The sequence below is a fragment of the Glycine soja genome, chromosome 1 (genome assembly GCF_004193775.1).
Source record: "Glycine soja cultivar W05 chromosome 1, ASM419377v2, whole genome shotgun sequence".
Classification (NCBI taxonomy): domain Eukaryota; kingdom Viridiplantae; phylum Streptophyta; class Magnoliopsida; order Fabales; family Fabaceae; genus Glycine; species Glycine soja.
Genome location: NC_041002.1, coordinates 48,063,843 through 48,184,927, shown reverse-complemented (window position 1 = coordinate 48,184,927; position 121,085 = coordinate 48,063,843). Strand labels below are relative to the sequence as shown.

At 31.6% G+C, this 121,085-nt stretch overlaps 5 protein-coding genes, 1 non-coding gene and 3 pseudogenes across 14 annotated transcripts; 6 read left to right on the top strand and 3 right to left on the bottom strand.

The window, feature by feature from the left end:
- Nucleotides 1-11,883: 11,883 nt before the first annotated feature.
- On the top strand, nucleotides 11,884-14,628 carry LOC114417709 (annotated as a pseudogene).
- A 15,195-nt stretch (nucleotides 14,629-29,823) lies between these two features.
- LOC114417682 (AT-hook motif nuclear-localized protein 7-like) lies at nucleotides 29,824-37,127 on the top strand. 3 transcript variants are annotated; one of them, XM_028382779.1, is made up of 7 exons: nucleotides 29,824-29,954; nucleotides 30,082-30,178; nucleotides 31,042-31,455; nucleotides 32,187-32,254; nucleotides 33,761-33,892; nucleotides 35,842-36,003; nucleotides 36,488-36,808. In XM_028382779.1, the coding sequence occupies exons 3-7, from the start codon at nucleotides 31,089-31,091 to the stop codon at nucleotides 36,797-36,799; spliced, it is 1,041 nt and encodes a 346-aa protein (XP_028238580.1). In that variant the 5' UTR covers nucleotides 29,824-29,954; nucleotides 30,082-30,178; nucleotides 31,042-31,088; the 3' UTR covers nucleotides 36,800-36,808. The 3 variants fall into 3 exon arrangements, with proteins under 3 accessions (XP_028238580.1, XP_028238590.1, XP_028238587.1); XM_028382789.1 differs by lacking the exon at nucleotides 30,082-30,178 and having other exon boundaries at nucleotides 29,900-29,954; nucleotides 36,488-37,127; XM_028382786.1 differs by lacking the exons at nucleotides 29,824-29,954; nucleotides 30,082-30,178 and adding an exon at nucleotides 30,185-30,932.
- A 1,335-nt stretch (nucleotides 37,128-38,462) lies between these two features.
- LOC114390301 lies at nucleotides 38,463-41,662 on the top strand (annotated as a pseudogene).
- Nucleotides 41,663-43,196: 1,534 nt separating this feature from the next.
- LOC114417665 lies at nucleotides 43,197-47,520 on the bottom strand. Of its 2 annotated transcripts, none has more exons than XM_028382769.1 (7): nucleotides 47,246-47,520; nucleotides 47,073-47,129; nucleotides 46,735-46,860; nucleotides 45,365-45,434; nucleotides 43,965-44,057; nucleotides 43,722-43,835; nucleotides 43,197-43,382 (listed from the first exon to the last, which is right to left on the bottom strand). In XM_028382769.1, the coding sequence occupies exons 1-7, from the start codon at nucleotides 47,395-47,397 to the stop codon at nucleotides 43,329-43,331; spliced, it is 666 nt and encodes a 221-aa protein (XP_028238570.1). In that variant the 5' UTR covers nucleotides 47,398-47,520; the 3' UTR covers nucleotides 43,197-43,328. The 2 variants fall into 2 exon arrangements, with proteins under 2 accessions (XP_028238570.1, XP_028238575.1); XM_028382774.1 differs by having other exon boundaries at nucleotides 45,368-45,434.
- Nucleotides 47,521-48,464: 944 nt separating this feature from the next.
- LOC114390210 lies at nucleotides 48,465-53,374 on the top strand (annotated as a pseudogene).
- Nucleotides 53,375-54,834: 1,460 nt separating this feature from the next.
- Nucleotides 54,835-59,650, top strand: LOC114417647 (glutathione S-transferase zeta class-like). 2 transcript variants are annotated; one of them, XM_028382758.1, is made up of 11 exons: nucleotides 54,835-54,986; nucleotides 55,086-55,197; nucleotides 55,881-55,937; nucleotides 56,048-56,133; nucleotides 56,439-56,510; nucleotides 57,402-57,455; nucleotides 57,542-57,614; nucleotides 57,718-57,779; nucleotides 58,343-58,402; nucleotides 58,675-58,729; nucleotides 59,226-59,335. In XM_028382758.1, exons 1-10 carry the CDS (start codon nucleotides 54,969-54,971, stop codon nucleotides 58,708-58,710), a joined length of 630 nt encoding a protein of 209 aa, XP_028238559.1. In that variant the 5' UTR covers nucleotides 54,835-54,968; the 3' UTR covers nucleotides 58,711-58,729; nucleotides 59,226-59,335. The 2 variants fall into 2 exon arrangements, with proteins under 2 accessions (XP_028238559.1, XP_028238553.1); XM_028382752.1 differs by lacking the exon at nucleotides 58,675-58,729 and having other exon boundaries at nucleotides 54,844-54,986; nucleotides 59,226-59,650.
- Nucleotides 59,651-60,498: 848 nt separating this feature from the next.
- Nucleotides 60,499-60,571, top strand: TRNAK-CUU. Its single transcript has one exon. It is a non-coding gene; the product is annotated as a tRNA-Lys (tRNA).
- Nucleotides 60,572-61,110: 539 nt separating this feature from the next.
- Nucleotides 61,111-70,239, bottom strand: LOC114417591 (ATP-dependent RNA helicase DEAH13-like). Of its 5 annotated transcripts, XM_028382749.1 has the most exons (14): nucleotides 68,608-68,742; nucleotides 68,376-68,441; nucleotides 68,103-68,180; nucleotides 67,964-68,036; nucleotides 67,811-67,885; nucleotides 67,665-67,714; nucleotides 67,489-67,549; nucleotides 67,047-67,400; nucleotides 66,439-66,678; nucleotides 66,127-66,342; nucleotides 65,326-65,442; nucleotides 64,006-65,220; nucleotides 62,059-63,575; nucleotides 61,111-61,777 (listed from the first exon to the last, which is right to left on the bottom strand). In XM_028382749.1, the coding sequence occupies exons 3-13, from the start codon at nucleotides 68,150-68,152 to the stop codon at nucleotides 62,061-62,063; spliced, it is 3,966 nt and encodes a 1,321-aa protein (XP_028238550.1). In that variant the 5' UTR covers nucleotides 68,153-68,180; nucleotides 68,376-68,441; nucleotides 68,608-68,742; the 3' UTR covers nucleotides 61,111-61,777; nucleotides 62,059-62,060. The 5 variants fall into 5 exon arrangements, with proteins under 5 accessions (XP_028238550.1, XP_028238551.1, XP_028238549.1 ...); XM_028382750.1 differs by lacking the exons at nucleotides 68,376-68,441; nucleotides 68,608-68,742 and adding an exon at nucleotides 70,182-70,239; XM_028382748.1 differs by having other exon boundaries at nucleotides 68,350-68,745.
- Nucleotides 70,240-75,951: 5,712 nt separating this feature from the next.
- LOC114417575 (protein transport Sec1a-like) lies at nucleotides 75,952-94,061 on the bottom strand. The gene is made up of 21 exons (XM_028382746.1): nucleotides 93,889-94,061; nucleotides 93,193-93,248; nucleotides 92,997-93,078; nucleotides 92,129-92,207; nucleotides 90,663-90,713; nucleotides 90,427-90,523; nucleotides 90,298-90,330; nucleotides 89,655-89,780; nucleotides 81,370-81,561; nucleotides 81,202-81,285; nucleotides 80,820-80,918; nucleotides 80,445-80,521; nucleotides 79,824-79,920; nucleotides 79,435-79,560; nucleotides 79,254-79,349; nucleotides 78,565-78,684; nucleotides 78,268-78,345; nucleotides 77,733-77,935; nucleotides 77,517-77,607; nucleotides 77,019-77,108; nucleotides 75,952-76,262 (listed from the first exon to the last, which is right to left on the bottom strand). Exons 1-21 carry the CDS (start codon nucleotides 93,965-93,967, stop codon nucleotides 76,206-76,208), a joined length of 2,013 nt encoding a protein of 670 aa, XP_028238547.1. The 5' UTR covers nucleotides 93,968-94,061; the 3' UTR covers nucleotides 75,952-76,205.
- Between the last annotated feature and the right edge of the window lie 27,024 nt (nucleotides 94,062-121,085).

Below are 121,085 nucleotides of genomic sequence, written 5' to 3'. Positions count from 1 at the left end.
GGAGAAGAAAATTAAATAGGGTAGTTGGAATTGGCTGACTAATTGCTCTTGTTCTATGCCCTATTATACTATTATGGATCCATATATATGATGTCTCTTCTATATTGTTGAACTTTCTTTGGCATGTTAGTTTTAGTTTGGAGATTCCTTTCTTGTATGATTTTGACTTTTGAGGCATACCTCCTCTAGATCTAGTTCCCAAGAAGAAAAATGGACAGGGAGATGGTCCATTCAAAGGTTTAAATTCAATATCATCAGTTAATTAATTGTAAGAACATATTTTGCTAAGGCTTTTTTATTCTGAATGTTTTGCTAAGGCTTATGACATATTACAACCTTCAAAATAAGTGAAACCTATTTGTAAACTAATGAATTTAAGTTCTATTAAATAAACTGAAAAGCATATAAGAACATTTTCAATATGGGATTTCTTGAAGTGTTTTTTAAGTGAATAAATTGTTTTTTATAAAAAAAAAATCAGTAGAACATATCTATTTGATAAGGAGAATTTCTTAAAAATAAGATTTGTATCTTCTCCAAAAAGCTGTTTCTTAAAATTTCTTCTCCATTTTAATTAATTATTTTATTTCAACCATAATTAAGTGAAAATAAAAAAATATAAAAGTATGAATTTTTTGAAGTTTCGTAGAATTTCTTATTATTGGAACAAATTGTGTATGAATTGTTTTACAATGACATGATATTGTGAAAACCACAAAAAATACTATGCGAACTACAAAAAGTAACTTAAGAAATCTCATTAGAAATGCTTTAATATCAAAAAATTTAGTAAAAATATTAATATAATAATAATCTATTTAAATAGATTGATGTGATGTTTTTAACTAAATATTTTTTGGAAATTTGACTTGACTTCTTTAATAAAATCAAACAATTAGAATTTTTTTAAAAAATATATGAATACATGATTTTGATGACACCAAAGAAGAATTAAATAAGGTTGCTTCAAAGGATAAACATTGCTTCAAGATTAATACAAGGTTGTTTCAACAAACAAAGTCTTGCTTCAAGAATAACTCAAGATCAAGTCTTGCCTCAAAACAAAGTATTTCCAAGACATCCAAGACTCTGGTAATCGATTACCAGAAGATAATTTTGAAAAATAATTGTTAAAAAAGGTTTTGAAATTGAATTTTAAACCTGTAATCGATTACCAGATGTTTGTAATTGATTACCAGCAACGGAACTCTTGAAATTCAAATTCAAAAGTCATGACCATTCAAAATATAACTGTGTAATCGATTACCAGAAACCTGTAATCGATTACCAGTGAAAAATTTCAGAAAAAGTTTTTTAAAAAGACGCATCTCTTCAAACCATTTTGAAAAGGCATGAAGGGCCTATATATGTGTGTCTGACTTCAAAAAGTAATAGAGATATTCCAATAGAACTTCATTATCAAATGCTCTCTCAACAACTTTGGACAAACACTTGCAAATCTATTGAGAGTTCATCTAGGAACTTCAAATTGTACTATCCACTCTAAAGGAGAGAAATCTTTCTGTTCTTCTTAGAAAGTCAATTGTAATCAAGAGACTGCTTGTCTCTTGAATTGTGAGTTTCCTAAACACAAGGGAAAGAGATTCCTTGGATGTTCAGAAGTTGTAGAAATGATTTTTACAAAGATAGTGAAAAATCTCAAGTGGGTTGCTTGAGGACTGGACGTAGGCACGAGAAGTGGTTGAACCAGTATAAATCGAGTTTGCATTTCTCTCTTTTCTTATCTCATTTATGTTATTGCAATCAATTTTGTCTTGCTTGTTTAAAGAACATTATTAAATTGATTGTTGTTTCTTCTTCTGCATTCTGAGCCTATCATTTATAAGGAGGTTAAAAGTTTGTTAGTGGGAGAATTTTGAAACTCAATTCACCCCCCCCCCCCCCCTCTTAAGTTATTAAGCTCACTTGTTTAACATTTTTTATAAGTCTCCAAAAATGAAGGATATCAAACGCATTTCACATAAAACAAAAGAGGTGTTAGTATAGTTTATTGTTTTAAATATATTGTTAATGTTTGAGGGAGTGTAACTCAGTTGATTGAGGAGCCTCTGTGAGTTATTATAAATCTCTAAAAGATCATATTTATAATTTTTGGGACTTAGGCAAAAAAAATTAAAAATACTTAATCAAATATTTACCATCATTTTTATATTAATTATTTTGCTTTGTCATGTTGATTAATAATTAATTAATACATTAAAAATAGTTCACAATTTAGTTTTAATGGCATTATGGTAAAACTATTTATTTATGTGAATTTTACTTTATGAATTGAAAAGAATAGTTAGTATTTATAATTAATACTATCATTATCATTGAAAGATGAGTACAAAAAATATATCCTCTAACACAATTTCTCTTAACATATATTTTATTGTTGATTGAAATTCATTGAAAATAAAAGAGAATCATTTAATAAGATGTGAGATACCTAATTTTTTGTAATTTCTAATAAATTTTAATCTATAAGAAAAAGTTGTTTAAAAGAGAGTGTTTAGAAATATGTTTTTAGTATTTCTCACCATTGAAAATATAATAGGTAAAATTAGATTAAATTAAATGAAATATTCATGAGTGACAAGTCATAAGTTAAAGAAACAAAGGGAAACAAATGAGAAAGAGTAGACAATTATAAAAAAAAACAAAAAAAAAACTAGTGTACCTCATTACCTGCAGGTTCCTCGTTATACCAAGGTACGAGGGAGAAATATTGTATGCAACATTATCCTTACATATGCAAAAAGAGTGTTTTTAGATTCGAACCCAAAGACACAACTTTTACCACTGTGCCGAGTTCACACTCAAAGAGTGGACAGTTATAAGAAGAAGAAAAAGAATTAACAAAAAACTTCAAAGATTCTTTAGCTAGAATTTTAAATTATCCAATCTCATATTTCCTCACTATTCTCAACCACAGTTTGTTTAATTACCTATATATCATTGAAATTTTAAAATATTGTTATACTAACAATTAAAAAAATTAAGTCTATGACAAGTGAACAATGGCTAAGGTACATATCTAATGGGACCTTGTTATTAAGTAATCAACACCTTATTTTTAAGAGGGCTTTACACACTCTCCTAAGTGGTGGTACTACAAACACAATCATAAATTCTTCCCTATTTATTTTTTTTATTTTTATGGATAAAAAAATATCATTAAAGAATAAATGAAGAATATATAAGAAAATGAATTAAAATAGAATGAAAAATGTTTTGACTTTTTGCTTTTTGAAGGGATATGATATTAGAATAAGGGAGATTGAGGCTTTCACAAATCACAATAGCTGACAAAGTTTATTGCATGGAAAATATTTATGGAATGTGAGAATTGTAAAAATTCTTAAGGGGTTTCCTAGACTATCAATTATAGAAAACCAACAGGATCTTAAAACCTATGATTCTCACAAATAATCAATAAACAATGATGTGTACCTTTCTCCATAGGAAGACTTTTATCTTTCTCCATAGGAACTTCTGTCTGGTGTACTTTGATTTCCTTGGAAAATGAGAGAAATAAGATTTCACTTCCTTTGGTTTCTTTTCTGCCTCTCTCCGTTCGTGATGGCTATGGGTGAGAGAGAACACTTTTCTGGTGAGGAAGGGGACCTTATATCACGTTAGTGGGTATTAAACCCCTTTTATAACCACTACTCCCATCAAGTAGCAGTTAATTTTAGAAACTTCTCCTATTAAACCCAATTACAATTTAGCCATTAATCGTTAATTATTTACTTATTAGTCCCTTCATAAGTCACATGCCTCTCACATGAGACATTAATTCTTACATTCTCCCACTTGGCTCATGTGACATTAATAAACATTATGGACTAAATAAATAAATAGATTAACTAACATAATGCGCATTAAAAATGACTAAATTGTTCTGTACATTGGGTACATCATAATTTCATGATTAAGAATATGAACCAATTCGAGTCATGGCGGTTGTACATCATCTAATCGATATAGTCCCTTCCATATACTACAAATTAGTCTTCTCCTTAATATGACCATTAGTTAGGAGTACATAATTGGTCCAACATAATGTCTTCATTCAAGACAAAACCTGTTAACATTACTCTAACACAAACATGCATGCAAACATAGAGAACAGGTAATAAAAAACATATCATAATTGAGCTCAGAGTGTCACTAAAAATACATAAGATAAATTACACTTAATGATCATCAATAACAATAATGCCCATACTTTCAACATGTTCTATAATGTCTTGGGCGATAATCCCTTATTCAAAGGGTCAACTATCATAAGGTTTGTGCTAATATGTTCTATTGACACTAAGTGGTTAGGTCTATGCAAAAGGAGCACCTCAACAACTTCACTCAATTCAATGATGGGGTATTTAGAGGTGGTGATGCCAAAACCAAAGCCTAGGGCATGACTGCTAACAATGGATCTGATTCTAGAAACTAATTTTAAGATAAATGTTGAAGCTTCCCCATATGCATTACATAACTGTTGAAGTTGTGTAATCATAATTAAGACAGAAAAAGTAGGTTTTATTGTCTATCTCTAAATAATTTGTAGCAATAGGTTGATACTTCAAAGTTGCCCTGAATTTGGAAGATCAATTAAACATGTACCTATTTTTGTATTGATACTCTCATTATACCTAAATATAAGAAGAAAAGCATAAACTCAAATATAAGTAAACTTAACTATTTTCATCCTATTTATTGATACTATTGATCACAAAAATACTCTTCAATTAAAATTGATTATAATTTCATTGACTCACTTTTTTTTCTTAATATCAAGTTCTAATTATTGAAGAGCACTTTAGAAAAAAATATTATATTTTGAATGTTATTGGAAGAATTCATTGATATTAATCAACTTTTTTAATCTGATGTAAGTTAGTTAATTTACTTAGATTCAGAATAGTAGGTTGCTTTACATATAGGATGACACAATTGAAGGTTAAAATCATATTTATTTTGCCAATCTACGAAAGAGATCTACCTAACATTTTTTATAAATTCAAAATCTTTTTTCTCCTTTGGTGGGAGAGTTTAATTAAATCTAATGGCATTGCTTTAATCTCTTTAATTATAAAATCATATGTCAAGGGGATGAATAATTCATGCTTCATTAGTTCAAAGTAGCATGAAAAATAATATCTAGACGTGCGGATTAATGACAACAATTATTTTTATCTTTATTTGTTGTTTCATTAAAACATTATCAATTTATCAAATTGATCAGTATGAAGAGATTTTATTATATAATTAGAGTATATCTAGATAAAAAAATTTCATAAACACTTATAGCAAAAAATAAATATGAAAAAAAATAAATATGTATTTTCATAAGCTAAAATTAACCTATGTATGAGTTAAAAATTATCTTTTGGAAAAGCTAATATATATGAGAGTTTTCATATAGTATTTTATGCATATATTTGTAACGTCTCTAATTATCGATTTTTTGGTGGTTCTCACACTACAACACTTCATAGTAAATGCATCTTGTTAGTATAGGTAGTACCAATTAATTCTTTTAAGTCATCCTCAACTGCACAGTCTCATACTTGTATAACCTTTAGATCTCTCGCATTCTGGTGTGATTCGATTCGGGTGTTACAATTTTAATTTTAACTTATATGCGCAAGCTTATTTAATTTTTCTTTCTAGTTTTCTCCTTTTATAACTACCTATGAAGATGTTTATTCAAAAAAACTCTATTATGTATTGTGCACGGATTATTCATGAATGAAAAAGAATTCAAATGTTATTTATTTTACTTTAAATTAATTAAAAAAATAGAATAAAAGAATAAAAATATCAAGACACTAAAAAAATATCTTAAATAAGTTTGGGAGAAGAAAGGTTATCATAAATTTAAGAGAAGATATATGTGACACCAACTTAATGTGATCACTTATAATAGACCTCAAAGATTAAGAGAATAATTCTATAGAAACATCTCATCGTATTGAATTAATAAAAAAAATATTTTTAGCATAATATATGGATCAGTATGTTCTTAGCATAATTCATGCAACATTTGGTGATGAAGTGTTTGAGAAAGTGTGAATGCAACAAAGGCAAAGGAATCTTGAGTGATTATTCAAAAGTCCCATGAAGGAGAATGGATCCATTCATGCATAGTTGATCACAAGAGTCTTTGAAACTACCAATTAAATGAGGAGAGATGGTGAGAATTTGGAGATGTTCATGTTGTGGAAAAAATTATCAATTTGTACATTCAATTCAAGATTTGACCTTAATGTTGTAGCCATTGAACAATTTAAAGATTTGGAGGTCATGACCATCGATGAACTACAAGGATATTTGCAAGTTTATGAGAAAAGATTGAAGAAGAAGAAGAAGGAATCGCCAATTTGAACTTCTCAAGCAAAGGTCCCCTTGAAAGACAAAAGGCAAGAATTCACCAGCTCACAAGGAAGAAGAAAAGGTTAAAGGCAAGACTATAGAAGAGGTGAAAATTATGGTGGCAGTGGTCATTGAAAAGACACATGTCACTTCATTAATGAAAGTGAAACCAACAATCACAAAACTTGAAATAAAGGAAGTTGTGATTACAAGAAAGGAGGAGGGAGAAGGTATGGCAAATCTAATAATCAATGTTTGACAAATATAGTCATTAAGTCTAAGAAAGTTGGAGTGCTAATTGCAATGACAAATTTAATAAGTAGAATGATTTCAATCATATAAGTATGTTAACTCATTGGCAAGTGCACCAAATTTTCTCAAGTAGTAAAGTACTCAAAAGTTCAAGTGTCAAATCCACATGGACTTTGTTTGTACTTAGATTGATGCAAACCCAGTTTACAAGGAAGAGATAAGAAATTTAAATGTAAAATTTTAAAAAAGTAAGAGATAAGAAGGATAAGAAAATTAAAATAGAAGATTAGGAGATAAGATAGAAATTTAAAGAGATAAAAGAAAAAAAAGAATATAAAATATATAAGAAATTTTAAAATAAAAGATAAGATACGTAGAAGATAAAGATGATGATAAAAAGATAAATTCAGAATTTAAATATGTTGGGATCTAGCATGTCAAAACTACTCATGGTATCCTAGTTTCCACCTACATATAATATGACACTCTATCTTTGATTTTCCGCACTAAGAGCCTAATCTATCTATTCTTCTCTCTCAAATTTCTTTGCAAAGATAAAAATGATAAATTACATTAAGATTAGAGATGCATGAAATAGGCTAAACGAATATCAATCTATTTCTAGCAATGATTTCATTTAGATACAATTTCCCAATTCTTTATAAAATAATTATTTTTTAATGCATTATCCCCTGAACACTATATGGATGGTCAAACCATAATAAACAATTAGGCACAGAAAAGAGTAATAGAAACAGGATTGCGTTAAATAGATAATAAGAAAGAGTTGGTCTGTCGGACTCTCAACAATGGGGTTTTAACCTTTTATTGTCATGAGAGGTTTTACACTTTAGGGGTTGATGTGGATAGAAGAAGAGGGATGGATAGAGGAAGAGAAGGGGATAATGGACATAGATATAGGGTTTCTCTTATTTGAAATACTCAGGCTTTTGATGTATTCATTAGAGAACTCTAAGTCTCAATGTCTCGGTCTGTAAATGTGTAGGGATTGGTGACTTTCTCATTTGCTTCTTACTCATTTTATAGGCCTAAGGTAGCTTAATTTCCACAAGACCTCGCGCTTAGCGCGGGCTTTCGCGCTAAGCGCGCCTTTGGGATTCTTCATGAGTCTTCTTCGCAGTAAGCCTAAGTTGGCCACTAAGCGAGGAGACTGTGACACCCTCTACCCCTCACATATATATTAATAAAGGAATAAAAATTCAAATATTAATTAAAAGTATTTTTAAAACATTTTTAAATACAAGCTTTTCAAATGGGTAAAAGGCTCACATTCACTTTCTTCTACATCATATTCAAACTTGTCCAAATAAATAATAAAGTCATCTCGACTCAAAGAAAGTCATATAAGTCTCATACAATTAATATAGAACCTATATCCTAATGTCACATCCTATCAGAGCGTGGTGTTCCCGTGTCCTCTAGCATGATGTTCTTCATAGTCATCCACCTATTCATCTGCTCCCCCGAACACAAGTTCAAGATCATCACAGGATCCAAACACAACAACACACAGGGAGTGAGTTATCACATTCCTAGCTAATAGAGAAACAAGACAATTAAATATACATATTATATAAATGAGATACCACTTGCTTAAACATAGTTCACATAACTTCACCACTTCGTCATTCAAAATTCACTTTTCAATTATCAATCACATTACACAAAAATCCCACACTTCGATCAAGATATAATAACACATCAATTAGCAAGCATATGCAATAGTTATGCTAAGACTCAATTCTATATGCAATGTGGTACCATGTCAGTGAAAAACCACCCTGGGGCGCTTAGGAGTACATAACAAGACACACCACACAATGGGTTTGTCAGGTCACTCTCACTAAGTAAGATCATAGAGAGACCAGTCAGGGTCACGATGTTTTGCGAGAATGCTCCAACCATATGAGATCAGCATAGGCTTAAAGGAGCACTCAAACCCGGTGACCCCCAAGGCCTACACTCCGAAGAGTCCGTCAGGGCCTCTCCCTCCTGATTCAGGTCCAACCCCTAAAATAATAATTTTTTTTACATGCAGACACTGCTCATGAATTATACAATACCCACGACCTTACACTCGTGTTTTAAACACGTTCAACACAATTGCGCTACGATTTAACACTGGTTCCTAAATAGGAAACCTACATTTTCTCTTTAACACTGCGCATCAACGCTTTTCTCAAGATAACGCTGGTCGGGTATTGTACAATTCATAGCTTACAACACAATTAATTTCACATCAAGTGTTAACTACACACTTATCCACAACTAGAACTCATTCACAATTTCACTTCTCATAGTGTGACAATCCACCATCACATGTTTACACGTATCTCACAAATTAACACATGTTCAACTTTACACTTATACTCAATCTCAATAACAATATTATAATCTCAAAGCAACATATTCTTCTACAATTCATCACATACTCACAATTTGAATCATCATTTCATATCCTCAATATAACAATTTATATAAAACACTATCACAACATTAGGACTAAAATCCCTTAATTAATATTACACAATTATATCAAAATCATAGGTCGAAATATACAAATATCAAGAGCACAATTTATCAAGCAATTTTCATTAGAACATCAATATTTTATTTATAATCATAAAGGAAAAATTGCAATTTAATAAACATCTCAAAATAAAACCTCAATTTAATCCTCTAAGGATCCCTACACATGTTTTCACTAATCCCCAACTGTGAATAACTCATCCCTTACCTCTAAGCGGGCTCACGTGTCTTCAGCCAGCGATAGCAACATCTCTAGCGGTTCCCGGAAATTCTTTCAATTATTCATCCGACTGCTCCAATAGAATTCCCAAACGTCAGAGAGACGGAGAAGAGATTGAAACCTCCACTTGTACTGTCTTCATACGATTCCTTTTTCTCCCTCCACGAATATTTTCTCGCAAATCCCAACGGTGGAAGCATGCGGAATTGAATTTCGAACAACATATCCAAATTTCACAATAATCCAACGGTTAACGAAACCGGGATCGTAGTTTTACCAAGACAGCTCTGGGTTTCTGCGGGAAAGAAAAAGACTACAATGCGAAGGGTTTTTCTCTCAGTTCAGACATGATATTGAAATTCCCAACGGTGAGAATGCTCGGAATTGTGTTGCGAACATGATACTCAAATTTCACGACGATCCAACGGTGAACGGGTTCGAGATCGTCGTTTTTCTGAGACTGGTTTGGTGGGCTGCGGGAAAAAGAAAGGGTTTTGAGAGGAAAAGGGGAAAAACGAAAATGAGGCCAAAAAGGAGACAGCTGACTTAACATAACTATTTATACCTAGGGTACTCAGCCTATTATTTGCTCTATATTTATTTATTTATTTATTTATTACTAAAAAACTTTTTAAATTTATTTACGAAAAATTGGATGTTACAGAGACACACTGGGTCTGTTTTGCAGGCTAAGCGGGTTGTCCCAATCTTCAAGTTTTTGTATCAATTTTTCTCCAAAGCATTTGAAATTTTATTCTTTTAACTTCTGATAATAAAAAACTACAAAGATATTAATTTCTTTATTATTTCATTAAAAATAACGATAAAGTAAAGAAATTGTAGTCATTTTTAGTCAAAATTGACTATCAAATTAACTAAAATTTTGCAGTTATCAAAGTGTCATTAAAGAGTTATTTTAACCATATCAATGACAATACAAAGTTATTCATGAATCTTGATGAAAAAAAGGGAAATTTTTGTTATTAGTTAACAAAGAAGAATAAACTAATTTGAAGCAAAAAGAAGAAATTATATTTTGAGCAAATTATAGCAACACTTCCTGAACTTTTATCAAATTTCATATAATTCAACATTTTTTGCCCTTTAAGTTTGAAAATATAACACTAACACCACATTATATATATGCTTGAAAAGATTACACTAACACTCCCCACCCCCACCCCCCCTACCCCACACCCTATCAAATCTTAAACTAACACCTTTTATAAAGGAGATGAAAGTGATGATTAAAGTAGTAGAGAAATCTTATATAATTATAAGAAATATCAGGAAGTATTATTATAATTTGCTCTTATATTTTTGTTAATAATAAAGAAGAAGAAAATAAATTCTTATAGTATCTTGACAATAAAAAGTTATTTGTGGATCTTCATGAGAAGCAAAACGAAAATTGTTTTTTTGGCAATGATTGAAAAGTTCTTATTGAAGACAAAGGTCATGTTCTTGTCCTTACAAAAAATGGTGGTCATAGACTTATTTCACAAGTCTATTATGTTTTGACATGATTAATCTTTGTTTGAAATAAGAAAGTAATGAATAATGCAATCTTATTAAAGGCATCATTCTTATTTTCTTGTTACTTGATTTTTCCCAAATACTACATTCACCAAGCTTTTCATACTCTTTTCCTCTATACAAAATACAATCATTATATAGATATTGATCTATCTTGACATAATCAAGTCTAAGATTTTTAATAATATTTCAAATCTCATAAATTGAGTCAATAAGCACATGCATTACCTTTGGGTAAAGTTTCAATCAATAGTTTTAATAGTGAATTAAACAAAGTATAAAGACATTTCATTTGAAAGACACACGTATAAAATATATTTTTTAGAATTTTTGACATCTAGTAAAAAAAAATTGTTCAACATCTTTGAACAATCTATAAAACCTTTTAATTTCCGTATTTGACTATTCATTAATATAAATTGGATGATAAAGTACATTATCTCATCTAATGATTGATGCATATAATAAAGCATGGAATAGGTTTGACCATCATCGCTCCTTTACAAGATTAACATTAAAGTCATTATTATCACTATCAGATGAAGAATAATCTTCATCAAACTGTGAAACTTCCATTGCCTATAACTTGGTTCAAATCCCCACCTTAGTAAATTATGCATCACATTATCTCTTGTCTTATAAAAAAATATTGCATTTATGACATGGATACTTAATTGTTTGGTTAGGCTTGCGTCCATAAGGCTTAAGTCTAGAAAAAACAAATTCTAAGAAGTCTTCAAGTCCTTTTAAATACCCTAGGAAAGCCCTATCTTTAAGTTTCATCCATCTCTTGTTTTGTTTAGTCATTATCACAATTCCTACAAATTCAAAATAAAAGTCCACATTATTTTTAAATATGTGAAATAAAAGAAATCATTAAAAACATGAAATTATGACAGCTTGCATGTAAGGCTTGAGCCATTAGTACGTTCGGAAAACAAACGTACAGAAAGGTCCAAGTTCACTCACATTTTGGAAACCCTACAACAAAAAATTATGACTCAGTCTCACCTCTCAAAAGAACTGCAACTTCAAACCTGCAACAAAAGAGCTTCAATCCTCAAAGCGATTTTTATTCTTTGAAGTCTTAATCTCCTTTTTGTTCAGCTTTATTTTACTGGGTTTGCGTCAAGCCGAACCTCGTCCGTATCAAAATCTGCAGCTTCAAGTTGTCACGAGTTTGAGTTGCTGCTCAGAATGGGGAAAACGACATACTAGAGGCTGAAGGGAAGCCGGAGCTTCAGGCAACGCCTTCTTCTCTCTACTCTCTCCTCCACTCCCATTCTCATCGAGGACATTCGCGCCGACGAGACATGGCCTGGTCTCCGAAACCACGAAATTTCACTCCTTCGACTCTTCGAAACCGTCTGCGACGATTGCCACGTCGAAATCAACGAAACCGGTAACCATTTTCTTAATTATTAATCATGTTTAGCTGTTTTTTTTTTTATCGACAAATGTTTGTTGTTAGTTAGTTTTATATTAGAATGTTAGCGAGAGGATTCGAACCCACGACCTGGGGTGTTCAGACTTCAGAAAAACTAAACTTGATGAACTGAACTAGACTAAACTATATATATATAAAAAAAAAACTGAACTATTTTTAGTAAAAACTGAATTGAATTATTTTTCTAGTTCAGTTTTAATAAAACTATATAATTTTAAGAGTTCATGCACCAATTCAGTTAAGTGCACTGCTAAAAGCAATTTAGTGCAGTTCATCTGAACTGTTTTTTGACTTTAGTGGAGTTAGTTTGGTTGGAGCAAACTATGATTCCCTTAACGGATGGATTATTCATTCTATTTGGGTTGGGCAGGTACCAAATTAAAGTACAAACCTGGAACTATTATGGGTGGCAGACAACACAGTGCACACGATTGCGGTGTCTCACGGTCCATTGGTTATTTTCTGGAGCCACTCATTGTGTTATGTTTGTTTGCCAAACAGCCCCTTACTATTAGGCTCAAAGGTATAGTAATTGTATTCTACTTCCTATTTATACATTTCTTCTTATATAGAAAAACGAAGATATTGTGGTGGTTGAAACTTTAAATTAAAACTGTTTGGAATATTGTTTATCAGGAATTACAAATGATTCTAAAGATCCATCTATTGATACCTTCAAGTCAACTACTTTACCTATATTGAAGCGCTTTGGAGTTCCATTTGAAGACTTGGAGCTTAAAGTAGAGAGTCGTGGATTACCTCCCAATGGTGGTGGTGAAGTTGTTTTGTCTGTTCCAGTTGTTCAGAATCTAACGGTAAGTTTCTAAATTTTTGATAATTTGATTTGATGGTTAATTTAAAATTTTCAATGCCTTATATGTATGTTCTTTCAAACAGGCGGTTAGTTGGATTGATGAGGGTTTTGTGAGGAAAATTAGAGGAACTACTTTTTCAACAAGAGTGTCTGTTCAGTTTGAATATAGCATGATTAAATCTGCCCGTGGAATCATCAATCCGCTGGTTTCTGATGTGCACATTTTCTCTGATCACAGATCAGGTCCAGAGGCGGGAAAGTATGATTCCTTTCATTCAGTGGAAATTGTTGAATATTTAATTTGAGTTTTGGAAATATATTTGGTAGAAAAGTGAAAGCTATATTGTATTAAAATGTAATTCATTCATTTTCTGTTGCAGCTCTCCTGGATATGGGATTTCGCTGGTTGCAGAAACTACGTCTGGTTGCTTCATCTCTGCAGATACTGCTGTTTCTCAAGCAAGGGATGAAGATACTTCTGGCCTTGCAGATGATGCAAAAAGAGACTTGATGCCTCCAGACGATATCGGTGTGGGGATTGCTAATGCTTTAGTAGGGGAGATAGCTCAAAATGGAGTGGTAGATTCAACACATCAGGTTAGTTTGTTAGCAGTTTCATCCCCTTTTAATGGTTCTTTACCAAATGATTGATACTGGTGTTAAGCACATAATTATGGACAAAAACTTCTTACAAATGAGAGAACTATGGTCCTGGTTGACTGAGGCTGGTAACAGAGGGAGAATATAGGCTTAAAATTTTTTAGATAGTAGAGAGGAAGAGCTATGGAACAGGTAGAAAAAGAAAAGAAAAGAGAACATGCAGCAGAGATGTAACCTCCCAGGAAGTTTTATGACTCATAAATGCTATTCTTTGGTGCTGAAATAAGTAACTACTTCAATTTTATTGTCTTGCATCTGGGTTTGTAGGACTTGTATATATAAGATGAAAATTGCTTCCATTTGTGGAACTTTGGCTTACCTAATATATTTTTTAATGTTCTGGTTTATAGGGTTTGTTATTTCTTCTTTGTGCTCTATGCCCTCAAGATGTTTCCAAGGTTCGTGTAGGAAAACTTTCCCAGCATGGAGTTGAAACTCTCAGAAATCTAAGGGATTTTCTTGATTTGAAGTTTATTATCAAACCAGATCCGAACTCACAGTCGGTTTTTCTAAAGTGTATTGGTTATGGCATGAAGAACCTTTCTCAAAAGGTATCATAATGTGGGGTCAACAGTGTGATATAATTCAAAATACTAGTCTGTCAGAATTGTAATTTTGAAGCAACTGCTGCTTCATCACCCAGAAAAGAAGTCAAAACTATCTATCCTCTGTCATTCTTTTCTTTATTATTTGTAGTTAAAATGATTTGAGTTAAGTCTGGCCTTATGATTTGGGTGGGTATTTGAAGAAATATTTGATTTTCGTGGATCTGCAGGAATGGTTTACTCACCTTACTTTTCTTAATTTTATCTTCATTTTTACTTCTTGTTATTTTGCTGTACTTATATAATTTTGTGTCTAGGCAACTGTGTACATGTTCTTGCACATTTGCTTCAGAGATCTGGAACTTAAGCTGTACTTGGTTCCAATCTCTCTTTATGATTGGTCCCTATAACCGAATGTAGCTCTTAATTAATTGTGACTGTGGCTACTGAAACCATTCTCTTGGTTCTGATGTTTTTTATGTCTAAGGAAAAGAGCCTTTAATGTGTTCGAGCTACTGATGTTGATTAAATGGCATTAATAACCGTCTTGAGTAGGAGATGGGGTTTTTATTGTGATTGTATTTGTATCTGTTATTAGTTTCTTGACTTTATGGATTCAAATGCAGAATATTTCTCTGTTATGTTCTGAATGCTATCATAGGGAAGTTTTTCGTGAGAGCATCACTGTGAATGAGTGTGTGGATTTGTTTTTAGAGGCTGAATATGATAGTGTGCATGAATGAAAACCTTTCCTTGATACACAGCAAATTGTCCATGTAAAAAACCTTTGTGCGTTCATATGTATAGTATAAGACTGATTGCATTTCATGGAGATAGCTTCATTTACCAGTGGAGTTGGAAGTGATAGTATAGTAACCATTTAGGGCCAGCAGAGTATTCTGACAGAAAAATCATTAAAAAAAATAAAATTCGTGGCACTGCTTGATATGCAAGGTTTCTAAACACAATGTAAAGTCTGATAAATTGGTGTTGGAAATGAATTAAGAACTTACTGTTACTCAGTGCAGGGATATTAGGCATCTTACTTTTTTCAAAGAAAATGTTTGAGTCTATCAAAATACAACATGGCTTTTATCATACGAGAGATGTGGTCAAATGGGGTTGAGGTTAATGTTCTCTTTTTGCTGTGGGGGGTAGAGGAATGTTGTGTGACAATTTGCTTTTGGGATTTAATTAGAAATTCCATCACTTGCAACACATATTGGTAACAATATGGCTTCGAGAAATCCAATGTATTGGGTCAGTGATGGTTTGGGTGATCCTATCGGCCTTGGTTAATGGTGTGATAAGGGTTCAGGAAATTGTCTGGTTCAGTACATGTGTGAGTAACACTTTCATTCAGTTTCACTTTTCTTTCTCCTTTTTTAGTATGGTTAAATTGATTTTTTTCTTTAATTTATTTTTTAATTTTGATTGGGTCTTTTATAATTTTTGGATTTTATTTGATCCTTTAATTTTAAAATTGATTCCATTTAGTCTTTTAATTATTTTTTTTGCTTCAATTTTATCCTCTTTTTAAAATCAATTCAATTTGATCCCTTCATCTAAATTAATTTGTGTGGTTCTATCATCTAAATTTGATTCTACCGTTTAAATATGCATTTTATAGCAATTTAAAAACATCATTAAGTGATTTTAAGCAGTCACAAAGTGTAATTTTTTAACATCGTTGGTCCAATTTAGATGATAGGATCAAATTGAATATGTAACATCTCATTTTTTTAAAATAAATTAAAAAAGATTGTATTTAAAAAGAATAGAGTTTTAGGAAAATAATAAGATTTTTATGATTAAATAAATAAGGAGAAATAATTTATTAATTAAAATAATAGTTTTAAGGTAAATAAAATAAATATATGTTCTTAGAAAATAAAAAAAATATATTTTATTTATTGATTTGATAAGGAGTAAAATAAAGTTTCTTTTTACAAAATAATAAAATAAAGAAAAAATAACCTAAATAATAGGCTAAGAGTACTCTCTTATCTCATTTTGTCTTCCTCCTCTTCCAAAATTCATCTTTTTTCGTATACACTCAAACTTCTCATAGGAAAACTACGATCACATATTTGTTAACCGTTGGATCATCGTGAAATTTGAACACCAAGTTTAGAACTCATTTTTGCACATCCACGCCATTGGGATTTTCGAAATAATGTTTGTGGTAAGAGAAATTTCTATCGCACGGAGACAAATGGAGGCTCTAATCCCTTCTCTTTTCTTCTAACGTTTGGAAACCCTAGCAGAGCAACCAACTAGAGGAAAAGCTTAAAGAATCTTAGAGAATCGTTAAAGATGCCGCTATCGCTCCAGGACTACACACGTGAGCCCCGCTTAGAGGTGAGGGATGAGTTTATCGCAATTGGGGGTTAGAATGAACATGCGTAGGGATCCTTAGAAGATCAAATTAAGGTTTGTTTTAGGATGTTTATTGTATTGTAATTCTTCCTTTATGATTATAATTAAGAGATTGTTGTATTTGACGGATCAATTGATGCTCTGATGCGAATTGGTTGATAAATTGAGTGCTCTTGGTGTTTTCGTGTTTTTGACCTATGATTTTGATTCCTTTGATTCTGATATGATTATGTGAAATTGTTTGAGGGATTTTACTCCCCATGTTGTGAAAAGCATTTTTGTATAATTTGTTTGTATTTTGGACAAGATTTACTATATTAGCGTGATAAATTGTTATGTTGGATCATGAAATTGTTATTGAAATTATGTGTAAGAGATAAATTGTATATGTGATGAATTGTGAGACGTCGACATGGAATATGATTGTGAATAAGCGTGTGGTTAATACTTGATGTGGCAATACTTGTGTTGTGAATTGTGAATTATACAATAACCCGACTAGTGTTTACCTTGAGAAAAATGTTTATGCACGAAGTGTTAAAAAAAAGTGTAGGGTTCCAAGTTAAGAACCTGAAGTGTTAAATTGTAGCCCAATGTGTTAAATATATTTGAAAACAAATGTGAGGTCGTGGGTATTGTATAATTCATGAGCAGTGTCTGCGTGCAAAAGTTGTTTTAGGGGTTGGACCTGAATGAGGAAGGTGAGATTCTAACGGTTTTTTCGGAGTTTAGGCCTTGGGGGTAAAAACACTCAGTTTGAGTGTTCCTTTAAGTCTATGTTGATCCCATATGGTTGGAACATTCTCGCAAAACAAAGTAACCCTGACTTGTCACCTTATGATTTTACTTAGTGAAAGTGATTTGACATACTCATTGTGTGACGTGTCTTGTTATGTACTCCTAAGCGCCCCAGTGTAGTTTTTCACTGAAATTGTATCACATTGCATATAGGTTTGACTCTTAGTATAATTGTTGTATAATGTCTGTGAATTGTTCATTATGACATTGATGAGTGTTGTTACGTCTTTACTTGAGTGTGTGATTCATGTGTAATGTGATTAGTGATTGAAAAATAAATTTTAAATGATAAAGTGGTGAAGTGACGTGCATTGTATTAAATTGAGCTATGTTATAAATATTTTTATAATGTATTTTGATTATGTCTTTGTTTATCTGTATTTTATTTAAAATGTGAGAACTTATTCCCTATGTATTATTTGTTTTTGGATCTTGTAATGATCTCATACCTTGTATTCATGGGAGTAGATGTTTAGGTGGTTGACTTTAAAGAACTTTGTGCTAGAGGACATTGGGACATAATGCTATAATAGAATGTGACATCGAAGCATAAGTTTTGTTTTAATTGCATGATGTTCCAAACATATATTTTACTTTATTTTATTCCGTTGTTTAATTTGAGTTCTTTTGTAAACTTGGACGGCTTGTTTTGAGTCGGAGATGTTTTTAATAAGTTTTATTTGATAATAGTGAAACGAATGTGATCCTTTTACCCATGTAATCAAAAATTGGTTTAAGTAATTTGAATAAAATTGATTTAATTAAATTCCATATTCTTATATGTTTTTTATTTATTTATATGTATGTCAGGATAAAAAATATCGCAGATCGATTTTAAAAATTAGAGGATCAAATTAAATCTAAAAAAATTAAACGATCAAATCAAACCTAAAAAATAAATTAGATAACTAATAAATTAATTTATCTTTTTATTTTTGAGGTGACTAATACGCACACTAGGAAACAAAACTCACATACATACAACATCTACTCACTACTCACAAATTATTCATTTTAGTTTAGCTGACTAACACATGATTACAACAGCTACACAGGCAAGAACAACAAACATAGCACAAATACTACAACAGCTCCACCGAAGCTGCTTCTCTTCCCAGAAACTTGATGACTCTCAAAACACTCTCCTTCATATTTGTTTTCTCTCTTCCCTCTCAACTCAACTCCTCTTTTGCGTGATCTTCTCTGCCCCCACCGCATTCACTCATAGGGGTAGTTGTGGGAGAGAAGTTACCATTTAAGGGGAAATTTTCAAAATATAGTGTGGATTCCACATTATTTTCTCTCTACCTAGATTCAGATATTTTTTTTCTCTTTTCTCTTATATTCTTTTGTCTTCACACAACCAAATTTATCCATAGCCATTGTATTTATAAGCTTGGGTACTTTCTTTCTATTATAATGCAAATATTTTTTCTCGTTTTTCTCCCGCATCACCAAATCTATCCATAGTCATTGTATTTATAAGTTCGAGCCAGAAGCTTGGGTTCCTCATCTGGGGAATTGATATTTGTCCTCTTGTAGGAACATTCTTTTTTTATGCGGCACAAGTTGGCAAGTTATTGCTGGAATCTTGGAGACAGCTGCTGCTAGTTGGTGTTGCTGGAGTCCAGAGGAAACCCAAACCGAGACTTCAGTTATGTCCCAAAATGCTTCTGTCTCTTTTGTTGTTTTCGGTTGGACAGCCATGTATGCTTGTATTGAAAATTGGGTTTCTGGCCCAAAATATTGTCTTCCGTTTTATTCAATTTTTATTCAAACAAATATAATAGAGAAAGATAAACTGAAATGGAATATAAAAATAAAATAAGGATTACAAAATCGGGTGTTGACATATGCCTCGTAGGTAGACCTATTAAGGTTAACACGAAAATCAGAAATTAATGGTAGGACATATTTATCATATTTTTTTATATTTTTATGAATTAAATTTTAATTTTTTAATTTTTCATGAATAAATTTATCACCGTCACACTTGCAAAAATAAAAATGATTATTTATTCTTCTTTTAAAATTAAAAAATATTTTTATATTTTTAATAAAAATTTAACATTTTAATTTGAATACGTGTTTTAAATTAATATATAGTTATGTTCAAAATAAGTTTTATCAAAACTAATTCTATTAAATCTTAATTAAATAAACATAGTGAATCTTTGTTTAGTTAACATTAAAATCATGTTTTCTTTAACAAGAGGTATATGGGGCTTCTGTATGTGACACCAAACTAATCATCTCTACCTAATCAATTTATTTTGAGATAAAATGATGTTTTTAATGACGATTTCATACCAATAGTTTTTGTGATTAAAATCACGTTTTCACGTGATATAAAGGTTGTAATATAAATTTGTGTTTGAAATTATTTACTCACATATTGTAACCATGTTTAATAACTTGAAATTAGGATGCCCCTATTTCCTATTTATTATCCACGGTAAGATCAGGAACACCCATAGAACACATGAACCAAAGATTATGACAGTTCTAGCTGTGGAGCACTGGTTCACAATTATATATTATGGAAGATGAAGTTAAGTCAACAAATATGACAAAAAGGAAAGGAACTGGAATTTTCGTTTGTTTGAGGAATGCTGATTGGTAACTTATTGAGTGCATGTGTAGTTTTGCATTGGCTAGCACTTGTGCAACTTAAATCACAATGCTATGGATGGAATAGGATGTGACACATCATATTAATAATTTGGGTCTGATGAAAATACCAGGTGAATGCCTGAATGGGATTCTTGTCTTTGGGCCATATACATAATTGGATTGGAATGTTCTTATATTTTATTTGTTTAGTTTATTAATTATTGGTAGATATAATATTCTTAATTAAGCTTTCCCTTATTAACTTGTTTAAATTTTATTATATTTAGCTATCTTCAATTCCCAACCATTTTGATTGGGACAGTTGGTTGATCTTCGTAGTATTGTAGTGGTTGAATTTACCCTTGGATAAATGATTCTATCAAACCAAAACAAACACCAACCACATTTGACTTCAATTATATTTCTCAATTATCAATTATATTTATAAAAAAAAGTCTATTTTCTCATTTTGTTTCGAGCAATACATTGTATATTGGTTTATATATTGATATTACTCAAATGTTTTTCACATTATTTTTATAAATGCCCAAATAATTTTCTTAATGTTGGGTAAATGACCCCTCAAATGAACTAATTGTCTTATTGCTTTGTTGACATGATATGATCGGGTTTTATGTTGCATAAAACTTTTCTTATATTTAGGTTGTCGAGCAAATATTGAGTTGTTGACCAAAGTTTAAGTTTAGAAAAAAAATTATATTTTAATTTTTTTAACCTTTTCATTCATTATGAAAAATGAACTCTGACTAATTTAAAGTTTAATTAAAAAATAGGTATAATTTGATAAAAAAATTATTTTTGTTAGGGATTGAACTCGAGTGATATCAAAACAATTCAATCTTAATTTTAACATATTAATTATTTGTACTCCATTACTTGATTATTTATATTTTAAAATTAATATCTTTTATAATTTATTATTATTATTATTTAGTACATTTTGTACCCGTTAAATGCATGGATAATTAAATTATATATTTTAAAAAAATATTAATATTTTATATATATATATATATATGTATAATTAATATATTTTTCATGAAATAAGTTAATATTTCTTGCATCATGTATAAATTTTTTATGGTGTGTTAGGTGTAGGAAAAAAAAGGAAAGAAAAAAAAAGGTAAGATATTTTAAGTTGTTTGACAATTGAGAAAGTGAAAGAGAAGAAAAAAAATTAAAATAACATAAATGTCTCAAATAAAAAAGAGATGTAATATATAAATAAGGGTAATTTTATCCTAAATATTTTTACATTTTTTATGTTCTCTTTTCTCCCAAATTGAAAGGAAAGTTTTTTTTTTTATGTGGGACTCAATTTTGTTTTTGTTTTTTTTTCTTTGTTTACTTATTCTCATTTAAAGCTCCAAATAATGGACGAATTAAAAATTGTCATATTTTTTTTTCATTCTCTTTTCCATCAAACCAAACAAGCCATTAGCAATTGAATGAGTTTGATTGTAGTGTGAAGTTGTAAAGAAATTAACTGAGAAACATGACATCAAAAAATATATAAACTCATTTAAAAAAAAAAAAATTTGAAGTACTTTTTCTCATTTAATAAACATTTTTAAGAATTAATTTAGATCTTAAACTCAGGACTTATGGCAAGTTAAATAACAGATGATTTATACTCAATGTTAGATTGACAATTTTTTTATTAATAAATCTTAATTATTAATTTGTTAATTTTTATTTGTAGGGATAGAACTTGAATTTTTTTTCTCTCTTAATCACCCACCAACATTTTTTTTTCTATTAGATTGATACTTATATAAATACTTACCTTATCTCATCCATGATTCAACATTTAAGGAAAAAAAATTAAGAAAGTTTGGATCATGATTAAAACTTTCTCGTTATACAAATTTGTTTTCGTTATTAAATTAAATTTCTTACATTTTGCGTCTCCCAACAACGACAACGTTCATTTTTATGATTTGGTTTAAAACATGTTTGATGTATAATCTGTCTATAAAAAAACATGATACAAAATTTTCATGGACATTTATCAAGTTTGGGAACAAAATAAAAAAAAGATCAAATGTTTTATTTTCTTTAATTAGTGAAATTGAACTATATTATTTTTCAATACTTATATTATATCCTATTTTATTTTAAAATGTTTATTTTTAATTCTATCGTATATAATAAAATAAATATTAATTATATTGACGATATTTAATCATCAATGTTTATAAATAAAAAGATTTTATTAAAAGATTACGATAAAATGATTAAATGAACTCTTTTAATAAAATCTTTTTATTTATAAACAGAATTCAAATTCAAAACAAAATTAAACGTACACTGATTGGGTCAATCACCTACTGAATTGGTGCTTTAAATTAAAATAACTATAATTGATTACATTAAATAGAATTTGCAATTCATTATGTTTGGATTTGGATGAGTTTGAAGACAAAGTACCATCATGTTGGGTTTGACCGTCTGGTATAATAGACACAGCATGTGGCCTGCACTAGTGATTCGACAAGAGAGAGAGAGAGACCTAGTCTAAGTGGTAAGTAAGAGTGTCTGAAAGGTGAAGCAACCTAGGACAAGTGTAACGGCATATGGCTGAATCCAAAATCCAACTTGCTCATATGGGTGTCCTACACGTGGAAAATAAAAGGGTTATGACATTGGACTTTTGTCCTTGACCTCTATTTGAATCTACACTGTACGCACTTTATTTAATTGGCTTAAAATGTTACTTATGTTTTTAAAATGTATTGATAATTTATTATTTGAAAGGTTAGTTTTCTTTTAATTTTAAAATTTTAGAATAATTAATTTAATATACTAACGGTTAAAAATCGTCATCATGTATAATAATATTTCAATGAAAAATAATTTAACTAGAATTTTTTTTTTAAAATATTGTGATGAATTTTAGTTGTCACTGTAATAATTTTAATTTGTAAAAAATAACCAACTCACACCCAAGGGATATTCATGGATATGAGTTTTGCTGCGAATATGAATTGATCCAAGATGATTTGAGTTGAATATTTTTTTGTGTTTAAATTAATTTCGACTTAATCCGTTTAAACCGGTTGAATTTTGAGATAGATAAGAGGTTTTAATATTTGGACCGATCCTCTGACCTAGCTAGTTGACTCATTAATTTACATTAATATTATTATTATTAAACTTAGCAACTAAGAGCATTTTCTTATGAGAATTTCTTAACTAGATTTCTTAAGTTACTTTTTGTGGTCCCCATAATATCATGTCATTCCTAAAAAAAATTATAAACAATTTTACTCTAATAATAAGAAACATCAAGAAACTCACACTTTTATATTTTTTGAATTATTAAATAATTAAACATAATGACATTGAAGAAAAAAATAGTTAGATAAATATTATTTTTCCATTGGTAATAAACATTTTCTTGTAGAAGATATAAATCACCTTGTGTGAAATTGTCTTTTTTTTTTTCTCAATTCTCATGATTTCATTTAATCACTCACAAAATTAGGATTTCAACTCTCAATAGTTTCGGTTGCACTACTTATTTGATTACTTGAGAACATTGGATTTTTTTCCAACTATGTTGCAATAGTTTTAGTTTTTGAGTTTTTAAGCTTCTTGGATGTGGTGATTAAACTTATTTATTATATTTTAATTTTTAAATCATGTTTAACATAATATCTTAGCTTATGTGATGATGATGACAACAATATGATTTCTTCATATTTTTTTCCATTATTTGACTACATGTAAATTATAAGTAATATATTCAATATTTCATTTAATAAAAAATTTGGTTTATATAAAATATTAAATTTAAAAAAAATAACAAATAAATTTAAATACTTTGATTCGTTAATCCAATTCAACCCAAATCATTTACAAATAAATTGATTTAAGTTAAATTTTATTTTTTTTTCTTTCTTGAAAAACCAATCTAAATTACTCATTTTATTTGATTGGATTAGATAATAAGGTAAATTCGAATATAAATGAACCGGGTACATCCTGGTCATACCCAAATTCCAAATATTCAAATCCAATTTGAAGATGTTATTTCCAAGGCAAATAATGAACAGATGGAGATTCACATGAAGGAGGCGCTGGAACAACCACTAGCAACTGTTTGGAGGAGACCAATTGGAAGTTGTATTAAAATCAACTTTGACGCATGAGTGTCTAAGGATAGAGGTAGAGCTATGGGGTTTATTGCATGGAGAAGTTCTGGGTGCAACAACGTGCTCTAGATGTCATATATGCTCCAAACCATTCAACTTGCCCGTGAATTTTGCTTTTTGAATGTAGAGTTTGTAAATAGCTGCAAAAACAGTATTTCGAAGATGGAAACGTAGATTTCACCAACTCCATAAAGAAAATGTTCTGTGTTTTATATAGAAATAGTGCCCCTTTTTAGCTGATTTTATATTAAATTAATTATTTTAAAATTTAAATGATAAACATAACACTAACATTTCAAGTAAAAAAATTTTAAAAATTAAAATTATATATTTTGAAAACATAAAAAATTAAAATGATTTTTTTAAAATTTAATGTATTAAAATGAAATAAATATGAAATATGATGGGTTAAAGGTGACATTAAGTCAATTTAATTTGAAATTTTTATTTATTTTATGTATTAGAAAAAAAAGGAAGAAATATCTGGTTTTGAAAATGAGTATATTTGCGAGATTTCGATTATAATGATTTCAAAGAAAGCAAAGGTATGTATTCTTTATTAAGAAAATCTGGTGTTAATGATTGTGTTTGAAATTTCATAAGAAGAAAAAGATTAGACAAAGATGCTACACTCAATTAAAAAGACAACAACGCATAGAAAAAAAGGTTAATTATATTATGCTAAATTCTTAAGGTATTATCATACTACTAAGCAATCGATTACTGTGGAACTAAACAAAAATCGTTTTTGTCACGGCAAGGGTTGAAGATTTTATATTTTAGGAAGCTGATGTACAGCTAGTATTAGGAGGACTTATAATTCAATTTGAATTCTGAATATTATAATGTATTTGCATTACACGCATGTTTTGATCTATGATTTATTATCATAATATTTCAAAGAATAGCAATGAATATTATACTAACAAGTACGGCCTGTGAGCCTTGTTAGACATGAAAAGCGCTACTATAATTTGAAAAGTTAAATTTAAAATGTTGCTATTTGGGTTTGAGATATGCTATTCCGTATGAAAATATACCACACGAATTTGCACGATAAATACATGTACATATTTCATTGGATATTGAAAAGATAAAAAAAAATTAAATTGCTTTTTTACAGAAAAAAATTTAAATTGCTAGTTTGCTGTAAATCAAATAATAACATTCGCACATTACTTCGTGCTATTAACAATTCATATTTCTCTTTGAGTTTTCAGCATGTTAAGTTATATAATTGAGTCGGTACATGTATTAAACAAACGAGTTATACTATTTGGTATGAGGATTTCTCGTAAAAGACCTGAACGAATTCTAATTGTCTTGTTTTGATTGGATAATTATATAATTTAAAAATGAATACAATTAAGAAATTAACGGAAATCAGCCAATATAATATTTGTGCATTAACTTTCATTCTTTTATTTTCATCTGAACTCCTAAAAATATTGATCGAGAATTAACATACTAATTATATCTTTTTTTTTTTCATTCTCATTATTTTAAATTTTTTTATCTAAACACAAAATTTTGAAAATAAAATGATTTTAATTGAAATATTTAAAATTTTTAAAATCTAAAATTTTTCAGAAATTATTGTTAAAAAATTAACGGAAATCAGCCAATATAATATTTGTGCATTAACTTTCACACTAAACATCATTTCCCTATGCATAATTAAATTCCATGTTTGGCCAAAACAAAAGAAATGTACTTTTGGGGTGAATGATTTCCCCTCCCCCCGCTTGCCAGCTTTAAATTACTCTAAAGACGTGTTTGTACATTAGATTCGCATTCATTATTTGAATGTAAAAAAAGTTATAGTATATGTGATACTACGGTAGTATTATATTTAATTATTTATGTTTATTGTATATTCTTGTGTTAAAAAAAAAATATTTTCTTTACACACATTAGGATAAATTACATATGTGCTCTTTGAGGTTTCTTTAAGAAAACACTCCAGGCTAAATCTATTAAAAATTAAAATGCACTTTATTCTTTTTGCGTTAACTTATTTTTTACTTCTACCGAAAAAAACCCTATATACTATAATTTATAGAGGTTAAGTAACTTTGTCTTTTGTTAACTTAATCAACTTGTTTTCTAAATCTACAAAAAAAAGTTAATTAAATTCTTGAACCTCTAGCATTATAAGAACCCTTTTAATATCATATTGTAACATTATGATATGGCCAAAATAATTTGTTATATATTTTCATATATACGGATATGCCAAATACTTTTAGTTATATTTTTATTTTTTAAATTTTTATACCAACATAAATTGGGATGTCAAAATAGTTAGATAAATTTTAGTGTTTTATTATGCTTATAATGATTTGTTAATTCTAAAATATGAATTTCAACTCTTTTGTAATTTTTTTCCTTAAAAAAAATTCTTTTTCAAATTTTTTGACATAAAGCCTTTTGTAATTTAAAAACTTATTTTATATTAATTTTATATATTAAAATATTTTAGGTCTTCGTGCCTTTGTTTGGTGTTTTTAGTTTTTCTGAATGATAAAAAAATATTAATTTTGTATATCATATCATATTATAGTTGTATTGTTTCTTATGGTTTCAAAAATTTGTTGTATCGCTATTTTTGTGTGATTTATGTCCAGTTTGTAACATATTTTTAAAAAAAGTGATTCAAATGTAAAATAATTTTGTGATTATTTTAAGGACATTTAAAAAATAATAATTTATGGTACAAATTAGACTACAAAATGACAAGTCATTAGTTTGAATTGTCTTGAACTATCTTTTAAGTAAAATTTAAGTTTGAGTTTTATGGATAAAAAAAATATAATTAAAAAAAATTTATTTAAAAATGATCAATTAAGTTATCGACAAAGATTAATATCACTAAAACTAATAAATGTTGGACACCAATGATTAAAAAAGACTTACAAAAATTAAAGACTAAAGTAAATGGATAAAGAAGGCATATTTTGAGTTTGCAAAGAAATGAATTAGAACACAGATTCACAATTGCTTTGCCATGTGAACAGAAAAACACACTAAGAACAATTTGTTTGGCCTGTGCAAACTTTTTTTTTTTACTATTTTTATATTTTTTGAAAAAAAATAAGTAAAATAAAAATATTTGACATTTTTATAATTAAAAATAAAAAAAAATTTAAAATCAAAATCCTTAGTATTCTTTTAAAAGCCTTCAAATTTTGTACCAAAAAGAAAAAAATAACTATATAAAAAAGAAGCCTTTAAATTGCCATATATTCTTCTCGATATTTTTTGGTTGTTATGGATCAAGCAAAATTTGGTTTGGTTTGGTTTGAGCAAAAGTTCAAAACTAATTCACGTTTCCCCTACCCCTCTTCCGGTCAATAACCATGTCATTAGATGCAGAAATAAATTTGTTTATTTATTTTTTTTGTCTGAGAAATAAGTTTGTAAGAATATAGTATTTTTTTTATTTATAATAAATCTAGGTAGAGTGTTGTTTCGATAAAGCTGAAGGGATCCAAACGTAATTTACACCCATCATGATAAGCATTTAACATGGTTTGAAAATTGATCCCACCTAAAATTAAACACCAAGTACATAATTAGTCAGTTTTTTCACATTAACTTTTTTCCTTATTATTATTATTATAATTTGAAAATAATCAGGTGAAACGTTATGAAAATTATAATAATCTAGATTAGATTAGATGAAACGTAACTTTAAATTTGTTGATGGAAGCCATGACTTTGTGGGCAAGATATGCTTTTTTCTTTTATTTTTTCTTATAGTATTTATCAAAAAATATTAATTATTATTTTCTCTTTCACTCACGGGTAAGGAAAGTCTTTCCTAACTGAGGCAGCTGGCTACCTGCTACAATGACCAATCCCCACTGTCACGTGACACTGTGTGCTTTCAGATTTTCTAATACGTAATAAAGAGATCTCGTCTTGTTCATCACTTTCCTTTTTCTTTATTAGATATTGTATGCATATGCATTATGTCATGAATACATTACTTCATACCACCTTTATATAGAAAACCAATAATATCTAACTTCACCCGTAAACTTTAATAGTAGTAATTATTAAGTTCAATTAGTTTTTTATTCACAAGAAAATAAAATTCAATTAGTTTTTTATGACATACTAAATAAAATAGTCCTAGAATTTCTTATTTCACTCCACAATAAAAGATTAAAAAATACGTAAGAATATAATTAATAAAATAATAATTATTTTAATCTTGGATAAATGATAGATAAATAAAAACAAAAAATCTTTAAAAATCAGACAATTGAAAAGAAACGAAGAGAATATAAGAAAATTATTGAATTATTAAAAAGTAATTCAATTTTTTTTAAAATAAATTATTTTTTATTAAAAAAATCAATTAGATTTTTTTATTAATTATAAGAAAACTACTTAATAGTCCAAAAGTTTACAATTTTTTTAGATTTACTTGATATCATCTCTTTCTTTGTTTCCTTCCATAATTCTCTTAATTATTTGAAATACGCTATACTAAGACACATCGTTAAGTGTATTTTCTGTAATGATGACGACAAATGTATGTGTGAGTTTCGAAGAAACTAAATAGGGTGTTAATGTCATTTGCTTTACTTTTAATGATTTATATAATATGAAAAGTAAAACGGAACATTAAATTCCATTAAAAATTATTTAATGTTTTTATTTTTAACTTTTCTTTACTCTGCAAATAATTAAGATGATTGTCAGGTTGATATTTTCAAAGAAGTAGTAATTGGCGATATATATTTTGAAAGTATTCAAAAGATAAACAGATTATTCCACATAAAATGATATTATTATAATAGTGGATGTTTATGAACGAAATATCACTATTACATGAATCAAATCAAAGACTTTTTTTGTCTGGTCACACTTCAATTTTGTGAATGGAAGCAATCCTAATGAACACCAAACCAACACATTCAATGTATTTAACAAAATTTTCAGTATAAATAATTGCAAAAGTATAGAAGAAAAAGATTTCCACTTCAGTGGCATTACATGGTAATTAAAAGTGACATCAAGGACATAAATTAATCTCATCATCTTTCATTTTGAGAAAAAAAGACAAAAAGGAGGTCAGCGGCAACATAAAGGTTTGGCCGTCCAACCCTGTCTTTGCAGCTTTAAATAGGAAAATTAATTAATTGGTGAATAAAAAAAGAAAAAGGCACCACTTTATTTCCTCTTAAATTAGATTGCTTTATAACAAATTTACCATATTAACCATGGATTCAACATATGTACACACACATTATGATTATTATTATTATTATTATTATTTTTTGATTTTTTTTAAATTGCTCATCACGGACGTCAAATTGTTCTTAACCAAATTGTATTTATCGGGTTTAGGAATTTATTCAAATCAAATAATAATAAAACCTTTAATATTATTTATTGTTTAATTTAAATACACTTTATCACCCTTGTTTTTCTCTCCCTTATTTTTAATTGCTGTAACAGTAGTAGTATTTATTTTGAGCTTTCCATTTTTCTCTCTTTTTCAACTTTCAATTCAAGCAGCTTTGGAAAAACCAACCAGCCAACGGGTTTTTTTCACCTCCTGAAATTTGTAAGTTGCTTTGAATTGAATTTTCCAGAACATATACAGTGTTTTCTTCTTCTTCTTCTTCTTCTTCTTTGTGTTTTTTCTTTCTTTCATTTTGTTTTTGTGTTTTCATTTTCTGGGGTGAGTTCAGTTGAGTTAGTGAGTATCTTGTTGAGCTGAAAAAGAAATCTGAATACAAGTTTTCAGCTTTGGAAGAAGCTTGCTCAAGTGTGGAATCACAGTGACAGGTCATGATCTTTGCATTCTGAAGAATATCCACACACTGAAGTTGATACGCTTTTCATAAGAGAATAATAAATAAGAAATTTTGTTTCAATTTTTTTTTATTTTTGGTATTTATTACTATTTCCCCCTCTTTGTTTCAGCTTTCTGTCTTTTAAAGTTTGGGATAATGCTGGGAATGAAGCAGATTTATGCTAAAGGGTGTTGTTTGTTTTTATGTTTTTGAAAAGCCTTTGATGTTTTTGTATGGCTTATGCTTTATTCTGAACTCCAGCCTGAGAAATATTTGAAGCAAATGAATAATTTTTTTTATTTCACCAATTTTTTTTCATAATTATTTTAGCCAAATAGGGATTGTTTTTTTTTTTTTTTTTTTTAATTTTTTTTATAATTGTACTATTTTACTCATTTTCGTTATTTTGCTTTTAGTGGCTAATATTATTTTTTTTCTTTTTCATCTCTTGTTAAGAGGTAAATTTCTGGTTCCTGTGATGAAGAAAAAACCCAAAAACTTATCTTTGATAGAAAACAACTGCATTTCTTGTTATGATTCTCTACTTACTCTGAACCCGAAGTGATGAAATCCTTTTTAATTTTTTTTTTCCATTGTTGCAAAGCTAAAGTCCCTAATGGATCTCTGCTGATAAAGTGAAGCAGCTTCTTGTGTGAAACTAAAATTTGCATCTTTGTTTACCTTGTTACTTGTCGGTGAGATCCTTAGATGGGTTTTCACTGTGCTTTTGTTACATGCTGTAGAAGGTTTGCAGGCATTGATGCTTTTGCTAAAAGCTATAATTTTTTGTAATGAATTATGCTCTAGTAATCCATTTGCTTTCTAATTGTTCTCTATTCTATTATGGGATTGTAGGTGTTGGTTTGGTAATATAGGCCTTGGAGTGAAAATTCAATATTTGTATGGAAGCCAGAGAAGGTATTAGTTCTGGGGTTACAGTGATAGGTGCAGAAGCTCCATCAGCTTACCATGTGGCGCCAAGGAGTGAAGCTCCAAACCAGGTTCATGTCCCTGATGGTGGTGGTGCTGCTGCTACAGCTGCACCTGTTGGTGTCTCACCTGTGAGTGCGGGGTTGGATGGAACAGCAGTTAAGAAGAAACGGGGTAGGCCGAGGAAATATGGGCCTGATGGGTCAGTCACTATGGCATTGTCACCAATGCCAATTTCGTCGTCGGCTCCGCCTTCTAATGACTTTTCCTCCGGGAAGCGGGGGAAAATGCGGGGGATGGACTATAAGCCATCAAAAAAAGTTGGTTTGGATTATCTAGGTAATGCATTTGTTTTTGTCTCTTTGATGATTTTAGTGTTGATTGCTCTTGTTGGTAATTAATATGGCTTATCAAATGACTTTTCTCTGTTTCTGATTGTGAATTTACTTGTTTGTCTTGGTCTTTGAATTTGCTTCCTGTCTAACTTGTGAATTAGTTTCCACAAATTCATGACAAATTCCTTATTATTTTTAATAGCTTACAAGCCATCCTTTTGTACCAAGAAAATTTGCAAAGAAAGGTACAATGAATTACTTGGGAAATTTGTTAATTTCATGCACGGATTAGGAAATTTGTGTTAGCAAGGGAGTCTGCCTCTCTTGACTTTCATTTGTTACATTTTTACTTTTTTGGGGGGATGATGAAATATGCAATATCATTGAGATTGAATGCTTCTGTTGAAATGACATGGTATTTCTTGAAAGGTAAGCTTATTTTTTAGCTTAACCTTATTATCATTTAGGTTGGTCATGCCTAGTCTTCTGGAGCAGAGTCTTTTGTCTTGGATTTATATTGGCATTGCTTAATCTCTGAATGGCATGGCCCCTATCCTAAATCCTAATTGGATTAGAAAATGTCACCAATATTGTGTTTTTTCTTTAAAATTCCTACTACTTCTAAGATAATTTAAATATCCAGGGGGAAATATATCGGTGCTTTTTATAGATATTATTGCTTACTTTCTACGTGTCAACTCAGTTAAGTAATATCTATTGTTGGTACTTCTGTAGGTGACTTGAATGCATGCTCTGATGGTACAAATTTTATGCCGCATATCATCACTGTCAATGCTGGCGAGGTATGCTTCCCTGGGACAGGACAAGGGAAAAGCTTCATTTAATTTGCATGAGTTTCCTTTTGCTTTGAATTTGTATCAAGTGTTTCTTGTTATTCTTATCCTTGAGGGTAAATAGTACCTGTAGTGATGTGAATGTAAGGTGTTTTTGGTTGTATTTTTGTTTTTTATGTTTTAAAAAACTATATTATAAAACATTTTTTTGAAAACTAATTTTAGATAGTAGGAGTGGGGGAAGATGATGAGATAGTGTGGGGAAAATGATAACAGAAAACTGAAAGTAAGAAACCAAAATAACTTGGAAGATTTATTTATTTTAAACTAAAAAAGTATTATTTTTTAAAACAATTTTCAAAAACTAATCTTATCAAAACATTTTTTTTTTGTATTTTTCTTTTTAAAACAGAAAATAGATTTCAAGAATGGGAAACAAATAGACCCTTACTATGTGATATGTGCCTCCCTGATTTTCTGTCATACCACTGGTTATGTCTTATAGACTAAAACTATCCATTGTGTGTAGGGTGTTGCTCACTTGCTGGTTTCTAGGTATACATTAAAATTTTCAAATAGACATTAACCATTTGCTACCCCTTTATTTGGAATTATAAATCTACTGAAAAAACTGCTTAAATATCTGTTTTTTTAATTGTTATTTATTTGTAGTTATAAGGATGACAAGTATATGCAACTTTTTCTTTGTTTTATGAGTGGAGTTTGCAAATGGAAATTCAAGTCAACTCCTGGAATACTGTTCCCTTGTCGCCTCACCCCCCCTTTAAAACCAATGAGAATACGAAATAAGCATTTGCTTCTGGCTAGGTATGGAGTATGGATATCTAGACATCTATTCAGTAGGAGTTCTGCCAGTAAAATAAATTGAAAATAGTTGAAAGCCTTATGAATTTCTGTGTGGTGTAAGGTGTTATAAATAGAAATCATTTGTTAGGCAAGCATTAGTTTTCTGTTTTTACATGGTGTCATATAATTGTTCTATATTAGCATTTTTGTTATCATAGGTTTGTGTCTATCTACTTTGGTTATGATTCCTAGACTTGCATATTAATGCCGTTGTTTTGGATTGGCAAACTCACAGATGTTTATGAATAAATATGTAGAAATCTTGATATCATCTAATTTGAAATATGGAAATAGTTAAGAAAGGGGTGGTGTTGCTAGAGAGAATGAGAACATGCTATATGGTGTGGGAATTAACAAAGTTGCTAATGAATAGGATTGGATGTTACATTGGTTTTGGCGATATTAATTTGATGAGCAAACAATTGTATTTCTTTCTATGTTGACTTCTATGGTGTTACTGTTAACATGGTTCTAGTTCATGGCAAAAAAGTTTGAATACATGGGAGAAAGCTTAGTGTTTTGTACTTTTGAAGGAGAAAAGCCTTCATTTATACTTTCCCTAAGCAATGTTCATATTTTACGATGCTAAAACCTTTTCCAAAAGATAGTTGAATGAGGTTATTTTGTTTCATTCTTCGGCTGTTGTAGGACATCACGATGAAGGTGATATCCTTTTCTCAACAAGGACCACGAGCTATATGTATCTTATCTGCTAATGGTGTGATTTCAAATGTTACACTTCGTCAGCCTGATTCTTCTGGGGGTACTTTAACTTATGAGGTGCGGCAGTAATTTGTGCCATTGTTTTATTTTATTTCATTTTTGCAAGCTTACCTTTTTTTACCATGACATTTTAATCCATTTTTTCACAAGAATCCTGAATTTGTTTTAACTTTAAAGCTCATAAATTCATTTGGAACTTCTGTCAGACCAAAACACCTTTTCTGTTTTATTTTGCTTGCCTTAAACTTGTAGACTTAGCTAAATAAGCAATTAAGCATATATAAATGAAACTTGCACTCTTCCTTGTGCCTATTCTTTTTAGTGTTTCATAATGACCTTTATGACTCATTCAAGATGGAACCATTATTGTTGATGTGATTTATTTTTTTCTTTTTCAAGTTTATGCTTGTTGTCTAGGCTATATTGCATCTGTTTGATATTTTATTTGTATGTAATTAATGCTCATGACATTAAATTAGGAATATGAATACAAGTTTTGGGGATTACAAAAATAATTATATTGCTAATATTTATTATTTATGGTCAAGACACAAATTGAATTACTAGTAATGTTGTCCTGAGTTCTGCAAATACTTACTATTTAGTAAATTAATTGTGGCTGTGAGAAAGTTGAATTCAATGATATGGTGCAATTTTACTAATATTTGTAGTCAATAGTGTCAGTGATTATGCTATCTGTTATCAATAGCAGTTCAGGAGAAGGTTATATCTTATGATCAATAATTCGTGAGAAATAATAATAATGAAAAATCATATAGGGAAGATTTAGAGTAGTAGTAATAAACAGACAAAGAAGGCACATTGCCAGTGAATCTTTGATGTGTCCCATCACAATTCCACTGCCATGTTCTGAAAATATGGAACTGTTTTTTTGTTTTACATGCTCCAATTCTAAGTAGTCAAGTGTTCTTATTAGTTACTACTTACTATCATCCTTCTTTTTTATTATTACTGCCTTTGATCTACCAGAATCATTCTAGTGACCTGCAATTTCCGGAGAATACCACAACCTTCTGGTGACAATCTCTGGGGATTTTTTCTAACTTGACATCATGTTTCAGCCACAGTTTTCAATTTCTGCTGCCAATTCCTCCTTCCAGCGACCTGAAATGCTTCTCTGGCCATTGCCAGTGGTCCTCTGCCTTGGCTGAAAGTTTTCCAGTGACCTCTCCAGCCAAGAATTACCACAGAAAGGCTCATGCTGAGCCAATCTACCAGCTGCCAAAAGCCCGTGAATGGATTTCCCCGTCATACTCAAGCTATTCTGTTTAAGCCTTTAAGGTCTCACCACTACCATTTGCCTTGCCAAAACATTTAATGGTGTCTTTCTAGTGACATTTTCTTTCAAACCAGATCCAGAAAGCTGCTGCTGCTGCCTGGCTTATTTGGGGTTTTCTTTTTGTTTTGTTTGTCTAAATTCTGCTGGTAGATTGTCTTCTTACTACTACCATTGTCAGCTTTTACTATTCATAGCTTTCTTCATTTTACCATGGACGGATCTCCTTGCAAAGTTCTTGTCTGGTGTCTTTTCACCTCCACGTGACATTCTATTTTCTATTTATCTCTTATTTAGATAAAAAATAAATGTTTATTTGCAACAAGCTTAAAGCGTAGCTTAAAGCTTGGAATTAGCAAATAAATATGTTCATGTATCTCATGTATTGTAGGGGGTTGAGTTAGGCATTAAGCCCAAATTCTAAGAAACTGTAAGAGAATTAAATGAGCTTATATTTATATTTATCAAATTATTTTTCATATTAAGAAGACTGCATGGTTTAGGTTTTACTTTATGTATGGAAATGACTGCCATAGAAATGTGGTTTTGATATTGTCTTTGCTGGTACTTGATGATAATTTGCTTAAGTTCATCGTTGAGTTGGGAATTGTAGTTTTGTTTTTTGATTATTGACTTGTTCATGATGGTGCTATAAGCCTATACCTATATTACCTTAAGTTTCATTTTTCTGAAAACATTTCTTTTGTAGGGCCGTTTTGAGATACTTTCCTTGTCTGGATCATTCATGCCTACTGATAACCAAGGAACAAGAAGCAGGACTGGTGGAATGTCGGTCTCGTTGGCTAGCCCTGATGGCCGTGTTGTAGGTGGCGGAGTTGCTGGTCTTCTTGTAGCTGCCAGCCCTGTGCAGGTAAGTGATCTCCTTCTCTTCTCATTTAGTATATGCTCAAAATAATGGATAAGTGCATGTGTACTTATATGCTTGATAACTGAACCATATAATATTCCCAAAGTATATTGTCAAACAAAATGGGATTGAGAATTGAAGACAGCCAGCTTGCATGTCATGACAAGTGGTCGGTAGACTTTATTGTAGATTCTGCTATAAATTAGGCTAAGTTAAGGTATAATAATTCTTCCTCAAATAAAGGATCACTTATTGCATGTTTCCCGAGCATGTTATAAATGTGATTTTACAACATACGTCATCTTCGGTTATTAAAAATCAAAATCAAGTTTGCTTACTATACTTTTGAGATAGAAGTTTCTCAATATAAATCACTTCACTCCAAGTCTGATTTTAATCAAAATCAATTTTGTAAAATCAATATCCAAAATAAAGTTAGGAAATGCTCACCTAAAGGCACTTATGCATGGTCCTTTTTTATGTTTAGGTGGTGGTGGGAAGCTTTTTACCAAGCAGCCAGCAAGAACAGAAAATAAAGAAGTCAAAGTCTAGCGATTATGGAGTAGCAACTGTTACTCCAACCATTGCAGTGTCTCCTACACCACCACCTCCAACCAATGCCGAAAAAGAGGATGTGAATGTTATGGGTGGAGCACATGTACTGCAAAATTCTGGAACCCTCAACTCTAACCTCACTCCTCCCAATGCCTTTAGAAGAGACAACTGGGTCAACATGCACTCTATGCCAGACTCAAGAAAGTCAGCCACTGATATTAACATATCTTTGCCTGATAGTTAAGTTGATGTTCGACGCTCACTCTCGATCCTCAAGAACTCTTGCTGACAACATTCATGACTCAGCTGTTTTATTAATGTTTACAGTGTTCTCTCTCTTATCTAAAGATTGTTTCAAACGTGTCTGATGTTTATTACCATAGGATTTAGTTTCAGTGTTGTAAGTTGCAGCTAGTTAGAGTATCTGATATATTTATCGGCTGATTAGGTAGATGCTGCATTCTGCAGAATTATGAGTAGGCTAATTCGGATGTAATGAAAACTTGTTTGCATATTTATTTATGACTGAATTTGTGGAAGAATTTGCCTTTTAAGTTTGTTATGTTTTCTTCTATTTGGTATGTTGAGGTTTGTTAGTTGTTACTACAGTTTAAGGATGTGCTTTGATGACATTCAAAAATATAAAAAAGAGGATGTGCTTTGATAAGCTTTACAAAAAGGTTTCTGTAATATATGTTTTTATATCTATTATTTTTTGAAGAATAATCCTTTGGAGGAGTAAAAGGAATGTGAAAAAATGAATTAAACAGGAATTTGTTTATAGTAAAAATATATGGGCAAATAGGCTTATGGAACAGTCTCACCTCATTTGTTAGGTTCAAAACTCCTGTGGTTTTAATTTTGACAAATTTTTCTAAACCAAATCCTATGCTTTTTAAATTAGTTCTATTGATGAATTTGAGAATGTAACAAGGATAACATCACTTTGTAAGAGAACATCAATTTGTGTGAGATATTGATCAAAATGCAAGAACTGTTACTAGAAAGGTGAATGTGCTCACGAAGTTATGAACAAAGACCCAGAAAGTGTTAACGGGTTTTACCTTACCTATTAGAAAATTGGAGTTTGAGAGGATCTTTAAAGGTAATCAGTGATAACGATCCAATATTTGTGTCACACTCAGCAAATAATTCTGATGTTCTGTTACATTCATTGTGTTATCTCCCAAAGAGAAAAAAAAAATTTGTAGTCTTAATGGATGGACAATAATTATCCAGCTATCAACATCCTATTATTAAGTGAAATAAAATAAAAACAATGAAGGTATATTTGAGTTTCCCCAGACTCATCCTATATGTTTGATCCTATCGTGGGTTCCAATGAAGGCCGTGATGCGATTTAACGACGTTTTCAAGTCTTGAATTTCTCTCACTTTCGATATAACATTTACTAAATTGCACCCACAAAAACACCCACATCCTATTAACGTTTCAAGATACCAGTGATTAAAAAACTTGAATGTTTAATCGCACTCCTAGAGTGTATGTATTTGGAAAATAATTTATCCCAATATGAAATACATTAAGCTCAATGACACAACACTCTTCTCTGTGTCCTCCTTTGAAAAGTGTAAATGTCTGTTTTGAAAGCTTGAAATGGCAATCCAAACACACCTATCAATCCAACTAGGCTAAAGATAGATAATTGATGACTCCCACTTATGCAGTTGATATTTATTGGGTGCAAATAGTAAGATGGCAGACTAATTATTAAGATGTGTTGATTAAAGAGATAGGGCCTGTTTTATTTTTGTGAATTGCACTTTCTTCACGTGTTGTTTTGCATGGTTAAACAAGGGAGACAATTGTAAAGGAAAAAACGAAGGGCAAGCGCATGCAAGTCCCACATCGTTTGTATGAAATATATGTCGAGTGTTTATAATGAGATGGGAAGAGGCACAGTAGTGCTGGGCATGGTGACTCGTGCCTGTAACCCAAGTGGGAGTAATAAAATGTGTGGAAGGTGTCACCGTGGGAGGGTGTTGATGTTCTGGAGGGACACGGGTCAGCATGAAGGGAGTGTCCTGAGTCTGCCTAGGGTTCCGTTACAGGTGTTCCGAATCAGGCGATGGATTCAATTGTTGTCTTAGCAGAGCAGCGCCCAGTTTGGTGCCCTTTGTTGTTCCTCCAAAACACCAATATCAGCAGACATCAACCCTCATTTTTGTTGCTTATTTATTACAACAATTGTTTTTATAATGCATATGTTTTTGGAGTAAAAAAAGGAGGAGCTTAATTGGCATATATATAGATACATTGATTAATTAATTCTAAAAAGGAGGTATTACTTTATCCCAAAGTGAACCGACTTGATAGAGAAGATTAGTTGGATGCAAATAAGAAGCCTCACATAACTTTGGTTAAACAAAACAAAAAAAAGAAACTGAGTAGGAGAAACCTCCCTCTCTTCTCACTTAGTCTATGCTCAATTATATTATGCATAATTTCATGTGTACTTGTGTGCTTGAACAATGAACCACACAAATTTCTTCAGAAGTATACTGCCAAATAAAACCGGATTGAGAATTGATGAGAAGCTAGCTTGCTTAACATGACAACTGATTAGGAGATTTACTTTTGTAAATTCTGATATAAATTAGGCAAAGTTTGGGCATAATTCTTTCCTCACATGAAGGATCACTTATTGCATGTTCCTTGGACGTGCATTTATTTTTATAAATGTGATTTCACAACAAAATTGTAACTGCCAAATAAAACCGGATTGAGAATTGATGAGACGCTAGCTTGCTTAACATGACAACTGATTAGGAGATTTACTTTTGTAAATTCTGATATAAATTAGGCAAAGTTTGGGCATAATTCTTTCCTCACATGAAGGATCACTTATTGCATGTTCCTTGGACGTGCATTTATTTTTATAAATGTGATTTCACAACAAAATTGTAATGCTCCGTTATTACAGATTGAAATCAAGTTTGCTCTTTAAAGCATGTTTGACTAAAAGGAAGAAAAAGTTCATGCGTTACTATAAATTTGAGAATCTCAATATAAACCTCTCCATTTCAAATCTAATTATAGTCAAAATCAATTTTGTAAAATCAATATCCAAAGCAAGGTTAGCATATGCTGACCTAAAGGCACTCTTAGATGACTTATGCATGTCCTCTTGTATATTTAGGTGGAGGTGGGAACTGGGAAGCTTTTTACCTTGCAGCCAGCAAGAACAAAAAATTAAAGAAGCCAAAGTCTAGTGATTATTGCAGTGTCTTCTGCACCATCACCTCCAAACCAATGCTGAAAAAGAGGATGTGAATGTTATGTGTGGAGCACATGTACTGCAGAATTCTGGAACCCATAACTCAAACTTCACTCCTCCCAATAATGCCTTTAGAAGAGACATGTACACTATGCCAGACTCAAGAGAGTCAGCTACTGATATTAACAGTTAAATATTAGATTAATGTTGTCATTTATGTTATGTTTAACAGTTAATTTTGTTCATCTGCCCTTACACTACAATTATTGACCTTTTGTCTACAGGCTGTTGAAACTGAAAGCTTATTGAAACCAATCCTTTCAGCTGAAGAATTTCCAGGTGCGTAGTTATTGGAGATTTGGATATGTTATGATATACTAGAGTCTTGGTGAACACTGTACATAGCAATGCACTCACTTCTGAATGTTATGTACATATTTATAATTTAAAATTATCTTTTAATTGGGGTATATGTTGCCATATTTATGGTTACTGAAGTGCATATTGTAATTTTTATTAACACAATTCTAATAACTGAAGAGCACCATATCTGTCTTTTCACGTCATTCAATAAATTTTAATTTTTTCTGTATTGCTATTTTATTTGTTTCATATGCTTGGTTTTCCCACTATATGCAGTTTGTGTGCATGGAACCTACAGAAAGAACTTGGCATCAATTCTAGGATCTGGTCTGAAGTGTATGAAGAGATTGCATGTTCATTTCTCTTGTGGTTTACCAACAGATGGAGAAGTAATTAGTGGTAATGTGATATACTATTTAAAACGGATCCTATTTACACATTGAAATTCAAATTTAGATATCTTTGTTTTATTTTGGTTAGGCAAGTTAATTTTCCTTCAGGAATATTAAGGATGGTAGTATGGTTCTCAGCTTTAAAATACAGAAGGAATGACAATAAAGATGTCTATTATGATTGATAATGTAGATTGGTACCAAACATGGAATCCAATTGACAAATTTCTAGTTTTGCCTCTTACCCTTTAACTTGTGTGTTTTTTTCCCAAAATCCAGAATAATAGGAATTTTAAACTTATTTCATGAAAGAGATTCAAATATGGTTTAGCTAAGTCAGTTAGTAACTCAGAAGCAAAAATACCTGCATACGTTAGTGCTTTATTAGTGACTAATAATTTCTTTGCAAGTGATTAATCATATTATAGATAGTTGTTTCAATTTAGCAATACACTATCTATCAGAGGTACCATTAATGATCACAGCTTGGATCTATTAGGATCTCTTTACTCCTTCACAACCTATCTGTTGGAGGGTGGAAACCTTGGAATTGGAAGTCTCCTTTTTTTGGCTGACATGGGCATTACTGTGTCCTATGAAATTTGTTTAGAATATTAAAGTTCTTGCATGAACCATTTTACTGAATTCTTTGAAGAAGACGGTCTCGTCTTATCAAGTACTTATGTGTAGCATGATCTTTAGTATTTTTCAGTAATTCCCTTAGATGCAGTAAATTCTAGTAGTTTGACTGGCCTCTTGTGTACCAGTTACTCATCTACATCTTTTTGTTTTTCCAGGTATGAGGCAGGATGCCAATGTTCTGATCTTTCTAGATGTTAGAAAAGCATTAGAAGGTATGATATGATAATAAGCCAAACATGTTCTGAACTAAACGTGTACCAGTTTTGATTTTTTTTGTTGTTTGTCGATAAAAAGTAAAATCTACAACAAATAAGACTGTTGATTGCTACTTCTATATATTTTTTCCGAAGGTATGAAGCTTTAAATTTTTTACAACAAGGTGATCTTGACTGAAGGTTTTGTTGGTGTTGTTCCTCCCAAGTATTTTGAGAAGATAGAATCATGGCCTAACAGACAGCCCATTACCTTTTAAAGTTCTCTTATAATTTTGCTTTTACTTAGGATCATAGTACGTTGAGGATTACTAGATGATTGTGTAAACCTCTCGCATGAATTACTATTTGATTCCTAGTTTCTTTTGTTCTTTAAAATGATTCAGTTAAGTTTACTTTGGGTCATTGAGTTATATATACTATGTTTTTTTTTTAACAGATTGAGTTATATATATATGTAAAGATAGAGTATTATGTAACATTATCAGTTATGTTTTCATGTTGAATTTTTAATTATTCATCCTTATTTCAAAATTATGCTAGTTACCTTTTTAATCAGTTTTATAGTTTTTAATCAATTTCAGAAGCTTATCCTGATTTTATAGTTTTTAATCAATTTTAACCAATAATATTAATAATATTAGGAGTGTGTTACACTTCTCAGCCAAGCTTTCTCCCATGGCCCATGGGCTGACCTGTAAATTTAAATGAATATGAATTTGTGCTTAAGAAATTAAGACCTGTTTAAACGAGTAGAACAGAGCATTGAGCAATATCCAATGATGGCTCGAATGGCAGTTTGGTGATTAGAACGAAGATAATTGGCAAGGTCTACATAGTTCACTTAAGAACATAATTAAAATGAGAGAACTCACAGAATCACATTTAAACAACTTTGTATTTTTTTTCAGGTCTATATAACCCTACAGTTAACATGTTAGTTACAGTGAAATGTGTAATTTTAAATGTGTATTTTTTAAATTACAAAAAAATGCATATTTTTGGGTTGACCTGCAAATCATTGGGGTCATCCCAAGATAATTGTTTTTAAACTAGTTTTTTTATTTAGTTTCATGATGCTGTTACTCCACTCTCTGAAACAGAAGCAGTGGATCTGGTCAAAACTGTTTTTGCATCAGCAACTGAGATAGATATATACACAGTAAGTTTGTGTTACATTACATACATAAATTACCATTTGACTGTAGGATAAACTTGTAACTTACTGTGGATGCTTTCGCAGGGAGTTAGGCTTCAAATTGCCATCCTAAAATGCTTTACACAGAAATTTATTGTTGGAGATACCAGACTTGGATTGAGAATGTATGAAATGCTTCTAGAATTTTAAAAAATGACGTGGTGGGTTTTTCACATGAAGCGAAATTAAGCATGGTAATTCCAGTGAAATGGATTTGAACAAGTACTAGTCTGTTCACATTATAACTAGACAGTTTCTAAATTATAAGATTGAACAATTTCTGAACAACGTATGGAAGTGAATTGAGAACCAGAGTTACCAAAGTCAAAATGCACCCTGTTTTTGGTCTCCGCAATGCTCCTATTATAATCAGATTCCAAATGCTATATGCACCGAAGGTGAATCATGGCAAATGCATTTGAAAAACAACACAACATAAAATTCTTGAAACAAGAATGCTACATTGTTAGATTGAACTCAGCGAAAGAGTAAATAAGTGGACCAATTAATGAAGTTCAAAAAGATATGGGTAACATCTTCATTTCATTCCTTCCCCCGAGAGTTTGAAGTACTGTTCTCAATCATTTCTACAATTCCAATAATCATGAAGAGTTTGCTTTCAATGATCTTGTGAGATTTTGTATCTAATACAAAAGTATACAAGGTTACAATGTATATGAAACAATATTTTCTTAGATGCTGATGTGAATTCTGCCTAAGTTTTTTCATCATATGGTGTCTTGAGATGCCCATCCTTTCTTCTCCAACTCTTGTCTCAGTGCCTGCCAGCAACCATTATTTTTCATCACAAAAATATTTAGAAAAGGATTTACATTCTCTCGAGCAAATACTCTCTTTATTGTACATAAAAAATATTCTTCAACTCTTGTTAATGTATTTCTGATCATAGTTAACCAAATTTACCTTCAGTTAAAACATTTGAGACTCAAATAAAGTTAAAACATTTAGAATAAAGTTAAAACATTTGAGACTCAAATTTAGTGGATCTACTTGAGTAAAAAATGCTTCACATGACATGAAGGAAAGGGGAGTTTTACCCTGGAACCAAGAATTTCTTTATCTAACTATAGAGAAAGCACATATGAATTATGGAATCATACCTTTATTCTTTTTCTGTTCACATCAAAATCAAAGTTTCCCAACCGAGATGCAGAACGATACTCCACAGTAGAACCCTTACCCGGAGGAAACCAGAACTCAACATCATCCACAAACTGTTAGCACATGACAGAAAAAAGGGAGAAGGAAATTAAAGATGGTTCTTGAATCTTGATATCATCTAAAATGTATAAAAGGATAATTTTTCTTCATGATGAGTTTCCTTAGATGTAAGTTACACTTACCCCCAAGATTGAGCTTTGGTACTCCACACGAATATAGTCTTCTTTCCTTTCAACTATCCGTGGTGAAAATTTGTCTGGTGTTGTTGATTCTATCTGTAAAATTATCCGGAACTGGTTTAACTTTACTTCAATGATTGGGAAAGTGCAAATAACCAGCTATTATTACAAATCGATTAGAAATTAGAAAAATGTTCAAAAACATACCCATTTAAATACACTCTTTATTAATAGTAAAAAATTATTAGAAATTACAAAATCATGTAAGTTCTCACTCTTTATTCAATGAGCTCCTCTCATGACTTCATAATTTTCAATCAATGTTGTTAATGGCGGATGGCGGTTCATGGCGGAAAGTAAAAAATCCGCCATAAAAATATGGCGGATGGCGTAGCGGAAAATGGCGGAAGTCATGGCGGACCAAAAAAAAAAAAAAACATATATATAAACTCATTGAAATTGAAAAAAACAAAGGATTGCATTCAAATAAACTAAAAAAGTTTCATGAGTTCATACAATAATCAAGTACCAACACCAAATAAACTCATTAAAGAGGATGATGGTTCAGCCATTTAAAAGAGGACTGAACAGAAAAAAAAATTGTGGTGTCAAATAGAAAAAAAAATTAAAAATGGGACTGTCGAAAGTAAAAGGGGGTGTCAAATAGAAAAACGGAAAAAAAGCTGCAGACATAAAAAAGGGGTGTCAAGCAGCAAAAACAAAAAAAAGGCTTTGGCCCACCCACCCGTATAAGTCGAGGTCGCGGTTCTGGGTCGTCTTCTCCGTTCGCGTCGCCGTTGTTCACGCCGTGCTCGTCGCCGCCGTTCACGCCATGGGTCGTCGCTGCTGGCTGCTGTGTGCAGCGGGTCAAGCGCGGCTGGTTCCGAGGCTGGTTGCAGGGGTCGTGGCTGGTTCCGAGGTCGCGCTATGTTGAAGCTTCGAGGGTTGCAGCAGCGTTCTGAAAGGTAGGGGGGGTCATGGTTTTCATTAAGTTTTCGGGTAGGGTTGGATCGGGTCAGCCCAACTCCTACCGCGGACAAAAAAAAAAATTCTGCCATTTTCCGCCTCCCCGCCACATCCGCCATGGCCGCCATGGCTATGGCGGCCGCCATGGCGCCGCCATCTTTAATCCGCCACGCCACCGTTATTCGGTGGCGTTTTTTCAGAAAACCGTTACGCAACTCCGCCATGGCGCCGCCATGGCCGCCATTTAACAACACTGTTTTCAATAAATTTTAACCGATAATAGAAAGTGTATTAGAAATAGTGTTACAAAGTGTATATTCACTATCACTCCTTTCATAAATTTTATAAATTATAATCAATGTTGATAAAATGAGGGAAGGAAAAGAAAATTTCAATCCAGTGATAACTCAAGATTTCAGTTCAGTTGCATTTATTACCACGTCTATAAGTTCCTCCATTGCTTCTTCCCTGCTCACAGGTTTTTTCCTACCTTCAGGATTATAGTTCCTGAAAAAGAATGAAAATATTAAAACAAAGTGACATCATGATTCATCTATGTCCAATAATAAAGTTTGGATTTTGGTGGGACCATGCTCAATACAAGGACCAAAGGTAGTGAAAAAAAAAATTTCAAAAAAAGAAAAAGTAAAGATTGCACTACTTTCACCGGCCAATGCGTGTGTGACCAATAGTTCATTTCTTATGTCAAGTCAACAATGTTCAACAGTCAATAGTCCAATATCGGTTGCACTACTTTCACGTGGTTTAAAACGTGATAAATTGTTCCAAGTGCACCATTATCTATTGCAACGTGATTCTCACAAATATGTCATAGGTTCCTTTTGGATTAAATCCAATAAATAAATAAACCCTGACTGCTTAATTATCTCCTAAATCTAGTTGACCAGACCCTCCTCAACACGCAATTTTGACATCACAAGTTACTTGACGAAAATTAAGGCCCAAAAAAACATTATGGAAACACTTTAACTTTGAGCATGTTTGAAAAAGCTTAATTAGACTTATCTTATAAGTACTTGTGTAAAGTTCTGTTTGGGTAAACTTTTATAAAAACATTTACTAGAAAAGAAAGGAAGAGAAAAAATGAAATAAGTTTCTCTTTTAAGTTAAATTTAGCTTATATATAAGTTAAAAAATAAACTTTTGAAGAGTTAATACGAGAGAGCTTCTACCTATTGACTTATACATTAACTAATTTTATAGCTTATAAAGAAATTAATTTTATTTTATTTTCTCTTATAAGTATTTATGTAAGTGTTTGAAATAAATTATGAAAATGACTTAATAAAATAACTTAATGATATGTGATTATGATATGTCTATAAGTTGTTTTCAAATCATGTAAAAAAAAGTTGTTTTCAGATTATTTCAATAAGATTTCAAGAATAATTTCCGAAAAGCTTACGACTTATATAAACAATTTATATATTTTTTTTAGGAAAACATCAACTTGCTCTAAGAATAATTTTTTTAGAGTTATTTATTATCCTTATTATTTATTTTTTTAGAATCTAATAATTATAATAAATAATTAATCTTAATCATTAAATTTTAAAAAAATCAATAATTAAAATAAAGTGAGTACCTCTTTTAAAGTGATTTTTGGAATAACTTTCCCTCCTCATTTTTATTTATTATAGAAACAACTTATACATAAGCACTTACATGATGAATACTTAACTAAGTTGTTTATCCAAACAGACAAGTAAAAAAAATTGCATTTAATTCATATAATCCCATAAATCGAAGGTGAAAATTAAAATAAGAAAAAGAGGGGAACTTTAACCATGGAGGAGCATAATGTGTGCGATCACTGATATTCTCAGAGGTTGACACGCAGTTCTTAGTTGCCGGACACAGAGCTAATGCTGGTGGGTTTTTCTGCACTCCAAGATAATCAGGTTTTTTCCCACTGCACCACCAAAACACAAAACCCAAACTCAATTTTCTCTTTTTTAACCACCACCCATTTCCAATACAATACAAAACTGAAACTAAAATCCAAAAGGGTCTCCAAACCCACCAACAAAATCAAATCTTGAATACAATTTACATTCAAAATAAAATGAAAAAACTAAATTTTCCAAAAAAGAAAAAAACCGAGGAAAAACAGAGGAGGGGTACCCGAAGTTGAAGATGGCACCAATGGTCGCTATTTCACTGCTTCTCAATATGAGTTCTCTTCAATACACAAAAAGAATTGAAATGTAAAGAGATTTCAGAAGATGGGTATGAATAGTTATAAATAATCAATAGAAAGAAGGAGTGAGAGAGTGTGAGTGTGAAGAAGTAAGAACCTTCGGTTGATTTGGTCGGTGGGGGTGTCATCGTTGTGCTTCTGACAGAATACAATACGGGGAAGAGAAGAAGCATTGGTTCTACCATTGTTGTTGGGTTTGGTGATAAACTTGAGGTTGCAGAAGGAGCTTGAAGATGCCATTGAAGCCATTATTGTTGGGAGCTGAAAATAAAGGTTCAAGAAAATTAAGGAACTTATGAACGTATCTTCACATGACGAAATTAGTTATAATAATTTGAGAATGTGACCCGAAAATATGGAATGAGATGTGAATCATGTAATGATGAATATAAAAAGAAGGTGGGTGGTGGGACGCTTCGTTTCCGCAACATTTTTTTTTTGTTTTTTCTTTCTCCTTTTTATGGATTTGGATATTTAGAAAATAAATATATATTTCGATTTTTTTAGAAAATGGACAATTTTGGATACTAAAAATATCCACAAATGCTTATCTCTGTACGAAAAGGTTTTTGTCAAATTGGTAAAAATAATAATGCTTACATTTTTTAATTTTAATTAGTATGTATTTAGAAAATTATGTCTATTCGCATATACATCCGAGTTTCATTTTTTCTCTATTTTGTTTTGATTAGGAGTGAAATAAGGAGGGGGGGAAATACTACTAGAAGACAAAAATAGAGATGAAATAAAGTAAAAAGAATGTTATTACGATGTTTTCTTCGGGCCTAGGATTTATCCTTAGTATGTTTTGGCTTATGATAATTTCTTTTATACGAGGACAAAGTGGATGTTTTAAGTGATGTTTAGATTTTAGTTTAAAATGCAGTGTTTGAATTTCGTAATTAATCTAATGATTCACAAATTCAGTTCCACAGAAAGGAAAGGTTTCGATGCTTTTACAAACTTTATTTCGCTCCAAAGTTCCTTTGCAACTGAAAAATAAAAATAAAAATGCACCGATATATCACCGTCCATGAAAGAAAAGCGTGCTCTTCATTTGAAGCATCCATTTTTTCTTTTGACCCCAGCTTCAGCTATCTAGGTTTAGGGTTTTGCTTCAACTTTACTCATTTTCCCGGGAAACACCATTTAGAATGTTACCATCTTTCTTTTTAATTATGTTGCTGACTCGTTCTCAAAATTTGGTCTTTCGCTATAGAATCATGTTAGGAACAGTTTTAGTTTCTTTTTATTATTGTAAATTTCGTTACTTCTGAATGCGTAAATTTGTGTTTGTCTTTTGGTGCCACAATTAAATTATTGGAAAAAAAAATGCCTTGCTTTTGCTGCTTGATGTGGGCCCATCCATGCATTCTGTTCTTCCTGAAATTGAGAAAGTCTGCTCCATGCTAGTACAGGAAAAGGTAGTAATCATTCCCACACTCTTTTCTATTCAAAGTTTCATTTTTTTTTTTTTTTTGGTTTTTCTTATGTCAATCTTGTGTGTTTGGTTTTGCTGGTTGATAGCTTCAATAACATGATCCTTTTGTTTTTGTTTTGTTTTATGTGCAGCTGATCTATAGCAAATATGATGAAGTGGGAATAGTCTTATTTGAAACTGAAGGTACTCACTCATTTTAGTCTTTACTATGCAATGGATCATGTTGACTTGGTTTTTATTGGTTTCATTACTGATTTTGTTGTCATGTAATTTCCAAGTTTTCCATGCACTGAAAATGGTAGCTATCTGTAATGCAGAAATGGGGAGCAAGACCTAAGAAATTATCGGATCTTCATTGATTTTCTTTTGCTTCTGCTGTGTTTCATTCACATTCTAAATAGAATTTTTGCCGATGAAGCACGGATTCTGACATGACACGGACACTTCAACACGGTTAATGTCTAAAATATAGGACACAAGGACACCACATAACACACAAACAAAGAGATTCTAGTTAAATGAAATATGAGAAACATATGATAAAATATTTAAATTGATGTTATATTCATCTTTTTAAACTAATCTTCTATGATTTTTCAAGTGTATTAGTTATATAAAGGTGACAATTTAAGTATTCAAGCTAACAAAAAGTATTTTTGAAATCAAACACCTAATAAGAAGTGTTGGATAAATGTGGGATGTGTCGGTCTCAAAAACATATCCGACACAGTGATACTTCGAACAAGAAAGATGTTCATGCTTCATAGATCTTTGCCCTGTTGACTAAACTGAGTTTTTACCTTTTGATTTCCTGTTGTTACTGTTACTAACTATCCATGCAATCATGCTTCTATGTGTCACTGGAAGAATCCTGCTTGTACTTTGCTATTTATTTTCTTTAAATTCTGTCTTTTACTGTGATGGAATTTGATCAAGGGCCTTCCTCACCTGTTTTTGTGTTGACATTTTTTCAGATACTAATAATGAACTTACTACGGAAGTGGGTGGGTATCAACATGTGGTGGTTTTGAAAGATACTAAAGTTGTGGATGGAGATATTTTGGAGGCTTTAGTAACAACTGCCTCGAGGAACAACTGACGGTGATTGTATCCATAAAGTTCTTGGTTTTAATACAATAAAACTTTCTTGGTTTTACATAATGCTACTTTTTACTTGTTAATGGTATTTTTTTAATATCTTGTCAAAATATTATATGATTTTGAGTTTTCCGCTGCATCAAAATATTCATGCTTGCTTCTGGCAAAAAGTATATTCTTTTGCTAGTTCTTTACTTTTAGACTATACAAGATGCCGGAGATTTGCATTTCTGGTTACACTGTATTACTTAATGCCATATATCTTTCATTTTTTTTATTTTGCTTTTCTAATCATTTGCTATATATCTCTAGTTCTTTACATAAACAAAACCTCTGTTTCTGTTGTACAATTTGCTTGCTTTCTTAAAGAGCAACTCTTTGTTTTACTTAATTTTTGTCAACAATATTTTTTTTTGCATGATTTTTATATTTAGATTTTCCTGAAAATCATTATGTTTGTCTTATTAAAATCAGGTGATGTAATCAGTAGCAAAACTTTATAAGATTAATTATTTAAATTTCCAATAGGAAGTTGATCCTTTCCTACTGCCATTGATTTTACCTCATCAGCTCACTTTTATCCTTTTCTGCGTACCTTGACTTTGATGTTAGTTCTTGATGCTGTGTCATTGTTGGCAAGGATATGTTAATAAAAAAAATTGGAGTAACAAACAAGGGAAAGAAACGTCTCTGTCTTATTACAAATGCACAATGTCTAATAAAAGAATCTGATGAAGGAACAATGGAAGAGCAAGTTACCACCATTGCCAACCAAATGACTGCCCATGTTATGAAAATGGAAAGTATAATTCTGAGAGGAAAGCTTAGTCAAGATGCAAACAAGGGAATAATGGATGAGAATGATCGCTTATTAAATATTTTTTCAAAAGAAACATCAACAAGACTGTCGTATGTGGAGAATCCAATTTCTTTGTTTGGTGCTCTTAGAAAAAGAAATATAACTCCAGTTACAGTTTTCAGAGGGAATCTTGAATTCAGTCCAAAACTGAGCATTAAGGTGAGATCTATGTATATAAATAAATTTAATTTCCAGCACATGATGAATGAACTTTTTAAATGCCATTTATATTCATTTATCTGATGAACCCATCACAGTTGATAAATCATATCATTTCACATGTTTTTCTTTTTCATTGTGGTATTAGTTTGATATTTAACGTTGTTATGCCATCTTACAAATGTTTTTTTCTACTGTAAATGATTATCAAATATCAAATGCTCCAATTTTGAGTTGTCCATGTACCATGACTCCATGGACAATTTATCACTTATTAAAGTTAAAAGATTTTGAGGCAAGGAGACCGTGGAGGGGCATAGCCAATGTTTTCTCTTGCATCTGCATCTTAATATTTAACATCACATTTCTTTTAATCTTATGTTAGAATAATGAATATAATTTGTTTTGGAGTTGAAGATTAATTATTTACCGTGTCTTTATTTTTCTTTCTTCTCAGTCTATCAAGTAGGTGCTCCATGCAAGTGGGTTATTTATTTATTCAATTTGTCTTTTAAATGATACATTCTAAGTAAAAAAAAAAGCATTTTGTTTTCATGAAAATGTTATTGATAATCAGGTAATGGTTTACAAGAAAACAGCTGAAGAGAAATTTCCTTCTCGGAAGAAATATTCTGATAAGGCTCCTCCAAATGATAAATTTGCTAAACACAAAGTCAAAATATATTATGAGTACTAGAGTTCAGAAGCTTTTGGGATTTACTGATTCTTCTAATGTATTTAGGTAGGACTGTATATGCTTTAAAAGAATATGTTTGATTCGAATTTATTAATGGAGATTTCCTGACTCTTTATTTTTCTTTTCTCCCTGTCTGAAAATGAAATGTTCACAAAAGACACCATTACATGAAAGATGTGTATGTTTTCCTACCTGAACCTGGAAATACAAGAGGCTTGCAGTTTCTGCTGTAGCAAGGGCTATGAAGGAAATGAATAAGGTGGCAATATTACGTTGTGTTTGGAGACGGGGACAAGCGAATGTTGTCATTGGGGGTCTTGACACCCAATTTATCCAATAGAGAAAATATTGTAGGTTTTTTCTGTCTGTTTCTTGTATTTTATATTGGTTTATCTGTTCTGGCTTCAATTTTGCCTCTTCATTTTTATTTATTTCTTGGTTCTCTGATTTTGCTGTGCAGCATGATTCATTTTACATAAATGTACTTCCTTTTGCTGAGGACGTGTGAGAGTTTCAATTCGCTTCCTTCACTAATTTCCCAGCATCGTGGCAGCCAAATGGACAACAGCTAGAGGCTGCAGCTAACTTAATAAAAACGCTTGATCTTGCACCACATGGGCAAGAGGAAGTTTTGCTACCCGACCTTACACCAAATCCAGTTTTAGAGGTACTTATTCTATCCACTCATGTATCTTGTTTATGTTCTCATTTCTGCCTTTATTCACTAATATTTCCATTTTTCTTTTTTATTCTGTTTTTTCCTCTCAGAAGGATTTGAAGTTTCATTTTTGACTTGGGATTGTTTAACTTGAGTTATGATCATGACTTGAGGTTTGAATCTGCATTTAGCATGTCTTGTTGGCTAGAGTTAAGATGTGGAGAGGTATGCTTAATCCTTGCTACCTAGTATATTTTAAAAGATATCAGGTTATTTACCCCACTGAAAATATTAGCATTGATCTCTAATAAACTATCCTCTAACTCCCCAAATAAGGTAATCTTAAGATAAAGTTATCAGATATTTCTTCAATCTTCAGCGTTTTTATTGTTATCTTGAGCTGAAATCGAAGGATCCAGATGTGGCAGTACCTCCTCTTGATGACACACTCAAGAAAGTTACAGAGCCTGATGCTGACCTGCTTTTGCCAATCAAATCTGTAATAGACTCATTTCGTAGGTCTTTGGAGTTAAAGGGAAATCCCTTGGCAAGAGTGTATGCTTTGCTTGCTCCTTTTTGTTACAAAGTACAAACAACAATTGTGATTTACATTCAAAATATCTCGCTGTAGAAAAAGTCAAGGCATTTATTGGGAGGAAAGAGATCTTCTTCAAATGATGAAGAGGTTAAAGGAAAATTACTGCTCAACCAGCCAATCTTGTCGGAAAATCATCTGTTAAAGTCGAGACAATTGGGGATCTGACTCCAGTTCAAGATTTTGAAGCTTTGATTTCACGCAGAGATAGTCCAGATTAGGTCGTGAAAGCAATTAATGAAATGAAAACCAAAATATTTGACCTGGTGGAGGACTCCCACAAAGGAGATAACTATCCTAAAGCACTGGAATGTTTAGTTGTGCTTTGCAAGGGTTGCATCCTTGAGCAGGTAACCATCTCCCTTATTCCTGCACATAAAAGACGGTTAGGATTTTCCCTGTTCAACTGTTAATTCATTTGTTATCACTCTTTAAATTTCTTTGTTTTATCTGCCTTTGCTTTGTAGTTTATTAAATTAACAATTTTTTGTTTGTGAAGGAACCAAAACAGTTCAATGATTTCGTTAAACATCTATGTAATTTCTGTCAAGAGAAAAACCTTCATAGTTTCTGTGAATATCTTGCTTCTAAGGAACTCACCTTGATCTCCAAAACAGAAGCTATAGACAGATTTTTGTATTATGACTTTTGTCGTGATTCAATTCATATAAAGTGTTTTTTCTTCTTTATTGCATAATAATTTGTTATTTGGTTTCTTTATACAGTGAAGTTACTGATGACGAAGCCAGAAGTTTCTTGGTTAAATCTGAACCAAAAAGTTTATCGATTCCTTCACTATATGTGCTGAAATATCTGAGAGCTTCATTCTTATGCCTCAGTAATGATTAGATATCTTGTATAAACAACTGTTTTGGGACAAAAATATAGGAATACATTGTAAATATTATCTGTACTCACCTGAGATTCTGACACTCGATTTCATTTGTGAGAAATCAGAATTTGGCAAAGCTTGAATTCTTCAAGCATACGTGTTTTAACACATGAAACTTTTGCATTCTAGTTTAAGATATGATGTCAAAACCAGACTGTAGAAGTATGATGCAGTTGTATGGTAGATGCTTGAGTAGGTTTATATTTTCCCAATTTCCATGAACTAAGGCTATTTCACTCCAATAGGAGGGTGTGCTGATGGAGTGATGGTCCATTGAATTTTGGTCTTTTTCTGTATGTCTATGTAGTTCAACCTTGATGCATGCTGCATGACAAATTCAAGTTGTTAACATTTAGGAGCCACCAGAAGTTTTGACATGTTTCAAATGCTTCAATGTTTTGTTGTTTTCTAAATGTAGCTCCGGTAGCTGACTATGAATTCACGATCTTCTAGTTGAGCCTGAATATGATAAATTTACAAGAAAAATAATGAACACACACACACACTATACCATAAAACATGCAAACAGGAAAAAGCAAAACAGAACTTTGTTTTATTCTTTTCAACACTAGAACATTTTTGTTTCATTGGAATGCATTGAACTGTAGATTGCAAATATACAGTTCAACGAAGTCAATTTGATTAGTATTTTCCTTTCCTTGCACGGAAGATTATTGCAAGAATTAATCGTTTCAACTTGCATCAATAAGCTTCTTCAGTGCTCAAGTGGACTATAGGATGTTTCAACTTTAAATTAATGGAAAAGAAATGATTGTCATATAGGGCTGGTTTCTTAAAGATTAAAAAAAAAAATCTAACGTAAAAGAATTCAGTGATTATTCTTTAGAGATTTTTAAAAAAGTATAAATTAATTATTTGTTTTGTTGCAAAATTAATTTATTTGTTAATAATTATAAAATTATTTTAAAAAACAATTGATTTTTACGAGAACTGATTCAAAATAACGTATAATTTTAATAAGCTTTAAAATCTTCTCCAGCTTCTAATTATTTTTGAAAAGTGAAACATGAAAAATTGAAAAAATATGTTTTTTTTTAAATTAACTTTTCATAAAAAATATAACAAGATTAAGTCTAAAATAAAAAAATAAGGACACAGACAAATAAAAAGTTCATGCATATTTATATAGACTAAAAACTTATTAAAAAAAAACCGTAACATGATTATAAAGCACTAACATAAATCCAGCAAAAAAACTAAAAATAAATAAAGCACTAACATAAGCTTCTAACGGATGTCGCTGAATTAAAAATAAAAAATATAATAAAACTAGTTTATGTCGTTGACCGTATATCTTTTTGAATGCAAGAACTAGATTTTGTTGAAGTTGTAGCTGAAACTGTTGACATTGAAAAACATAAGAAGAGTAATCCATAGATTTTGGCACCCGCGAATCAGACATGGACCTAGATTTGCGGGTAATCCTTCTTTCTCTGTGCTCTTTTGTTTCATTGATCACTGTCATGTTTTGAAAATTTTCCAAAATGAATATGAATTGAATTGTTGTTGCACTGCAGAAAAGTGGCCATGGCATTGGCAGCAATGCATCACTGCAATCCAATCTTGTGCTGTATTCTTACTGTCATAGCTCTTGCTCATGGCGTATTCGATTTGCTTTATCCCTCAAAGGTTTTTTTTTACTTCTTTATTGTAATTTTTGTTCCCAAGTCCCAACTTCCCATATTAACAATTACACTCGGTTTATATCTGTGTTTGACTTATTTTGAGAAAATAGCTTTGTCGCCAATAACGGTCTTACATGACTCTGAGCAGTATTGGCTCCGGCAAAAGATACCTGTTAAAGATATCAATGGTCTTTAACAACAACAAAAAAATCTATATAGCTTTAGCTTTTGAACTTGGTGTTTTTTTTAAATTGGTAAATTATTTCTCAACATTAACCTATTTCTCCACATGCACTTAATTTGTTTACTTCGAAAAAGTTGCTCTCGTTGATTTGTTCTTCTTTCTCTGTTTATATTTAACCCCTTGTTCATTTCAATTGTAATTTTATTTTTCATTTTCCTTTCTGGGATTTTAGTAAATTCTGATAGGATGATCCCTTCCCCCTCTTCACACACACAATTCTTTGCTTCAGAATGATCTCCATTACAACATTGCTTCTTTTTATTTTATTTTATTTTATTTTTTCAATTGAGAATAACTATATCTGATATAGGTGTATAACGGGAATTCAGAAATTTGATTTGCGTTTTGGATTTGGTTATGACTCCAGAAAATGTTGAATTGGACACAAGGAACTTATATTTCTTGATTGATTGATTTTTTTAATATGTATCTAATATGACTAGGGATCCCATATGAGTACAAAGCAGTGGATCTTTCAAAAGGAGAGCAGTACAGTCCAGGTGAATTCAGAGTTCTATAATATATGTAGTGCTTTAGGATCCAAACTGAATAATAGTGGTTGGTGAAGTCTGTTTGACGGAAAAATCATTCATTTATGCTTAAATTTCAGAATTCGAGAGATTGAATCCTCTGCACTATGTTCCAGTATTGGTTGATGATAATGTGGTGGTTTCAGACTCTTATGCAATATTTCTGGTAGGTCTAGTGCTACAACAAGCACTGAAAATATTGAATACTCTAATCAATTCCACCGCAGAAACTCATAATTTTCTATCATCTGATTATATCAGTCTTAAGGGTCCATTTCTTGGTGACTTGGGTTATTTCAGAAAATATGGATCCTCAAGATGGAATTGAGTGGGAATATTATCAAGTTGTTTGGATTTCTGATGCTCAAGTTTCTTTTCAATAATTTTATGTATGTCCCTGATTAGGTTTTGTGTTCTGTGGTCCAAATTGATGATTCATATCATATCTTTCACTTTTTCCTTTATGGTTAGCATTTGGAGGAAAAATATACTCAGAAGCCACTGTTGCCAGTTGATCCTCAGCTTAGAGCTCTCAATCTTCAGGTAAAACTCAAGATTGATTTGGATTTGCAACATTAATGTGTTGAATCAAGATTCATTTTAACTTTTAATCCTACTGGTTTGGTATCTTCAGAAGCAATTCAGTGGGAAAAAGCCAATCTTGTTGTGAATTGTTATAGTTAAATATTATAGAGGTTTCCAAATATCTTATAAGTTCTTCAGGATGCAAGATATACTATGAGGTACTGATACTTTAATTTGCTTCACATATTCATATGCAGTACTGATACTCTTGGATACGTATCCAATCCTTTACAATAAAATTATGAAATGAAAATTCAATAAATTAAATAAGAGAAATAAAAGCATGTACAATAAAGAAACATAAAAGTATTGTTCCTTAATGAACCAAAAATGGAAATCGTCCTCTTTATGGATGATTTCAAGAAAGAAATGATAATGATAATATTCTTATTTGCAGACAATTGGAAGTAATTTACGATAATGATTTATAATTTTTATTTTGTAGACTAGAAATTATAATTTATTATGCTTTATGATTTTTTATACATACATACATACATATATATATATATATATATATATATATATATATATATATATATATTAATTACACGTATTGTATCCTATATATTTTTAGAATAATCGTAGCTCCACATTGGATATGTATTATATCAGATACACATATCGTATCTGCGCATCATTAAAGATTTATAAAAAGACCATGCTTTGTAAGAATTTGCTCACTATAAAATGATTCTCCAGTCCAATCTGTGGTGTAAACATATATCCTGAAAGGAAATATTCTGATACTGATAGATTAGCAGGCTCAAATCATTGTGCTCTAGCCATGATAAGGTGCAGGTGCTAGATCAAGTGTGGCTACTATCTGATGATTATGTTATTTTACAGGTAGCTAGTATTATTCACTCCAGTATACAGCCTCTTCATATGCTTAATGTTCTGGTACATTCTGAATTCTTGATTTGAAATGCTTGGATTGGCATTATGCTCAAATATTTTAGATTTTTGAAGGTTAAATTTTTCTATAGAAAGATATGGAGAAAATGTTTTGTGCAGAATCAAAACCATGGGCCCAATTTACCATTGACAAAGGTTTCTCAGGTAACCATATTCTATGCTATTGTTTCCTTGTATTTTGAAATTGTTTCAATATTTATTCAGTTCTCTTACTTTCACTTTTACTTTTTACTTGGACAATGTTCAGCTCTTGAAAAATTACTGAAGGATTTTGCTGGTACATATGCCACAGGAGAACATATCTATATGGTATAATCTGGTTGCCCTAAAGCCTTCTTTCTCTTTTTATTTACTATAATGGTTTGCTTCAATATGTTTTGAATGTTTTTTTTAATATGTTCCATGTTGTGGTCAACATCAATTCTTTAAAATATTTCTTGAAGCTAAGCTATTTATTGAAGGGAGAAAAGAAAAATTGTAAATGGAATTTTCTTTACCTTTTCCTCCACCCTCCAATTTAGTCCTTTAAATATTATCTTTTGTTTTTTGTCCATCATAGATTTTGAAATTTCAGTGTGCTGCCAAAATTAGTTTCTCAAGCATTATTCTGTTCTTTCTACTTTGAGATTCTTGCTCCTTTGGAAGTGAATTTTAAATTTCTCTGCATCTTGTTGCACATTCATAATCTTCAAAGGTTTATATGCCTTATCTTTTTCATGCCCATCTTTGTCATTTAAAATGTTTACTATGCTTGAATTGATTAATGTAACAATCTAGCTGGAACACTGAAATTTTCTGATATTTTGAAGTTAATTGCTTAAACTTCCAACCTGGAAAGGCATATCTAACAAAGTAAATGTTGTATTATGCAGGCTGATGTGTTTTTGGCCCCACAGATTACACTGGCAGTTCAGAGATTTGATATTGATATGGTATAGTTCTCATTATTTCTTGATATATTTCTTTTGTTTCAAAATACTAATATTGGTTCACAAGCTTGACTAGTTGGGAGTGGAGATAAAATTCTTCTCTTCACTCTCTTCTCCTTTTTTTTTTCCTTATCAAATTAAGCTTACTTATATTACAACCTAAGAATTAAATTAAAGGTGTTAAAATGCCTCAATATTTTGAACGTTAGATGGTCCTAATAATTTTACACCTTTTAAAATCTGAGTTGATGATTTTTAAATATTTGTTTCAAAAGGTCAATTGTTCTGGGCGAAGGATGGATCTGTCTTAAGGATCTTCAGTCTTACTTGGTTAGTAGTTTTAGATGCTTTGACACCAATAGAGATGCTAAGAAACGGCTTCGGATGAGTTCTCAGTTGGCAATAGTTTGGTGTATATGGTTGGAAAAACATGCTAGAATTTCCATGGCTTGTCTAGTTTTACTGTGGAATCATGCCAAAGGTCTCTTTAAGGGGATTTCTTTGACAGATAGTCAGAGATTGGCATGCTGTTCTACATGCTTCATGCTCTTAGTTTATGTTCTTTTCTCTTGCTGTGCAGTATTTCTTATCCTCATTCTCAATAAAATTATTTTTCTTTCATGAATAAGTGCTTCTGCCTGAGAGAAGAAATCATAAACCCTCTATATGAACAGTTACAATTTGCTTTTGAGTTTTTGCAGTATTTCTTATTCTCATTCTCAATAAAATTCTTTTTCTACCATCAATAAATGCTTCTGCCTGAGAAGAAATCATAAACCCTCTATGTATGATGAACATTCACAATTTGTTTTTTGAGTTTTTGCAGTCCAAATTCCCTACCCTTAGTAGATTGTATGAAACATACAAAGCTTTGCCAGAGTTCCAAGCCTCATCACCACAAAGACAACCTGATGCCTTGATTCATAACCCTTGATTACTTGCGCATCTTCGATTATTATTATATTTTGGGTGTGGAGTTACCATGTAAATTAAATGGTTGTCACAACACAAGGCCTTCTATGCAACACTAATAAATGAGAGAAATAATAGAGCTTGTGATTGAAAAGCAGACACTACACTACTTGAGCTCTATTTAGTAATTTGTATTTACTTGTATTTCATAACCTTGTTTCCTTGTTGAGCAATTGACAGCATTTGTTGTTATATTAAGCTAATGTGTATTATTATATTTTCTTCCCCCTTAATTTTGGAAGTTGTATAAATAGTTGCAATATCATGTAATAGTTTTATAACCTATAATTTTAATTTTCATTTTCATCCCAGTACCCGTTGGGTACTTATAACCTATCCCTGCACTTGCGCTGCACACTTTACTTGTATATAAAATTAATAAATCAATAAAAAATATGATAATAAGATAAATTACTACAAATAAATTAAAAGTATACTCAATTTAAATATAACATTCAAAGCATTCACACATAATATTATGATCCATCTTATATATAAGAAATAATTACCTAATTCAATAAGACTAATATAAGTGGTTGATTAGTTAATTTGTCATAACTTTTAATTTTATTCCAACATTATTCATGATATTAAATGGTTTAAGAGGTGATTATTTTTAAAGATATTTTTTTTAACCAATGAATATACTTTATTTTATTGATTGTTCAGTCAATGTACCTACTTGTAGAAATAAGTCCATATCATTAATAGATCTCTAGGAGGGGGAGGGGGGGGGAGTTGGTTGAGTACTATAGTATTCATACCTGTCTCATTCTCGCAAAAAACGTGAGTAAATACCTTCCCACATCCCTAACTCCCACAAATAGGTAATTACTATTCTTGTTTGTGAATACTTTTATAGGTACCTATAAGGTTTGGATTCATTTTATCATTCGTTAACGCTAACTCTTCAGAAGTGAGAAAATAAAAATATAGTTTTCATTAATCTCAAGTAAATTAAGATCATGAAATATTCTAATTAAAATTTAAGGTAGATATATTTTTAATTTTTACTTTATAGGTATGTACATTTTATAATTTAATGTAGAAATAATTGTTTTATAGCAAATGCCAAACTCCAAGCGTATATTTTTTAATAAAGAAAGAGATTTCTATTATTTATAAAAGCCCGTCTAGCTCAGTTGGTAGAGCGCAAGGCTCTTAACCTTGTGGTCGTGGGTTCGAGCCCCACGGTGGGCGATATTTTTTTAAAAAAATTCTCAAAAACACCAATCAATTATACTCTACGCAAGCTGTACTAATACTACTTTACTCAACAATGCATTCATGGCATAAAAACAATCCATTTAAAAATGATAATTTCAGTTTATTAATTAATTAATTTATTTACTTAATATGTATGTGGTTGCATTTTTATTAAATTTTTAAATGAGCAATTTTTATTATTCTAGTTTATCGACAATTCATTTTTAAGATTTAAAACATCGTAAAATTTCATTAAAAAACTTAGTAAAATTTAACTTTTATTATATAGAAATGAATAATATACTACATCTAAATATAACCAATATAAATAGAAAATATGAACAAATGGTGTCCATTTTTTTAATATATTGTATGGGAATAGAGAAGGGAATGGTCGATTTATATAGATGCGAGAGGTTAAATAAAAATTACGTGTGCAGTTAAAGGATAATATAGTCTAAAAATATGTAGACCAAAACTTCCAATTGCCTTTATTACTGTTATAAATTAAGCACTAGGGAGCTGCGAACAAAAAAGCACCAATCAACTATACTTCATTATGCTGATGTATATATCCTTTTCTATGTTCTGATACAAGCTGAGAAATAACTTAGACAGCATATTAGCTTGGAGTATAATAGAATTTGTTAATGGTGTAGAATCAAGGAATATGCTCCATAAGTCTTCTTCAAAAATTGTTAATACTCCTGGCTTCACCAAACTATTCAAATTTGGCTCATGAGCAACCAAATCCAACTACTATTTGTCTACTCACTACGAAAATCTTAGCCAATAAATTCAGCAAGATAGAAGACTGAGAAGAACAATTCAATTTGTATCAATTTCGACTCATAATTTTCTCAATTTTTTCCCCACAAAGCTATACATACAGCTTCCATCAAAGCATACCAAAGAGGACGAACTGAAAGCATAGAATTTCTGAAACATCTCTCATGCAGATAAATCAGTTCAGCTATGTGATTGAGCATGCTACGGCAATTAGTGTGCTGAGGTAGTTCAGGATGAATACAGTGATGGAGATGCCCCTTGCCACCACTGACTTGGTTAAAGCTGGGGTAGTTCAGCTATGTGATTGACCATGCTACGGCAATTAGTGTGCTGAGGTAGTTCAGGATGAATACATGATGGATATTCCCCTAGTCACCACTGACTTGGTTAAAGCTTGGATGCATTCTTTTCCTGCAGAAGGCAACACAATATTCAAGACAGAAAAAAAATGATATGCTGGTTTGGAGAAGATGCAATCTAGGCACCATATTAAACCCACAACTCAACCTTCCACCCAACACATGTTGACCCTCCTCCCCAAATTGTAATCAAATTCTTCGTAAAATTTCTCTAACTTTTTTCTCGCCGAGCTAACAAAAACCTATATCTAAAATATTTTAAGAATTTCTGTCAATACAGGAAATACATTAGTTACTTAGATTACACAAACAATTGAATAATGTGCGTTTTACCTTCATAGTGGTTTATATTTTCCTTTCTTTTTTTTAGAACTTTTATGAAGAGGGCTTTCTTGTTTCTCCATAAGCACTTCATTAAGCATTTGTAACCATAACTCTTCAAAGTGCTTGTGAAAACTCTGCTGAAACCAATCCAAAATTTCTGAAAATAATTCCCTTGGATTCTCCTTCCACACCATTCTGAGCATAGCAGAGCTATCAATCAGCCTGCTCTTTAACTTGCTCAAAAGATTTCCCACCCTTTTTTGACCAAATGCTTCTCTCTTCATAATACTTTCAGGGGGGGCTGACATGTATTTTCTAACAGATTTTAAACATGGACACACCTGGCCTTCAAGCAAAGCATAGGCAAACACTTGCACCTGATGTTCGTCATTGCTAATGGGCAATGAATGCTTCGGAAGCTCCCAACAGAAACGCCCAAAGGTTGGGATTACCCAACATTTTACTTGGTCAGTCCGGGCATCATAATAAGGTCTAGGATCCGTCAGGGGAGGAGAGAAGATGCATGAAGACTTTGCATTCTCGACTAACCAAGCTGGCTCTACACTTGTTACTCCGTGCATATATGCTCTCTTGGCACTTGTTATCCCTTCTTTGTTTGGTCTTTTGGTCTCTAACAGTTCATTGTAAACCAAAAACTCGGGGCCTACTATGGAAGCTGATGACCAGCGATGAAGGAAAACACTTTCATCAACCATGCTTGATTGATACTTTAAAGCATGAGAAGTTTTCTCTCCATCAGAGGCCCTAGAAGAAGCTGTAATACGTTTAGCAACCCTATCTGCCCAGCCAGCACATATTGCTTGACAGATGAGCCTTTCCTCAACCAGAGAAAGAGGATATTTTTCTGAAGAAGCCTGCCAAGCACGTTCTACATCCTCTAAACTTCCATGAATCCATGAATACTCTTCTTCAAAACCACCTTTATCACTCTGATAAAAGACCAGTTTAAGTAGTTGTTGTCGAAGTTTGGACATTTCATCCATGGTTTTGAAATGCAATGCATTGTCATCACAGAATTCAGCTGATTTCTCTGAATGTTCAAAACACTGCAAAGCATAAGCTATGGTTAGGGCATCACTGGTGACAACTCTAAATTTTTCACGTGCAACTTTAGCTGTTTCTTTTAGTTTCTTTTTCCTTGACTTTTCTTTTTTACCAATGCCTTTCTCACCGTCTCCCAAGCTAGATTTCTCAACCATCTCTAAATCTCTGCTGCTATCATCTTCATATTGCATTACAAAAGGGTTTGACAAGCTCAAAGCTGCAGCGGCTGCAACAGCATATGCCAGAAGCATATTTGGATTACATTTATGCTCATGCCTTGTATTTTTAATGACAGTGAGAAGCATTCTAGAATGACGAGGACTCAAGGGATAATGTGCCATGGCTTTTCCTAAAAGTGTAAGTTCATCCTTGTTATCAAGTGCTTCAAGAGCTTTCAAGCAATTCTCAGCCTCAAGCAGAGAAGAATCTTTAAGAGAAGTAGGAAATGGGAAGTTTGCAACCTGAATGAGAAGCAATAATAATGAGTATAGAAATATCTCAAACCAAAAAAAACAGAGAACAGAAAAAGAAAAGAAGATCCAGTTTGATCAGGAAGGAATTGAATAAATCACACGGCCAGACATTTGAAAAGCTTGATAAATTTTACAATATAGAAAAAAAATTGACAATGCAGGAGCAAAATAAAGCCTTAGAACCAAACAGCAACAATCTATGTGAATACTATCTTCTTAATGATATATGTTGTGGAAGACCTTTTGCCTTTGGCTTAAGATGCATCCCGTTCCCTCATTCAGCCCATGATAAATAGCAAAGTTATCAGAAAGGAGAACTTAATAAACTACCCCCTACTCTGTCATCTAATGATAGCACCCAACATAAACAAGCAAATGGAATGAAATCTCAAAGGATATAGTAACACACTTAACCTACCTTTTTAATATGCATGGATTTCAAGAGAAGGACAACACCATGAACAGGTACTTTCTCAACTTCGGCAGGAGAGTGCTCAGGAAATTCATTACTAAAGGCTGCAGAAGAATAGAGACGGTAACAGTGTCCAGGTCCAGTTCTTCCAGATCTGCCTGCACGCTGTGCGGCAGATGCCTTACTTATCCATTGTACTTCATATGTCTCCATGCCATTAGAGGGATCATAATTCTTCACCTTTTCTCTCCCAGTATCAACCACATACTTTATCCCTGGGATTGTTAAAGATGTTTCAGCAACATTTGTGGCAACAACAACAAGGCGCTCTCCATCCCCGACTTCTTCAAATACACGAAGTTGAGCTGCTGCAGGAAGCATGGCATACAGAGGTAGAACACAGAGTGCACCTGGAGTACTGCAATTTTCTTTGGCTCTTTTCTCCCTGAAAACTTTTGATTGATCTAAATTACCTTCTATATTCACAGATGTCTCCTCTCCATTTGAGGAGCTTAATGTGGCTTGCCCAGACAATTTTTCAAAAGCAGCCTTCAATGAAGCAAGACTTCCTGCCTGTCCTAAGACATCAACAATATTACTTCTGTTCTCTGAAAGCTCAAGATTATCATCATCCTCATCAAATTCCAGTTCACTATCTGTTTCTGAATCATAAGAAAATTCAGATTCATTCCAATTTACATCGTCCTCATCTTCATCATAGCCACTAAACCTATCGGTTTGCTGGATAGACGAACTTCCATGAACCTCAAATGCTTCATTGATCTCATTAATATTTACTCCCTCAACAGAATTTGTTTCATGGACCACAGTGCTATCAGTTTCCACAGACCCTTCAACTTTTTTCTTGATAAACTCCCTTGATGCTTTGCGTAACTTCCTGCACAAGTCCTCTACTTCCCTTTGCCCAGTAACAAAGACAAGTATGCCCCCAGGTGGCAACCTCTTGTGAATAGCCAAGACCTTCTTATATGCTTCTCCAATGTAATCTGTTTTCTCTGTTTTCTTTGCAAAATACGCTGTTACTGGAAATTGCCTTGTAGGAACTTCTATCACTGGTGGAGTAGTATGGAATAACTTTCCAGAAGTGAAGTCTTGTACTCGCAAGGTGGCACTCATAAGCACAAGTTTTAATGGAAAAATCATTTTTTCAGGACTTACACTTTCCCCAGAAAGTATCATCTTCTTCTGTTCATAATAAATCTGTCATAATAGAAAAATAAAAGACCATCTTGATTAGAATGTCAGAGGTATATATTAAAATATTTATTTATAAACATTTGTAAAATAAATCACTTTAACACTTACCATTTGGCGGGTTTTAATTACACGTGAGAGCATCCCAATCAGAATGTCTGTGTTCAAGCTCCTCTCATGAGCCTCATCAAGAATTAAGACAGAATAGCGCCTCAACAAAATATCATTCTGCACCAGATATTTAATTAAACAACAGAAGTACATATGATTCTGTAACTCTTACAAATCTTGTTTTAGTGTAACTAATATAAGAAGGCACAATTACATCAAAGCATCATTCTCATATAGCACAGACAGAGTCATTCACCAAATATATATATATATATAGCATAGTCATCATCACAACAATAATAAAATAATAGCAACACTGCTTTTCTGATAAGAATCATACTTGCAACTACTGATAACAATAAACATGGTGCAAACAAATGAAAGAGGAAAGTTTATGATAAATCAATTTTCAGTTTCCAATCTAAAGTGAGAAGGAATATGCATCATCCTAAAATGAGCTCAAATTCACATACAAACAGTAATGTTCTCAAATATTTTACCAATAAATAAATGTTTTCAAGTAAGTGATTAGCCTTCTGGAATGATGGATTAAGATGCTACACAATGAATAATAAATTCAAAGATCCCATCATGCATTAAGTTTTAAGTAACATACATCGATCCTTAATTTAAAAAATGTTTCTTAAGTTCCCATGAACTTATCAGCCTGTTTCCCCACAAACTGATCAAATGTTTCTATAAATTTATCATTTGTTATCCAGCAGAGAAAGCTTGATAGGACTTCTCAAAATAAAAATAAAAAATGGGAAGGGGGATGGGGATGGGGTAAAATATAACAACCTGAACTTCTCGTAGCAAAATTCCATCAGTCATAAACTTGATAGAACAACTTTCTCCAATCTTCTTGTCATATCTAACTTGAAAACCAACCTCCTTCCCTAGACGAAGACCAAGCTCATAAGCCACACGCTTAGCTGTGGCAAGAACTGCCACCCGACGTGGTTGAGTAACACCAATAATACCCTTACTTGAACCATAACCAGCTTCATAAAGAAACTGATAAATTTCAAAAATTAAAAAGAGAATAATCAACAGGTAAGCTAATTAAAATGATAGACACTACCACCATAATCAGGTAGCAGACAAACTCACCTGAGGAACTTGAGTTGTTTTACCACACCCAGTTTCTCCACATATGATAACACTAGAACGGTCATTTATAGCTTCCATTATCTCTTGCTCCATCATAACTATAGGTAGATCCTTTCTTTTGTCTTCAACCTCAGTTGGTCTATACACATGCACAACAGTAGGAACATTTGACCACCTTGGTGCAGAATAATCTGAAAGGTTGCTCAATTCATTGGAGTTATGGTTCTCATCTGTCCTATCCTGTCCCATGTTAAGAAACAAGAGCCAAAAAGCATTAAAGTAATTTAAAGAAAGACAAAGGGATCTCATAAATCATGTTGTCAATTAATAACAAAAAAGGACACATTAACTAACAATTAACTACCATTACAGGCATATAAGCATAGTGAATTGCATATACAAGATAATTTCTTTCAAAATTAACAAAATAGGAAACAAATTTTGAAAGCATGTGTAATTTTTGCATACACAAAAAAGAAGGAAGGTGGCGGATAATACATAAGTGATATAACTATGGGGTATTCCTCCAATGGTCCAAATGACACAGTTGAATTATATCTTGTGCCTTGATTATACATACTAACTTGCAATCTGAGTAGGAACTATACCTTTGACTTGGTGCTTTTTATTTCATCAGTAGAACAAGACATGGTAGAACTTCTGATTTCATCAAGATGCTTGTCAATGGAAATGTCAGCAGGATGTTCAGAGACATATTTATAATTTTCAACTTCATTGCCATGAACTGGTTCTTGAGAGGACTCCAAAGAAACTGATGTTGTATTTAAGACTTCCTCTGATCTAATGGGTTGAATTTGAATTTCATTTTCTTCGACTTCATCAGCGTGCTCTAAATGAATCTCATCCGTCTCAGGTTTCTTAGACAGCCCATCATATGAAACCTCCAATCCTTCTTTTAATAAATGAACAGCCCTCCTACGCTTTTCCTTCATAGTCTCATCCTACAAATAGATGATAGCACCAGTAAACAAATAGCCTCAACACTAAATAATTTTTCCATAAAACTATCTCTGTTTTAACAATACAAACCCGATTTATATTGCATGAAGACAGCAAAAGAGGATATGCATACTCTGGAAGTGTGTTTTCACTGAAATAAAATAATATAAAAATAAAAATTCAAACTTCGATCAACAACTTAATGCTTTCCACAGAAAACAGCATTAAAGCAGAAACTGTAACCGGAAAATAAGTTATTCACATACTTCAATGTCTTAATGGCTTTTTCCAGCAGAAGTTGCTTCTCCTTGTCATCCTACATAAACAAAGGGAACCAAACAAACTGAGACTGTAAACAGTACAACAGAAGAGAAGATAATAAAAGAATTCCCCTTTTGTCCACCCAACAAACCTCTAACTTCTTCATCTTCCTTTTCTGAGGTTTGCTCAATTTTTGTTTCTTATTTGATTTGACTTTTCCATTTTCCTAAGTCAGCAGAAATTTGATCAGACAAAATTTGTAAACATGCAAATTGAATGAACAAATAAATTCAACTGTCCCTACCTGTTCCTTCCCTTTCCTTTTCCTCACCCTCTTAGCTGGCAAAATTAGTGCATTGCTATCACTATTGCCCAAACTACCCAAAAAAAATGCAAGGGTCATTCAGATGATTAAAGACACATAAAAAAAGTGAGTAATTTACCTTTGAGAATTGAACTCAATTTGGTCTCCAGAACATTCCCAAGTTTCCATTCTGCTATGCTCAGAAACCAGTTATGCCCTACGTAACGGAGGATTTCAGTGAATTATAAAGACACTATTAATGACGACTGCTAATATTAAAACAATGGACACTGATCTGATCTTATGTTAAAATAACGATTTATTTAGAAATCAAGCAGGAGCCTATAGACTAATGGACTAATACATAACAAGCAGGATCAACTGACTTGGTATACACCAAACAAGCCCTCACATTTCTCACAATAAAACCGTCAGTCCACTAAATTCTTCTATTTCAACACACAGAACCATAGTTGTCAATAGCGGCCGTAGCGGCCGCTATAGCGGCGGGGCGGAGCGGAACCCATCCGCGACGGACACGTCTGTAGCGGTGCGATTTCAGGTCGCGGCTGGAGTGGCCGCTATCGCGGCGGAGCGTAGCGGCGCGGTGCGGGTTGCGGAGCGGTTTTTTGCGCCGCTACTTCGAAGCACTGATGGTATGAGTGGGTTCGGTGGTTCTGTTGCTTCTTCTGCTTTGTTCTTCCCAGAGAGAGGGAAGAGAGAGAAGGAGGGAGGGAGAGAGAGGAAGAGAGAGAGGGCTTTCTTGCGGCGCGGTTTTAATATACCAGGGGATTAAAAAAAAAACAATATATAAGGTTGGCTTATATAGAGGCAAACAATATTAATATATAATAATAATGTTAATAATTAAATAATATTAAATAAATATAATAATATTATAATTTTATAATATTAAAAACTTTTATATATATATATATATATATATATATATAGTTTTAAAATTGAACATATCTAATTAAATTATAGCCAAACAATATTAATATATAATAATAATGTTAATAATTAAATAATATAGAAATAATATTAAATAAATATAATAATATCATAATTTTATAATATTAAAAACTTATATATATATATATATATATTTAACATATCTAATTAAATGGTAGCCAAACAATATTAAATAAATATAATAATATCATAATTTTATAATATTAAAAACTTTTATATATATATATATATATATATATATATATATATATTTGTTTTAAAGCTTAACATATCTAATTAAATGGTAGCCAAACAATATTAATATATAATAATAATATTAATAATTAAATAATATAGAAATAATATTAAATAAATATAATAATATCATAATTTTATTATATTAAAAATTTATATATATATATATATATATTTGTTTTAAAGTTTAACATATCTAGTTAAATGATAGTCAAACAATATTAATATATAATAATAATGTTAATAATTAAATAATATTAAATAAATATAATAATATCATAATTTTATAATATTAAAAACTTATATATATATATATTTATATTTTTGTTTTTGAATATATATATATATATATATATATATATATATATATTATTTAACATATATAAAAAAATATTAAAATAGCGGCCATCCGCTACGCCGGTATTCACAAGCACCACAATAGACTATTTCTTTACTTCTACATCTAAGAAACCAACGAGCATTCAAAAAGTGCTTGGAATTTCAATACCATTGCATTCATAAAGGAAAGTGATATTTACATACCATCACAATTTCACAACTACAGATTTCATCGAGTTTCAAACAAAAATCATACGAGAGTTTTGATTAAAGCAACCACAATATGACAAGACATGGATGGAAAAGTAAAACATCAGCACATTACACACTGAACATACTAAATTGACTTCTCGAACTCCAAATTTCACATGTACTTTTTTTTTCTTAAACACTCTTCCAATTGAATTATAATTACAGAGCCCATTATAAGAACTGCCACGTAAGCATATCTAGCTCAAAAAATTTTCCAGTGACCCAAATTGCGTCACCTATGTTTATGTGCAGAATGTAATGCACACATAGGTTGTTGAATTAACCTAATTAATGCTTTCTTTCTAAAAAATACTAATTAATGCTTACAGTCACATAATCAATAAGTTAAATTTCAGATACTATATAGTTCATATGATAAACAAAGGACGAAAGGAATCATGAAACAAGTGCGGCTAACCTGCAATAGCACGACAGCGACGGGTGCTTCGTTGGAGTTTGGCGGCGGCGCGCGGCGGATAGGCTGAGAAGAACCTTAGTGAGTGTAACAAATAGGGTAAGCAGAATGTTTTTCTCTTTTAATTTTTTTGGCAAAACGCAGTCGTTTTATGTCTTCATTGAGCCACTCGCCCACCATGGAAAACAAATAATAAACGTTCAATTTTTTTTTTTAATTTTAAAATGGACGAGCATGATTTAAGAAGGCAACCTTATAGGAAAGAAGTTAAAAATTGAGGAGTGTTACATATTTATATTTCCGTTAATATTTAATTATTTAAGAGAAAAATAAATTATAAATCAACAGTATTAAATAATTTTGAAACAGTTTGAATAGTAATATTCATTTGGGATTAGTATAATAAGTCGTGAGACCATGAGTTCATGATCATGTTGATGTATGGATTTGCCATTTGTGAACTTTTGTGTGATGTCAAAGTGCTTATAGTATGTGTGTATACTTAATATCTATATATGTGATGATATAATTAGTGAAAGAGTATTTTATTGGAGACGGAAAGACATAAAGGAGTTGTATAATTATATATTAATGGTGAAAGTTTAATATTACTTGACTATTTTAAAAAAAAGTTTTAATTTTGACTACATATAATAAAATTCAATGATCAATATTTATTTTTCTCATCTTAATTTGATCTTTATTCCCTTATTTGATTTTTTTTTAAAAAAATCATCAATTGAGTCAATCAATTATCTTCTCTCCAAAATAGTCTTTAAAGTAATAAAATTATATAAATAGTTTCTAAAGTGTAGAATATCTATCAACTTAATTCTTATATTAATATTTTTACAAACGTTTATGGATTAATTTGAAGAGTATTTTAATACTTGAGGGAGTATTGGGTATGATTTCTAATACTCTAGAGATCACTTATATATACTATATTATTTTAGAGACTATAGACTATTTAAATAAGAGGTTAATACTTTAGGAATGAAATTGATGGTTTATTCTCTTTTTTTTTTTATTCTAAGCTTTTAGCACAATAACAAATCTTTTGTGCAAATCAATGTGGTACAATAATTTTCATTTGCAAGAACTATATTTATGTTTACATTTCTTTATTTCATTAAATTTTGACACACATTTCTACATCAATTTTAGGTAGAACTGATGTAGAAAGGTGTTTTTCACATCTTTTAAAAATCATCATTGAAAATGTTTGACTTTCAACAATGGATCAAAATCATCTTTGAAAGTCTTTTAGAATTTTCGTTGAAAGACTTTTTTGTAGTAGTAAGAAATGTTCCATTGGTGATCCATCAAGTTGAACACCTAGAGAATTAACACGACATACTGATGACAGAGAGGGAATTGTCTCAAGTTAATGATATTAATAACCTCAAAATTGTCCATCTCACGACAAACATCCTTAAAGCCAAGATCCCAAGCATTACCAAAAAATATGAATTTAAATCGTTCAGTTTGGTCGCTAAAAGTATCAATGATCAAAATGGTGACCAAATAACGTGTGTCGCAAAAACCCTACTCGCGAAGTCTTTAGCGACCGAATTTCACTTTTGTCGCTAAATAGCGACCAAAACAATCAATCAAAAGAAAAGAAAATTCGGTAATTGCATATTTGGTTGCTATTTTGCTTGGGATTAGTTCCGCAACCGAAATATTCTGTATTGAATTCGGTCGCTAATAAATAATAAAATTTTAAATGGAAAATAATTTAAAATAACATTTAGTGACTATTTTCAGTCGTTGTTGAATAATTAATTTTAAATATAAAAGAGATTAAAATAATTTTCAGTCATCATTTTGGTCGCAATTGAATAATTAACTTTAAAATTAAATTTTAAAAATTACTTTCGGTCGCTAATTCGGTGGCTAAGTTTATAATAGCATACCAAAGAAAGTATTTAGTCGCTAGTAATAATTAATTTTAGGATAAAATGCATTTTGGTTGCTAATTCAGTCGCTATTCAATTTTTGATTAATAACATTAAATTAATTAAAAATACAATATCGGTCGCAGATTTGGTCACTAAAAGAAAAATGTTATATTTTTTATTTTTCCATGTTACATTTTGACCTACTTAATAATTATTGACTGTAAATATAATTTTAATTAAATTGTATAATCAAACATAAATAAAAAGTGGACATTCATAATGAGTAAATATATCTAATAACAAAGTTTTAATTTAAAGATTGATAAAGTGTTGATTCAAAGTTTTCAAAGTTTAATAAAATGCAATGTCAAAGTTTAATAAAGTTTAAATTTATAAATAATATGGCATAATGAAACTAAAATAACCAGGAGTCAATGGTCCTTTGACATGTTATGAGAACGATGAACTTGAGTATCATCAACATGGTGCTCAGTTCCATGCGTTATGGTAGTCGATATACTAGGAGCGGACATGATAAATTGAATATGCAAATGTTATACATACAAACACACAAGAGACATACTATTACGTCAATGAAGCCACCACTTATGATAATTTTTGCTTTCTTTTTCAATGTTTTTTTTATCTCCATGTAGAACATGGTCACTTAATTTTGTTTTTCAAGAAAAACTTAATGCCCTATCACACACAGTATACTATTAGTTAATTTTTTATAGGTGTTTTCACATATAAGTAATGACGGGTTTAGCCTAGTATTTTTTTAATAAATTATGAATTTGGTTGCTTATTATTTATCTAATTGTTTTAAATTTTGATGTCATTACTTTAGCCATCACACGATTGACTATAGGGGAAAAAACTCCTTACATAAATGTGTTTGATTTGGAATCATATTATAGTTGTTGTTAATATCATGACTCGTGATTGAAATGAAATATTGTATGAAGTGTGAAATTGAATTTAATTAGATTTCATTAGTGGTAAAAGAATTGCCTAGGTTATTCCTTTCATTAAAAGCAAAAGTTTAGTTGGTAAATGGAGTTACATGTGAGAAGGCATGAAAGTATTCTTAAACAGATTTTTTGATAGGTACTAAAATATAGATAACAAAGAAAAGAAAAGGGACACCTCAATTATGAGATGTTTTCTAATCTTGATAAATATAAGTAATAGAAATAAATTTATGAATGTTACAATTAAGTTGAGTCTCAAATAGAAATCAATTTAAAATTCCAACATAAAGACACTTGGGCTTAGAAAAATTTCTTATTTGATTTCAAGTCTAGATAATTTCTTAGTAACTCATTTTTATCTTTAATTTTATAGTACTTAATTTGATGTGCTTAAAACTAGGGTCGAGCTTATAGTACTCAATTTGATCTGCATAGCCTAAACAAAAAAAAAAACATGTGTCAATGAAAGGTCTTAGAAAAGTGATTTTAACTACCAATTTATATCTGCCAATGAGCAATATCAAAACACTTGCTAGTCAAACAGAAATGTCCAAGTCACTCAATCATTAACTAACCTTAGGCTTATTTTTATGTTCTTTGGCATGTGTGCATAGTGTAGTGTTCTCAAATTTGCTTTAAGCAAAATGAGACATTGTCTCTATAATGTATGTCTTGGTTCTTCTCCCAAGTGAATCACATAGTAAACACATCAATTTACTATATCCTTAAATACCAACTTATGCGTGTAAGCACACAAAGAGAATGGTAATGTAGAGACTCAAAAAACGAAGCATTTTTCTAAGGGCCAAAAGAAAAGAAAAAAATTGTAAGGGATGTGACCTAGGTTCATTGATCACTCACCTTAAGGTAAGCCACTATTTCCTGTTAAGTGATTGACCTATTTATTTAAGGACTTTAGAATGTACTGTACTAAAATGCTATATACTACAAGAATCATTCTTAGAAAGGACAACAACTGTTCATTATGAAATATAACTAAGTCAATAACTTTATACAACCAATGACCATTCAAAGGAAGATATATAAGTACCATTCTCATCCAGCCAAGAGTAAGTTGAAGCTCTAGTATGTGAACCACTCAAGTTTTGCTACCAAACATCGGTCTTGGAATGTAGGTGCAATAACACAATCAATTACAATAAGCTTATATGAGAAATATGATGGAAGTCTAGTATATAACTGGTTGGTGCACCAATTGTTATCAACCATAATATCCCTAAGATAAATATTAACATCATGGTAGGCTATATAAGGGACATCTTGGTGCATAAGACCCATATTAGCTTAATCATCGTACCAAATAGAAAAGTTGTCATCCCAAGCCTAAATTTAAAACCACTTAGTAGCTTGCCCTTTGCCTTGAGGATGAAATTTTCATTTTGTGACGACTAAAAGTTGTCATAATTGTTATCAACCACTCAACAATCATCACAAACCCTAATCCCAAAACTATTCTTGCTCCTTCTCTCTTTTCTCATAATTGATAATTTCCCTTAAATGCCAAAACTATCTATCTCCAAGACCTAGTCATTGAGTCAAAATTCTACGACATCAAATTGCTTCTCATCAATTTCTTTCAAACCCTTCCCAATTGGAAACCTTCAACCTCTAAAAATCACTTCTTTTAATAGATATGCAATCCCTCTTCTACAGTTGTCGTTGCCACATTCAACAACCTTAACATCATGCACGACAAAAAGATCACCTCCTTCAGTTGGTCCCTCCAACGCATATCCATCGTCCTTACATAATTCATTGCCGTGGATCCCAATTCCCTCTTTCACCAATGCTTGTCATTGCTAGCATCAATGACTTTTTCCGCCTCCAGATCCTTAACCTTGAAAAGGGATGCATAAGGGAAACCCTAAATTGGGAAAATATATTAAACCCAACTCCACTGTCTAAGCCACCGAATCCTAACAATAAACATGTCCATGATCAATTGTGGGATGTTTGATGTGAAAGAAGATTAGGGTTTGTGAATTTTGTCAAGAACTTGCTTTGAGTGCTTCTTCTTATTTTTTGTTTTGTGACGGGTTTTAGCTAGTCACTAGTATCTGAATATTATTAACGGTGTTAACTCCAAATTGACAAAAGGACCAATTTGAATCAATTAAAAAAATAAAGTATTAAAATGAGCTTTTTAAAAGATAAAAGACTAAACTGATAAAAAAAATAAATGACTAAATTGGTTATTTAGCCTTTTAGTAAATTGTTCCTAATGAAATCAGACATGAGAAGTAATATGACTAACAAATTTTAAGGTTAGAAATCTGCTTAACATTTATCTAATTTTAAGGACTACTGTAAAAACACTTGGCAATTTCAAGGAATAAAATGGTAGTTTACTATTTATAAAATTTAAAATAATTTAAATAAAAATAAGTAAACATAAAAAACACATGTGTAATACAAAATTTCATATATTACGATAGAAATATCACTTTCTCACTCTTCATCATGAAAATAAAAGATACCCAAATTTTTTTTATAACCTTTTAGAAAACATAAAAATAAATATTCTCACTTTTATATTCCCAATAATAGAAGATGTTGTGAAACAAACATCTTTAATGGTATTAGATGGGTAATCAATTCAAAATTTTTACAAATAAATAAAATTTAAACTTAATTGCACTTTTTATCCTAAATTTTTTAATTTTTGGTGAATTTTATCCTAACAATTTAATTTGGTGCATTTTACTTCTAACTTTCTAAAAACTTGGGAATTTTACTTTAAAAAAAAAGCGTTTAACTTTTAAAAAAATAAAGACTAAAATGTATTTTTCATCTTTATAAAATTAAAAGTATTGAATTTTGTTCCTGTTAAATTTTTAATGTATTTTTTTTTCTCATAAATTGAAATGTGTCAAATGAATACATATACTTCAACAGCTTACAACAGATGTCCATCGTATACACTCAAAAGAAAAAATGTCCTTGGTATATATATGAGAGTGGAGTGGTGTTTTAACAAAATTTGCATAAAACAAAATTGAAAGGGCCCACTGTGTTTATCCCTTGTCAAGAGAGTATAAACTTTCTAATGTCTAAACAATTATGGATAATTATCATTGTTACAAAAGGATATTGCCAACCTGCTGTAATTAGCAGTCTTTAGAAACAAGTTATATCCCGAGGCCATCCCGCTGTGTAACATTGCTGTCGAGCAATAACTTTAATTTCTGTACATTCACCACATCAGGAAAATGAAAATTAACATAAAATAAACAAATAAATATCAGCAGCTACTTCAATTATACACTTTCCTACTCGTTATCAATTGTATTGCAACATAGTGAGTGCGTGAATTGTGATTAATAACATTTCTAATTCATTTCTCTCGTTTTTCTCTCTAGAGGGTGTGTTCTTTCTCTCATCTACAACACTATGTAAGTGATCCACTTGATGTAGCAGTAACATGTTTATTCTTTTCATAGCATTCTTTCAAATATATTTTGATTAAAATGTGTCTATTAATAAAATATCTGTTTTAATTTCCATCCTCTATATTTCCTTTTTAAGATCCATATTTGTTTCACTTTGTTGTTTTTGCATTGAAAATATTTTAAATAGCTCCTTGTGGTTAATTAACAAGATGTTTGGTTTTCAGCCCCCAAAGTTTAAAATGGAGTCCCAATTAATACAGGATAGAAGCCTCAGACTCAAGAAAGTGATAGTATAACATGTAACTGCAGAATCACCATAATAGTTCAAAAGCTCACTTAATCATGTTAGTTGGATCAGAAATCTTTTTGGCAATATAAACTGAAATCGTTTGAGATGGATTTAATTCAACCTTCAACATCATAAAGCACCTATATGATGATCTACAAATATAATCAGGACATTGCTGAAATAAAAATATGCATGATGAGAGCCACAGAGCCCTATACTACTCATTGTGAGAAAATGTGCAAAAATGAATAAGGACTTATTACCGTAAGATATTGTGGAGGATCGTCCATGGAAGTAGTACCTAGGATTACTTCCCTTTTTAATTTTTGTGTCAACTTGTGACAAACTCGCAGCTGAAAATGACAATAGAAGTAGTATAAGATTACAATTGCAACATCCAAGATATATTTACTATTTTTTTTGGCTTAATAGTATCTTTAGTCTCCAAGTCTCACAAGTTCCAATTGTACAAATTGAATCCTTAAAGATATCACAATTGTAAAAGTTTGGTCACTCTCTCAATCTTCAGTTAAATATTTTAATAAATTTTGTTAATGTGACATTGAATGACAATTATCATGTCATTATATGTCAATAAAATTTGTTAAATATCAAATAAGAGATGTAAGGACCAAAATTACATGATTGCCAAACTTTGGCCTAATTCATGAAATTGGAACCTGAAGGACCAAAATCATAAGATTACAATACCTAGAGGACTAAAAGTGCTATTAAGTCATTTTTTTTCTATCATACTCTACCTCTGATCGAGTAGCCCCACCAATGATAAACACAAAGATTCGCTTGCCCATCCTTTTGAAATCAGTAGTCACATTCTTCAATGTGGAGTCACTATTGAAGTTAGGAAAAAATAGAAAATCAGGGTTGGAACTTGAAATTGAAACTAAAATCATTTTAAAGCACAACTTGTTTCTGGTAAAGAAACAAATTTCAGTCGATGTAATAGTTCATGTCACCTTGAATATCCATCATCTGAAGTACGAGCTCGTCCCCAGTTTGCAGTCCTCCTAGATCTCATTGAATGAGGAGCAGTGGTTGGAGCTGTCTGGGTCTGTTGTCTGATTCTAACAGAACCTCGGGCATTACTAGGACTTGGCTCATTTATACAGGAATATTCATTCTTTGGCAATTCACCCTTGATGAGATTTTCAATGAGCTCCTAATAAACACAATTCCATCTATAAATTGCATTTGGTCATATACAGTAAAACGAAGAATGTTTGAAACAAGTCCTGCTATGTTTAAGCAAACAAAAAGATTTCGTATGGAATCTCCGTAAGTTTTACTCAGATTATTTCTAACACAATCACGACATGAAAATAAAGCCGTTGCCTATAGGTAGTAGAACTTTAGTGAATGAAAAGTCCCTTGATCCTTGTTTAATTGGCAAGAATTACTTTTACATTTCTTTGGTTAAAGGAAAAGAAAAGGCTATAGAAAATTACTTAGTTGTATTCACCAAAGCAAGGCTTTCATGATCTTTAGTCGTACCTCTAACATGGGATAAAATCGAAATAATTGCCATGTTTCTTCCTCTTCAGTACGATCTTTGCGCGCTGCTTGTTTTGTCTATGCAAGAAAAACAACCCTTATTTACAGATAATTTGGTGTGAAAGAGAAGTTATCAACAAGGGCATGCAAGAGAAATATCAGCCTCAGCCTAAAATATTTAAAATCCTTAACGAAAAGGAATCCACAATTCAAATATTTTTGTTTTAATTGATTTTATACAAGGGAGTAGGTACTACATAGGTACTTTAAGTGTGAAGTGAATATATATATGTTTACCTTCTGGTTACTGAACTTGAGTGAGAAACCACCAGCAGCAGATGATTTCTTGTTTGATGATCCCGCCAGAAGTTGCATATTACTGATAACTTTCATGTCATCAGGTGATAGTTTTGCCAACTGATTAGATAAGAAAAATCATTAATAAAAACCACTTTCCTTATGCACAACTTTAACGCGTCTCTAGTACAGAATTTTATAATGCTTGCTTATGGTAAATTCTTTTCTCTTGAATTATAAAATTAATATTGAAATAGTTGGTAGATGCTGAATTCCTTGGAAAACAGATTGGAGCTGAGAAATCAAACATACTAAGTAATGTGACAGGAAGCCTATTTTGTCTTGTCTTAGAAAACTCATCCAGATTTATATAGGAGCAAAGTTATAAATAAAGTGACACAAAGTTAGCACAAAAGATCATTTAATGCAAAAAAAAAAGAAGACATGAACATAAAACAAGTGAGAGTTAGGTACAGTCTTCCAAGTTCAATTCAGTCAAATTTACCCTGACCTTCTAAACAATATGAATCTGATGAAAATATTGAGCATCTTGTATTACAAATTTTGAAGTTATGGAAAGTGGGATGGGAATACCAGGCATTTTTCAAATTATATTCATGCGAAATAAAAAAAAAAATAATTTGGAGAATACATGAAACATGCACAATTTGTTAAGAGGTGGTAATGACCTGCATTAGCTTTGAAGCTTTATCACCCTCAAACTTTTCAGGATAGACAGATGCATAAATCATCAACAAACGCAACTTATATTCAGGAGACGTGTTCTGCATGGGCACACAAATTTTAATAAACAAAGTGTTCAAAATAAAATAATATTGACTATTCAGATATGTGTTTTTAGTTCAACACCTGCTTTGTTCTTAAAAAGTTAATAACTTCCTTGGCTCCAGCATCCCCAAAAACAAGATCTTGTTCCAACTGTCCAAGCTCTCGAAGGTCCGTTTCTCTGATAATTTTGTTAATCTTTCCAGCTATCTGCTTTGAATTCATCCAGCAGATTGGTCAGAATAGAAATATATTTCTTTTGTTATGAGAATGTGACCTTATAAATTTGAAAGAGTTGTATGTAATTTGTGTCTAAACTCTAAAGCCATCATAAGTTCTCATTTCTCAAAATGTATGTCATTTAATAGTGTTCTCTTACATTATTCCATTGCCATTAATCTTAAGATGCAACCAAATACTTTTCCTAGACAAACCAAAAAGAGAAGTAATGAAAGTTAGATGGAATAAATCACCTCTACATGAAGTGAGATCTTTTCCACTTGTTCAGTGTATTGGGGCAAAGCTTGAACCATTTTTTGCAAATCTCGAGTAGATAATTCACTACCATCTCTGCAAAGAATCAAATTTATAGGTTAAAAATAAATGGCACTAGAACCACAAGTTCAACTGGATTTTAGTCAAAATAAGTGCAAATGGTGGGAGGCAACAACGTAACCTGTTAGGAGAAGGTTTGGGAGGCTATACAAATCATCCTGTTGGATATGTAATTAATCTTAGTTTAGTCCAAGTTCACATTTAATCTTAGTGAGGTTCAGGTGGGATCAGTATCCTCTCGTATTCGGGGGTAACATGTACAATATATAACTAATATAAAGGGAATTTTGATTTTCTATTTAATTTTCTCTCTTTTCCTTACAGAGTTAATTGTATACTCCGATTTTCTATTTTATTTTTGAGCGAGCATCTAAAAAGAAAAGCAATTATTTCTCAGAAAAGAAAAACTTGCCAAACAAGTCATACGTGAAATGAATAATGACAATATAGTGAAAGGTAGGACCATAATTAATTTGGAGGCATTTCACGAAATGACCATTATTTTTCATAAAAGGAAGAAGAAAGGTGGCAATGCAAACCTTCCGCTTTGCTGAATTTGTGCTGCTTTGTTCTTTGATACGAAATTGGTAAACTTTTCATGCAGTCTTTCACTAGCCTGGTATTTAAGTCGGTAAAAGACCATTGAGATTTCAGAAATATATGAATTGTTAGTTGATATTATGGTCTTTTTCGATAAACTTGTCCATAAACATTTATATGAGAAAAAAAACTCTTCCATATGCTAAAATTAGTTTATGGGTAAGTTAAAAATAATGTATTTGGTGAAAGAGTTTCTATAAGTTAGCTTATGCATAAACTAATGTTAAAAAACTTATTAATTTCTTTTTTTTTTCTTTTTCTATAAGTATGTATAAAATTATTTATCCAAACAAATTCTAGTAAATAAGACGTACATCCGCTATATGAGTGTGGCGTAGTTCAAGCCAAACAGAATCATGGTCTTGTAGAATAACCTCCTTTATCTCAGGTTGGCCCCCGACTTTGCTGGGAACCTAATAACATGATTGCTATGTTAAAATCAAAAACAGCAAAATGCAGAAAACTTGTATACGTGCGGGGCCGGGCCCTCCTGTGAGTGAGATCTACAATAGATTTTAAAAGACTTTTATATTTTAATTGAAAGAGCTGTATTTCGAGTCTTTTTACCAACATACGTGACCTTTATACTTTATAAAATTGTTAGTAAATAATTTTTTGTTTGAAGCTTTAGTAGTCTTATCCTTGGGCCGACCAGCATACATGATGAAGGGAAGGGCAAACAAGCAAAAGTCATACCTCATGCATATATTTATCTCCATCCATATTCAACAAATCATGGCACATAGCATCATAGGTCCATTCATGAATGACAGGTGCAATCTGTGGTGCAGATTCAATACAGTCATCAAAATTGAGAGCTATAAAAGGAGACATTCATATTCATAGTGAAGAGACATTTTTAACCTGATCTATGGATCTGTCAACAATGAGCATATCACAAGTTTCATTTTGTGGAAAACCGGGAATGGTAGATTTATATTTAGAAACCATGTCCCAAACAGCATTAGCAAGCTTGGTAGGAACTAATTCACGAACCGCTGCTGCTGTAGACTCGTCACTATCCTTTGCAGCACGATGCCACACACATGGCAACTCCTAAAAAGATAGAAACATTTGAATAGTCTCTTTCAGAAGTTATAGCATATACCTTAAATAGAGAAGATAAGGAATTAAAGGAAAATCAAGTATAACTTGTGTGGTAGAATTTGAGAAACATGCAATAGATCAAGATTGACACCACGTTTAAACATCTTGATCAGTGATAGTTACTACTTACTATCTTTAACACATTTAATTACTCTTATAATTACCTTTTAAATGATTTTTTTTTATCTTCATTGATTAGTCCTAATACTAATTAAGTTGAATTATTGGGTCATGTTGGACTTCGAATCTTTTTAACAACATTTGTTTCATTTTGACACAGTTGTTTCAACATTTTGGTCATATTGTTGAAATTGCTACAAATTTCTAAAATATTCTTAAATATAATATGTATGAAAATAATAGAATATCCTAGAACTATAGAATATGGTAGAACAATCTAGAACTATAAGTGTATGTATAAGATAGAAGAATCTAGAACTATCATGATACTAATCTATCATGAAAACTCTAGAAAGATCTAAAGTAATGTAGAAACATTCACCACCATTGAGAGGTTGACGACTTGAGCCTATAAATAGGCAATTGGTATGTTGTAATTGACAATCCAAGAAATCAATGACATAGCCTTCTTTCTAAAATAATTCTCTAAAACTATCAATTATCAACTATCATCTAACCAACTACCAACAGTGGTATCAGAGCCTGGTTCGGTCATACATTGGGCGTAGTTATATTACCTACCTACCATTTCAAAATCCTCCCAACTACTTCAAAAATTTCCTTTGTACTATTAACCCACTCTAATAATATTTTTTTAAGCTATGGATAACACTACTCAATTGTCAACTATTTCTGCCCCTATCTTCAATGGTGAAAATTATGATTTCTGGCGTGTTAAAATGGAAACATATTTTTCATCTCAAGATTTATGGGACATAGTAGAAGAAGGCTTCACCATTCCCGCGGATACTTCAGCTTTTAATGCATCTCAAGAAAAAGAGTTGAAGAAAAATAAACAGAAAAATTCAAAGGCGTTGTTCACCTTGTAACAAGCGGTGACTGATCTAATTTTCCCAAGAATTATGGGAGCTAAGACTGCCAAAGAAGCGTGGAACACATTGCAGGAGGAGTTTCAAGGAAGTGTTAAGGTACGTGCCGTTAAACTTCAATCTCTAAGAAGAGATTTTGAACTATTGAAGATGAAGGAGTCTGAGACAGTTAAAGATTACTATTCTAAAGTTAAAGGAATAGTTAATCAAATGAGAACTTTTGGGGAAGATATTCTTGACAAGAAAATTGTTGAGAAAATTCTAATTATTATGCCCCAAAAGTTTGACCCAATCGTGACAACGATTGAGGAAACCAAAGATCTGTCCACTCTATCAGAGACAGAACTTGTGGGCTCTCTTCAAGCATATGAGCAAAGACTATATAGGCATAAAGAAGATACAATTGAAAATGCCTTCCAGTTAAAGTTTAAATTTCAGCCCCAAAACAAAGAAAATGGAGGAAAGAAAAATTATGGAGAAACTTCCAAAAGAATAGAAGGTTCGAGGAATTTTCTTAAGAACAACATAGATAAAAATCCTCCATGCAATATATGCAAAAGGCAAGGCCACGCAGAGCAAAATTGTTGGTTCCGTAATATGCCACAATGCAACCATTGCAAGAAGTTCGGGCACGTAGAGAAAAATTGTCACAACAAAAATAGGCATCAAGCTAATATCGTAGAGGAGCATGATCAATAACAATGTATGTTCTACGCCACTCAAGACTCAATAAAAGAAAAGGGAGGAAGCTGGTACTTGGATAGTGGATGTAGCAATCACATGGCCAAGGATGAGACTATTTTCAAAAGTATTGATGAGTCTGCCAAAGTCAAAGTTCGACTGGGAAATGAAAGTGTAGTTGAATCAAAAGGCAAAGGCACTGTCATGGTGGAGACATATAAAGGTATGCGACTCATCCATGATGTCTTACTAGTTCCCAGCCTAAAAGAAAATCTTCTAAGCATTGGCCAAATGATGGAGAGAGGCTACACACTTCACTTTGAAGGAGGTGTATGAAAAATCTTAGACAACAAAGATAAAAGGTCTGAGATAGCCCAAGTAAAGATGAATAAGAGCAATAGAAGCTTCCCTCTAAATTTAAAATATGCAACAAACATTGCCATGAAGGTACAAGTTGATGATTCATGGCTATGGCATCGAAGATTTGGCCACTTCAACTCACATGCCTTGAAGTTGTTACATGAGAAGAACATGATGAGAGATCTTCCAAGCATAAAGGAGAACAATGAAGTGTGTGAAGGATGTCTTCTTGGTAAGCAACAACGATTTCCTTTCTCAACAAACGGAGCATGGAGAGCGAAAGATCTATTGGAGCTGATACATACGGACGTTTGTGGACCAATGAGGACGCCATCACATGGGAACAACAGGTACTTCATACTCTTCATTGATGACCTCTCTAGAATGACATGGGCATATTTTCTAAAAGAGAAATCAGAAGTCTTTGGAGTATTCAAAAAGTTCAAGGCCCTTGCTGAAAATCAAAGTGGAAAACGGATAAAAGTACTAAGAAGTGATCGCGGCAAAAAGTACACCTCTCGCGAGTTTGAAAGATTTTGTGAGGATGAAGGCATTGAGAGACAACTTACAGTCGCATATTCTCCTCAACAAAATGGAGTGTCCGAGAGAAAGAATCGCACAGTTATGGAGATGGCTAGATCGATGCTCAAGGAGAAGGGACTACCTAACACATTCTGGGCTGAAGCAGTCTACACTGCTGTTTACATACTCAACAGATGTCCAACTAAGTCTGTAAAAGGCAAGACTCCGATTGAAGCTTGGAACAGGAAGAAGCCATCAGCAAAGCACCTAAGGGCTTTGGATCTATATGCTACATTCATATTCTAGACATGAAGAGGCACAAGCTTGAAGACAAGACTATACGAGGTATCTTCCTTGGGTATAGCAATATCTCTAAGGGCTACCGTGTCTACAACTTGCAAACTAAGAAACTCGTCATCAGTCGAGATGTTGAAGTTGATGAATATGCTTCTTGGAATTGGGATGAAGAAAAAGTGGAGAAGAACGTTCTTATACCTGCTCAACTACCTCAAGAAGAAGATGAGGAAGAAGACCCAGGTGAACCACCTTCACCTCCACCACAACAACAAGATCAAGAACTATCATCACCAGAGTCTACTCCAAGACGAGTAAGATCTTTGGTGGACATATATGAAACCTGTAACTTGGCCATACTTGAACCTAGAAGCTTTGAAGAAGCGTCAAAGCAGGAAGTATGGGTCAAGGCAATGGAAGAAGAGATACAGATGATCGAGAAAAGCAACACATGGGAGTTAGTAAATCATCCCCATGGAAAAGATATCATTGGGGTTAAGTGGGTCTATAAGACAAAGCTCAATCCTGATGACACCATACAGAAACACAAGGCGAGGCTAGTAGCTAAGGGTTACTCACAGCAACCCGAAATTGACTACAATGAGACATTTGCACCAGTAGCTCGTCTTGATACCATAAGAGCTCTAATAGCTCTTGCGTCACAAAAAGGATGGAGTATCCATCAACTAGATGTCAAATCCGCCTTCCTTAACGGCGTACTTGAAGAAGAGATCTATGTGGAGCAGCCACAAGGATTCGTGTCTGAAGGCAAAGAAAACAAAGTGTTAAGACTAAGAAAAACACTCTACGGTTTGAAGCAAGCACCTTGAGCATGATATAGCAGAATCGATCAGTATTTCATGGATCGAGGATTCAGGAGGAGCAAGAGTGATCCTACACTTTACATCAAGTCTCAAGGTCAGTACACTCTCTTACTCTCTCTATATGTAGATGATCTTATCTACATGGGAAACAATACTAAGATGATGATGGAGTTTAAAGAAGACATGATAAAGACCTTTGAGATGACTGACCTTGGTTTGATGAGTTACTTCCTCGGCATAGAGGTAAGTCAGAGAAATGAAGGGATATTCATCTCGCAAAAGAAATACACAAAAGACTTACTTAAGAAATTCAAGATGTATGGTTGCAAACCTGTTGCTACTCCACTCATAACAAATGAGAAACTACAGAAGAATGATGGAGCACCAGAAGCTGATGCATCCAAATACCGAAGTCTAATTGGAAGCCTCCTATATTTGACAGCTACACGGCCTGACATAATGTATGCTACAAGTCTTCTATCAAGATTCATGCAAAGCCCAAGTCAAATACACTTTGGAGCAGGAAAAAGAATTTTGAGGTATCTACAAGGAACAAAAGAGTTCGGTATATGGTATACTACCGAAACCAACTCAGAATTACTTGGCTACACCGACAGTGATTGGGCAGGTTCAGCAGATGACATGAAGAGTACCTCTGGCTATGCTTTCTCACTAGGATCGGGAATGTTCTCTTGGGCGTCGAAGAAGCAAGCTACAGTAGCACAATCAACAGCAGAAGCAGAGTACGTGGCAGCTGCTGAAGCAGCGAGTCAAGCTATATGGCTTCGTAGGATACTTGAAGACATGGGAGAAAAACAAGATAAGCCTACTAAAATCAACTGCGACAACAAATCAGCAATTGCAAAGGCGAAGAATCCAGTTCATCACAACAGAACAAAACACATAGCAATCAAGTATCACTTTATCAGAGAAGCTGAAGCAACTAAAGAGATCAAACTCGACTACTGTAGAACAGAAGATCAAATTGCAGACATATTCACGAAGGCTTTGTCGAGACCAAGATTTGAAGAATTACGAGCTATACTCGGAGTCACAGAAATTTGCATCAAGGAGGAGTGTTGAAATTGCTACAAATTTCTAGAATATTCTTAAATATAATATGTATGAAAATAGTAGAATATCCTAGAACTATAGAATATGGTAGAACAATCTAGAACTATAAGTGTATGTATAAGATAGAAGAATCTAGAACTATCATGATACTAATCTATCATGAAAACTCTAGAAAGATCTAAAGTAATGTAGAAACATTCACCACCATTGAGAAGTTGGTGACTTGAGCCTATAAATAGACAATTGGTATGTTGTAATTGACAATCCAAGAAATCAATGACATAGCCTTCTTTCTAAAACAATTCTCTAAAACTATCAACTATCAACTATCATCTAACCAACTACCAACACATAAATTGAGCTATGGATTTCTAATTTTAATGTTCTTTATATGCCAGGAAAATTAAGAGAGAAATCTAAAAATCTTGTGAAATGCATCCAGAATCTATTCAGACATTTCAATGGTAGAATTTGGCCTTGAACTTCGACTTGATGAGGTTCTTTATATGAGTGACACTGCCTTAGTGTTTGACGCACAACTCACTCAAATTAAGAAATAAGGCAAATGAGGTGTCTTTAAAAAACCAATTTCGTGGGATAGAAGTTGGGCTAGAGTTAGAGTATGCACTAGCAAAGAATTGAATATTATATATAGGAAAACCAGAGTGCAAAAACTTGAATCATGTTTAGTTTTGACCTTTTAGGTTTAAGGATTTCTCCCTTCTCTTCTGTATTTTCTGCATTTTTCTAGAAACTTAGATTTTGGTTTCTATGGAAAGCTAAACTCCTAGTCAATCTAAGGTATTCAATAATTATGAATTTAGTTTTGAGTTTATATGGTTAATGTTTGTTTTAAATATTACTTTCTATTTTTTTCTCTTTCTCCAATTATGAGTTACTTTTGCAAACACAATTTTGTTTACCTAGATCTGATACGATTTGAACTTTAATCTCATAATTGAAGTGGTGGCAAATATCAGGATTGATTAATTTGAAATCTACTTGATGCTAGTTTAATAGATTTGGTAACCTAGGTTAACTGAATTAAGTTTAAATCAAGATTGATCTAAACACAAGATTGTGATTGTCATATTTGTGTTGTCTCTTGCTAATTAATTAAATAATAGGTGATCTAGTTCATAATTAAATATATTTTTAGTTCCTACAAACAATTAAGAGTTAAATATTCATTTTTAGTCCCTTAAAAATAAATCGCTCAATTTTAGTATTTCATTTATAAAAACGTTTCATATGTGGTCCTCATTTTTATAAACAAGGGATCAAAAGTAGACAAGGATTGTGTTTGAGTTGAAACTTCAATGGAGATTCTTGTACGGTAAAAATAATTTCTTGTCAATGACACAAAACGATGACAAGGCAAAATGGAAGTGGCTAATGATGGGGCCATTTTTTCCTAGGAAAGTTTGTGTTCCTAAGAATGAGGGTTTAATTGGTCAAATCTTAAGAGAAACCCATAAAAATGTGTAGAATTTCAAGTCAAAAGATAAGGTGCATGTACATTGAGAATTGAATTTTTATCACTAAGGTTTAAGTGGCTTAAATGCAAAGTGAAAGATTTATTTTATTAGATGAATCTTAGTTAAATGGATGCATTGAAAGTTGTTTTTGTTTCAACTTTCAAGAGAGCTTATTTATTATAGTTGGTGTCAATCTTCACTATAAATAGAGAAGATAATTAGTGGAGAAACACAACACATAGAGAGAGTGTGTGAGAAGAGAGATTGTGAAACAAAGTCACTTTGTTGAGAGAAAAGTGTCTTTGTGTGAGAGTGTTATCATTTCTTGTAACCATTGAGTGGGGTACTCGGGTTTGTAGAGTGATACACTATTTGGGGTGAGTTACAATCTTGTAATCATTTTTGTGATAGTGAAATACTTTTTGAGACGGTTTTGTGGATGTATGCAAGAGGTACCGCAACATGTTAAATTCTTGTGTTTGTTATTATTTTTCTACGGTGTAATCTTTGTTGTGTTCTCACAATCCTTTATGAATGTAAGTAACTTTGTTTGTGGGAGCGTTGATTTTCAAATAGTGGTATCAAAGCGTTGATTTCCTAGCAGAATGGATTCTCAGCACATATTTAAGCTACCATTATATACCTAGACCTTAATTAGAGAATGTTTTGGTGGTTAGACATGAAAAGGAAATGGTAGAGTTTGTGTCTAGATGCCTAACTTGTCAACAAATTAATATAGAGCACCAAAAGAGACTCTTTATGGCTGTAAGTATAGGACTCTTTATGAGACCCTAAGAGTTTTCCTACATGTACCCTACGAGACTCATTATGGCTGTAAATGTAGGACTCCCTTATGTGGATTTGAGGTTGGGAAAGGAACCTTTTGGGACTAGTCTAGGAAATCATTGAAAAGATCAAAATGATTAGGAATGAGTTGCAAGTTGCTAAAAATAGACAAAAAGGGTTATTCAAATAAGAAACCATAGACAACCTCTAGAGTTTGATAAAAGTAAGCATGTATTTCTAAGGGCCATCAAGACAAAGAAGCTAAATCTTTGTTTCATCAATCCATTCCAAATCCTCAAGAGAGTCAGGCCTGTTGCCTATCAAATTGCCTTACCTCCCTCATTGTATAACCTTCACAATGTGTTCCATGTATTTCAATTCAGAAAGTATGTATGGAATTCTTCACGTCATAGAACTATCACACGAGCTTCAATTTCTTAGGTTGATGTTTTAGACAATTGAATTTCTATTATATATATTCATTGCATTTTGATTTGTCATGATGAAAACCCCTTCCTAACTCTCCTGGGAAAGAGTAACTCAATTTAATCAATAGAAGAATGACCTATATTGTACTTTACAAGTAAGTAGCAATCTAGTTTTATTTTGACTTAAGTTTGATACCCATGCAAACAACCATATCATGCTTGAACAAAAATAATGGGGAAAAGTAACAGTTGTCACAAATAGGGAACTGATTGGATCCCTAGGAATCATAATGTAGTAATTATTTGGTTGAGTGAGTTCTGCTCAAAAAGTTAGTTAGACTTGCACCAAAATATGCACACACCAAAAGTGAATGAAAATTAGAAAGGGTATATTATATAAAAAAATGTAAAAAGAAAACAAGGGAGAAAAGAAGAAAAGGGGATAACTTAATAAGTACATGCAACTCTCTCGTTACAGTGAGTCAAGAGTAGTTCATTAAAATCTTAACCTGGATTAATTACAAATATAGAGTATGAGGTGTGTAGGGTTTTTTTGGGTAAATATATGAGGTGTATAGGTAATACCTTCAATGAAGCAAAAACTGTAGCTATTCGAATAGACATAGTATTCAAGCTGGTGTTAAATCTGCGAGTATTCTCAACATTGCCATAAAGTTCTTCCATTGCTGTTTCTTGATCAGTGATAAAACCCTGCATCATATACATCTCATAAGAAAAATCTATTTTTCCCCTTGTTTTGAACATCATTTAAAAAGGTCAAGGCGATTCTTCTCTTGACAATAAATACAATAACGTAATAGTGTTGCATACTTGAAGAGCAACAGTAACATACAATATTACTATATTGGCCAAATTTCCATGGATTTGCATTTTTTATTTAGGTATTTATACATTGCTCATGTCATTGCAATCCCAAATTCCATGAGAAGACTGCAAAATTTAGATTTGGCAAGTTCTAAAAAAATAAATAAAACATTGGGATCATATGACAAAATCATGCATATAGGAGTTCCTGTTAGAAATCAGTAAATTCATCCAGGTAGTTTATTCTTACACCTAAGCCAGTCCCATGAACAATAGTATAAGAAGGATTTATGATACACCAAGATTGTGAAAAAGTATTTAGTAGGTCAATGGACTAAACTATTTCATTCCAAGTATGCATAAAAGTAAATATTCCAAAGAAATTGCAAAGTTCAATAACTACCTGGCTATCAATTGGAAAATATTCCAAATTCATCTGCAAAACAGAACCAAAAGTAATTTCAATAAAAACAATTTGATGTTGACCACTTGCTGATAACAACTAGATAGAAAGGGACAACAAAATCTTGACCTCTCTCAGTGCACCTATGCGGGGTAAGACACTTGTATCACACTTGATGTGGTTTACAAGTTCCTTTGGGATTGGTGAACTGAAAAATACATAGGCTCTGAAATTGCATAGGAAGAAAAGAAACACAGCCCCCGTCCCATATAAAAAGGGAAAAAAATGTTAAGTTTTGTCCTGAGTTAAGCTTAAAAAAGTTGAAACAATATTAAACTTGGGAAAAATTAGAATGCTTCCCATACTTCTTATACAGGGGCTCCCTTCCAGACATATCAGACAGGAACATGACCACACTGCATGCTAGCAAAAGATATGTTTAATATGGATAAATTGTGCAAGTGAAAATAAAAGGAACAACTGAGAAAAGAAGACAATTTAAAATGATGCATGGAAGAGAAGACAATTGTGTTAAAATGGGAATAAAATTAGAAAAAAAGGGATTAGAGAAATAATGAACACTAAGAATTTAATACAAATAAAACACAAAAACTTGTGGCCTTATACTGCTGATAGATTTAAGATGGAAAAGGGATATTGATGAATGATATAGATAACAAAAGGTGTATTTTTCTTGATTTAAATTGTAACAGTTGTATATTTAATGGGGACAATTTTATATATCAAGTTGTCTGTGCTTTTCAAGTTTCAATTATTTAAATTAATCCTCACAGATAATGGAAAGATCCATTTTGATAGAAACCAATTTTTTACTGTCTATTCTTATTATTATTTTTTGGAGTAGGCATCAAAGCTCAAAGGTTGTTTAGATTTAAGTCTCACTCAAGTATGTTTTCCTTACTTTTACCATAATGTAGTTGTACATAAATGGATAATTGTATTATTCAAGGCAAGGAACATGGAGAGACATGCTGCAATACCTGGATTTTTTTAAAATGAAACTATCTTTTCTGTCTGACATCTTGCATTATTTAAGTCCCATTTACTCATGGTAATGGCTATCCTTCTGTTAAATCTTTTTTGTACCTCTATGAATACATTGTACACTCCAAATATTTGTATGTGTGTGTGCATGATTACTTTATAATCCATAAAAGATTTAGAGCCTACACCAAAACTTTAGGAAACTTTCTATGATCTGTGTAGACACACAAGAATGTTTTGAATAATATAAAATCCTTGTGCAACCTGAGAATCTTTCTGTGGTAATGGTTCACAAAACATAGGCAAGGCTCCTACAAGCTAAGAAAAGGAATAAGCTATTAGGTCTCCTAGTTGTTTCTTTTAAGTTTTCTATAACATACTCTATCTTTGTCTCTTTCCCCACCCATTATTGCACAAACCTTTGTCATTGAATTAAAGGAAAAAACCTATTAACTACCCTCAATTGATAATATCACTAAGATTTTTTTTATACAGCTTGAAGCCTCTTCTTCTGTGATAAATAAATAGGCTGTATCAAATAGTTAAACTAGGTTACAAAAAACATATATATCTGATATATTGAAATTGAAATCGGCAAGCGTTGAAGTTGCAAAGTGAATGCTAGCAAAATTTTGTGCCTATGTTTTAAATAATTAACAAGAAGGAAGTTAATAAAAATGCTAAAATCTATGTAAATCTAATTAATATTGTGTTGTAATGAAAGAGTTGTCCTTGAATAATAAAACAGTTATTTAATTTTTACATGATTTTTTATATATATTGCTGACGTAAAATATGGAAATTTCTAATTAAGAGATGAAGTTACTTCTCTTTAGAAGGCTGCATGAAATAAACAGCATCCAAAGATGGTAATGGTTGCCTTCTCCGGAATAGGTCTTCCACCACTGCAATGAAATGTTCAACAAATTATACTATATCAATATTTTAACAGAGTAACCACAGAACAGATGATGTGGTAAAATGGTTCGGTATATATAAAGGAAAAACATAAGATACAATGAACATAAGAAAGCATCTAATTTAGTGTACAATATTCAGATCGAAATGAGCTTGACAAATGTACATTGCCAATTGGAGTGGAGAGGACTACATGCTGGAGAAAGACAAAGACTAATTGATATCAGGTGCAACATGATAATATGGCTTATTGAATGAGAAATATTGTGGCAAATGATTTAAATTTTTGGACAAGTTCTTTATATTTCTTATATTAAATTCTTTAATCAAATGATGACACCTGGATATTGTTTTTAATAGTATTAATCAACCTCTATCAAATATGTGTTGCAAGGTTTTTTAAAAAAAAAATCCATTTGTCATCATTCAGTTAGAGAACTCGTTGGCGAGAAGGATATAAAAAACATGATGTAACTTTTGTACTTAACTCCTTATTTTTCTCCAATAACTTAAAATAGCACACATGCTGAGAAACACTCCCAATCTTATTGTCTGGTTTTTTTATAAATCTTGGAAGAAAAGAGTAGCATTTGACACCAATAATCACTTCTTAACTGTTAGACCATTGTATGATAATGATAAGTGCTTCTCAGAGACATCCACCATCCACTCCTTTACATTTTGTGCCATCAGTCATAGATAGTAAATGGTTTCTTTAAGAAGAAATGCAGAAAAAGAGAAATTCAAAAAGTGATTTTATTTTGTAGGGTTCTCACAGGAAATTTCTTGGTCTGTAATATCTGCCATTTTACATGAATGTGACATAACTTTCACCGTGACTTTATCCATTATTAGCACCTGAGAAAGTAAGGAAAAACTGTCCAACATCAAATGTCAACTTGAATTAACTGAAGATGAGATGTGAAGATATAAACATGGTAAAAATATTCATATTAAAGTCTCAAGACACACCTTCCATGCTTTCGAATCAGGTGACTTTGCCGATTTAAGCATTTCATATAATAAACCTATTAGCATCAAATCATGAAAATGATTAGCAACAAAGTCATGAAATGAAGCAATTACATGCTCAATGCTTAATTAAATTTAGTCTTCTATTTGATTTAAATATTAAAAAGAAAATATCAGAGTTAAGAAATTCATATTTCTTTTCACACAATTTTCTATAAGAGAAACCTGTGGATTCCTTTTGTAGATGATTGGACTCATCAAAGTTAAATAAAAATAAAACAAAATTAATTTTATAAAATTGATTTTGAAGTAATGTAATTAATGTTTGGATAATTTAATATAATTTTTTTTTACTAACACAATTCAGAATGGAATCTGGAATCAAAATCAATACATTGGCGTGGAAAATATTTATTTACTCAAAGTCACGTTAGTTGGCATTTCACCATGGTTCTAGATAATTCAATGCGAAACCAAACACGCGCATCTTCATTTTAGTTTCAAAATGACAGACTCTGTGATTTAATTTCCAAACCAAATGAAATGCAGATTCAGAGATGCTTCGACGCCGAGCTCTATTCAGACAGAGAGAAATTGAAGCTTCAAAACCAAGTTTCTAATTCTAAACCAGCATTCGTCGAGAAACGAAAGAAAAGGAAAAGAGAAATGCAAAGCTGAATATGAAACGGATCTTACGATCGCGACTGATATGGCGGAAAGGCCTGTACTCCGTTGCACCGGTGGACGACGTTTCGGAATCGGATAAAGATGACATTGTTGCATATGCAGTTGCAGCAGCAAGTGCTCCTCGTGATTGGAGTTCTGAACGCAGATTTGGGAATGGAAAACGTTTGAGATAGAGAGAGAGAGAGAGACGTTGGAGTCGTTGAATGAGGCTTAGAAAGTCCTTATTATATGTATATATGAGAGGGAACGTAGGACGTGGGGTTCGGTTACGGTTTGCGCTCTCCAATTTCGCGCGATGTAAAAAACAATGCGCCTGAGAAAGTCGTTATACACTGTAAGTAACATACTCGATCATATTTTAGAAGTATTATTTGCTAATTCAAGTAAAGTTAAATTTTAGTTTTATTAATTGTTATAGGATTTTTGTATAATTTATTAGTGTTTTGTAAGTTAATCTCCTTTTTCTTTTACCATTGTATGTGTATGTGCACATGAATCTTATTTATAGAAAAACTATAATTAAAATTTAAATAAGGAATAATAAAATAAAATATTTGAAATTAAATAATTGATAATAAGAATTACAAGTATTTTCTAAAAGTATAAAACACACAAGTTAAACATTAAATTATTATTAGGGATTACTATCTTTTATTCCTTTTAGCCACGGTTTAAAACTGCTAATTGTAATCACTAATGACAAAATTGTACAAAAAGAGCTACACTGAACCCTTTTAAAAATAATGAGACCTTATTTAAGTTTTAATTAATAATGGAACGAAATTAAACAAAATAAAAAAACAATAGAACTAAAAATGTAACTAACCTTATTATGTATTTATAAAATATTTAATTTTAATTATTATTCATGAAACATATTTTAATAACTAAATTTAAAGATAAAGTATACAAATATATATATATATATATATATATATATATATATATATATATATATATATATATAATTTATTTCTTAATTTTTATTGAATAAAATATTATGAATAACTATGTTAAATATATTCAGTGGCTTTAATTTGGTTAGACATATCAATTCAATATTTTATATAGACAAAATATTGTATACCTCGTTTATATAAATTCCTTAATCTAATGTCTTTTGAGTGATTTTTTTTTTTGGATAAACTAATTGACAAAATTATACTCCCTAAAATATTTAAATGATACTCAATTTACATTCTGTTGTTCTATTAAGTTAACTTTTAATTTTTCTATATTTTATGCAATTAAGTGTCACGATTGACTCATACTTACAGGCAGCAATTAGACAATCACAAATTTAATATCCACCCTCTCACTCGCACTGGTGCCACTATTTTCCAACTAAACAAATTTCAATTTGTTTAGAAACCCCATCCCTTGGTTCAGCCACGTGAATTTAATAGCAAGAAGCCTCCTCCATTTCATTTCTTCCATTGACATATTTAATACTTTCTTTAATTTTCACATTAAGTTTTATAAATTTTAATTGGAAGATTTTCTCTATCTCGTGTTACATAAGGTATTATAATTCAATTCCTAAACTTGCACGGGGTACTCGATCTGCTAACTTTTTCCTTTGCTATTCTGAATTATTCTCATCTATTTTCGATGTGCTTCTCCTATTATGTACAAAAGCATTCAAATATTCAAGTCAGTAGTAGACCAATATGATAAATAAGAATAATAAATAAGAATAAATAATATATGTCATCTCGAAAATCTAATAATTTAGGTACACATATTTAAGGATCATATGATCCATGGGTCTGACCTTTTTAATTAAGGGAATGTTAATTAGAGATTACATGGTAATAAGTCTTTGATGATGATTGGGTTACATTATAAGATAAACTATATTCTTTAATCTTCACAAAAATGATATGTATCAAGAAAGTCGACGTCTGTTTAGCCCTGTGGAGGGATAAAGGTACACTCAATCTTCAATGTGACTAAAAGGTATTAGGCCATACAATACACATGCCCCCAAGCCTTAATTCATTAAGAGGACAAAACAGATTACTATTGGCCATTATCATACAAAGCATCTTCATTTCTCTAGTATTTTAGAGTGTCATGTATTAGCGGGTATTGACGACCCATTTGGCATTTTGTAGGACCAATCATTCATCAAAGGGTACTCGTCCATATGTTACTCACATGCTCCCTAAGCCGTGAGTCCTTAAGAAAATAAAGAAGTTTGACATACATGTCTTATGACCAAAGATTTCCATCCCTTCTTATGAATGTTGTAGCCAGAGGTGTTCAATTTTCTCTAGGTGTCTCGAGTGTTGTATTTGGCAGTGTGTTAGGATGCTTTGCTTCGTTTTGTAGGTATAATCATGGTCATTGTAATTCAGGAAATGAAGCGACATTGTTTTCTAAATCAATGATCTCAGTTGATCCAACACTTGAGAATAGTTACATTATTTGGGCCTCCATAGGCCCAACCCCTATGTATGCCCCTTTCTCATCCTTCTCATTTCACACTTCATTTTCTCAAACTTCATCTTTCTTACTTGTTTCTGCAACTAAGAACCTGAGCACTAGTTTCTTTTTAGGATGTATATAGTTATTCATTTCGACATTTACTCATGGATTCTTGACTTCTAGGTGTGATTCAAGTGAGTTCAAGAGCTTCAGGGCTAGAATTATGATTTCTCTTGAAGTTTGTCCAATGGGTAACTTGGCCACTTCATCTTCCAACTCTAACTTTGGGTTTGACAAGACTTGTACTCTAGCTCTTCTGACAAACCCCTCCCCCTCTGGGCCATGAAGTGGATGCAACAATGGTGATTGTGGTCGTCCTTGGGCTATCACCCCTCCAATCAATGACAATACTTTATCTTCCAACCAACAATGATCAATATTAACCTTTCATTTGAGTTTCTAAAATTTGTAAAGGCATCTAAGTTGTTAAATGAAATCATACAAAGGTATTATACATTTTCTACACATTTATGACATCAAATTAGATATTTTACATGACAAGACATCTTATACATTAATATTTCATCACAATTGAATGTTTCAAAAATACCTATAAAAAACTAACATAATTAATTATCTAGTATCAAATACTCCCTTCACCTCAAAACTAATGATGTTTTAATTACTCCCTCCAGGATCAAATGTATGGAAAATTAACTAAGTTGTGTGATAATTAAGAAAATTAATACTTTTTAATCTTAAAAAATATTTTTTTAAATATCCTTCATTAAACTTAATATTAAGAATGAAAAAAATCTTTAAAAATAAAATCTCAATTAATTGAAAAATATTATTTAGAATGATATTATTAAATATGTTTAAAATAAATATTTGAGACTAATTTATTTTTTGTTACTTATAATTGAGAATAGAGGTAGTAATTTATTTTCAAAGCTATTAATGTTTTACAAATTTTAAGTCATGTTAATAATTTTTTTTCCACATAAATTACAAAAGTGACATTTAGCATATCATAAATTTTAAATGATAGTACCTTAATTTGTCAGTGAATATGTAATTTGTGAGTAATATTAAATATTTCTTAAACTGAGTGCATTAAGTATTAACCTTAGATATGACATAATAGTTTTAAGCAATCCATGTGTATATATATTTTGAATTCAAATTCAAAAATGACTTAAACAAATAGCGTTGAATGAATTTGGTACGAAGTTAGTTATGCATTGATACACATAAAACAAATTATTAATTAGAAAAATCCAATAGAGTGTGATTGTGAAAGAAAAAAAAAATCAAAAGTTAGTATGTGCTATTGTATGACATACTTACGAGTATGTAGTTGATGAGGTGGTCTTGAGAAAGTACTATATAAGAGGAAGCAGTGGTGTTCAATTTCTTCTCACCAAACCATTCAAAACCCACAAAATAGCAATAGCAAGATTGATTTTGAGCAAGCAAGCTAGGCTTATTTGTTCGTCTCCAAAAATTCCTCACTCCTCCAACCACAATACAGGTATATATACATATAATGGCGGTGTTTCGTGAGTACACGAGTGATGACTCATTCACAAAGGTTGATATCCCTAAGGATGTGAGTGAATTCCAAGTGGCTCTAACCTTTGCTAGAGACCACGATGGGGAAGATTCAACCAATGGAAAGTTTATACCTAGCTAGGACACAACAATAGTGACTCCCCAAGTGATAAACAATTTCAAGAAACGCTTTTCCTCTGCCAAAGTGCTTGTTAGCATTGGCAACGACAAGAGTCACTTCCCCTTCAAAATTAATGAGGATAATGTGTCTGCATGGATTGACGTAGCCACAAAATTGCTCACACACATAATCCAAAGTACAACCTGGATGGTGTTGATGTTTATTACGAGGACATTGTGGTCACGAACTCCACTAGTTGTCTTTGTTTTTAGTGTTGGGGAAGTTATAAAGAACCTAAAGCTAAAAAAAGTCATCACTCGAGCTTCCATATCTCCAAACAATGATACCTCTAACGAATACTACTCGCCCTTGTACAAAGATTATAAAAACTTCAATGACCAAGTTCTTTTCCAGTGCTTCACTAGCTCGGTGGCAGACACTACTACAAAAATGACTTTTTACATCGGTTGAAATACACATTTTACATCGGTTATTAATCGTCGTTATAAAAGATATCGTAAAAAAGGGAAACTTTTTTACAACGGTTGTTGATGACCGTCTTAGAATACTGAACATTCTACAAAGGTCGTCTTAGAACCAATGTAGAATTCATTGTATTCTAAGACGGTCTTGAACACGTGACCGTCTTAGAATGGTTAGCATTCTAAATCGGTCATCTCAGAACTGATGTAGAATGCATTGCATTCTAAGACGGTCTTTGCTAGGTGACCGTCTTAGAATGATTACCATTCTACAACGGTCATCTCATAATCGATGTAGAATTCTTTTTTTATTTTTTTTAGTTCGAGCTACTTTTTTTTTTTTTTTTACAGAATTGAAAACTAGTAATATATGAAATTAATGGAATTGAATGAGATACTTACATAAATGCATTTGTCTTGCATAGACAAACCATATACAAACCACGTGATATACAAATCATATTATCCAAGCATCTTAGAAGAAACATTCTCATTTGCAATGAATTAACCAACAAAAGGAAATAAAATGATAATATTACATGATTCCGTCGAAGCTCTACAGCCCCTGGCTAGTCAAGTGATATACCTAATGTACATGATGGTGTTGTTCTTTGTCTTTGCTACAAATGTCTTCAAATAACTGCAATAATATTAAAAAAAAAGGTCTGGAAGACTAACCTGTGCATCACTTCCTTTCTGAATTAATTCCATATTTCTTTGAATGCAAGCAACATCACCACTTGAATGATTACTAGCAACATTATTTTCTGCAGTGGCTTCAACCTTTTGTTGTGCAACACTTTCATCTTGGGGACCATTAATGCCAGTGGTTGACTGACAGAGAAAATAAATAATAAATTAAAATTCAATCAATTGTCAATAATATATTAATATCTGAGTATTTAGGTAATTTATTTGTAATTCAGGATGCTCAAATTCAGAAATACGTATTTGTAATATATTTTTGGTATTAGTAAAAAAGAAAAAAAAAAGTTATACACTAACACTATAAAAAAATTTGCACTCATTCAATCACAGATCAATTGAATATAGTCACCCTCAATAATTAATAACTGAATATTAAAAGAATAACTATTAGGATGTGATGCAAACCCATCAACAGTAAATATATAGGAACTCATACATGCAAGATAATTCAATGAAAGTAGCTAGACAACCTTTTATTCCATCTAACAAAAAGAGTGGTTCCTATCATAGTATTCCATCCAAAAAGTGTTGGCATTATTAGAGTTTTTGATGGATGAGTGGTTCCTATCACTTGTCATCTCTTCTGTAAGATAATACTTGTATTCTACTTTCCTGCATCAGTTAAAAATACAGATTAAGGAGTAATCTTGGGAACAAGTGTGACTACTAATCTCAGTCACATGCAATCACCAAAACAACACTAAAGCTGGAAGTCATCAAATTAGTCATCAAATTACAATAAAATAAATTATTATATTCTTTTAGCTTTTTTATTTTCACTTTTTATTAATATTCTTTTGCCTTTTATTTATTTTAATTTTTAACTTGTTATCTCTATTCTCTAACCCCTCCTGCTCTAGTCAATTTATTCTTTGATGATGGTTTAGTTAAGTTAGCTAAACTTTTCTACCACTCATTAAAAACTTGACAAATAAAAAGGGTGAAAATGAAGCTGTGTACCAAACTGTAGAATCCATTCGAAAACAAGGCCTTCAACAAGACTTTTCCAATTTCATATAGTTATCACTTAGTATTAGGATCAATTGACACAAGATTGTTCTAGTTAATAAGCAATCCTAAGTTTGAGTTTTGATAATGCTTGAGAATATATGTGGTTTATAAAATAAAAAATACCAAAAAAAAAAAAATCCAATTTGCCAATTTTCCTATTAGATTAAATTCCAATTAAGCTGGCCCAAAAATAAAGAGTCCAATGGAGCCAAAAACTTGAATTGGGTCAGAACCAGTAACTGCACTCAAACCACATGAGACGTTGACCCAAAATATAAATAAACCACATGAGACGTTGGGAAGTGTTTCTTTTTAGACAACATGGCAGTTCCCCAAACTTCAATGCTAGCTAGTCCCAACCAATAGGGATTCAACAAAAAAGAAAAAAATTGGGTCTTTAAAACTTAAGAAACACAAACCAAGGTAAATTAATAAAAATTAAGAATAACACAGTAAACTATTTTTATATATATAAAAATATATATAAACTATTTTTTTACTTTCCCCTTTATATATATATATATAAACTATTTTTATTAAACATTTTTAAGAAATAAAAATGGTTAAACACAACTATTAACTACTACCTACCAATAAGAACAAAAGCATGCACATGTTAAGAATATAAAACATGCATACAAGACTAAGGATTGGATATTAATTGTTAAAGACCCTACTAAACTTGTAAAGTACAATTGCTCTCTCCTCAAAAGAACTATTTCCTAGAATTGCAATTGCCTCTTCAATCTGTAAGATTTCTGATTTTGTAGTATACACATATTCCAATAATATGTTTCACATAAAAAAGAAATATATTAAAAAGCCATTACAAAATATATTAAAACTAAATTAAAATGTTCTTAGAATATTATTAAAATGCAGCTACAATAACTAATTCTAACAAAAATGTTGCAGACATTGTTTCCTAAACTTAACATCGATGATTGAAGTCTTTGAGCCATTTAAAAGAGGCAAAAATATGCAATTGAGGTAGATAATATCAATAACTATAGACTAGTTATGTATACAGGTTGGAAGTGCCAAAATTCCTATGTTTACCATTAGCTATATTGCTCAGTTGGAAGCCTTGACCAGAAAGTTGGTTGATGAGCAGCTATTCAAATTGGCATGCCAAGCTTTTACCTGGGACAAGAAAATAAAGGAATGAAATCATGATAACAAGCAAACTAAGCCAGTAATTTGCAACATTCATATAACATTTTTTTTGATAAATAACAACTTCCTATTATTGTGCTAAAAGTGATGGAAAATAACAACATGAATCAAATTTCTCAATACTGGGATTGTGTTCCCAATTTTTGTTTGCTTCCTTTTGCCTGTAATAGAATGGGCCTCCTTGAATCTAGGTTTCATTCCTAAATTCCATTGAGTAGAAGCTTTAGCTATTGCATACTTAACATTTAACTAGCAAGCAGATTACCTTACTCACTTGTGTACTTGATGGAGTTTGAGTTATTTTCGATGATCTCATTCTTTCCTTTAGTCCCAATTTTGAACAATCTCTAGTGCCATGTGTTAGGGTGTAATCAACATTATATAATGTCTTACTATAGATGAACATAAGAGAAAAGCATGAGCCAATAGCAAACCTGAAAGGAACTCTTCTTATCTACTGGACTATCATATGACTTCATATGAAGCGTGATGGAGTCAAAATAAGGAATTAAGGCTGATTCTGCAGGAACCATGAGTCCACATATCCCAAGTAGTGCAGCAACACAAATTGACCTAAGTAAACTTGATTTCCCACCACCGTTCGATCCTGTCAACAGAAATAATGATTATATATCAACATCATTACGCATAACACCTTATGCTATGTGGAACCAATATGGCAATAAACCACTTATCTTCATCCCTTGGGTTTTGTCCAATGACTTCACATCCTGAAACAAAAATTTAACATGTAGCCATCACTTGATGAATCTATACAAGTTATCTATAAAGAATAACCATATATTAGGTGATAAACTAAAAATAGTTTATGTATAGTGAAAATAAGAATTAACTAAAGAATTTATGTATGGTGAAGCTAAAGCTTGGGAGCAGAGAAAACAAGAAGAGTCGTTTAGGGCTGAGAGTAGAGGAAGGAGTACCTACAGGGTTGGTTGAGAGAGAAGCGGCATGCGAGAGAGAGAGAGAGATGCCTGAAAGCCAATCTTGGTAGAAGTAACCCGAAAAGGGGGTGGAATGGCGACACAAAAAATTAAAATCCAAAAAGGGGGAACAAGAAACAATACCAATCTTGATAGAAAGAGAGTAGCTTTGGCATTGGTACCTGTCGCGGAGGATCAATAGCAGGGTCTAAACTCTGCCTCAACCCACAAGTCCACAGCTTTGAAAACGAAACATAATAGAAAATTGACAAGGTCCAGAACACAGAAAGCAACGAAGCTTAGTGCCGTGAGTAGGATCCACACGACAACATCGTTGAACGCCACTACGGCCATGGCGATCTCTCCCACACGCGTGGTGAGGAGCTTGAGCCCCGCTAGGATGCGCGCGAGCATAGGGAATGCGATGATAGAAAGGGCGACTCCCATGAAGACGAGGATGCCGCAAATGAAAGGAAGAGAGGTTCTGACGGCGGTGATGCAGAATTCTTATCGGCCGCTCCGGCGAATGGAGTGGAGATCAAGCTCCAGACCCAAAAGCTAGGAAGAGGAAAAAAAGAATAGAGGGAAAGAGTGGGCGAAGAAATGAAGAGTCAAAGCTAGGGATTTGAAATTAAAGTACATGCCACACAAAAACAACGACATTTTTGTATAAAAACCCGGCGTTTGTGTTCCCCTAGGACATTCTAAGGCAGTTCCGTGAAACCGTCTTAGAATGTGTGGCATAAAAAAAACTATTCTTTATAATTACAAAACTGCCACCACGTAACATTCTAAGGCGGTTATGTATAACCGTCTTAGAAAGCGCGTCGTAGAAAAAGGTTTTTTTAGTAGTGAGAGAATAATAATCTTAGTGACCACAAAGTTTTGATGGAGAAATTCAACAAATGCCCATGAAAAGATTTTGCTCGGCTACACTATCATTTGTGAGGATTGGCCTTCGACTCTGTTTCCACCACCCCTCTTCTTTGTTTTCATCTTTGTTCTTCTCTCTCAGGGTTTCATCAGTGGCGCATCCATTAAGGTTACTCGTTGGTCCATCACCTACTTCCCCCCACAGTGGATCCTCGACCTCCTCTCTTTCTTCTCCAACCCTGGATCATTCAAGCTTGCACTTGTAGAGAAGAATCATTAACGTACTCAACGTAGAGTACTACAAAAAACTTTGTATCATATTGATATGGGTCATAATAATACGCTAGCTAGCTAGCAGTATATGTAGTAAATATGACCCATGCATGCTACACGTAATATATGTGTGCACAACTAAAACAAACTTTTTTAACGACAGCTATATTGAACTTTTAATGATGGTTGTTAGTCGTCGTTGTCGCCAATATCGTTAAAAGTGAAACATGTTTAACGATGATTCTCGAAATAACCGTTATAAAAAATGTGAGGTTTTTAAGACGATTATTGCCTCATAACCGTCTTAAAATGTATATGTCCTCAAAACATTAGTCTTTGTTGTTCAAATGAAACTATAATCTCATATTTTTACTTTGTTGATGTGTTGTGGTGTGTTGTTGTTGTTGAGCGAGTTAGAGAAAGAATAATGGGAAGAACACCATGTTGTGACAGCTGAAGAGGATTAAATTCTTTAAGTATGTTACCTAAGTTAAGTATGTTAGTATATATGTTTCCTAAGTTTGTTTAAATTCGGCTTTAATCCTTGTTTCTATTTGAGTTGGATGATTTTATTTTGGTCCTTAAATTAAGCTTTTCAATAAGACACCATGAACCAAGCTTTCTAAGACGGTTATGATGTAATAACTTATTTTCTTCTACCCCTTTCTATATATAGAATTCTAAGCCTCGGAGGATGATATTGATTAGGAAAGACATAAGCAAGGGGACTTTATATATTTTCCATGCACTAGTGGATAAACCAGGCCTTGGCACAACAACAAAGACTAATGTTTTGAATTTCTTCAATTTGGAAATTTATTAGACTTAAAATAAAAATATATAAATATTACAACAGGTACTGGATAAAGCATGACCTGAATTTTAAGATTTCATACATATATCAGAATGTAGATCAGATATGTAATGATATTAATGTTTAGAATAAAGTGTTTAAAAAAATGTTTTGAATAAAAGTAATAAAAATGAAAGAGGGTAGAGATATGTGAATGATGAACTGATATACTTACCGGAAGCCAAATGCAAGCAATTGCTGATGCAAATGCAAAGCTGATATCAATAAGCATGGCAAGAAATATGGAAACCTGCACAGAGATTCATGTTTCCATAACTAAAACTCAGCAACCACCACCACAACAAAGCAAAACAGAAATTTAAGGAATAAAGAGGGAAAACAAAATTGAAGCAATACCAAAAGCATTATTACACTAGGTGAGTCAGTTATATGGAAGAATACAAAAATTGAAACAAGTTGTTTTTCAAAATTAGAAAACAACAACAAATAAACATACATATCCCAAAAGGAATCCTTTGGAAATATACGTGGGTATTTCAACACTGGCTGTAATAAAATTTTCACAAAATAAAGCGATCAAGTGAGTGAAGGGTTTGATTATATGTGGAAATTAAATTTCAGGCATCAACATTCTCAAAACTTGGATTCAATTAATGTCTCTCAACTCGCAGAGGACAAGTGAACTCGTAAACTCGTAAGAGTTAGCGAGTTAACTCGAGAGTTTGATAACCATGATGACATATTTTGTTTATAACTATTGGTGCATGACTTATTTTATGAGTTTTTTTACAACTTTGAATGATAAGTTGTGATATGAATAATTATAGGTTGATAATTAAAAAAAATAGATATGATATTAAAAAAAAGTCAAAAAACAACACCGATTTTTTAAAAAAACTGAGTCTCACATGAATATCAAAATACATTGTACAAAACCAAAAGAAGATAACAAAAAACTTTATGATTCAACTATTAAAGAAATTATTATAACATTTAACAGGTAATTAAATTTGATATTTGTTTTTTAATATCAGATAAAAAAAATGAGCTTCAAATTTAACGAAACCCCCCTTGGTCTAATACATCATGTTCCTTGTTTAAGAAAAATTATAAGCTAGGGTTCTTCCATGATTAAAATCATAAATTGTTTAATTAATCTTTTTAACGGAGAAAGATGTTGATTTAGCTAGTTAGCATTAAAAACTAGACCTGTAAGAAATTGCTATGTATATGATTTTGACGAAAGAAGAATGGATTAAGGTACTTTGCTTAGTCTGGGACTAATTAATTGTTAGATTACTAGTGTAAGTAAAATCCTACGTTAGGTAGAAATGAAAAAATTAAACATCATATAAGTGAGAATAATGACCATAAACCTATGTCTTAAGGTTTTGGATTGTTCATGGTCTCGATTGCACAATAATTGATATAAGAACTTATGGTTTTATTTGGTGACAAACTCGGGTGAGTATAATGGAATTGGTGGTGGATCCATGAACATGAGGATCTCTTGTATCAAAAGTCTTCCTAGTGATGAGTCCAGGTATGGACGCCAGACAACGAGTACCACAGGCGTTGCAACGCTATAGAGGAACCACAACTTCTTAGAAGAAGGAAGGGGAAATCCTTCAATATGAATGGGAGATTCATCCTTCAGAAGAGAGGGGTAAACCTTCAATAACAAGAGGTAGTTCAACAACTTTGACTTGTGGTAATTAAGTGGTCGTTGCGAGAAGGATGTCTCTCTTGGCTTAAGCTCAACCAATAAATTGACACAAGGCTAAAAATAACTAATAAAAAGGTAATACAAATCACACAACTGTAGAAACCAACTAGGAATTGTTATTATGGAAGATTATGTGTGTTCCTTATGTTGATGCATAAGAGGAATGGTGAGCCTAGTTGCGAGATGAGAGATGCAACATACACTTATACAATAGAGGAGGAACTATGCATGATGTGAGTTACCCAAAGGGGTATGCAAGATGTTATACATCTTAGAGAGGTGATGTAAGCCCTAGTGAGCAAGTTAGCAAAGAAAGGAAAAATTGAGCATGTTCACATTCAATTTTAAAGGAAAGTGAGATCTTAGTAAGAGGTCAAAGAGTAAGAGTGACGTTTACAAGCCTTAGTGCATCACTTGTCTTTGATTTGGCAGAGGAGGTAAACTCTAGGTGCCTAAGTAAATGTTAAGGTATGATCCAAAGAGATAGTAATGCTAATTTTATGAGATTATAGGTTTGAGTATGAGCATCAAGAAAAGAAAGGAGCATCCATGAGATAGTAAAAGTTTATTTTAAAATTATTATTTTAATCTTCAATAGATAATGTATGAAGCAAAACAAAAAGCCCTCCAATTCAAAAGAATAGGAGAATGTACAATTTGCAAATGGTCCCATTTATAATATTTTCATATATTAAATTTATTAAATATTAAAATTAAATTAAGTATGAGATCTCATGCAATTTTGAAAAAACTACAAAAGTTTTGTGATTATGAAACAAATGTTGTATTACAAATTTTAAATTAATAAACTATTGTACAATAAATGCAACATAGTTAATCATGATTTAAAGAAAATAAAAAGTCAAATTATAAGTTCACATTAAAAGAAGACTTATTTTAATTTTTTTAAGAAATTATTATATTGTTGGTTAATAGTACAATAAGTGCAAACAATAAGTCCATTGTTACTTTTCTAAATTACCAAACTATTCTTATTTTATACCCCTAGAGTCTCTCATGTAAAAGAGAAAAAATTATTCTAAAATAATAATTATTTTACTTTTTTAATATAACATCAATTATATTTTTTATTTATATTTTTTTATAATATTAATAGTAAACAAAAAAATATATAAATAAAATAATAATAATAATAATAATAATAATAATAATAATAATAATAATAATAATAATATAAAACATATTTTATAAAACTATCACTCTCTTCTATTTATTTATTACTTTTTCTTGATATGTATTAAATAATATATTGACTAACAATTATTTTGAAATAGGGAAGTAATATAAAGATCACAACAATAAGGATGAACTTAAGTCTTTGTAAACTATCAACTTCTATCACCATGTCAGACATAGTGGATTAATATGAAAAGCATTTCACACCAATAATGTATGTATTTCAAAAATATGTTTCTTTCCTTGCAATTAAAAAATTCTGAATTTATTTCATTAAACTTTCCTGGTGTGATTTATAAGACGGGGAAAGAGAGACTCCGCAAAAGAATTATAAAAGAGATAGGGAAAGTAATTGGCAAGAGAACACGAGACAATTAATTAGGTAATTTTAAATATGAATTATAAATAAAAACAATTAACTATTGGAAAATAAATTAATTGTGACTAAATAAAGGGAAATAATAATTCTTTATTATTTAATTTTGCTTAGCATAACATATGCATATAAAACTTTTAAAAAGATGGTGTTTTTGGAATATGCCATGACAATCTCTTCTCCCAGGAGCTAGAGAACTCGTTAAAAAAATAGCCTCCATAGTTATTTAGAATTCTATTGCATTGGGCACTACACTTCGTCACCTCAATTTTGGCATTATAAACTTCAAAACTTTGATGCACATTACCTGCATCCATCGTGCACCAAAAAAGAGTGTTGCCAAAAACCCTATCTTCAAAGGACCATTCTTGGTGCTCTCCAACGGCAAGAACATGTTGGCCAAGATCATCGTCCTTCGATTGACAATGGAGATGCACAAGAATGCTATCATTCATCCCATTATAAACACGCACAGTATTCTTCCCGCCAAAAAAGCCATCATCACTCAAACCATCTTGAACAGAGACAATCATCAAGAATACAATAATTGTTACCAAGGCTTTCAACATGCTTGGAAGACAATAATAATAATAAGAAGAAGAAACCAAACTCATAATCTATTTTAATTACTTTGCAGCCTTGCACTCTATAATTGCAACTTAAAAAGACACCACACCACCAAAAAGTCTTACTTGTACATGAATTGTGACATCACTTTCCATAAATTTTAAATTAGTAAGAGAAATAATCAAAACAAAAATCATCAACTTTTAAAGCAGAATAAACCAAACTCATAAGCTATTTTAGTTACTTTGCAATCTTGCACTCTATAATTGCAACTTAAAAAGACACCACACCACCAAAAAGTCTTACTTGTATATGAATTGTGACATCATTTTCCATAAACTTTAAATTAGTAAGAGCAATAATCAAAACAAAAATCATCAGCTTTTTTGGCTTTCCTTATACATCATTAAAATCATGTCAATATACACAAATCATTTAATAGGAAGTTTCATCAAATATTAAGTTTTGAAAAAAGTTTTAGATTCATCATAATTAATTTAAACAAATGTGTGCATTGAATATAATACTACTTTATATTTAATATATTAATAATGATATTATTACATAAATTTAATAATTATATTGTGAATGTATGTGTATGAAGGTTTTGATGATGTCAAGATAAAAGTAACACAAGTTTTATTTCAAGTCCAAATCAAGACCAAGAAAATAAAGATCAAGAAGAAAACTAAGTCTTAGTCTATGTTTGTTAAAAAAAAGTCTCTTAGTGATTGCAAATGTTTGGTCTCACAGCATAGTTTTTAAATTGATTATAAAAAGGTTTTAAAATATTTTTAACATTTTCTAACAGACATTTTTCCACTGGCAATTGATTACCAGACATTATAATCGAGGGAACTACCAAAAATTCAAATTGAAAAGTCATGATTACATAACTGTGTAGTCGATTACTAGTGAAGAAATTTTAAAAGACACTCTATAAAGTCACATCCCTTCATATATTTTTGAAAAGCCACCAAGGGTCTATAAATATGTGACTTATCTACAAAAGTTTTTAGAGTTTTTCGGAACCTTATTGTTGTATCCTCTTAAAAACAAATCATTGGTCAAACACTTGCAAATCAATTAAGGATTCTTCTAAGAACTTTATCTTGTCTCTTCTTCTCTAAAAGAGAGAAAAACATTTGTAATTTCTTTAAAGACTTATTAAGATCAAGAGGTTGTTTGTCTCTTGAATTGTGAGTTTCTTGAACACAAGAAAAACAGATCCCTCGAGTGTTCAGAAGTTGTAATTTTTTTTTTACAAAGTTAGTGAAAATCTCAAGTGGGTTGCTTGAGAACTGGATGTAAGCATAAGAAGTGGCCGAACCAGGCTAAACTAAGTTTGCATTCATCTCTTCCATATCTTGATTACTTTATGTTGCATATTTTATTTATCTTGTACAGTTGAAGTATTTTGTTGATATAACTTTCATCTTCAATATTCTTAACATATAGATTTAAAAGAGAATATAGAAGTCAATTAAACGAGAATTTTTTTAACTTAATTCACTCTCTCTTAAGTTATTGAGGTCACTTGTCCAACATATATAACATTGAAATAGTAATTAACCTCATTTATAATTATACAAATATTTATGTCATACATAGTTAATATAAAATTCGAATGTTCAATAGTTTTAACTATATAATATAAAATTATATTCTAATAGCTGAAATAAATTAAAAATATATATTCTATATAAATTTGAAAAAAATTAAAAATAAGATTGTTAGGCCTATGTACTGCTACAATTAAGCATATTATATTATATTACTATTTTCTCTAAAATATTTTATTTACAGTATTTAAAATGTTTCATTTTGACATTTAATATCATTTTATATTTGTTAATTTTAATATACTTTAAAAATAATATACACAGTATCATTAAAATCCTTAATAAAAAATTGCTTAAAATATTTGGACAAAAGTCATTCTTTTAAGTATTTATTAATACTTATGTATTTTTATGATTAACTAACAATACACCGCTATGTTAAAGAGGAAAAATATTTACATTAGAGAACTTATTAGACAGTACATTTTTCCCACAAGTAGAAAATAATACTAATATCCATGACAACTCATCTCATAGAAATACAATAATAATTTATTAGTTATGATATAATCATAAAATAATTAAATTATCTTATCATTACACATTTTACAATTACAATAACATTTAAATTTAACATAATTTAAATCCTTTTTTAATATTGTAAACATAAATTCATAAAAAATTATAAAAAAATTAAGAAATTGAGCGACTATAACCGAATATATATCTCAAGCATAACGCCACACCCTAATTTCATCTGGGTATAATGCTTGTATCATTGTCGCCGGTAAAAAAGATATTATATATATATATATATATATATATATATATATATATATATATATATATATATATATATATATATATATATATATATACACACGTTGAAAAAAATAAGAGGTACAGGGGTGGTGGTGCAACCTAACATCACGATCGAGCATCGAAAGAGAATAAAAGAGTTTTGTTTTCTAAGAAGAAAACGAGAGAGAGAGAGAGAGTTGCCACCAATGTTTATTTAAATGTTAGAAAAACTAAAAAGTATATAGGCGAATTTTGAAATGAAGGGGTTCGGGAATTGTTTATGCATAAGAAAGGTACTAGCACCCCACGTGTCTGTCACAAAGAACAACAACCTTTAATCAAGGGTACAATAAGAATAATATGACTTCAAAATTATTTATTTTCCCAAGAGCGATGAATTTTTTTGTTTTTTTTTCAAATTGACAAGGGTGTTGCCTTTGCTCCTACGTATCCCCAGGTGCAATGAGGAAATCAGAGCTACGTAGTTCTTTAGGTAAAAATATTTGTGTTGAATTGATTTTTTTTTATTTGGTTTTGTTTATTGGTCGGATATCCTTTGTATCCACCTATGATGAATATCTTCGGGCACACGAGGTGAGTCCAAGATCCAACGTCGTGTGCTATGAAAACAAAATGCTCTAGGAGAATTATTAGGCAGTCCGAGACTTAGTGTGGCAATCCCTGAATATGGCACCAGAAACTTGTTAGACTTTTGGCAAGTGTACCCATTGTCGTTGTAGGTTTCACATTTATAAAAGAATTTATCTTCACAGTGACTCAAGTTTACTTAATTTATTCGGATAAAGGTTATCAGTTTAATAGTTATGTATAAATTTAATCGAATGTCATTGGTTTTGGTTTGATTAACTAAAGACAACATAAAGTAAAAAAAATAGTAAAAATAACAAAATCATGAGAACAACAAAAATAACAAAAAAATAAGAAAATAATAAAATTGAGTGCGTCAAAAATACATAAATTATGAAAACAACTTAAATTAATTCAAGAAAACATAAGATTGAATTTCATCGTTCATACCCTTACTATCTTAATAAGATTAGCATACATAAATAATTTTCTAACATTACTGATGCACCATAGTTATCCCAAGTTGATTCTTCACACTTGGAACCTAATAACATTTACTAAATATTGATCCCTTACATATGCAGTAAATACCCCAGCATTACAATTATATTCTCGTGTTTTTTGCAATCAAAATGTTATGCTTTATTCTTAGCAACGTAATGTAAAGAGTAAAATCATTCGGTTCAAATTCTAAGATTACTTTGCAGCCTCACTTAAAATTTAATTTCATGACACTAGTGATCAAATAAGATCAAACATTACAAGTAGAATGAAATTGCCAATAATGAGTAGAAAAGATTAATACATAATATCAAAAGGGACGCATAATGATACAAAGATTACGTCCAATCCTTAAGAAAAATTAATTGATTATTACGACGAGCACAAGACTAATAAGAGAAATGACGAAGAAAGTAATCCACAGTCACAACTATCTGGTGCCTCAGCTCCACTTTTCCTCTCCTCATTCTTGTTCTGTGTTTGCTCAAGTTTTTAGGCTATCAAACCTCTTTTCCCTTCAATCATGCATGACTATTTATAGAAAACAACCATTGAGTACAAAAAAATTCGTTCAAACGAATTGCTATTTTGGTTTATGGGTATATGACTCAGCTTGGGTTGATGACCCAACCAATTTGAAACCTTTCCCGCTACCTCTTCCTCCTCATAAGGAGGCATTGGATGCCTTAGGCAGCATGACAATGTTTCTGTAAGAATTCAAGGATAAGATAGTCAGGTAGAGAGTTTGAAGTGTCCTTGAGATACTCTATTTCGAAATTAAAAACACTTAAAATTGCTTTCCATCTTGCAAATATTTGTTTCAAGGCAAGATTTTTTACATCTTTTTGTAAAATTTCTTTGGCTGATTTACAATCAACCCTGATAAAAAACTTTTGATTTAACAAATCAGATTGAAATTTGGAAATGCACAAAATAATTGCTAAATTTTTTTTTAACAGTTGAATATTTTTGTTATGCAGAATTTCAATGCTTTGTTGTATATGCAATGACATTTTCTTGGGTATTGACTCTTTATTTGAAGATACCATCATAACCTATGTCAGATGCATCTGTTTCGACAATTTTGAATGTCTGTGGAATTGGGAGATACAGAATTTTTATGGATTGAACTTTGAGCTTGATATCCTTGACAACTTGGGTGTGAATATTAGACCAAGGAGGAGGATTTTTTCTTAACCTATCATGTAGTGGTTTGACAATATTGTTCAAGTATGTTACAAATTCACCGACAGAATTTAGACACCCTAAAAATCTTTGTAATTGGGTTTTGTCTAAGATTTGGTTCAGAAATTTGTCGGCAAACTTGATTGACTTGTCTATTGGTAAATCAGATCTTTGTTTGAAAAAGATTGATTTTGGTTTGAAAAACCGCAAGATCATTTTGTTTGATGATATTAATGAAGGTATGCAGGTGTTTAAAATGTTGGTCAATGGTTTGAGAGAAAATTAAGACATCATCAATATAAACAATGGCAAATTTTGAATACGGATTAAAGATATCGTTCATGATTTTTTGAAATTCTGAAGGGACATTCTTAAGACCGAATGACATAACATTCCATTCATATTGCCTGAAAGGTATTGTGAAGGTAGTCTTGTACCTATTAGTTCCTTTATTTGGATTTGCCAATATCCTGACTTCATGTCAAATTTTGAAAATATTTTTGTTGAATTCAACCAATTGAGTAAATCCTTCTTGTTTGGAATAGGATACCTAATCCATTGTAAGACTTGGTTCAAATGTTTTTAATTTATTACTGAACGAGGTGTTCCTCGTTCAAGTTCTGCTTGCTTGTTGACATAGAAAACAACACAAGACCAAGGGCTTTTGCTCTTCCTAATTAATCCTTTATCAAAGAGGTCCTTGATTTCCCTTTGGCAATACCGAAGGAGTTCTTCATTCATTTTGATTGGTCTGGATTTTGTGGGAATTTGTTTTTCCCTAAAGTCTTTCTCATAAGGTAGATCAACTATATATTTTTTTCGATTCTAAAACGCATGTGGCAAATTGGAACAAATTGTTGATTGGATGTGTTTTAGTAGGGACTGGATTTTTTCCTACAATTTGGGTTTTTCTAGTTGGATCTGAATATTACTAAAGGAAACTTCATCTTTCAAAAAGTTTATTTGGCTAATCTTCTATTCTATGAAGTTTATGTTTCTTGCAATTGGTTTAGTAGAAAAATCAAAGGTGATTTTCCTTCCCAAGTGTCAAGTGGTTACTCCTCCCTTGGATATCTGGAGAGGGAACATAGATATGATGAATGGTGATCCTAGGATAACTTCATTCTTAAGGTTTTTTACCAAAAGAAAATTGGTCTCAATCCTAAGACCCTGGTTTTCTATGATTGCACTGGATAGCTTATAATTGATTTTTAATTTTGAGCCACTTGTTGTACTCAATTTCTCCGAGGTTTTTTCAAAGAATTTCGTATGAATTAGTCCTTCCAAAATGCAGTTTGACCCTTGTCATATTTAGGCATGAGCTCTGCAAGTTGTGTCCAATGCCTCTTAATAATCTCTACTTAGAATTAGATATACTCACCTTCAACTAATTAAACCTTTCTTTCCTTGAGGAAAAACCTATCTTTGATCACTTCAAAGTAGCGCTGATGTTCCTCACTACGAAAGTGGTGTCCATCAAATTCAATTTCTACAGGTGGAGTTGTGCTAGATCCTTCTCCTACAATGGTCTTCTTGACTCTCTATGACTCTCTTAGAGGCGAGTTTCTTCGGAGTCATTTATAACAAAGACAAATTCAACTAGAATTTTAGCAAAACATAATTTTTCAAAGAGGCAAAGAAGATAGCAAAGGAGAAAAACATAGATAGAGATAGAAAAAAATGGAACGCAATAAATTAAGAACGAAATTACAGAGAAGGAAAAGGGGAACCAATCTCGAATTGTGATGTATGACACTGATTACAATGCAAGGCCAAGGGGTCACTCAATTTTTTATGATTGTTTTTTAGATCAAGAAACAAAGCCACAAAGAAGGGCAAAATGGTCTTTTCATGAAGATTTCTGACTCTAAATCCACTCAGGCTAGCATCCAGCTCTTTTGGGCTAAGATGTAACTTTAGTCGTAAGCAAGCAACTCGCCTGGGCGAGTAGATACCTTCACCATTAAGCTATAATTCATTTGGGCAAATTTCCTTGCACTCAATGGTTGTTTTCTAGAACCATGTTTTGTCTAAGTAACATCCTTTTCTTCAATTTTTGCATTTCACTTCATCTCATTCAAGAACCATGTTCTGTCTAAATTCCACATTTTGTTTATGTGTTATTTGATGAATTGTGTTTTCCTTTCAATGAAATGCAATTTAAATTTTTGTATGATTGGATGACTATTTGTTCAAAAGATTTTGTGAAATGCATATTCTAATTAAAGATTAAATACAACACATCATTACAACAGCTCTCAACAAAAATTTCATATTCTAATGTGTTCAAAGCCTTTGAGGAGATTCCAAACCCTAAGATTCTATTTGAACAAAATAATCTTTGAAAGATAATCGATGAGAGTTTCATAGAATCAATCTTGATGAGGAATTTAATGGTAACAAGAAAAAGCAAATACCGATTTAACAATTCTCAATAGAAAAGAAAATTAACATATAGGTTGAGAAGAAAAACAAGCGTAAATCAAAATGAGAGAGAAGAGGCAAACTTAAAAGAACAAGAGAAGAGACAAGCTTCAATTGACTTTTCTTTTTAGAGAAGAGATTTTAGGTCATTGGCACAAAAGAGTTTATGGCGCCAGAGGCACAAATACCATATTTCTATACTCTAAATCTCTAATTCAGGTTACCAGTGTTTGACAAAAGAGTTTTTGAAATAATTTTAAAACTAATGATATAAAAAAATTAATATTTCTTGTGGAACTAAATTTGCTTGTAAATTCACATGAAATTTTGTCCTAATTTTCCTACCACGTTATTATATAATTAATAAATTTTACCTACAAATACATGTCCACAAGAAAATTGTAGGTATTTCCTAGAAATTATACATCCCTATAAAATCCGCAAGTATTTCCTATGAATTTTCTTAAAATAAAAATGTGCAGGAATTTCTTGTGGATTATTTTTCACAAATAAATTCACAAGAAATTATCAGTTTTCTAGTAGTGTGAAGGGATAGTGTAACTTGATTTCCCACTTCATTTCTATATATATTATTACAATGCTAAAGATTTTCATGGAGATATAAGATTGACCTATGGATAGAAAGGAGGACTTAAGAATGAAGGAAGAAGGGAGAGAAATGATAAATCTCTTACACTTATATTTCTAACGAAAACTAACAATAACTAACATTTATCAATAAAAAAATGATAAAGATTTTCATGTGATCATATAACACAATAACAACACAATGTGGATTTTCAAAGATGCTTTCAACCAAAAAGAATCACTGATTTTACATTCCCGAAAAAAAAAATTGTTAGATTCCAGACTACAAGGTCCCATAAATTAAGCATGTTTAATAAATGTTGAAAGGATTTATTGTATATATTGTATGTTTTGGATGATCACACTTAGTCTTTTTTATAATACACATAAAATTAATATTGATTACATATGATCAGTCTAATAATAAGTAATAAGAAGAAACTCTTAATTGCTATCTAATAATAAATACCATGTAACATCGTACTCCTCTTCAAGCTAAAGCCTATTTGTCATATGAAGAAGTTTTTTTTTACAAATATGATTAACCCAAGAGAAATGAAAGGCAATTCCAATCATATGATTGTGCCAAATAAATGATGGCTCGATGGTAGCCAACAAAGGCGCACAATGGTGATGGGTATTGCTCACTTGTGAAAGAAGCACATTCTCAGGTAGAAAGAGATAAGGAAAGAGAGAGGACATCTTGAGTTAGAGAGAGAAACAATGTCTTTCTATATTGAAATGGTATCCTTGGTCTTTTCCTTTAATCATCAATCAACGGCTGCCTGCCAATGCTTCAACATCTAAGTTTTCACCAAGAAAAAGGCATAAAAGGGTAGAAAGGTTAGATTATGTTTATGGAAAGGAAAGAAAGCCATTTTTTTATTTTATCACTATGAGAAAGAAATAGAGAAAACCAATGGACTAAAGATGCATCACGAGTTAGAAAGGAGAGCACACATGAACTTCACGGTGTTTGGTTGTGTGCTAGACAGCGTGGAGGTTATCAAAGATAAGCAACAATGGTAAAAAAATCACACGCCAAAAAAAGGATTGGCGTGGTGGCTACCAAATAGTGATAGAAAGCGCGACATTGTCCATCGCAAATACTGCACACACAAGTAAAAAGATCAAAGAAAACAAAACCCGAGTCTGAAGTGGGGAGGCGCTTGAAAATGGTTGCAAGTACTGGTCTCAAAGGCAAAGTGAAAGAGGTGACTAATTGGAGTTGAAACATTTTGGAAAATCAATTCAGAATGATGGCTAAAGAGGTCATGAAAGATGGTACGACTTTAATACAATGTTAAAAGGGTATACTATAATATGTTGTGTGTGTTGGGGGATCACGCTTATTTTTTTTTTAACCTTAAAATGTGGGTTTGACTTTAATTTAATCTCAAAAGCTAACTCATAAATTGAGAGTTATCCTCCACTTCTATATCGTATCTTAACACTATTTTTATCTGATCTCATACTTAATTTTTCTAATCATTTACAATAAGTAAATATAATCACTATTGATTACATAAGATCAATCTAATAATCGATAATACAAAGTAAACCTCTAATCACTATTGATTACATAGAATCAATCTAATAATCAATAATGCAATGTAAACCTCTAATCGTTATCTAATAATAAAATATAATCTGATAATAAACAAAAAAAAACCTTTGAAACAACATTTTAATGTCTAATATTTTCAAAGGACAATTTTCATGTCTACTCGTGCTGGTACTAGCACTTACTTTACATGGCATATTTTACAGATGAAAAAAGCTGCTAAGACATGTGCAAATAAAAAATAGATGATCTCAAGATTCAACATGGTTATAGATTACAATTAATTGTTGTACATGAAAAGTTTTATTACCAAAAAAATCGCAATGCTTCTAACTAAGCAGCATGAGCCTAAACCAAAAGACACCAAAGCACACCTCAATTGCGCATTTACAGATAGATTGGGAACTAAATCCTAGCATTCACTTAATAAAGCAGAAACAATCCAAAGGAGTGAGAATCCCTGGATTTTAGACAACCAACTTCATATCAATCTTTTGAAAGAGCAGCAGCTAACAAGGCATGATTGTCCAGCAACGGGAATAGAAGGATGATTTGGACCAGAAGGATATGTTAGGATGGAATAGTTAGAGAGAAACGGGAACAGAAGGTAAACCTTTCATTCTAAGTAAATACTCTCATATTTGAGTTTTTTCTTTTTTTCAAAAGCAAAAGGAATAAAATATGAATGTTCATGTTTGTAACCCTTCAATAACCCTTAATTCAGTTTTATAAACCTTGTATTGCTTTCTCAATTTAATAATTGGCTTAATCTCCAAAGAAAGATATAAAAAAGAACAAAAAATTACATCAAAGGAGTAAAATTAAATGAAAACCTTGTTGTGCTGTCAAATGAAGTGCTTAATAACTAGCTTCCATCACAAGAGAAGGAAACACTTATGACACCTTGAGAATGAGCACGTTCAAAACGCCGCAAGCACTAGCAAAAAAAAGTAGGTTTATATGCTCACGTTGATTTTTACGGTGGTCTTAGGATCAAGGAATGATTTTACGGTGTTCCACAGTATCCTAAATCCAAAACCTGCATTGATGATGAACATGCAATTCAAGGTCTACAATGAAGCAATCAAGAACATAATATTACTCAGTAATCCATAATTCATTCACAATAAAATTCAACTTAATTACAAAAACTAACAAAAATACCTCTGTTGCGTCTTCGCTTCTCCGACCACTCTTCCCCGGTCAAGCCCGCCGGCCTCATTGCACCATCGCTGCCGCCGACAAAGCCACCTCCGTCGCAGAGTAAGACCATCACAAGAAGGTTCTATGTAAAATTTAAGATCTGAGTTTTCTTAGATCTGAAATCTGAGTTTTTTTATTTTAGATTTGAGATCTGTGGAGCACCGTGCAACTTTCGCTCTGCCAACTACGTCCTCCTCCACCAGACCGCAACTTCTTCACCAACGACTATGACAACGACTTCTTCTCCAACAACAACGGCAGCTACTTCTTTTCCACCTCCTCGCTGGCGACAACCACCACCACTATGCCACCAACCTCCAAGGCCTCCATTTCGATGCAGCAGCGGTCCTCGTTGTTGGAAGGAGCGGAACACGATGCCAAAACGGCCTTGCCCGAGTTCTTCAAACACTTGGTATTCTTCTTTCTTCATAGTTGCTTCTCTTGATCTAGAACCTTCGGAGTGAAAAGTAAGCGCAGATAAAGAGATGCGGGCATTATTTTTTAATTTTAATTAAACCAATTAAAGACGGTGTTTATAAAATCATCATCGTTGTCTCTCTTGGCTTCAAAGACGGTGCATATCGGCACCATCTTAAATCATTTTAAATAAAATAATTTATTTTATAAAATAAATGCCATTGACCTTTCTACAACGGTGCTGCAGTACCTGTCGTTGAACAAGTAATTTTAAGACGGGTAACACCGTCTTCGTATAGCAGCTTCAAATTACGAACATGTCACCGCGTATATTTTTAAGACGTTTGCATCACGACCGTCGTAAAAACTGCATCGTGAAAAGTCCTTTTTTTAGTAGTACTACAAACTAGAACAAAAAAACATAAGAGTAAAAAGATATTTATAATGCAAACATATGTAGATTGGGATAGAAGAAAAAGAAAACAATGTATTTGTATAATTTTCAAAACCGAACAGGTCAAGGCTGGGAAATTAAAATTTAGGTAAAGTATACAAATATCAACTAAGGTTTCGTTTAATTTCTCTTGATACTCCTTATTTTAATTTTATTTTTGATGGATTCTAGCATGGAAAAGTGAAACATCTTTTCCTTGTGGAAAAGTGTATTTCACACCATTAGATATACTCTTTAGATAAATGAAAGGCCTTCCATTGTCGTGCCTCGGCATTCACTTGTTCCTAAATCAACCATATCGTGCTTCCCACCATCATGGGTCTAATCACAGTCCCAAAAACGATTAAAATTTGAATCTTTCATTTTTTTCTCATACCCATCAAAACCCTGGTGAGTCTCTATCTACATTAATCCCTAGTCACAACAAGATTTCAGGTATGAGTCTTGTAAATGGAAAAATATAATAGGAAGGAAAGACTCTACTAAAGGTGGTCAACTAGCTTCCCCGACCACTACAAGAAAATAGGTAAATAACGTAGCAAAATCAGTTGATATGATAAGCATATCAGTCGCTATCTTGATCAACGACTGATTTGGCGACTAACATTGGTTTGTCGCTATAATCTTAGTCATTGTTCTATAGTGAATAATTTGACAATTGTTAATCAGAGACTGATTCAGTGATAGGCATCAAAGAATGATTTTGACCAGTATACAAAGATTTTCTATGAAAAAATTGGGATTCAGTGACAGGTTCAATGACTAATCTTCAATGATTGACATTAAACGACTGGTTTAGCGACTAAATTTTAGAGACTTGTTCAATGATAGATTTTTAGAGAATGATTCAGCAACTCTTAATCAATGATTGATTTAGTGACCAAATTAAGGATTTTGAGGTTGGATTTAATAATGTGATTCACCGATTAATTCAATAATTCCATCAATAAATCAGTCACTTATTTAAATATTTTTTTTATCTTTATATTTGAGTTTAGAATAAATTTACCAGTTAATTCTTTAGTATATCAATACTAACAATCCTAATAGTGGACAACAAGTTTGTTTTATGGAATTTATCATTAAGACCCATTCAAACAACTTACAAACAATACATCAATAGTATGATGCATAACAAGTTTGTTTTATAGAATAAATTATCATGACTCATCCAATCTAAGTATCAAAAAATCTACAAAAGCAGAGCAAGTAGCTAGTTACCAAGATAAATTACACAAAAAGTATCAAATTTCATCCAAACTAAGTATGAAAACATTTACAAAAGTAGTAGTAAGTAACTAGTTATCTAGATAATTACAGAAAATATCTATCACTTTAGATGCTTTCAGTCAAATTCCAATCTAAGACTTATCAATAAGGTCATTTTATCTGGAAGTAGAAGAAAGTTGCACTCTAGAAGGCTGAAAGTTTATCTTTTCCATCACTTGTTGCAAGAGGGTGTTGTTTTGCTGATTATGTCTCTCATTGTTTAATACTCTGTCACGAAGATCATCCCTCTCAGTCTAATAGCTTTTAACTTGTTTTTTAATTCTTCAATCTCCTCTCTCCTCACCCAATCAGATGATCAAGAATTAGAGTCATGATAGGAGTGTCTCCCAATTGCTTTGCTTGACTTTGATCCAAGCCCATATAAAACTCTGAAGCTCCCT

Bases quoted from the DNA above. Each gene is read 5' to 3' on its own strand.
- LOC114417665 (XM_028382769.1), bottom strand. From the start codon at position 47,397: ATGGCTTCAATGGCATCTTCAAGCTCCTTCTGCAACCTCAAGTTTATC. The intron at 44,058-45,364 runs GTAATAAATGCA...ATAATTTTACAG, and splicing joins TGGAGGAACTTATAGACGTG to ATAGAATCAACAACACCAGA. The intron at 43,836-43,964 runs GTAAGTGTAACT...ATGTGCTAACAG, and splicing joins ACCAAAGCTCAATCTTGGGG to TTTGTGGATGATGTTGAGTT.
- LOC114417575 (XM_028382746.1), bottom strand. From the start codon at position 93,967: ATGTCATCTTTATCCGATTCCGAAACGTCGTCCACCGGTGCAACGGAG. The intron at 90,524-90,662 runs GTATGGGAAGCA...ATGCAATTTCAG, and splicing joins AGGGAGCCCCTGTATAAGAA to AGCCTATGTATTTTTCAGTT. The intron at 80,919-81,201 runs GTATGACTTTTG...TCATGTTATTAG, and splicing joins GAGATAAATATATGCATGAG to GTTCCCAGCAAAGTCGGGGG.
- LOC114417591 (XM_028382750.1), bottom strand. From the start codon at position 68,152: ATGGAAACTTGGGAATGTTCTGGAGACCAAATTGAGTTCAATTCTCAA. The intron at 66,679-67,046 runs GTATAGTTCCTA...AACATGGGACAG, and splicing joins TAAAAAGCACCAAGTCAAAG to GATAGGACAGATGAGAACCA. The intron at 66,343-66,438 runs GTGAGTTTGTCT...GAAATTTATCAG, and splicing joins AAACAACTCAAGTTCCTCAG to TTTCTTTATGAAGCTGGTTA.
- LOC114417647 (XM_028382752.1), top strand. The intron at 56,511-57,401 runs GTAAAACTCAAG...GTTATTTTACAG, and splicing joins TTAGAGCTCTCAATCTTCAG to GTAGCTAGTATTATTCACTC. The intron at 58,403-59,225 runs GTATAGTTCTCA...GAGTTTTTGCAG, and splicing joins AGAGATTTGATATTGATATG to TCCAAATTCCCTACCCTTAG.
- LOC114417682 (XM_028382789.1), top strand. From the start codon at position 31,089: ATGGAAGCCAGAGAAGGTATTAGTTCTGGGGTTACAGTGATAGGTGCA. The intron at 31,456-32,186 runs GTAATGCATTTG...GTACTTCTGTAG, and splicing joins AGTTGGTTTGGATTATCTAG to GTGACTTGAATGCATGCTCT. The intron at 32,255-33,760 runs GTATGCTTCCCT...CGGCTGTTGTAG, and splicing joins TCACTGTCAATGCTGGCGAG to GACATCACGATGAAGGTGAT.